Source organism: Monomorium pharaonis, chromosome 5, assembly GCF_013373865.1.
Source record: "Monomorium pharaonis isolate MP-MQ-018 chromosome 5, ASM1337386v2, whole genome shotgun sequence".
Classification (NCBI taxonomy): domain Eukaryota; kingdom Metazoa; phylum Arthropoda; class Insecta; order Hymenoptera; family Formicidae; genus Monomorium; species Monomorium pharaonis.
The window spans coordinates 1,700,006-1,844,184 of NC_050471.1; the positions used below are offsets into that span (position 1 = coordinate 1,700,006).

The 144,179-nt window shown below is 37.1% G+C and overlaps 6 protein-coding genes and 2 long non-coding RNA genes across 9 annotated transcripts; 6 read left to right on the forward strand and 2 right to left on the reverse strand.

The window, feature by feature from the left end:
* Positions 1 to 408: 408 nt before the first annotated feature.
* LOC105838016 (glutenin, low molecular weight subunit) lies at positions 409 to 2,744 on the forward strand. Its single transcript, XM_012683269.3, has 3 exons — positions 409 to 486; positions 1,584 to 1,629; positions 1,737 to 2,744. The coding sequence occupies exons 1-3, from the start codon at positions 475 to 477 to the stop codon at positions 2,231 to 2,233; spliced, it is 555 nt and encodes a 184-aa protein (XP_012538723.1). The 5' UTR covers positions 409 to 474; the 3' UTR covers positions 2,234 to 2,744.
* Positions 2,745 to 12,869: 10,125 nt separating this feature from the next.
* On the reverse strand, positions 12,870 to 25,520 carry LOC105838012 (nuclear receptor subfamily 2 group E member 1). The gene is made up of 4 exons (XM_012683265.3): positions 23,002 to 25,520; positions 15,428 to 15,664; positions 15,014 to 15,237; positions 12,870 to 14,538 (listed from the first exon to the last, which is right to left on the reverse strand). The coding sequence occupies exons 1-4, from the start codon at positions 23,066 to 23,068 to the stop codon at positions 13,867 to 13,869; spliced, it is 1,200 nt and encodes a 399-aa protein (XP_012538719.1). The 5' UTR covers positions 23,069 to 25,520; the 3' UTR covers positions 12,870 to 13,866.
* A 12,639-nt stretch (positions 25,521 to 38,159) lies between these two features.
* On the forward strand, positions 38,160 to 43,686 carry LOC118645545. Its single transcript, XR_004963253.1, has 2 exons — positions 38,160 to 40,099; positions 41,161 to 43,686. It is a non-coding gene; the product is annotated as an uncharacterized LOC118645545 (long non-coding RNA).
* A 2,447-nt stretch (positions 43,687 to 46,133) lies between these two features.
* On the reverse strand, positions 46,134 to 99,648 carry LOC105838021. Its single transcript, XM_012683274.3, has 2 exons — positions 99,030 to 99,648; positions 46,134 to 50,740 (listed from the first exon to the last, which is right to left on the reverse strand). Exons 1-2 carry the CDS (start codon positions 99,087 to 99,089, stop codon positions 48,881 to 48,883), a joined length of 1,920 nt encoding a protein of 639 aa, XP_012538728.1. The 5' UTR covers positions 99,090 to 99,648; the 3' UTR covers positions 46,134 to 48,880.
* On the forward strand, positions 77,921 to 82,453 carry LOC118645546. The gene is made up of 2 exons (XR_004963254.1): positions 77,921 to 80,915; positions 81,404 to 82,453. It is a non-coding gene; the product is annotated as an uncharacterized LOC118645546 (long non-coding RNA).
* Positions 99,649 to 99,756: 108 nt separating the features above from the next.
* Positions 99,757 to 104,860, forward strand: LOC105838011. Its single transcript, XM_028192801.2, has 5 exons — positions 99,757 to 101,460; positions 101,737 to 101,927; positions 103,363 to 103,702; positions 103,815 to 104,245; positions 104,321 to 104,860. Exons 1-5 carry the CDS (start codon positions 101,279 to 101,281, stop codon positions 104,401 to 104,403), a joined length of 1,227 nt encoding a protein of 408 aa, XP_028048602.2. The 5' UTR covers positions 99,757 to 101,278; the 3' UTR covers positions 104,404 to 104,860.
* A 20,126-nt stretch (positions 104,861 to 124,986) lies between these two features.
* LOC105838015 lies at positions 124,987 to 127,909 on the forward strand. Of its 2 annotated transcripts, XM_012683268.3 has the most exons (4): positions 124,987 to 125,113; positions 125,798 to 125,895; positions 126,139 to 126,540; positions 127,273 to 127,909. In XM_012683268.3, the coding sequence occupies exons 1-4, from the start codon at positions 125,102 to 125,104 to the stop codon at positions 127,481 to 127,483; spliced, it is 723 nt and encodes a 240-aa protein (XP_012538722.1). In that variant the 5' UTR covers positions 124,987 to 125,101; the 3' UTR covers positions 127,484 to 127,909. The 2 variants fall into 2 exon arrangements, with proteins under 2 accessions (XP_012538722.1, XP_036143527.1); XM_036287634.1 differs by having other exon boundaries at positions 124,987 to 125,895.
* A 5,739-nt stretch (positions 127,910 to 133,648) lies between these two features.
* Positions 133,649 to 140,209, forward strand: LOC105838013. The gene is made up of 2 exons (XM_012683266.3): positions 133,649 to 135,261; positions 137,823 to 140,209. Exons 1-2 carry the CDS (start codon positions 135,244 to 135,246, stop codon positions 138,672 to 138,674), a joined length of 870 nt encoding a protein of 289 aa, XP_012538720.1. The 5' UTR covers positions 133,649 to 135,243; the 3' UTR covers positions 138,675 to 140,209.
* Positions 140,210 to 144,179: the final 3,970 nt, after the last annotated feature.

The following is a 144,179-nucleotide window of genomic DNA, read 5'->3' on the forward strand; positions in this document are numbered from 1 at the left end:
ATTAATAACAATAATAAAAAACCTTTTTCTAATTAATAATATTTCATTTCTTTTATAACTATTTGCTAATTTATATTAATTCCAAATAAATGATTTGTTAATAATTTTATTAAGTAAAAACTCTGTGAAGCAAAATTAGTCCTCTGTATTTCATCGTATACGAAGGAGGTATCACATGTATCGTTTTGACTTTTCTGGTACCGCTGCCGTCGGTCACTTCCTGGCGTAACTGGCGGTGGTGGTCAGCTACCTAGGCACGGGGCACGCGTTCGCTCGCTGCGTTGGATTACATGACGGCAGGCGGGGAGATTTGCACGCGAAAAAAATCGGTTGAAACCCGTCCAACCATGAAAGCTGGTGGTGGCCGACGGTACGCGGTTCGGCCCGCGACGACCGGGCCCCATATAGAAGTGCGTCGCGACGCGGCCGCCAGTTTTGTCCCGCTGCCCTATAGGATATCGTCGTTCAGCAGCCATGAGATTTCTCGTAAGTCTATATACGCGAACGCGAAAACTCCGAAAAATCTCGCGCGCGCGCGCGCGTGCGATTCCACGGGGAGAAAGTGCCGATCAGAGTGCCTGCTCCGCGGAGCGGCCGAGCAAAGTGCTCGCTTTTGCTTTCCAATCTCGCGTCGATCGTAAAATCGTTGCAGTTTTATTCCCGCGTAATCGTAAAGAGGAAAAGAAAAATAAAAAGGAGAGAAGCAAAACTTTATCGTTCGTCGATCGTCAAGTGATAAAAAAAACGTGTCAAGTATCGCCATTTCCGAGAACAAAAATAGTCGACCGTATTAAACGTTCGCATTCAATGGTCTTTCTTTATTTTATTTTTTTTTTGCGCAAAGGTATTACGTTTATTTCGGAGTACATAACTGTCTTTTGAAATTTATGAATCTTCTGAAGTTTTTTGTCAAGAACCCCAATATGTTATAAGAATTCCATTTTATCTAAAGAAACTTCGAGGTGTTATCTTATCGTCAATTTGAATTACAAAGACCGTTAACGTAACTTCATAAATAATATTATTACAAAATCGACATTGTTTTTATTTTATAATTCAAGGTTCATTATATAATATATCGAGATACTTTGCACGCAATCGTCACGCTTGGAAAATGTCACATTGCATTTCTTCCGACATGAATCAAGCTTCATTAAGCAAGTATGCGGTGATCTATTTAAATTTACATATCTGAATACGATTGATACATTTCTCGCGATGCAAATTACGGTGCCAATGTATGAATAATTAATTTCAGCTAAGAAATCCTATTCGTGTCTTGCAAATAAAACTTTTTAAGAATTTCCATTTTACGTTGAAATGTAGAAAAAATCGGGTACGTTCTTCCGACTTCCATTACAACAGAAAAATATTTACACGGATAGAACTTTTGTTGAAGCATTTAAATATTTATAACTATAGATATAGGTCTGCAAATAATTTTAGACTTTCAAGCTGGTTATTAGAATGTCCAAAATTTTAGAAACATTTTCAAATCTGTATTTTCTCAAAATGTCTTGCTTTCTTTTTCGCGTGCAAAAAACGCGTTAGTGTCGTTTGACATATTGTCGCTTTCTTTCCAGTTCCTGATTTTCGTTGTGACGCCCGTGCTGGCAACGGGATTCCACGGTGAGTAACAAGTTCAACGGATATCTTGCGTCTCCTTCATTCCCTACATGGAATAACAATGAATTTAAAGTTTACGCCGATAATTGAAAACTTGCATTTGTTTCTAGTCCGGGAGCGTAGACAAGCGCAGCAGTTAGCGCCCAATTATCGAGCCTACAATCAGGCACCGGCGGCGATCAAGCAGATACTGGCCGCGCAGCAGTATCGCGATCCGATCGTCCATCTTCCGCCGCAACCGGTGCCGAATCTGGCGCCCGCGTCGCCCATCGAGCCCCAAGTGCTGCAGCAGAACCAGATTTCCCAATATCGACCGAACATACAAGTAGGCCAGGCGCCTCAGCAGCCGACCTACAAGCAGATTCCTGTGAGACCAGCCCAGTACAGTCCGCCACCCGCCGCTCAGCAACAATACAACCCGCAATACCGCTCCAATTATGCGCCGCAGCAGCAGCCGCAGCCGCGACCACTGTCGCTTCCGCAGCAGCAGCAGGCCGTCCAGCCCAATTATCAGTATTCCAGAAATCTGCCGCCGGAGCTCCAACAGCTCGTGCAGATCCAGCAGAACCTGCCTAATGCGATCCCGCAAGGACAACGTCAAGGATAATCTGCCTAATTAGGACGTCGGGACGGGCGACGATATCCGTAAGACATCGGGCGGTTCCCTTTTCACCGCAGCATCGATCCTTCCTTTTCCAGCGTCATCGATCATCCCTAACGTGTCATTTCATTCATTCATCAGATTTTACAATGGATGCACTCTATACGTAATCTCTACGTAAAGATACTTTTCATTCTTTCCCTAAGTGAATATTTTATTACAGTCTGTATGTTGATTTTTTGTTACAAATTTAGTCTCTGTTTCAGTTTTTATTTTAACAATAAAAAAAAAAATATTAATTTTTGCTAAAAGTTATAGCCCTATAAAAATTCTCGCTACATTTTACATTCAATTTAACATTTAATTTCACTTTCACTTCACGCATCATTTCGTTCGTTTCACAATCGCATCGAGAGTTTCATAGCGACATAAATTATGATAATGTGTATCATTATGAGGATTGTAGGAAGAAAATTTGTATAAATAAATTTCATTCGAATTCCTCTCGACCTAGAAACCATGCAAATCGTTTTATTATCTCGAATCGTCGCTTTCGGACGATTGTAATCTTACACCGTCGCCGTTTATGTCAACTTTGAGACATATGTTTGTCGTTTAATTATGCACCCCTTTATCGTCCCTTGCGGATCTACCGGCCACTTACGACCGTCGAGACAGCCATCTTGCGTCTCTTCAAACCAAATTTGTTCCAATGAATGAATATTAGCCGAAAACGTATTTCCGTCGATAGAGAAATGCAGTTAGCGGAGAAAACGCTCGTACGATTCATAACTCGGTCGAGATATCCGAGGGTATCATCGCACCGATGGTTCCGCACCGAGGGGCGTATCTGCGCGTCACCACTCCGGGATCAGGCCGGAGAGATCACCCCCTTGCGCGCGTTTCATCCCCCCTCCCCCCTCCGTGACGGGCCCGCACGGACGAATGCAGTTTTCACTTCGTGTACCCCAGATACGTGAGGCGCACGCACCGCAGTCACACCATCCCCCGTCCTGCACTCTCCTCCCTGCCCCCTCGCTGCCGATTCTTACCTCCGTGCATCCCGTGAATGCGTGGCCCCTCGCCGACAAACAGGGAAGAGGATTAGCGAGTCCATTAAAGTCGCGGACTCTATTATCCGGAGGGCACGGCCACGGTGACATCAACCGCTCGTCATTGGCGTAGACCGTTTGGGGACCCCCTTGCGAATGCGATCTTCAGTGATTATTTGCTCGCAAAGAAAATTTATTCTCGTAAAAAGAGAATATTTTTGGTATCTTTTTTGTTTCAAAATATTCAAGATAATTTACTTTTCGTTCCACCGTAGAACGCGGCTGTAATTATTTTGAGCATTCTAAAATATAACGTCACATTCTATATGTAACAAATTATTTATATAGATAGTACTAGACTTTATCCAATTTATTTTTGTAATCTATTTTACATTGTGATTAGTCGTTTACTGATATAGTTGTACTTACATTAGTAAAAGCAGGATGAATTGGAATTTTATAACAAAAATGGCACCGATTGACTAAAAATTATTGGAAAACGCACGGGGAATGGTCCACAAAAAAAATCGACGCCACTGAAGAAGAGGGGGGAGGGGGTCATAGAGGCAAATTACAAAGGGAGGATTACCGGCAGCTGGGCTACCAAGCAACCATGTCTCTTTTGGCTCGCGAGCGAGCGAGCGAGCGAGCGAGCCATCCATGTCGCTCAAGAGCTCTTTGTCCTTCGACGCATTGGTAACATAATTATCGGAGTTATAGCAAGCCAAAACCCAAGCCGCATCCAAAAGGGGTGACGAGCGGTTAGGCTGTGACACCACGTGTACATATACGCGCGTACGTGGAATGCATCCATCAAGCATCACAGATTTACCGACGAAAGCTGCAGAGTCGCGCTCGACAATTTGAGAAATGTGTTCTCAAAACATTTGCCGCAAAGTGTAAAGGATTTATATCCCTTGTATTGTTTGTATAATTTTGCATTGCATTTACTGTAGGAACAACACACACGCTTACATTAATCCCCGTTGAACTCGCGTAACTTTTTTTTATTGGCAACATTTTATTCTTTTTAGTCTATAGTTAAAATAAAATAAAAATGTCACATGCTATTTAGCAACTTTATGAATTACAAATTTTATTGCACAGTTTATAGTTTACCACACACGTGCGCGTATGAATTTCAAAGTGTCAATATAATTGTAGTAAAATGCTAACAAAGAGAAAAACTAACAATTAATCGGAACTTTCGTTTCTTTGAAAGGAATTCTAACTGTTATGTTTAATATTGGGTGCACGCCGAGGTGAATACAACCGAGAAAAAAACATTGCAAAATAACCGTACTTAACGGAGCCGGTCCGCGAAGCGTGATCGAGAAAAATTGCGACGGCTAGCATTTCATTCGTAGATATAGACCATGCGCTTTGCATGGCTTTTGTGCAGCTAATTACGAGGCTAACGCGATATAGGTGTACGTATCTCGGCTCGCTGAAACGTACGTTTTTCGCCTGCGAATTTCGCAACGGTGCTAACGGGTGTCACGTTTCCTTCACCGAGGCAATGTGAGGAAAAAGAGAGAGGAGATCGGCTTTCGTGGCTTTCATCGACGAGAGATATGTCAACCACTTCAGTTCGAGAGTATTTCGAGACATATTCAGTTCGAGACATTACAGCGATATGAAGTGTCTTGAATGTCTCGCATTTTAAAACATATATCTTAATCTTTAACAATTATATTGAAAAGTTGATACCGTATGTTATTTTTACTATTTAAATTGTAAACGTTTAAAGTTTCAAAACTTATTTTTAGATCGGTATAAATATCACGTATGTTACTACAAATAATAATAACTTATTACGTATTTTATTTATTTATTTTATTTAATTAATATAAAAGTAATTTAAAAGATACAATTTTTTTATTATTAAATTAATAATAAATGCAGATAAAGATTTAATATTGAAAGAGAACACCTTGTATATTCGATACCTTGTAAATTCCGGCACAAACCGCGATTAATGTTACCTCGTTATACTATTTTAATGTAGCTCGTTCAACTGCACATTCACTTACAAGCCTTATGATTATTTCTTCACAAGTATGTGAGAAAGGAAAGGTCGATATTTTTAATAAACAAGACACCTATAACTGCAGGACATCTAACCTTTATATTCTTTTTAGAGTACTGTAATATTTCATTTGTTATTCTCCATTTTCTTTTCACCCTTTGATTTATATTTATAAGATAACTGGCCGCGTATAAAATTTTTGAAATATTAAAATATGTTTCAACAGATCAAGCTCTCATAACAGCCCAAAAAGACATAAGGAGCGTGTGAAACGGGTTGTGGTCTGCTGGAGTGATTCCAATAATTGCGCTTAATCCTTAGGGTGACGACACGCGGCCGACAATCGCGGACGAGCCCCCAGCAACCCTATATCCTTCTCTTTCCGCCTCTTGACCATTTTCTCCCACCACTACTAGCTTATTCCAGATTCCCTTTAGAAGTGTTAGCAATGATTATGACGGGATTTATTTCAATAACAGAGGCACGCCGCGTTTCTGTTTGTTATAATCGACACATTCGTCCCACACGGGAAATATTCCGTATGTCACTAGCAACAGTCAAGGGTGTCAGCGGGTATGAAAGATTTTCATACCACACGCACGGGAACGCATTAAACTTATATTCATGTTTGTCATATAAAAAATCTTCAAGGCCCAGTTTAATTCAATTAACATTAACCAATAGGAGAATTTGTTTTGTATATAACAAATTCATTTCCTGAACATGGTTAGTTAAACTCCGGTTGTGGAACTGGGTCTTATAATATTTAAAAGTAAAATTATAAGAAATAAAATGTTCCAATTTTGATAATTTTTTTACTTTATATATTAGGGGACAAATCTCCGGACAATTAATTCGACGTTGATCCTACCAATTTTATCGGGTTGACAAACGATATTGTCAGCCGAACAATGAATAACGAAACGCTCGCGGGTACGAGAGCGATGTTATTGGGCAACCCTGATCTTTAGCGGAGTTACTGACCCTGTTCCAAGTCTTCAGCACCATTGTGAGGAGAAGCCAGACCGGAAAGATTCAGCATGGCCGACTAATGGTAGCGGCCAATCGCTGCACTCTCTATGACAGCTGCGCATCCCTCGGAAACTCGCTCGCCCGCTCGCTAGTCCCTCGCTCTCCCTCTGCTCGCAGCCGAGAGATGCGGCACGGGATCGGGGGGCCTAACTTTCTGATTTTTGCCTTACGAAGTCAGCCATTGTGAAAGGGGGCCCGCACTCTCGCCCGAGTATCGTGGGCTGACGTGCGTGATCCTTCATGTGGTCTTAAGTCGTCATAGCCGGTCTCATAATTGTCTGTCGCATACACGTGCTTTTTTAGCTTCTTAAACGCGCGCCCGACGCTGGGTACACGGTCCTTTGAACGCCGATGTCGTAACACAAGGAGAAAGGCTATTTCTGAAAAGCTGTCACGGTATCGTGTGACGTTTCTACCTCACGTGAGGTAGAAATTGCGATATTAAAGCACGCAAGCTCGTTATCAGGCGTTTATTTTCAAATACATGATGATTTGATTATAAACCATTTCTAGAAATGTTAGTTAATAATTAAACTATTTATTTTTATATATTTTTTGTGTTATGTCCTTTTTTTCTTATAAGATGTTTAAAATAAAATATAACTGTAAGAGATATATCTGATTTGTAAATCTTTTACGAATAAACATATTTTTATTTGATCTTACTTGTTTTCTACAAAAAAAAACAAAGAATAAAATGATTATTTTGATCGGATTGAAAACTATTAGCAAAAATTTATTTATTACATTTATATTTTACTTTAAACTCAGTTTTTCATTTAAATTAAATTTGAAGCAAATGACTTCTCGTGGAAATTCTATCTTTCGTAAAAAGTTTGTCAGCTTCTTTTCCTGAGGGGATTGGTGTTCTGTTCGTTACATTTCTTGTCTTTTTCAAAACTTGACGATAGAAATCAATTAATCGGACAAAGAATTTGAAAAGCTTGTAGAAACTACAACTCAATACAATCTATCTTAGCCATCTTAAACACTATATCAAAAGAAAATTGACTTGTCAGCTCCCCGCGGTGTCAATCTGAATACTGTGTTGACAAGTACGTGATGTCCGTTAAATTAACTAAATTACAACGTTAACCATCACAGTTTTATTATTCTTCTCTTGCGGCAAGACAAGTATGTGATTTGATTTATAAACAAGTAAAATTGGATATCGATTATAATAAAATATTCCTTAAAGATTTAAAATATTTTATAGATGGCTTGCTAATTTTTTTATTTCTACTTTTCAATTATTAAAACATTTTTTAGTACGCCTCATATACATTGTTAATATTGATTTTTTATTATTTTAATTTAATAAGATATATATTTTTTGTTAAGGTGTAAGTTAATTATAATAAACTCTCGCGTAATTAGCATATTATCACTGAAAACTGATCCGACCTGTTTATATAGAAATAATATGTATCCATTTTCCATGATGTAGTTACAGTTATGTAAGTCGTTGCCAGCTTGGCGCAGCGTATATATCTTCGATATCATTTAATATTAATTTTGTAAAATATATGATATATATATATATATAGATAGAAATTGTTTTATGTAATGTAATTAGTATTAAAACAATTTATATTACATGTCCGCATGAAAACGTTATATACAGAGGAATCTCTTATAAAAAGTGTAATACTGGATAGTATTAAATTATCAGTAATTATTACTTATTTTTAATATTAAAAATACTAACAATGGTGCTTTTAATACTTAAAACAAGTGTTAATTACTAGACAATTTCATACTGTCCATTACATTTTTACAAAGAATATTTATTATTAAAAAGTATTGCTAATTCTTTTCACAAATCTTCTATCTATCCATGTACCCTCTTTAGCATAAAAGTAATTAAAGGCGATTCAGAATACCGTACGCACGGGGATTTTGTCTATAATCATTTGTTCTGCAGGATCGCATCGGGGCAACGGAGGGAAGCCGGCAGCTGGAAGCGTTCCCGCGACTCCGGCACGGCTTCTCGCGACTCGGTTGAATTTAGCGCGTCGGTCGCGCGAGCAAGCACCCCGAAATTGCGCTGTCTCGCTCTCCACGAGCGAATATTTGCACGTGCCGGGCACGTTTCGCGTCAGGAATTTAATAAAGCGATGCCACGGCGCCGTGTGCCCGAAGGTGGGCCGAATGCGTCGCGTTGCGCTATCGTGCGTGCATCCGCGTTTCAAGCATGCCGCTAGGAAGCGACGACGACGACGACAACGACGACGACGACGACGACGACGATGATGACAGTCTCACCCCACAGCCCGCGCGAGTGGAGGGAGGAAGGACGATTACCACTAGTCACCCTCCCTTTACCACCCCCGTCAATTCTGAGCGCAACCACTGCGCGCTCCTGTAAAATGCTATCCGGCCCCCATTGTCGCTTCCCGCTGCTGATGCGTCCATTATGTCTACTTGGCTGATGGGAACAGATTATGTTGGTCGCTGTCATTGAGAGGCTCATCACCGTGCCTGACACTGATGCTCGCGGCACGGCGGAGGGTAGAGCGCCTGTTAGACGCATGCTTATTGTCCGAATAAATTATATCGGGGGCCTATCCGTAACGGTACGGGGCGTGCCCGATTTTGAATCGTCTATTCTCTCGTCTTTCTTGATTGCCACCGGTATGAGGACAAATTGAGACGATGCTAGTTTAGTGCAGTGATTTGAAAAGGTTTTCACAATACCAGCTAAAAGTTAGTGAAATTTAAATACTAAAGGCTTCTTAGAATTATTCTCTTTCTTCTAATCAACTACGAAAGTTGGACGATTTTATTTTGTCTTTTGCATCTAATTTCAGAGTCAAAATTCGAATGAATACTAGTTGCAAAAGGCAAAATTAGAATTAAGAGAAGTTTGAAAATAATATGTTATACAGAAAAAAGATTTTAAATTTAAATTGCAAAGGCATCATTTGATTGAGAATTTGGAAAAACGTCAAACTTTAGTGGATCTATCTGGGGGATTACATGGTTGGTAATTGACTAGAATGGCGGTCGCACATGGAGCGCGTTTTCTATTTTGTTACCTCAAAACAAAGCCAACAATAGTGTACAAAGCAAAGCGCAATTCGTAAGAGATCACTTGAGCGGCATTGACGCAGTCTCTCTGGGCTTCTCTTTCTCTCTCTCCCTCTCTCTTTGTCTCTCTCGCTCTTGTTCTCTTTCTTCTCTTTCTGATGCCGTCTCCGGCTTTCGAGGATCGGCGACGAAATCGAGATTGTAACATATAGTCGAGTGCTCTTTGTACGTACGAGTACCAGTCGCCACCGTGGGGCGCAATTACATCGTCGCCCCATTGTGCCCCAATCGCGTTTTGTTACTGTTACTTATACGATACGATACACGTACCGAGATCGGCGGAGGCGAACGATGGGAGATCGGTGTTATTCTTTCCGGCATTGTTCTCCGGAATGAGTCGCGCGTTCGCGAACTGTGTATGCCGTGTGTTTTCATCGTGGCCGGGATGGCAAGGTGTTGATCCGATACTTCACCGCGGTGGAAACCGCTCGCACACAAATTGGCATATGTACAGGCACGATCAGTTGCACTCGTCAGTAATCTTTGCGAAATTTCATCGCAACTATTCTCTAAACTGCTGAACAAATTCTTGTTATTACTTTTGAATTAATAAATTCCTTTATTTTAATTTTACTATATAATTGTAAAGAAAATTATAATATAAATTGTAAGATTTCTGTACACGCTGAAATCCTGTCAGTATTAAATTGATCGGTGATTAATTACTTATTCTGAGTATTAAAAGCAATGTTGTTAATGTAAATTATGCTTGGCCAATTTAATATTACCGTTTAATAAATTTCTATAAAGGTTATTATATTAAAAACAAATAAATTAACCGTAGAAGTTGTTTTGAAGCCATATAATTTCACTAGATATATAAAAAATTGTTCTCTGTATTGGTACGCGTATCAATATAGGCGTGCTGTTCATATGCGTTGTGGAAACACAGCTTTTATTTCAACCAGACGAATTCCACAGCACCAGGCCTACAGACCTGTGACGTTATAATGCCGCCTCTCTGTTATCGTCATTGTTGCCACCGGAGTGGCTCGTTATTGTTCAGAGAAATCCCAGGATTATTATTCACTCGCCCGGAAATGTTACAGTGTTACTTGCTGAAGAGCGTTGGCCTCCTCGATTACGAGAGTAGGCTTCACGGGTGCAGGGGAGAGTAAGCGGGTTCTCTCTCTTTCTCTCAGTCTTTCTTTCTTTAGTTGATAGATACTTTGTGCGGGAAATGGTAACATACGGCGGCTCGAGGGTTTTATTAAATCGAGATGTTAATTGGGTGCTGCGATATCGCTCCTCTCTGTTCCTTAAGTGACACACGTATCCCTCGTCGCCCTCGGAGAGCTTGATTTGCGTAACCATGTGGAATTCGCGATTTTAATCAAGTTTGGTAATTTTAAATTTAACAATCACTATTTGTACTATTTACATTATTGTTGGAAGATATATATATCATTTTCGTGACATTAATTAAAATTTATATAGAAAATTATTGTGTATTTTAAAAATTTTAATTAAAATTTTTTTACAATTTTGATATAAATTTTATGAAATGTAATTAATGTAAAAGTTTCGATAACACGTTTTATTAGAATCATCAAAAAAAGTAAAATATGCAACAAACTTAATTTAGTAGTGCTGTGATCTTTGTAGAGAACCTTGACCTAAAATACAAAAATGAAAGATATAATTATGGGACTTGTTGGACGAACCGATTGTACGGATGGCCAATCTTGAATTAAACAGTAGCCGGCCAAGCGTTCAACCGGCTGTAGCCAAATCTTTCGAAAAGTAGTTTGGATTCAGGTTGAAAAGCAGTCGCCTGTCGAATTAAGTCAGGTAAACATTCCGCTTCGGTACTATTGGTGAAAGTCGTAGCTAAACTGACAGTTACATTCTCCAACGCTTTAATTTGCAGAATTTTTTGGAATTTGTACGGAAAAAGTATAAAAATTCTACGAAAAATTTACTTGGATAAAAGTCGACTTCTCAATATATTAAAGAGCTTCATGTATTGTTTTAAAGAAAGAACAAGGTTATATAAGGATAATATAAGTTAATTTATTAGAAATAAAAAAAGGGAAAGTTGATCATAAGTAATTTATAGAAGAAATTTTCAAAAAGTATGAGTCGTGGAGCTTTCTTCAGCTATGCTAGAAATTAAAATTAAATATTCAAATAAAATTCCAAACTTCTTTATACGTGAAAATAATTTGCTTCGGTACGACATAAAAAATATTAACAGAAAATAATCGCATTTTTTCAAATCTTTTATATATTTTTTAAGAAATAGATTTATAAAACTGTGTTAAATAAAAACATTAAAAAGTAGAAAGATTCAAGTGGTTTAAATAAATCACTCTCCTCTTTCATCGTTCTTTTTATAAGATTGCGTGCCTTTCACAAATTATTAATATTTTTAGACAAGTGTTTGAACAACTTTTATGCTGGCACGCAGTTTAAGCGAGCAAGAGGGTGAGAATATATGTATCGACATAAACATATTTAGGTACAAGGTAGTGCCGGTAAGTGGCAACATTCGAGAGTTCGCTCATGCGAGTAATAAGAGATGCTCAGGCACGATTGAACCGTTGAGCGGCGATATTATTCTACATGTCCCGCATCTCTTGCAAACTTCGTGAGAATTTTCTTCGCACTTCTTAAGCAACATGAGTGCAAACCAAGTTCTATTCCGATTTTCATACAAATTCCACTTAACTGTATTTTTTTTTTTTCAAACAATTTTTTCGCATAATTTATAAGATAATTGAAAGGTACGCAAAAAATATTTGGGCAAACCTATTTGTGAAAAAAAAGCGATCCTATACAAACGGTTAATGTTAAAGTTATAGATACAAGAATATACGCAATGTGCAATTAGTTACACTAGGGGCTAAGCCACGTTAGTTATCTGAGTCTCCTCTCGATGTTCCCGTAAAATCAGAATTGAATAGCAACGTGAAGCGGTTGACAGAAGTTTGACGAGAAGAGACGATGCAACAAAGAAAATCAAAATTTAAAAATAACATGGCAATCTTCTAACAGGAGCCTCGTCGACCGTTGACAAAGATGTCGACATAGGTTTTTGTCGATAGATGTCGGCTTACTTTTGGTCTGTTGGGGCATATAATTACACGTTGGCTTACCAGGGTAGAAAATATACAGAATGTACTGACAGTGCCGTCGGAACGCGGCACAGTGTTTCTTTGTGCCGCGATTATACGTCAAATCACCGTGAAATGCCTCCCCCTAAAATGTTTTCTGTCGATCCTGACGGCCAGGTATTCGAACACATAATCCCTTTGCTTTCCTATGCTTTCATAATAAATGGAAGGTATATCTTTATTTTCCTGGTGCCTCCAGATTTTCATAATAGCAGGCAAATATACTTGCAATAATTACATCGCGCTATTATCTTAATACCGTTAAATATATGTAAAATGGATTCAGGATGAAGACATCGGGAGAGAATGTCAAGAGAGAAATATTGAAGATGTATAACGTTTTATTTACATGTCTTGAATCCTATTTATATACACGTTGTTTTTGATATCCGTCGCAATATCATTCTACATTTTCTTTATTTATCTTAATTATGTAATTAGAACGTAACGAAGCTACATTATTTTTACACTTGTATTTACATGCGTTCTTTAATTTTCAGTATATTGTTTTTATCGAAGCATTTTATTCTTGAACGTTTTAGACAGACTTTTTTTGCATATCACAAAAACCTCGGAAAACACAATTTTATTTTGTCTCTGTCTTTTAATAAAACTTATATCTATGATTATTCTCATATTAACACTTTGCTCGTACGATTGTTTTTACGATTACGCGTAATCGTGCCTCAATTTTCTTCTTTATTAGCGAATTCAATTGTATGCACTAACACAGATATAGCTAAAAATATAAATTTTAATCAATTAAATGTTCAACATATATTTAATCAAACTATTGTGATAAATTGTAGGATAAGTTTAAATTATTTATATATAATGTTAATGTGTGTAATTATACAATTAAAATTATTAATAACAATTTTTAAAAATAATTAATAATTTTAATTAATAAAAATTAAAATTATAAATATAATTATAAATGTGTAAGTATAAATGTAATATTCTGTAACATGTTATCTATATACTGCAGTCAATCGAATTTGCTATGAGTAAAAATTAAATAAAAATTCTTCTATAGAATTGTTATAGAATTATTGCAAATTTGTCGCATTTGATGTGTACTAGCAGGCTCCAATAAAATTAAAATAAAATTTTTTACAATTCTTTCTTGTGCAGCAATGAAAAGAATAAAAACAAAAATAATTTTAAATTATATACTTCGAAAAATTTGTTTCTCTTCTTATACGAAAAATACGTTAAATATTGAGTATTAAAAAAATCTTAATGAGCAAGAACAAAAACATAACAAATAAATGCCTTCCTCAAGATTCAATATTGCTTTGTCGGGACGGGTCTGTTGCATTAAGATGCCTTGTACACGTCGCAAATGATCCTTTCAATCGGGATCACGCCGATGGTGGTTCTAAAGAAAAGCTCCTCGATAGCGTGTGCAGATACCGAGCGCAGAGTAGGTAGCAGCAGTAGCAGCTTATTAAGCCTGAGGGTTCCGTAGGACGCCCCGCTGAGCCGTTGTCCTAAAGCCAATTGGGCGCTGTCCATCAGTCGGGCGACGCTAACCGCATCTCTAAGCCGGCTTCCGGGACTAGGTGAGTTGCTGTTGGTGCTCCTATTACTGGATACCGATTCACTGTCCAGACCGGCCTTGAAGAGCACTATTGCCCTGATACAGGCAAACTCGTGTTGGTCCAGATTCATTGCGTGGACGGCGGCCAGGGTCTCGCGGAAACGGTTCACCTCGATCATCAAGCTGATACTTTGCGGCAGCACATTCTGTGGTAATAAGGGCGTAGGATCTAGAGTCGGTATCATTTGCGCGGCGGCCAGCAGGAAGAGCTCGCGCCACGATGATTCGAGCAACGTCAGCTGGTCCTCCATCACGAGATTCGTTTCCGACACTAGATTTCGCGCCCAGTGCACGTTTAGGAAAAGTAACCTTGCGGCCTGCTCGCATATAGCCTCGGGGTTGATCGAGGGGATAAACGGCAACTGTAGGTTCGGAATATTCGACGGTATCTGGAATAGACAATGAATATCCAACATTTCGCCGTTGTCGAAGATAAATTCCCAAACTTTTTTTTACTTTCACAAAAATAATATTCTTAAAACAATGTTTATTTTGCAAAAACATTCAGATTCAAGAAAATTCTGGGTTTTATAAAAATTCAAAAGATATATCGTTTATTTGTTACACTACGTCATAATTAAAATATGTGCGTTATAATTTTTTAGCTGTCTACAAAGAAAAGAGAATGATGACAATTACACACACTAAATAAAAAGCCAATGGTACTTTTACTCATCAACAATTAGTAAAATAAACCGTTGCATTAAAATCAGATATAAAAATAACATTACATTTTACTGACTCAAAACAGTCTAACTGAAAAATTCTGTTATTTGAGTTATGTCGTTGTAGCAAATGAGCGATATATAGAGTTTTCATAAATGAATATTAACTGTATATTAGATATATTAGATACAGACGTACTTTCGATACTGTCAACGCGTTGCAATATATCGGATGCGGAAGGGAAGGATGGGGCGATGGTCCAGGCACGGAGACGCGTGGTTCCGACGGCGCTTTAGGCAGAACGAGGTCTAAAGCCGTTGGCGGCGGTGCCACCATGCTACTCATAATTTCAGGTTCCTTAAAGTATAGGGCCATTTGTCTACGAAGCGTCGAGTTCCGTGGGCCTCGTTCGTGTTGCACGGCTGTAAAGAGAATGTGTTTCCTTTTCATTTGTTAATGTGAAAATTTGCAGTTACATTAGCAAGCAGAGGAAGGCGGACCACGACAAAAGATGGTGATAGCTGTGCTTATTTTTCTACACAAAGAAAAGGGTCAACTAAATATTTTAAGAAACGGCATGGGACAGCACTGGCGCGAGAACGCCTCAATTACCGTCTTTGTTCATGCCGGCCTGAATGCATTTTGCCAATCGGCAGGCACGACACTGGTTCCGATGAGTCTTATCCACCATGCAACCCCCCTCGGATTTCGCTTTGCACACGTATTGGCGATTCCTTCTAATCGATCGTTTGAAGAAACCGGCGCATCCGTCGCAGGCGAATATGCCGTAATGCTTTCCTGATGAGTGATCCCGGCACACTTTACAGGGTATGTCATACAAAATGCGGCCTGAAACGGAAGAAAACACTTCGAATGAAATGACACGGCAAAATACAAAAAAAAAATTCATCTTCTAGTCGCGAAATATTCATTATGATTTAAAAGAAAAAAGAAAGAAAAAGAAAAGGAACGTTTTGTTGAATGTATTTCTCTTAATAATTTATTATTATATTCTTCGTTGATTTTTCTTGTAGAAGGGAGATTCGAAAGAAATAAGTACAAAGTAAGGGGGCAGTTAGTTCCTCCATGTTTTTGCCTTTTTGCCCGTTCCAACAGGTAGTAAACCTTTCAGGGGGATGTTAGCGCAATTTGATCCCCCTCCCGGATTGACAGACAAGTTTTCGCAAGGCAGCGACTTCATAGCCCGGCCAAGGAACGCGCTGACGCGAAGAGGCACTTCATCATTCCCTCGTCAATCAATCCGATACCAGGCTTCTCGCGTCAACTTCCTCGCGTTCAACGGAGGAGTCGTCGCCGGCCCGACGGTGGCGAGTAAGCACCGGCATTGTCATTGACAATCGGTGGAAAGGGCGCGTTAATCTCAACGAAAATGCCGGTATTTTGGTCGAAACCCGTTTACGAGCGACAACACGAGCCCGCTGAATGACGTTTTGGACGTGAATGGATCGATTTGTCGCCAATGGTTCCCGCAGGAGAGTACAATGTGCATGCGCACATACACACACACACACATACATACACACGTGCGCACACACGCGAATCTCCTCCTGGGCCTCGGGCGTGCGGATAACGGGGAAGGGGTGACGGGGGCGCCGCGCGTTTGTAATGGGGTACCAACTCCTTGTCCGGGGCTCCGCCTACGCCATTGAGACCGGCGAGGTCGTGAATGAGCCTGAATAGACCGGATGTGGCTGCTGCATTCAGTGATCCTAAGTGAGCAGCCAGAAACACGACACTTCGCTTGGTATCGGACCTCGATCTCTCCCTCGATCGGTCCCGTACGGTTTCTTTATCTCTGTCGCAGTTATTACAGCCGCGATGGTAGCGAGAACAACACGGCCAGAGGGAAAGGGAGAAAGAGAGAGAGAGAGAACTCCGTTTAAATCCCTCAAATCGTAAACGTCGTCGCGCACGGCAATAAATACTCGCGGAACAACCTGTTGATTGGCGTATCCTAACCGACGTTCCTGATGACGACTTTGCATTTAGCTATGCAGCGATACCGATGGCTAAATACGCGCGCTGCTCCCGCCAGTCTCACCCTCTCCGGCCATCAAGAACTTTCTCTGGGCTCTATCGAGCCCTCAACTTTTATATTACACGTTTCTTACGTGTCCGACGATTGCCGGTAATAGCGACAAATCGAGAAGTTTCCCGGTCGTATACTCTTACTCTTTATAATATTCACGGTTAAAAGGCGTTTCCCCCTTTCACGAGGGGATGTGACGCGCGCGCATGTGACCGAGAGGCGAGCTAGCAAGTCGCTTGAAGGTTCCTGGAGGGTAAATCATTAACGTGGAGTTACGGAGTAATGTGCAAAAAGCACACATGTTCCTGTACAGCGGGAAGCAGGCAGTGTACGGGTTACGTCGGACGAATGACAGGGCTGCGCCCCTCGGGGGCACCGCGCGACGAGGAATGTCCACCTTTCTGTCCTCCCTCCCTCCGTAGAGGGAAAACCCTCCTTCCTCCCTCTGGACGCGCGTCGCGCGTCGGAATCACGCAACCAACGTTTCTGCACTCGAGGGCCCCATGAAACTTGCGTTCGGTCGGGTTCGCGAGTCGACTCGCGATTGAATTTTTCATCGGCGAAGAATCGTCGGGCGCCTCGAGTGTTGTATTTTCCGCTGTCGATCGGGGCGCCGATCATCTTCCTTGTGTCATGTGCGGCATCAAATATTCATGCGATTTTTATGGCAAACGCGTCGCGAACGCGGCCTCTTTCTCCGTCTCCTCTTCGACGAAGTCGGAAAGAGGGAGAGACGGGAAGGGGAAAAGGGCAGGAGAAGAAACTTAGGGGAGAAGAGAAAGAGAGAGAGAGAGAGAGAGAGAGAAAGAGAGCCCCCTTTGCGGGGGGTTGCTGTAAAAATCGCGTAAATATTTGATGGGACGCGTGAATGCGCGCAAGCGCGCGTTTTCAATTGCGCGTACATGCAAAAAATACTGTCATTAGACCCGGGGCCGGAGGTGTGGCTCGCGGAAAGAGGGGAATGTAAAATCGTACGTTTGTACCGCACGGAGACGGTAATAAGTATCGCTCTAAAGCGCGAGCACGTGCTCCCCCGTATCAATTATTTCATTTGAGCCGAAACCGACAAAAACGGTGCACCGCCCGCTCGCGTCACAGAATTGCAAATTTCGGTGGAAATCACCTCGGCCCGTACACGTGGAACATCCGACGTCTGAAATTCGGAGGCGAGGGGGGGTAGAGTTCGGGGTTCCGAACGTTGTGCGGCCGGATATGTGATTCACCCCCGGCGGACAACTCTATACATATTTCGGCGTTTTTTTCCTTCTCTTCCCCGGGAGAGCCGAAAGTTTTGGCGCCGCGTGTTCGTGACCACGAAATTAAGGGAAAAGTTTGTTGCGCGCATCCCCGCGGCCGATGCGCGTTCGCGTGCAAGGGGTAAAAAAAAAGGAGAGAAAGGGAAGAGGACAAGGGGGGAGGATGAACCGATGCGACGGAGGACCAGCGAAACGTGGCGCAAAGTGTCACCGGATCGGTCAAACTTTCGCCGTGCAAAACTACAAACTTCTCGATGTAATTATCAAGGGGACTGATAGCCCGATAGTCTCGCCAGTTTCTCCATGAAACGCTCGTGACTTGTTTTGTACACGACGCATTGTGGCCGCTCGGACGGCAAAAGGTTCGTCGGCAAAAAATAATCGTCCTGTCGTTAAACTTTTTCTAGTCTCCCATCTGAATTTCACTTTGTACCGCATTCGCATGCGTCGCATCGGCGGGAATAAAAATCGAAAGTCATTACTGATATTATAATTAAAATATCTATTGAATGTGTCTGTTAAACTCTTTAAAAAGATAAATAGAATGTTAAAAGGTTATAAACATTTTTAAAAATAATGTTGAGACAAATGTAGAGACAATTTATTTATCATATTTTATCAATTCTTTATTCTACATACCGTTACGAAACTAATTAAATAATTGTGTGAACATAAGATATTGAGTTTTTTATGCTACAAATTCATCAAATATTATAATTTTTTAGAGAAAGTTTGATTAAAAGTTTAAATCCATTGCCAAGTAACACATTCTCATCAAAAAGTTAATTTTGATTTGTTGCATAAAATAAAATATCTAAAATAAATAAAAATCCTCTCTGTGTTCGGACAATTATGTATGTGACTATGTACATAGAGATTATATTATTTATTTAATATTATTCCGTCATAAATTCTATTTTTTACATACATCTTTTTAAACAAAAAACAAAGATAAGAGATAAAGAATCGGCACTTTGTTGCATTTTTATTTAAATACTTTGGTTTGATTTGATTTTATTAACGGCAACCCAGTGAATCTCGTTAGTTTAAACATAACAATGCTTTTGATAGAAATGTATCATTGGTGTTTTTATTTATAAAAATTGAGTTTTTTTTAAATTATTATATTTGATGAATTTGTATAACATAAAGTAAACTTTAATTATTTTTGTGACTATATGTGTTATAACAACAATTTACATTAATTATTTTTCTGCATTAAAAACAAGAGTTGAGAGAGTATACTAAAATATCTTATCCGTTTATTGTAATTGTATTAAAGAAAAATCATCGTAAATGATAGAAACAAACACAATTACACATAACATTCCGTATGTAATATTAAATGACTCGTTTTCCGTTGTTCTATTTCACGCGCCATCAGGTGGCACGGGGTAAATGGGCATGGGAATTTAGTAACATATGTTTAAGAGTCAGCCGCTTGCTATCAATATATGTATTCACTGTACATACATAATGATGTGTGTAATTGATCTAGAGTAATGTCTATTCGTCATCTGCTGATCGCATGATGCACGATGTGAGATAGATTTACGCAAACAGTTTTTAGAAACAGGATTGAGTCTTTCTGTGATAATACTTCATAATTACGATTATAAGATTATCTTATACTTTTCATCAAATTCTTATCAATAGTTATCGTATATGTAGTTTATTATAATAATATGTTACAAATTGTTTATTTCTCTTACAAAAATGTAACATTGGGCAGTGTTAAATTGGCCAATAATTAATACTCATTTTAAATATTAAAAATACTGTAGTAGTTGTCAATACTTTTAATATTCAAAATAACTGCTGGCTAATTTAATCTAATATTACATTTTTAAAAGCTGCACATCTAAAAAGTCAATAAGAGACGCAAGGTACTAATCTAAATTAAATACGTAGATATTATTCGTTTATTATAATTGCATCAAAGAAAAATTATCGCAAATGATGGAGGCAAATGCGATATAGTTACATACAATTTTTAGATAGGTTTGAGATACGTTTGGATAACCACGCTCTAATTAGCCCGATGCGTCGCACTGATTGGAAGCCAAATGACGCTATGTTCAACCATCCGCGTCAACCTGCTAGTCGACCACCACGGTGATTCGTTCTCGGTGCATCGTTTTGAACCATCTGTCGTTACTTTCTCATGGATGAGCTGCGCTCGGGGATGAATCGTTTTTAAATGTACGCGGTGGTTCGCTACATTTAAAGGCCACATGTTTGTTGTTTCACACGTGACGAAATTAGTATGCCGCGGCATGAGAATGGGTACCTGGCAATCGGCACGCTACGATCGACTATTTCGATAGATCGCGGCAGATATGACACGAAAATGTGTGCACTGTAAATTTGTTATTGCACGTTTATACGATGCACCTTTCCATCGAGGTGTCTTGTTTTTATAAATTGAAGTTACGAGTTATAAACCATTCGAAGTTTTGTCTCTACATTGACGGCAATAAATGTGCGAAGCTCGAGCAATTCGGAGTTCAGGTAGAAATTGTACAAAGTCACTAATAGGTGTCAAGAAAAAAACGGGTTAAGAATTTGTAAATTTTTTTTGGACTATTTACGAAATAGAATTATAAAAGTACTTTGGAGAAAGTTGATGTAATGTATGTACATACAAGAATACAGAAATTTTTCTATACATTTAGAAAATTAATAAAAAATAAGAAAGAAAATATTACAATAATTATTTAAAAAATCATGTAATTATGTTTATCTTGTTAGACGTATCCAGCAATAAATAACATATTTATATAAAGCAAGATGATAAAATAATTCTTTATTAAGATATTGTGATAAATAAATACAACTACAATTTATAATAAGTAATTTAATAAGTACGTGAATTGTGTGTGTGATGTGTAAAAAATATAATGAGAATTAGATAGTGCTTCAAAGATGTAAAATACCAGGAAAAGAAAAAATCAAAAACATTATTAAGAGCCGGTTGCTCCAACTTCTTAGTAAACTTATCTATGAAATAAATATATGTCTGTTTCCATTTATTTGGGAAAAAAAGTCGCATGCTTACCTGATGGGTAAATTTATCAAAAAGTTAAAACAATCGGCCCTAAATCAGATCTTGTTTTAGTTCTATGACTGCGTATTTACATTATTCTATCTATATTTTATTTCTTTAAATGCTGGTTTCTTATTATTGAATACTCTTATACTTTTTTCATAGTATTGTTAGACTTAAGTAAACAGAGCTCACATTTTTTACAAGAAGTAAAACTACATCATAAATAATATAAAAAGGAAAGGATTTCTTTAACACAGTCACAGAAAAAAAATCTGTCCGTAATTCATTAAATTTTTTCAAAATATAAGTAATTATCTGAAAGAAAATTGATTTAATATAAATAAAATTTTTGTGCTGAATTATGTAAACAAATGTCCTAAAATATTCTGTCAAAAAGAAAATTAATACGTTGTCTATCGGATTAATTTTTAGTAATTTTCTGTTTAGGCTGTGTGGGTTGCATGCGCTTGACATTGTCGAAGCTATCTATGTTTTATTTAAAGCATATTGTATAATATTTTTAAAATAAATTCATTATTATTATGTCATTCAATAAGTAATATTGTAGTTTTAGATTAGATGTATTCTGACATATTATTCAAAATAGAATTAAAAGTTAACTTTAAATCAGATCTGTATGCGCTACATGCATTTTTAATCAGAAAATCTTTGCTTTCTCTCTCTAATAATTAAATATTGTTCTATTTTAAGTAAAAAAATTTTTTGAAATTTTAAGTGACATAACACAGTAGTAGAACAAAAGAATAATTATATTTTGTGTGTGTATTAAAAATTCAAGATAATTATATTTTGTGTGTGTATTAAAAATTAAAGATATGTTTGCTTCTACAATACTAGTTAAAAGTTATCACAAAATGAAAACTAAAGGTTCTGAAATTTATTCTTTTGTAACATAACTAAAAGAACTCGTTATTGCAAAGCAATAAAAAATACGATAATAAGATCAATACATCGAGCCTGAGAAAATTATTCTATTACATTATAATTTATTAAATAATATATATAATTTTTAACGCGAATAAAAACTACTGTGCTATATAACGTTAAACATTATTATTAATCAATAATAAAAAATTTTAATTGTCGAAATATCAGAGTTTTGACTCTGAAATTACTTGCAAAGAACAAAACAATGAATAATTTCTCTTATAATAGTTTATGCAATATACTTCCTGCAATTTTAGATAAATAACTTTTAAACGAGTTTAAGTGCGTCCAAATAAATGTTTGCATGTTTATTAGAGTTTTACTAAAATATGTAAAAAATTTTTAATTCACAATTTTTTCATCAAATAATTAAAACAAAACGCGTTTTTATATAAAAATTAAAAGTAAATAAAAATTTAAATAATTTTTTTTATTTTAAAATAATATTCAAATATTAAACAAATACTCAAACGTAATAAATTTATAAAATTTTAAAATTTTTGGTAATATTTGAAATGTATCACATATATCTTTAAATATAAGTTTTATTTTTTTAACGCGATTACTCATAAAACAACCAAATATTTTTAAAAATTTAACAATGTTCTCGTGTTGATAATTATCATAATATTCAAGCATTAACAGATAATTTTATATGTGTGTGTGTGTGTGTGTGTGTGTGTGTGTGTGTGTGTGTGTGTGTGTGTGTGTGTGTATCATATTATAATTTTAATAATAAAAATATTAAATAGCCCGAATGAAGAAAGAACGCGAGGCAAATATACGCGGTGAAGAACGTATTAAAGTTTTCGAATAAAATAAACTAAAAGTATATTTGAGCTTTCGGTAACATTAAGCAAACATAAAATCAAGGGTTATTTACTTGAAGATGCCGGCATCTTTGGCGGAGGAACTGGCATGTGTGGCATCTGTGACTCCTGATTCTGCATCCTTTCGAGATCGTCACTGCACAATGGTCATTGAAGAGGCGCCGAGTGAGAGACAGAACTTTGACCAAATCGCACCGCGCACACAATGGGATTTTTTTTTTCTCAAAGCCGGACTTTTCAGCTAGGACGGCGCTAGTCTTCCGTGTTTTTACGACATCACTTTCTGGCTGCAGCGGCACGCTGAGGACTAACACCGGGGTAAAATGTGACTGAGAGTCACCTTAGTCGAGACTTTTTGATGCTAACCACCGATAGTGAACAGTTTTGATGCTGCTATGTGGAAAGCGCATCTCATTGGCGGAGGGCTTCCCTACCCTCGGCAAAGGGCGGACCTGACGAAAGGAGTGGTTCGTTCCTGACGGGGGTTGAACGTCACTGCTACGAGGCGACAGGGGGTTGCGTCATCATCCCCGCCACTGCGAGCACCACTTCGCGAGAGTCACCTTCGTTTCGAAGGTGAGAAGGAAGGCAGCTTCCTCGCACCCCACGCGACGTTGCGCATAACAATCCCTTTACATTACGTATATTTGCATTCCTCACGAGCAAACCCTGAATAGATTATCAATGTTGTGACTGCCACTTAGTAAATTAATATTGTACTTTTAGTTCCAGTAAATTCCAAGGATGTTCAATAAATATAAAAATATAAAATTCTCTGATATATTTACGCTTTGTGTTGTAAAAAATTACTCATAGTTTTGTAAATCATAAAAAAAATGTTTTGATACAAGGCGATTAATTTGTGATATTTTCTGCAAAAAGATCTACTATAATATAAAATAACAAATCCATACTAATATCCGAATATCCAAATCAAATAGATTTCTATAATATGAAATTTCCTAGTATTTTACGCCTTGCGTCACAAGAAAAATTACTTACAATTTTGTTAATTATGAAATTAAAATAGATAAATGTTAACTCTGATGTTTTTATTCAAATTTACTATACAATTATATCATTTAGTTATTTAATAAAACACTTTTAAAAAGTATAAAAATAACAGATTTTACATTGACAAAGTCCATCAAATTCTCTTAGAGAAAGAATTTTCAAAACAAAATATTATTAGTAAGAAAATAAAATATATTTTGTATCAAGTAAATCGAACCGAATAAATAAGCAGAGTTAAAATATAATATACAAAAATTTAATAATTCCGCTTGACCAAATTTAACTTTCTAGTGCTCATTAGAAAGCAAATAAGATGATAAATAGTATAATGATTTCTCGCTGTTCCTGTCTCGAAAATGTTATTACCGTCTTTCGGAGGAAAATGATTAATATAAAAAAAAGAAACAATAGTTTCTGACTTTTTGTATCTCTTTGAAGAGACCTGGCGGACTCAAGTCGGTTCGAACCTATCGCACTTCCGATATCTCTCGCGTTAACCTCTTTATATTTAAGATTTAAACTAACTTCCCGTAAATTTTATTGTCATCTCAGAATTAATTCGTCCGGTGAAATTCAGTAATTAATTCGCAGTATTTTCAGGATTGCTTCAATAATATAAGAAAGCAGCAAACTCATATTCAAATATTCAAATAAGCAGCTGTGTTTTCAGTATCATCAAGCAATCCTACGGTTTGAAAATTCTCACAGCGTCACTGGTCTAGTTAATAGAGCCCGTAATTTCTGCGGCGCCGTAATTCTGGACGCGCTCTGTCTAGGACCGGAATTAAGTCCCTCGCTCCGCCGGCCGTTGAGATTCGTTGATGCGTGCGGAGGCTCAGGTAGAGGGTAGACTTTTGTTGAAGTTTCGCCATTCAAAATGCCGCGGAGATACGTGGAGGAGGTTAAACGGCGGAGTGCATGTACTTGGAATAATAGCGACGCGGGCAGATGCGCTGCGCCTGACTCCCTGACTCCATCTTGAATTATCTCGTGCCCGATCCCGTACGAGGATTCCCCTCCCTTATGACTATGCGTGTATGTGTATGCGTGTGCGCGCAAAACAGGGTTGGGGCGCGAGCTGTTCTTACAGTCGGTGAATTACGCCAGGAATCCGTCATAACCGATGTAATATCGCGGAGATTGGATCTCTCGATGATATATCACGCTCCCCCTCGCCCGAAAGAGTCGTACTCGAGCCGATACTATCTTCGTAGATTACACCAGGTGTATTTTTATGACGCTCCGCAGGCAACAACGCGGAGACACTCGGGGGGTGCTTTGATGATCCTAATTAATCGCGCGCGTTATTAATCCTTTCAGCTCCGAGTCTTTGAATATTAAAGGATTGATTTAAATTCTATTCATATTTCTTATGTACGTATTATATAAAATTGAAAATAGAAAAAATGCTAATACTAACATTGTTCTCCTAAGGCAACATCCCCTTATTTATTGGAAACTAAATAATTTATTAATACTGATAGAAAAACATGATCTGCTTCGATAATTAAAGAAGTAAAAATTCATAATTCATAGATTTATTTTTCTAATATAAAATGTACTAAAATAAAAGCAAGAATCAAATTTACACTATTTTTTCTTTTGCAAATTGTATAGTTTAATAATAAATATATTATTAATATCAGATTGTTTTACTTTTTGCGGTGTCCTAATACTGTTTTATTGTTATCTTTCTCTCGCTTATTCTTATAATACAGTTTTAAACATCGGAATAAATTGATACATTTATCGATATAAGAAAAACAGTAACATTAATATAAGATAAAAGACAGCATTAGATTTATCTATTAAGTCAGTAAGCTAATCTAATTTTTATACATATATTATCGCGCTACATGTTGCGTTGTAAAACAGCATAGAGTATTTGTATAAATCGATAAAAACATTTTATATCGAAGTAAAAGATTGTTAGAAATTTTGTACATTAACGTGTAAGTATTTTGTACAAATAACCCATGTGAAAGAGAAAAAAAGCAAAACGTTTATTATTACCTGCCTATACTACATCAATTTTGGCACTTTCTTATTTTACGGAGGTAAATAAAACTGAATATTTAACAAATCTTTTCTTGGATTTATCTTATAAAATGTTTATCTTACGCTTATTTTAAGAACAATTTATTTTAAGAACAATTTAAAACAATATTGTATAAACATTATCTAATAGAAAACACTTCCTAGTTTGTATTTATTTTGTATTATTTTATTCTTAATTTTTATTTAAGAAGTACAATCCAGAAGTAAAATGACATATCGGTATTGATGATTTTTTGAATAGAAAGTTTATTGGATCGTTAAGTCGATAAGTTCTTTGCTAGAGAAAAACTATTTCAAATATACGTGCATGTATGGTATTAGCATGTCTTTTTTGACGATTACAGAATAAAGAGCTGTCAACATTTGTCTATAAATCTTAGATACAAATCGTAGATACAAATATTGCATATATTTTACCATGCGTTTTTATAATCTTTTCTTAAATATTGACACTCCAACTTCACTCACGGAAAAAAGTAAGAGAAAAAAGCTTCTAGCCGAATAGAAAGGTTCGAGTTGTATGTGTGCACCCTCGACTTAGTCGCCATTGAGAGGTGAGCCCAATGCGGTCTTGAATGCTCGTCCGACCATACACCGTTTTAGCTTTGGTGCAATATGTCAGGAAGATTATCTACGTAACTGTCTCGGGAATACAGAGCCTGACAATGGTTGCGTTTAGTTTCTCCGTTCTATACTGCGGAGAGGAAAAATTTTTGCAGGACACGAAATTTTAGCTTTGTCAAGAAGGCAAACACACTTAATGGGACTGAAATCAAAATATATTCGTTTGTGCGGCTTTCGTAGAGCAAATCCTTTGCACAGGAACGTACAATGACATACGTAATGTTATTTTAAGAAATTTTTTTTTGTGAGTCACTTTTAAACTAACTTTGACTTTGATGTCTTTCTATGACTTCAATAAAACTTTTAAAAGGTTTCAGTCGTCTTCCATTTAATCGTTTATTAAAAAGTTAAGGTATAAAATAAAGTGTAGGAACAAATATTGATCTGATTATTTAAATTCCATTGAATATAAATATTGCACTTTTTTAATATATTTATCGTGTATATGCAAAATAAATATAGATTAAAAATGGTAAATATAGATAAAAATAGAATTTGAAGCGATTAAAGTTGAAAAAAGAAAAAAAAGGAGAGAGAGAGAGAGAGAGAGAGAGAGAGAAAGAGAGAGAGAAAGCTAGAGTATATGCATTAAAATTTGTTAATTTTATGGAGAAAATAACAATTATTTGTTGAAACAAAAGTTTTTTTTATTTCCAGAAAATTGGAAATTTTAAAATTGCAATTACAGTAAAATTATTCAAATTTGATTTGTTGTAAATGTAACTGCGGTCTCAGATTAAACACATAATTTTATGTTATAACGAGTTAAACAGATTTCTTAAAATATTATTCAGATACCAATGAATTAATTTATAAGTGTTCACATAAAGTTAGTTTAGGTACAAATTTAACTGCAAAAAATTAATGATATAAATCAGAGAATTTGTCGAGTGATAAAGATAAGTGTAGTAAAGCAATTATGCAATAGAAAATAAATTTGCTTTGAAAACCTAAGTTGTGTAAAATCGAAAATATGAAAAAGTAAAATCCAAGGCCAAGTTAAGAAAATAAATTAGAGATACTTTTAAATTACGCCGTGCTATCTTTTGCATCTATACGTGAGATTTAACTAGTCAAAAATTATACGACATGGTTATTCATTGGGTCGCTTACTTTCTTTATTACCGTATATTTAAACTTGAGGTACCTAATAAAGGCTAGACGTCAAAAATTTTTTGTAAGTACGACTAAACCTAAGTACCTAACCCGAATTTTTTCTTAACACCTTTTCTATGGTTTGTGTAGAATGTCGCTTTGGTATTTACAGGAATGTTGACAAATTTTTATCGCAGCTACAAGATGAAAAAATGGATAGATTCGTTTTATTCTTATGCTGATAAAATAAAAGATTTATTAATTCTTATTCCTTTTATATTTATAATTATTTTTATCATCTTTTGCAATTTACAATTTTATTTTTGCAGTGTATGGTTTGACAAAACCAAGAATTAAAAATTGTTTAATTAAAATTTGATTTGTAGCATTAAAAAAACATTTAAATTTTACACATTCTTTTAAATTAAAAATAACTTAATTTTTTCTTAATGCTTTATCAGTAAAAATCCCAAAACAAAGTTCTATAAAAATATAATTTTGCTAATTTTGCATTATATATTGTTTTCTAATATTCATTTTGCAAATTCGTTAGAATAAAGCTGATTTCTAGTTGTAATAAAAATAAAGGATAATCTGAAATTAGAATAAGATTATCAGATATTTTTGACAGAACCCGGACAAGTGTCAACTTTTCTGTAAAATATGCTAACACACGAAAAATAATAACTCATACATAAAAGTAGTATTATTTTGTGCATCATTTTATCTTGCCTACAATTTATTTGCAATTGGTTGCAGTTCATGGCAAAGTTTGTTAGAATGCTAACATAATTTAATTTTTTTTAATTTTTAGTTTTTACTTATAAAATTAGTCCACATCATATTTATCGATAAATTGTAACAATATTTTTCCAGTGCCAATTAAAAAATAACAAAATCTTAAACTGCGTTTGAAAACTCACCTAAGTGCCGCACGTATTATTTTGTAAAAAAAAATTAATTTAAACAAAATTTCAAACAATATAAAGTGATTCTTAAAATAGAAACTTATATTTAATCTAAGTAATAATATTTTTACCTTTGTAACAATAATTTTATTCTTATTATTCGCTGAATGTATGTAATGTAATAAGAATTAAACAAGAATAAAATAATACATAATAGAGGTACGCGGATGATGTTTCCGAATGTAGTCTAAAACAGAAATAAAATGTAAATTCGAATATTCATAAACAAAGTTTACCCGGGGACACACAGTTCAATCCAGAGACTTTTCAGAAAAAGTCCGATTATCTTAAATTAGAGGTATATTCCACAGCGGCGGATGAAAAGTTTAAACCTGGATTTTTAGACGAAGACTGAAATCAGAAAAAGCCACTAACAATGCTAATTTTATGACTTTTTATCAATAATTTTCTATACTCTGTTAAAAAATTGCACAAAGTTAGGCCATGTCTATGCGTACATGCTTCTACTATTTCACACTTATAAATTTTAATTTTATAAAACGTCATGGTTGTATATATGATAAATGCTTTTTCATTAATCTCTAATGAGCATGAACTACATGACGCAGCGCGAAAGACGTGAGATTAGACGATCACAGTTTGCGTGACCAAGCAAATGATCGTCTAACGGAGACGTGACGGAGTGATTAGAATAATGATGAAGCACCTACCTGTTGCCGCCTTCACCTAGGCATCATCGTGTACATCAGCAACGTTCGAATGGCAATATTATTATGGGAACTAACGAGCATATGGTCGGGTCAATATCGCGTAAACGCGCGAGCATCGGTGGATGCCCTCGCGTTTTACCTGAACGTTGGGGGAGTAAAGCGGGCGCCCTTTGACGATGCAACCATACGAAAATCCGCCATATGCGCGAGCTCGCGCTCATGAGAATACTCGAATACTCTCTGGTTAAACGAAATTTGACATGGGAAGTTCGAGTGAAAAGTGTGCCGCGCGATGTTTCGGCGATTCACAAAAATTTTTCAGCGTACAAGACACTTTGTAGCCATTCGTTATTTAATGACATTTATTGGATTAATTCATATGAATAAGTTTCGCTAAAAATAAATTATTGAATCATTTTTTCTGAAAAAAATCAGTACTACCCATTGTATCTGATTATTTCATTTATTGTAAGTGGAAAAATAATAATAAAGAATATAATAGGTTAAGAAGTTCATTGTAAGTTTTTTTTAATTTAAAATTTAAAAAATTGTTAAGTATAAATCGAGATTTATTTAAGATTGAATGCTTAGGGAAAAATATGTTTTCTCAAGTGATACGTTGGTAGATTTTTATCAAGAGATCTGCCGGTACGACAATATGTCGTGATCCATCGACTTTTAACCTCATCCGGCTGTCTAGTGACCATGAAGTTCTCCATCAAGGATGACGGTAAAACGACAGGGAAAAATCGAGGGCGCGAAGACGCCGACGTCCGTTAGTCGGCCGGAAGTTCTGTGTTATGAAAATCAGACGTCGGTTGGTCTGGCATCCAGGGTACGTAACGAACTTTCCGCTGTTATCGCGTTCTCCTCCCGTTCTCAAAGTAGGCGGTGCGGAGTGTGCGACAAGTAGTTACACCAGCCAGTAGATCAGAAATCAGAGACGGCGCACCTTGAGAATGAAGACGGTGGAGCTTCTTGAGGAGTACCTTACAAGACGCGCATCCATCCTGGGCGGAGACATCCGGCCTCTGGTTACGCATTCATCTATGCGCGCGAGACTGCTTGTCGTTATATCAGAAGAAAAAGAAGGTGAAAGAGAGAGAGAGAGAGAGAAAGGAAAGGCAAGAAGATCGGTGGGAACCGTTCTTGGAACCAACTTGCAAAGGACTTTGTGATGCAACGTATTTTCGATAGGAGGTTTAGTCTCTCTTTGATTCCTCGTGAAAGGATTGCATTTCAAGGTGGAGCAAGTCTAAATACAATTTGAAAACTTAAATTATAGACATTTCTAACACTTTTATTTATTAATCGTATATATTGTATTTTCGATATGTATTGTAATGTTATAACAAATTTATTGGGGTTTTTTTTTAAGTTGAAATAATCTTCCATATTTGTTTAGCCACATTGTATATTTGTTGTAATATAATTGCTTATATTTACGTAATTTAATCTTTAGCGAAATAATCCCCGTTATTTTTTGTCAAAATTCTTAAATTTTGCATATCCGATCACACATGTAAGCGAAATGAAGCTGGATTTTTTTTTATCAGAACGGTTTGCTTTGAGATTTCTGTGCTTCGTGCAATGGCCGACCATCTCGACGGAACCACTCCCACGTCGGACGCCCAAGAAAGATGTCTTCTTCCACGGATCATGTGGGTACCATGCAGCATCTAAGAAGCATCCCCGTCGATTCCCGTAGTCGTCTACCCGCACTGACTGTAAAGCGCAGCTTTGAATGGCCACGCTCTGAAAAAGCGCAGCAGCCCCGACCAAGTGACGTAACTCGAACCCGCTGTCAGCACTGACAGTGTGCTGACAGTCGATTCTTTGTCAGCATTGTCGATCTCACCTACTCTTACATTCTTTTTCTCCCACCTCCCTTTCTTTTTTACTCTCTTCATCCGACATGAAAACAATTTTTTAATGCTGATTTTTGTACGAGTTTATAAGGTTATTATATTAGAAGAAGTTTGAATATTTTTGTTTGTATTCCACAAAATTATCTTGTTTTAAAAACTTTTTAGCAAATATTTAAATTAATTAAAACAAAACCAAAATTACTCTATCCTATTTTTTACATAAAATATTAATATTTATATATATTAATAGATTACACAATATATGTAATAATATGAATTTTTTTAAGTTAATAAACTTATAAATTATTAAATTATACATTAATTAGTAAAATTAATTTTATATTACACATTTTAAAGAAGAAAAACATATTTAAACGTTACAAAAAAAATTAAACACAACGTTGTAATTTAATTTAAATTGTTACTACCTATATTAATTGTTTTACATTTGTCAATTCATATTATAGCTTCTTCTTTAAATATTATTTATTTATTTTCATTTTTTTGGTGTAATTCTTTCTCTGTCTCATCTACTCTTCTCTCTCGAGCCACAGTGTCTCGTCTCCTTTTGACAAAATCTCGTCATCTCTTTCATAAGTTGCGCGCCTTTTTTTCGCCGGTCTCCTTACCCTGTTAACGAGTGCCCTCGTCGTTCGCTCCCATTTCGCCTCTCCTCAGCTTCTCGAATTTCCACCGGCGTTTCGACGCTCGCCTTCCCCTTTTCATTCGTCCGGGCGATTCGCCTTTTGACGAAGTGCTTCTTTAGTTTGAAAACGCGGGTCATTCAATACTCCCGCCCGCGCCAAACAAAGCACTTCCGGAAACGCCGTGAGATTTAACTATCTCGCTGCATCGCAGGTAGTTGATGCTAGCTGATTTACTCACTTCGCATCAAACTTGTATAAACGACGATCGAAAATTTCCAAAGGAAGATAATGTTCTCTCGTATTGTTATACGAAAGTCAAAAAAACACATTTTTGATCAGTCAAAAAAGCAGTTTCCAAAATTATTTCAAATAAAATGAATATTTCTAATAAATAATTATTCAAATGCTTAATAAAGCTTATGTTTTAATTTTAAGACATTGAACCATATCATTCATAGTAACGAAATATAACTATGTGGAGTACGAAGTGTAAGTATAGAATGAAATATACAGATATGAAATGTAGTAAAAACATATTGCTATATAAATAATAATTTTAATACTTAAAGTCTTTTATTTTGATTTAAAAGGACTTTTCAATATAAAATATAAATTATATAGAATGTCCTTCGATTTTCAGTACAAACTCCAACAGTATGCTTTATGAGTAAAAATAAGAAAAATATAAATATCTTCAAATTTATTAAAAAGTTACAGCAAATATATAAAATCTGCAAAAACAATATTTCACATAATTAGCATTTCAAATTGCCGTCCGCCTATGTCAATATAAGCCTGACATCACTGTTATATTGAATTTAAAATTTTCCAAATAGTAAACGCGATTAGAAGAAACAGATAAGATAAACATATCATTTTTCATTTACATTGTGTTACTTGATGTTTGTCTTATGCCGTATCGTTAAAAAAAATAAATACTAATAGGATTATCAAAGTCGCAAGTCAAAAATAAACTAATATAGAAAATTATTGACATAACTGCGATTTCATATTTTCACTATAATTTGTTAATAAAGATTTAGAACCTATGTTTATGTAACATTTTTTATCTTTAGCTCATAAAATATATAATACTATTAAAGTTTAATATACTGTTAAAGTATAGAAAATCCGAGGACGGACATTCTATATTAAGTTCTATAAAATTTTTTAAATCATGTAATGTATTAATTTTACAATTTAATATGTATTTTTTCAGTATAACCAACATATATGCGCCGATTTTTTTTAGAGATATTAATATTTTATTAGAAAAGAATATTACGAGCCAAATAAATCAATTTCAAAATTGTTTTATTTAATTGATAATTGATAATTACACAAATCTGTTTTACTAATTCAAACATATATTTCTTCGCAAAATCTTCTAATTAAAATATCATAAATATCATAAATCGAATCTATGATATTAGATGGATATTTCAAATTATATTTTTTATACATACTATTTATCTGTTCTTTTTCTTTAAATATAATTTTGATACAACATTTTTATAATTGCATTTAAAATGCATTGTTAAAAATTTTAAACTTTCACCAAATAGACTATAGCCTTCTTATTTTTACAAAAAAGTAAATAAATTAAACTAGGTCAGACTTTAGTGACGTTAAAAAATTTTTTTAATATCATAAGCAAACTAGCCTATTATAATTTTAAATTATATATACATGCATTTGTAGACAAACAAGACAAACAGAATAACAGTTAGTAAACGTCTGCAAGGAAAAAAAAGCAAATGTTCAGGCAAGATATTGGAAAAAAATATAGAGACACTAATGATTGGTGAAACCTTCACAAAATTGCACATCTGACAGACAGTCGTAAAAGTCGGCGCCGTAAGGTATCGTGAAAAACACTTTGGCACGTCGTAAAACGTGCCGAAAAGTGATTCATAATATAACTTAGAAGTTAGTCACGTTATTTTCTCAAACTCACGTGCGTTAATTAAAAATATATTTTTAAAAATATTACATATCTATAAAATTACATTTTTAAGTAACAAAATTATTGTCTTAAAATTTGGAAAAATTGTATCTCCTTTATTGCTACATATAACTTTAACGCTTACGTAAAATATCATTATAATTATTACTATAAAATTATAATCAAGATACTTTTTCTAAAAATTATTAACAAAATTGCCAAAACATCAGTAACTGTTTAATTAGAAGTAATTAAAAATTCAAGAATTTTTATGAATTAAGTTTGACAAGTTCAAATGATGTAAGATTCTTTTCACTTATCTGAGATTACTTTATGCTATCGTACGTATGCTATCATTAATAGAAAGCTGATAATTGCTAACCAACGATATTTTGCTAATCGGTCGCTATCAATCAATCTTTCAATTCTGTCGACGGAGTGGCGCGAGATAAACGGCGGACAAGCGAGATCCACGGGGCGAGAGACGTGATTCATGCGAAGCATAGTTCGAGGCAGGGGATGACGCGACGAAGAGAGAAATTCGAAGCGAGAACGCAGGAGAGGAAGGAAAAACGGAGCGCACGTGTTTCTTGTATGGGAGCGTTCACATGAGAAGCATCGTCGTCGGTTAATCTAATCATTCGAATATAAGGTATATCATGTATACAGGGTGCTTCTTCCTATCCACGGATTCTTTATAAACAATTTGACATCTAAATTTTTACTAAAGGCATACCTTAAAAAAATTATGACATAATTTATTAAATAATGCTTTCAAAATTAACTTTTAATTTAACTTACGTCAATTTTTAAGGGTTAGTCTTTTGTTTATGCAACTGTTAATGTAACTGAATTTTATAAATCATTAATTTAATTTATTTAAAGCAATATTCCTTTATCAATGTGTTTCAATATAATTCCATTATAATCAATATAATGTTTGGATAAAAACCTCCGATGCGATCTATCTTTTTACCATTTAATTTACAGCCTGGGAAACCTGGAGCGACCTGTATACGAAGGTGCCCGGACGCGCGCGTGCAGCATCGTTCCTTCGCCAGTCCCATTCCGCGACACCGCCCTCGGTTGCGATGCCTGATCTCTATTCGCCCCCGCGGCACACGACATTTCGCAGCCGTGTCAATGCGACCCCCGTCGAGAATTCCATTATCGCGGCCACGATTTATGCCCGTCTCGACTCGCGCGAACGACGCAAGCGAGCGCACTCCTCGTCGAGATGGAGAAGCGAGCGTCGTCATCCTGCGGGCGCGCCCCTTTTGTGCTTCGCCGATGGCGCGCGGAATGTATGCCGTGGGACGTGGGGGTGGCGGTTTCCATAAGCGACGCTATTTTCGCGCCGCGCGACCTTGCGCGCGGTTGGACACCGTCTGATTTATAGTGATCGAAAAAGTGACGGTCTGGGAATCGCGCGGTGCGCCCGCGAACGTATGTAATACGATTATATAGATATCGATTTTTAATTATGGAGAACCGATTGGTTCCGCTTTCAATTCGGTCCGGATCTCTGGCTTATAATGATTGTTTTATGGTACATCTTATATTAAAATCTTCATTTTGATTATGGCAACCCTTTCATAAGTGGTATAGTTCAATATTATGATTATGAGAACTTTAATATAATTTAAACAAACTACAATTTATTGTTGCATAACTATAAACCGGTTGACTCCAAAAATAATAACTATAAATTATAGTGATATTATGTTTGTTGCAACTATTTTTTTCTTTTAATGTATCTTGGCATGCAGTCTCTAGAACTGAAAAATATATTTAATAATTGATATAAAATTTCCATTAGCATAAAGTAAATATTAATATAGTAATACATTAAAATACGAATAAAATAAATATTTTTGTGCGGTAACTGTAAACACATCTGTAGTGAATATTACTTTTTTGGTTAAAGCAACTATGAACATATAGTCAGCAAAAGTGATTATAAATTATAGTTCTATTATTTATTAGTATATTTAAAACTATTATATATTACGAACTTTTTACAACTGCATGACAATATTTGAAGAATCCATTCCTATAAATAAACAATCAATATATATGCCGTGTGGCTGTCGATTATTGGGCCTATCAAATTTTAAGTCAATTATAGTTAGTCTAAATTAACTTGCTTCAAGCATCTTTCTTTTTATTCATTTGCCTTTTTAAATTTGTTATATATGACGTGGATTCGATGACGCGAGAGACAGAGGGGAGTGCGAGGGTTGCTGTACCGGGTGTTAATGTAGCCGTCAGAGGTCGAAGGGGAAGGGGGATACATATTCGCCGGAGATCAGGTCACCACGCCTTCCGCGACATCCTATGGCACCCGCATGCGCGATGTGCGCCTTGTGGTGGTCGTTCATGGTACGATGGTACAACGTATACTTACAGCTATACGCGATACATGCGACCTGTTTCGAACGGAGGCGTGACCCCCTGCGTACCTCACGTGTGAAATTCTGCCGGCGCGCTTCGTGCAACAATGTATGGGGATTCTATGTCATTATGTTCAATACATAAATTACATGTAAATACGTATGTTTCCGAGAACAGTGGTGCGCGATTCTGAACCCTGGTCAAATTTGGGTAAGCACTTGTGTGACGGACTCGATACAAGCTAAATATATGGAAAGTCGCGAGTTTTACAATAAACAAATAAGAATTAGAACAACGCGATATCGATCCATTTATTGATATATCTCTTTCTTTTTTAAAAATACGATTTTGCAAATTTGGAGAAATGTAGAGAACATTGTCGAGAACGAAGTGTAGAAAGAAGCGTTGCGCCCTTATCGATGTCTCGCGTCGTTATTTTCTATCATTTCCCTTACAAAAAATAATTTATTGGTGATTATTAATTTATCGTCTTAATTTACAGTCACGTATCGAAAAACCGTCGGACGGTATGGAAAAAAGTTATGTGAGAGAGGGGAAGAGGGATCCGTGCCTTTAACGTCAGGACGAGTTCGACGTTGCGGTGGAAATTGTAGAGCGCGTCATGCAACCTGCTTTTAGCACGAAACGCAGTTTCACCCTCGTCTCCGCACACGTGGCTCACGTGAACGTCCATGAGAACTCGCGGTGCTGCAGCGCCGTGCAATCGTCATATGGAGCTCATTAGTCAACTAGCTGATGACGCGCGATACCATCCACGCTTGAGTGCTCGCGCCGGTCGACACACACAATAGTTGAGCGGATTATTGGCGCGCGTCTTGTAATTTCCAGTTAGCATAAAAGTGGAGAAAATTGTTCGAACTTACTGGCTTTGTGTGTAGGATTTAAGAGTCGCACGCGAGTAAAAAGCATTTCTATTTAATTGTACGCAAATATTATTTTTATGATTATTTATCATAAAATGTTGAATAATTTTTTAAAAATGTAATACTGGACGGTATTAAATTGACCAGTAATTTTGTTACTTATTTTAAGTATTAAAAGTGTTGAAAGTATTAAACTAACAGTAGTATTTTCAATATTTGAAATAAGTATTTAATACTGTCTATTATTTTTACAAGGGCATGGAAAAAATGTATGTTAATATTTTACAAAGTTAGAAAAAATATCGAATAAAATTTATTATATATAAAATAAGTAATTTTAAAATTAAAGATTGCAAAATACTTGGATATAACTAGTTGTGAGTAGAAATTTTGTCTATCTAAATTTGGTAAACTGTGCAACGCTCTTAATTCTATTCTTTAAATTGCAATCAGTGTATTTTCACTGGTTTGCCGTGGTATACTTATAACTGTAATTAGTGAGTATTCACTGACGTGATTATATACACTAATTCTGAAGTAAAAATCACTAAAAGTTAGTGATTTTTACTTCAGAGTCAGTGTATTAATCACTGAAAAATCAATGCATTTATTTCACTAATTGACAAGTTATAAGTATTTTCACTGATTTCAGTGATTTTTCACTGATCCGTAATTTAGAAAGAACATGGAAAAAACCGTTTCTTATTGCAGTGTCTAAAAAATTTACTTAAATATCAATAGATTTAAAAATAATTTTTTTAAATTCTTAAAATTATGTAAACTCCAATTAATTGTTAAAAAATTGTTTGCAGCATTATCATTATACATTGTAAAAAAATTGTGTAAAATTACACTTATAGTGGGTAATTTTGAGATCAACTATGATAGGTGTAAATGTTGACATGTTTATAATTTTGTATATAAATTTTGTAACAATTTATTAATTTGTTTTTTACACTTGTGTATACACCGTAAACAAAATTATTTTTACTTGTGCACTGCAAAATTATTGTGCAATTTTACATAAATTTTTTACAGTGTACTTAGGCATTATACATAATTATTTTAATGGTCCGAAATTATTTTTAGATTTATATGAAGCAAATCTTTTAGATACTTAAAACTTATCTCTCTGTGAAGGAGCATTTTAATATTTGTGTGTAGAATTTTCTTTTCAGATTTAAAACATTCAACTTTATCGCATCACGTAAATATCTGCATAAGAAAGAGATACATTCACGACATACCTTACTTGGTTATTTGATAAATTTTTAGCAAATCGCTGTACTACTTTCAACTGAGTTTTTCAATGGTATTCTATAGTGTACCTTATAACAACTACTATTCTTGCGTGATCAGAATTTCAAAGCTAAAATGGTAATAACTTGCGTATTTTTCACATTCTTAAAAAAATATCATTTTTTATTTACCTAACGTTAATAATCTTTTTTTATCTGGTACTAATAATTCTTTCGAAAGAGAATCAAATGTAGCGGATCTATGTTGACAGAGCGAACGAGAGAATTCGCGCTCGCGCGAGAAAGCAACGGCGTCTCGCTCAGGAATTAATCGGTGCAAGAGTAGCCGCGATGCGGATTCCACAATGGCGCGCGGCGGGTGCTCGCGATATAAATATTTGTCTCGCGGGAGGGTGCCGAGGGCAAGTGCGAGCCTCGCGTCGCGAGGGATGGAGGGCTCGTGAAATAATGGCGTGCGCGCGTATGCGTGAATACGCGCGGGTTCGGGGAGGTTCTCTCCCCATTAGTCGCGTGGGGAAAGCGTACACTCTCCGGTACTTGAAAGACAAAAACATCTTGGCCGACAGCGGCCCGCATGTCTTCGCCTTTCAGAGGAGAGCCTGTGGGAAAGTTCGTCGGGACCTCTTCTCCTCCGCCTTTCAGTCAAGTCTTCGCGGAAACGTTTATTGGGACGGAAAATGGTAGCTTCTATACAGTTTTTACACAACAATCGTGATGTTACGACGGTAATATCACGCAGCAAAACTATTGTGTTTCGCGGAATCTGCGCCGACGAAAAGAATCGGTAACTTCTTTCCGACGATTATCTTATAAGCTTTATATTCCTATCTTATTCATTTTATTATTATATACTTACTTTACTAGTTTAAAATTTAGAGTTTTATCATATATTTATTATTTATAATTAATTAATTGTCTCTTCATTAATTTTTATATATAGAGAAGTAGAGAAAGCCTTTGTCTCATCAAGTAAACACCAAGCTTTAATTGCGAATATATAATTGACGTCGAAACTAAAGTAGGACAAAATTTGCTGAGAAATTAGCAATGATTGATACGTCCGTAGACATGAATAACATCCGACATTAAGGTCCTTTTCGGATGCGAAAAGCGATCCTGTCTCCCCTTCTCACCGACGATCGTACGTCTATATTCACAGCGGCGCGTAATGGTGGCACCTCGGGATGGCAAGGACAAATCACTTAAGACCCGACGCTGGCATGGCGCCGCTGCTCCCGATGTGACAAATTACTCCTCCATTATGGCCCGCCGATGACGCGCGATGTCAGCGATAAAATATGGAAGGCGCTCGCCCGCAGTAGCGAGGTTTAATTAGCGGAGAGACGCAAGTGTCGCGGAGCGCGCGCTGGGATTAATGCGATGGCAGTTCCACTTTTATCTCGCCGTGCGCGACTTTAATTGCCGAGAGATAGTTACGACGATTCGAGCGCGTTGCCGCGTTTGCATACGAGAGAAAACTAAGTTCCCGAGTCGCCACATGTTATAATTATTTGTAATTTGTACGGACAATATTTTATCGGCCGGTCGGAAATTGATTGAATTTATTGCGGCCGCACTTGTGGTAGTCTTCGTTGTTTCGATAACGAGACTTGACCACGGCTCGGATTTCCCCGTCGAAAGGCGAGTGTCTCTATACGATGTTATTTTAAGACTTGATATTTTTTATGAGGCAGCTGATGCATTTTAATACGATAACTGAAATGGTAATTGGACAAAGAGATATATCGCGTATAATATGATGGAACGTAGCATTTACGATATCTTTTAAGGCCATCAGTTTTTAAAGTTTGCTTACATGAGATCATCGAACGATACAACATCATGTATGAATTTTTCTATCATTAAAAAAGATGTAATTAAAAATATATAAATTATATGTTTGATATAGATTTGAGAAAAATGTTGTAGACATCAGACAGTGTGTGTCTTTTATCTGAAAAAATTTCTGTAAAATCTTTTACGTTTAATTGTGTTATATATGTTATTATATTATACATATGTGTGTCATATATATATATAAAGAAATGTTATTAATTTATTATTAAGTTATTAATTTTTTATTTTTTAGATTTTTATATAAGCATTTAAACTTCTTTCAAAATCTTTAGTTTTAAATTTAAAGTTAGTGTACATAATCATAAAACTAAATTACTTGAAGATCATTTCTGCATTTTAATAAATTATATATGTAAAAATAAAAGTTAATATAATAAAATAATAAGATTAACTTTAGTATCAAGAAACTCCGACATTTATTTATATTTATAATATTATAAAATATATGTAAATTTATATTATCTAAAATCTTTACATTTTTGTTAAAAATTTTTTAAAATATAAAAAATCCAAGTAAAACTGCATTATTCAGATGTTATAAATAACAAATATAATTGCTTATAATTGTTAAGATTCTTTTAGATAGAAAAAACATGTATCTTTTTCCGAAGTTCTTTAAAAACAATACATACAACACAAATAATTATAAAACTGAAGAATTTGTATGCAACCAAGTGAAAATACATTTGGCTAGATCAGGCAAGCGACACATCGCTCAGAGTAAAACAACTTTAATGTAGATTTTCTGTATACAAGATAGAGACTTATTCGACGCCATTGTCAATATTAGTGACCTGAGGAACCGTCTTTCGAAATTCACTCGTCTTTATATCGCGCTACCAACCGTTAGATTGGATCTCGAGCCAGGTCGCCTGGCCGAAGATCCGTCCGGATAGAGATGCAACGACATTTCCACATCGTTTTGTAGGCGTACGTTCCAAGGAGTCCGCGAGAGCAGTAGGATGGATTCGGCTCTGCTGAAGAGGGGCGAGGGGCCGGATAGGCTTTGAATGGACGCGGGCATTCAATGTTTTATCGAGGATCTACGTCGGCTGAATACCTCCGTCGACTACCTTTGTACCCCGGGGTCGCGTCGCGAGATCCTTCGTTCATGGAATGAGAAAGTGGGAGGAGTAACGAGTCGCAAAAGGACGAAGGCTATGTATCGGGGGCTTCTCTCTTCGCTCCCTCTTTATCTTCGCCGTTGAGTGGATACTCCTCCCCCCCTTCCTCCTCTTCCCTTGTGACAAAGGTAGGTGCGCACAGGTGGTACAGCCTCTTAGTACACCCTCACGCACCACTAATTTCCCGCTCGTTATAGCCTCCGTAGGTGGTCATTCAGAGGGCTCACCGAGAGACGTTTCCTCCGCATTTGCCTAGCTTGCCTTGCATTGTTTGCAGCGGGAAATTAAGAATCTACGTCGGCCTGCAGCTACTTTTGTACACAATATCGGTGATTCTAATTATTAAATTCTTCGAACTGCAGAATTGCTAAGTATTAATTTAAGATTTAAAAAGAAAAAGAAGAGAAATAGATTTTTAACAAAATCCATCGTTAGACGTTTTAACAAAATTTGACTCTGCACTGATTTCATTTTCAAATGTGCATTTAATTTTTAATACATTTTATTAAAAAGATATTAATATTATATAATATTAATTATATTATTATTTATATTACTAATATTAATATTAATTATTAATTTTAGGAATTGGTTTTGTGATAATTAAGAATTGCGTATCTGTTTTCTGTATTAGATTTAAATTGTTCCAGAACAATTAAATTTTTAATTAATCATCTCTTAAAAGATAATAATAAATAATAAATGAAGGATCGACTTGAAACAAGGAGAGATTTTTCGGAAATTAAATATTGCACTTTGTAAAAATATAATCTGCTTAATAAAAAAATGCAAGAATTACTTATATGCAATAATTTTTGAAAGTGTTTACAATTTAATTTGTGCATTAATAATCGCGCTGTACTTTCATTAGCCTTGTTAAATTTTGAGCCTATTAATTGTTTTGTTACATAATCTGTTTAGATAAATAAGAAGGTAAAAATCTATAATTTATGTATATTCGTAGTTTAATTAAGTTAAAAAATTTTTGAAAGTAGAATTGAGAAAATAATTCTTCAAATTTTCTTTTCCAAATTATTTTTATAGATAGTTTAGACAACAATGAATATGTTCCTGATAATATTAAATGAGATATTTAGTAGTCTAATTTAATTTTTATACATTGTAGTGCTACATGTTGCGTTCTTGTGGAACAGCATAAGATATTTGTGTAAATCAACAAAAAACGTTTTATCAAAGTGAAAGGCTTCTAGGAATCCTCATGTACATTAATATTCTACGGTTCGCTGATGATGGAGTATCCTCGTCTGAATTTTGTTTTACGTTACAGTCCGTCGACATCATAGTATCGGTAAGAATATTGATGTGTAATAAATATAATCTATGTAATCTTGTGTAATAAATGTAATCTGAAAATAAAGTTGTATATCGATATCAGTCTTCTTCTTATTTCTGTATTCTAAAATTTCTTTTGATGTTAGGAGTCAAAAATCAGTTTACTCTCAATCATATACACAAAATTTTTTGTATCGGCTTCAAGCGACGTGCCATACGGAATAAAATTAAAAGATTATAAATTACATCTCCAAAAGACAACTGTGACACGTGCAACAGTTAATTTTTGAATACATAATTAAAAATTGATAATCTCCCGTTAGATAATTGAAAAATTTTATTCTATATATCCACTTTTATATTCTTTATACTTTATACAATATTTCCTCATATGTTTTTAAAACCCACTTCTCCTATCTGTCACGCATCTATCCTTTAATCCTTTATCTTTAGGCTCACGTGAGCGGCCCTCGTGATCCAACTGCAACACAATCGAAAATATCCTCCATCGCTAGCAAATAACTGAGACTATCATGAACGATAAAGCGAAAGTGTATCGAAGTCACGTGTACCGCCGCGGGGTGAGTGCGTTTGCGCTTCCATTTCTGCGGCGCTCATCCCGTTTCGGGGTCGCAAACCCCCTCGAGTACGCACTCCTAAATAGCGCCAGGCCGTCGCGCCACATCGTCGAGCACGTACTGACTGTCAACGCGAGGGCAAAGGGGATTAGTGTTTCAATTATTTGCACAATAAGAAGCGTGACCAGGCGACGCGCGTGGACCGCGCGTCATATCGAGTGGCGGAGTCGCGTGACCATGTTTATTCGCCGTCGAAACCCCAGCGGTTGGTTGCTCCTTTGAATGCCATTCTCCTCTGTCAAATCCAGCGCCCTGCCATCGGTAATCCGACCGTATAGCGGTAAGACCTTCTCCTAACTTACCGGCTCCTACCTGCGCTAGGTTACGGTTACCTGGTCCCATCTATACGATAGCATGTGGGTAAAATTGCGAGTGATTGAAAGAACACTGTTCATAAAATAAAAAAAATATTTAGAACATTTTAAAAATGTAGAGAATTTACATTTTTGGAAATATTATTACATTTGTATTTAGCATTTGCAAGCTTCTAATTTTTACAAGTATTTTCTATTAAAAAAAGTTTTAAATATCTAAAAAAAAATTTTAATTATGTTTATTGGATAAAATCTTTTTCTGTTGTTACATATTAATAAAGAGATAATAATGGATTATATATGATGCAAATAAATTAAAATTTTTATGCGATCTCGTACTAATTTGAGCACTAATTTTAACTGATTAATTCAATTATGAATATCGATCAATTAAACGATGAAAATATTTGGAGAAGTTATATATATATATATATATATATATATATATATATATATACAACAAAAAATTTTACTTTTTAGATAAATAAGTAGTTAAATAAATATAGAAAAAAAATTTTTAGATAAATTTAATCACATACAAGAAATTAAAACATACGTTTTGTTAATACCTAATTGAATAATAAAAGATAATTAATTACAAATGCAATCAAATATGATTTATTAGATTTTATTCATAAAGTTACCAGTTTTTTTTAATCCAGAATATTTTTAAAAAAAGATCATGATTTCAGCAAAGATTGTTGCTTAGAATAGATTGTTGTTAACAATTGCCGAGTTATGGAGACACAAGCGTATCCTGTGAAGAAAATTGCCCGGCTTTCAAGGACGTTCATTACTCTGTTAACCGTACGAGTACTTTACTATCCTCTGGCGTCGTGATAATGAATAATCGGCCAATGTCGCTACGTATAAATATTTAAATTTTCAAGCGTATTTTCAATTGCCACGGGCTGAATTTAATAGATACGGTAGAATTGAGATCGACTTGAAGATATCTGCAGTGCATATATAAAAATGCAGAGAATCGCATCTTGATAGCCATCAAATTTATTCGACGTCAAAATTTAAATCATTTATATTAACGTATCGATCTTTTAATAAAATTGCATTAATAAATATTAAAATTCTTGGAATTGTGTAAACTCTGAGTTTCTTTTTATTTAGAATAATTTGATCCACTTTTTTAAACAATTAAATGTTTCACAAATAATTTTTTATTCTAAAAGTGTCAAAATTGAAGATGTCTGAAATTTATAATGTTCTCATATTCAGAATATCCAGAATAATTGATGGCCTTCCTAATTATAATAATTAAAATTTTGTTGAATTTGTAAGACGTCTCTTTTCATTACAAGTAGCGGGACTTGTAACGAAAATTGCTGCGAAGAAACATTGAACTGTCAATATTTCTCATATGTAGGAAGCAACCCGGCGAAAAGCTGTTATTAATGTTGCTCCGCCCCCTGGTCCGGCACTGATCGCAGTGTTATTATTGCGTGATTTATACGAGAAGTATTATTAGCATGATCATTAGGTCTCAAAAGAAGGATCATGGGATTGCGGTATTCGGAAAAAGAGGAGATCCTTCTCTGTATCGTTTTTTTCTCTGTCCCTGTCGAATATTTTCAGCCCGTCAATTTAATCGAAAGTTTCCGCGTTTAAATCCGCTCATCTAATTGCCCTAATCCCTGACTTGCAAAGCGCTCGTATCAAAACGCATTAGCCTCCCTCTAATAGCTTTAAGCCTTAAGTAGCTTATGTTGAAACGTGAAAATCTCAAGAATGATCATAATCCAAACGATCGAATTTTATCCGCACGCTACGAGTCATGTAAAGAGAAAATTACGGTCCTTAACGTATGCAATTATAAATTCTGAAAAAGGAGAATGTCCGAGTCATTTCCAACAAGCTTAATTCCCTGTTTGTATTGGCTTTTTAAATCAACAGTGATTGACAGTAATCAATAAAAAATAATTCACGCGTATCACGGCATTTTTCTTTTTTCAAATATAAAGAATATTTAAAAAGTGTTGATATAATTAAAGAAATACAAAAATGTTGATAATAAATTTGGGCAAGTCCGTCATACTTGTCGCTTCGAATTGAAGAAGTTTCACTGCAAACATAATTCGTCAAAATAATTGCGATATTATTGTAATTCGGCGTACATCTCCAAGATCCTGGTAACTAGGACCTTTGTGAAAAACGAATATTGTACAGTAAACGTATGTAAAAAAAAAGATCATTAAAAACTTCTCTTGGTTTCATCCATATATCTACAACGATCAATGGCTCCTTATTTGTGCTGATCCGGTCGTTTCATATTCATGATGCGTGCATTATCGACTTATCTTCCGGACGGTAATGGAGTTATAAATCAAATCTTTATGGCATACTTAGCAGATAAAAATTCGATCACATTTTTTTCATAATTTCGCAAAATAATATTATGCACTTATTAATAAAAGATCAATATTCGACCAAAGTTTTGTATTATAGGTGTACAAATTAGATATAAACACTGGTTAAATAACAAAAATCATAAAATTTTAAGAGATTCGTAATAATATAACTGATAATTTATATATTTTTTAATTTTTTACAAATATTTCTTAGAATAATCATTTAGAGCTCGACAATAAATGCAACATTGAAAAAGAGTAAAAAGAATTAAGTGTATTAGGAAAAGGTCGAGATACTAAATTAATAAATTCGCTGAACGCAGAAATCTTACTCGGATTATAATAATCAGGATATTTTCTTCATGGCAATGGATTTATTACAAAGTTGCTGTTGAAAAACGGCAATGGCTTGCACACAGCATTACATAGTACTTTTATTGTAAATATTATCTAGGATGCATGCTTTATATAAGAGAATTCTTAGAGATACCGTCTGTAGCATATTGGCATTAAAAAATGTACATACGGAAGAATATATATAAAGTAAAATATAGCCGAGACCTTTGTAGGCCTACGAACATGAGCAATACGCAAGATACATATCCGTACACAGGCTGCTTCAGAAATTACCGTCGCTGCTTCCTATTTCGTCTCCTTCCCATCATCGATAGACTTGAAATTTATTTTCCCTCGTTAATCGGAGAAACAAAGACGATTTCGGAACGCCCTGTAATGTGCTATACCCGCGGAATACTTCGCGAGGCGTAGGATATGAATGTGCTCGCGGGATATTGCGTGGCGAGAGGAACTATCTCAAAGGACTGAGGTAATGTGAGAGAGAACGAGCTAGTTGTAAATCGCTAAGTAATATATAATCGACGCTACGGAGAAAGGACGAGCTTTCTCGCTGATTGAGATACTTCCTTTGTCAGCCTTAAGATCTAAGGGAACTTATGGAACTAGGATACACGCGCGGAGACGCTGCCGCGACAAGTCGGTCCGTCCATCGCAGCTGCGGGGCCCGCTGGCTAATTTTGACAGAAAACCGTCAATTCGAGGGGCCCTAGCAGTTGCAACTTCCTCGTCTACCTCTTCATCGCAGAAGCGTGACCGCCCTTAAAGTGATCGCATGAAGGCGACTCGCAGACCGAGTTCCACAACTTCGTTTAACTAGAGTTTAAAAAACATTGTTCAATAGAAGAATTTGTTTTGTGTGAAATAAATTCGTCTATTGAACCTGTGTTAGTGGAACTGGGCCTTAGCCGACGATTTCAGAGGCTGTCAACGTTAGAACATTCAGATGCAATTTATCTGTTAAAATATAATTTTGACTATATATTTCTTATAAAATATTATGTACTTTTATTTATTTTATTTAAAGGCTGTTTGTTTTACATTTTGTGTTTTTATTAAATGTCTTAAAAAAATAAAAAAATAAATTAAATCCAGATCAAAGTTTATCTGTATTAGTAGAAATAAATATTACGAAAGTAAAAAAAAACGATAACTTCGAATGTTCCAGCGTTAACTGCGGCACAATAGCGGATAACAAAATTTGTTTAATCCCGTTCGGCGATTAAATTAATCTCAGATAAATTGACACTGTGATGTTTCTCTTCGATACATAACAAATTTATTCTTTAGTGCCACAACAAGATTGTATCATGTCGATCGATCGAGGATCTCTGACGTTTATTACTTTAAAAAGTTGACGGAAAGATCATCGGTATGCAGGGAGACATCATAAATTATTTCTATGCATTGTCGTTAAAAATGCACGTTTTCATCCAGAGTATTTGCTGCATTCAAAAAAATGGGGCCCGAGCCTCCGCGATTCAAGATTTTCTTTCTCCGGAGATCGGAGATCAGAGATCAAGGATCGAGGGTCGATCGCGGCTACATCCTCGAGAAGGATGCACAAAGGTGGGTACGGATTCTCATTATGTGAGAGACATTCAGTTGCGAAGACACGTATCGATGTGCGCACGTGGGAAATCATCGTCGGTAAGCTTAAAATCGTTATATCGGGACCGGACATCTCTTCGACATTTCCGTCAAGCACGATTTTATCTCATAACTGTGATAATGAACGACGCTTACGAATCTGTTATCGTGCTTTAGGTCAAATTACATTAAACGTCGTAAGTTTGCAGTCGGAAAATTATTATCGCGCGTTCAGTTTGATGATGCGTGTCGTGCTACCCAAGCGCTTTTTACGCACTGAAATATACCTTTAGTGGGTTTCCCCGCGAGTAGCCGCGTTTTCCTCACTTCAAGAGAATTCTCGCGAGAATAGAGCTCGTAAGAAAAGCGTTCGACAACCACTCGTCGATTGGTTGCCACAATCACGTCAAAGGCCATCGAGCAGCACCGCACACAAAAGTTCGTACTTTCGCCGTCCAAAGAATAACTTTCATCTGTCAGCGTTTCGCAATGACTGAGTATCGACTTTCGTGCGTCGGTCGCGGTCGACCTTTCAATTCTCGGGTCGACGGCAGCGGCGCGCACAGGTCGCCCCGGTTGTATGCGAGCTCATCCTTAGAATCTAAATCGTCGTCCTTAAAATTAATTGTTGAGGCAGTTGAGTTGGCAAGAGCAAAAGAATCAGTCGTGTTCGTCTCGTCGACGACATCGCCGAAGCCATCTCGAGGAAGCCCGCAACTTCGACGCAATCGCGGAATCGAGTCTTCCTGAAGAAAGAAACAATGGTAGCTCCCACAATCCATACGCTGTCACTAGCTGACGTGGAACGATCTAAAAGGACTATTGTCTGGATGACAATAGCAATGGAGATATAGTGTTGGCAGATCGAATTGTTCCCGATTTTTGAAACGGATTATAAACCATAGGAAATCGCTCCAGCAATTCGTCGACTCGTTTCCCTTCCTTTCACCTTCCTCCTCTTTTATCACGCGCTCACAATGCGAGGAACTTCATCAGGGCGTCGTAGATGAGCTGGGGATTAATGGTGCCGTCGGCGGTGTACCTGACGCCGCGCAGCGAGCCGTCGTCGTGACTAACGACGCCGTACTCGCCCACGATGAAGCCGTCCGGCGTTCTCTCCTCGACCCTGTACTTCCTGTAGTTCCTACCCTCCACCACGTAGCCGACCTTGTGACCGTCCTCAGTCGCGCCCGGGGTTTCCTCCGTGACCACCAACTGCGGCCCATGAACGTTGCCGTTGCTGCCGACGCTGACCGACTCGTCGATCTCGTAGTTTTGCTCGTCGGGCTCGCCGTCCTCCTGCTGACGATCGACCGGCTGGCCCGCAGAGTCGTACACCTTGCTGGGCTCGCCGTACACCTTGGCCGGCTGTGAGTAGACCTTGGCCGGCTCGGAGTAGACTTTGGCTGGCTCCGAATAGATCTTGGACGGCTCGGAGTAGACTTTCTCCGGCTCGCCGTAGACTTTGGCGGGCTCGCTGTAGACTTTCGCGGGCTCGCTGTAGACCTTGGCCGGTTCGCTGTAGACCTTAGCCGGTTCGCCGTACACTTTCGCCGGCTCCCCGTACACTCGCTCAGGTTCACCGTACACCTTGGCCGGCTCGCCGTACACCTTAGCCGGCTCATTATAGGTTCGCGGAGCTTTGTACGCCTTCGACGACTGGCCGTACATTTTCGGGCCCGGGCGATTGTAGAGCGACCCGTCGTAGTGACGTCCCATTTTGCGTCCTTGAAGCGTCCGATCCGACGACGACACCGCCTCCGGCAGTTCCTCGTTCAACTCTCGCTGTTCCGAGTTCACTACAGGTAGCTCGTAATTCTCCTCCGTCGGCAGGGTAATCGCGTCGACGTCGATGATCCGGCCGGCCTCGTCGACGTCTTCGTCCTGATGGTGACTCCTTGCGGGGACCTGTTGAATTCGCGGTGTCATGGTCACGCGGCTGCGCCAGCTTGTTCTCGGCGAGTCCTCGTCGACGGAGAACTCGCTCCTGTTTGATTCCGAGACGATGTTGCTGAGCTCCTCGGTGACGAATCGACCCGGGGGCGTCATCGTAGTCGTCGTGGTGGTCGTGGTAGTCGTCGTCGTCGTCGTCGTCGTGGACGGTGATGGCGCCGACGGCCTGCTGGTGCCCCTCGTCGTACTTCTGCTTGGCTCCCTGGACTCGCCAGTGACTTCTCTGTTTGCAGCAGATTCCAAACTTGACGGCCGCGCGACTGTCGCGGCGTCAGCGCTGTCGTAATGCTCGACGCGTACTTTGTACGGCGTGGCCTCGACCGTGGACGTAACACTGACGCCGATCACCTTTTGCCGGCTGACACCTCTGCCTCCGGTGCTGACGGATCCATTGGTCCCATTCGACCTCGAGATCGTTCGATCTTGGTGAATCAACGTTGGCGTGCTCGTTATCGTCGTCGCCGCGCTCGAGGGCGACAAACGTGTCGAGCTTATGCCGCCCGGCGTGCTCAGGTCGTCGATCAACGACGCCAGATTCTGCTGCCGGTGACCCAGTGTTTTTTGATTTATGGGATAGAAACGAACGACCTCCTCGCGGCCGCTCGTCTGCGGCCTCGGCACCGAAATCGATCGGCCGCCGCTCGGGTTTTTGGATATCCGATAAATCGACGCTTCGTGTTGATGCGACTCGGCGGTTGCGCTGTCACCCGCGGCCGCCTGATGACCACCTCGTGGTCGGAAACCCCGGCGCCGTTGCGGCGGCGTCGCCATGGCGCCGTTTATGAAGACCGAAAGGAATTCCGTACCGGCGAGTATGTCGCCCTTCTTCGCTGGAGCGCCCTGCGCTTTCTCCCAGACCAGTGCCGCTTGAAGCAGTACCTGAAAAAAAATTACACGATTGTTCAACACTGCTATTTTTATTCATCTTGGAATAATATTTATTTAATAGTAAAAGAATTTACCTTCCTTAGAATCGTATAGTGTTATTAATTCTGCAAGGATTGAGGGATAATAAAATCATTGCATTCTTGCATAGTTCGTTAATCAGATAAAAGCTTAAAAACAGTAAAAAACTCATTTTAAAATTTGTTTCAAAAACCTTTTTGATATAAATTTATTACCGCGTAGCGGTATATAAATTAATATATTTTTGGATGTATATTGTTGCTTAAGAAAATGTTCGATTAATAAAAATGTTATCTTTTATTAATCTTTTCATAATGTCGGCGTTGTTACGAAATATTTCATGATTTACTCACGCTTGATACGGCTTCTTTAAATTATCATATGCAGGCATTTAACGACATTTAATTTAAATTTATAATTATCGTATTATTATCGCAACTTATATCACAATCACCACAAAAGAATCTATATTTAGTTTTTCATAAATGTGTATCTATGCCTGTATTTGGTTACATTTTTCTTCCAATATAACTGTAAATTTAATTAGATTAAAAGATGTATTTCTTACAACATTGGCACTTACATAAATTTATCACTAAACTTTGTATCTACATTATAATTGAGTATAAAATTTATATTAAGATTTCAATTATGTTGCGATGGGGGCAATCGTAATGAAGACAGTAGAAAACACCGAGGGTTCAGTTTACCGGTGATTATACGAATAAACAAAAACACGCAAATAAAGCTGTATCATTGCCCAAATTACCGTAATATTCAAGTAAAGAGTCCTGGTGTAACATTAACAGGATATAACATTTTAGTCTTTTGCAACGTCGTTAAACGCCCGCGGAACCGCCGGACAAGCTCGCGAATGCCTCATGCCCTCCTACTTTTCCATAAGAAGAGGAACAAAACCGCGAGCAACGATGAGATCGTGTCGGCTCCACGTCGAATCCGCGCCGAGAAACGATAAACCGCTTTTATGCGTCCTGCGTTTTGCACGAAGGACACAGGCAGGTGTGCATCCGTGCGATTTATAAATTACCCGACCTGGTCGCTCGTAAAGTCCTCCAACGACAGCCACTCTCCCGATGAAAATCTCGTACATTTTTACAGCGGGTTCGTCGTGGACACGTCTTGACTGCCGCAGCGTATTACTTCCTGCTCCTCTCGCGAGTCGGAATTTTTTCTGAGCAGTTGTACGAAAATATAACTCGATCATACGCATAATGGAAGGAGATTCGATTTACGCTCACATTTGATAAAATTAATAAAATCTCAAAATCTTTTATGATACTACGTCAGATTAGTATTTCAATTTATATAGTGTTATAAATAATTCTTTATGGGGGTATTCTAATCTAGAGATCTTTTCGTATTCGTTTCGTTTATTTTTGGGGATTAAATAAAAAAACCTATTAATTTAGATTTGCATACATATTTGTGGTTTAATGATTCCAAAAAATTTTTCAAATAATTTGTCAACATTTGTGGCAGCTGCAGACTATTTATGTTTATCTGCAATGTAAATTGCAAATTCAAACAATTCAAATTTTTTTAATTTACAAGAATGTGTTATATCTTATCTTAAAATTAAAAAGATAAATTAAGTTTTTTAAAGAAATGGCGTTCCTAAAAAATTAAAATTGGAATTTTTCAACTGATAATCCGCAAAAAAGTATTGCATGTTTAATTTTTGTACGCTATATGACTACACTTTTATAACTAAAAAAAAGATTATTTATTTCAGATGATTAAAACTAGCGTAATTATTGCAGATAGGATTATATTTGGTTAGTAATTCAGCGTTTTAAAAAAATTACTTAAAGTATAAATAAATATACATCCAAACACACAAAACTTAATCATTTCAGCTTAATTTTTATTAAATTTATATTAATTCCTAAATGTAACGAGTTTCTAAACTAGAATATTCCTTTAACTCCAGTCGATGGTATTTTTAAAACTACCAAAGATGTCAATTTAATCTTAGTCTTTAATTAGCGAGGAGTTATTTTAATATTATTTGTACATGATTCAATTATACTAGCTGAATCCTCAAGTACTGGAAATTTTCGATCCTAAATGCTTTTTTTAATTAGAAGATTAAAGTTTCACTTTTAATATATATTATAATAGTAAGTAGATTCCTTAAGAATTCAAGTAAAAATAATTATATAGTAATATACTTTATATAGTCACGCAAGCATTTGAGGATTAAATCTTCGATATTTAAGCTACTGTAGGCCATTTTACCCTATCGTTAAAATTATATTTTATTAAATTCATATATATTTTCAATATTCTGTATTAAATAATAAAAAAAATGAAACAACTAGCGGAGCCAAAGTGGCACTATTAAAGTCGTTCTAGTCGCTATAAAACTCAATTCTTAAAGAAGATTTACCTTACTTAAAATGACAAATGATTCTTTCAGGTCCTGATCGACTAATCGTAGCGCAGTCCGCAGCGTTCTCGCTATACTTACGATTCGTGCCACGTTCCGTGACTTTCAATTGCGAGCATAAATTACGCGTTGCCCAGAGGACGCAGGTAATTATCATTCATTCTGATTTTTAGTCACCAGCCTTATCGATCGCGTCCTTAATCGATTTCCTCTCACCGTAGGCTCGCCGTGGGTTCTACACCTACATAATAAGGTACGCGGCTATTGCGAGCGTAATGAGATACCTGCGTGCTCGAGTTGCTTTGTAAAACGCGACCTTGACGAGGTAAAGGAGCCCAACGTCACAAATATGATATTCATGCGGACAATTTATCAGGGAGATCCTCGCTCTCGTCGCGGGGATTCGCCGCACGGTAGGCGAAAGTTCTACTAATGTCTAATAATGCTGGAACCGTTACATTGCATTTGCAAACAATAGCGAGCGCTGCATCGATCCGACGATCGACGACGACGGAAAGGAAACGGAATCGTATATTCGCGCAAAGATGTAGGTTCGTAGGTGAGAGAATCTTGGAAGAAAACACAAGCGCACGTATTGACACGAAGTGCGAAGAGAAAAAGAAAGAAGAGCCCAGGTAATAATTACCACGGGGAAAAACCGGCGCTTCGTTATCTGTTTACATATTCGTGCAGCCCTCGTCAGAGTTCAGGAATTTTGTGACTATTTTTATGCGAACCTTGAGGCAATTTTAGCCATTTTCTTTTTCCCCTCGCCAAGTGTCAATGGTGGCCATTCACACTTGAAATACTTGCGGTACGTACGCAGGGACAATCTACATTCACGTATTATGATTATAGTGATCATCGTCGAGGCTACGTGACTTAACGATCATGCGATCTTGACCGATGATGGGTTTCGCTTAGTCGACGCGCAGTTTCGGACGCGGAGACAATAGGTCCGTCCGTTTCAGCTGATTTTTTGTGTGAGAGAAAATCAGCTGAAGACACACACCGTTTATCTTTTCTCCCCAATAAATCTATATATCCTAGGGCTGGTAGTTTCAACTTCTTGATAAAATTGCCTATCAGGTAAAGTAAATATATGTCTGTCTTTATTTATTTAGGGGAAAAAAAAAATAAAGATAGACGCATGCTTGCCTACAGAAAAAGTTTCGGATGATTAAGTATATTTTGACGTTCTGCAAATTGTCTGCTAAAGAATTTGATTTAAAAAAGTTTGATTTTTCGACGCACTGACAGCGTGAAAAAAAAAACGCGAGAAAAATTCGGAGGTTCGCGCGGAAGGACGCGGGAAACGAGGAAGAGATGTAATGAGCCGTGCAACACCGCTATCGTTTTAAATATTCGACGGCCGTCCCGACGACAATTAGGCGTGCGTGCTTCTCACGTGCCGGGAATCCGCGTCCGAGAGATAGCGGCTACCGCCGCTGCTGCGCCGCGCGCGCTAACATGAATGCCTAATTTATCTCTTATTACGCGAATGCCCGGGGACATGCACGCAGAAAAAGGGAAGAAGGGTTCCAGCGACGCACGCAAAAGACGTACGAGGAAACGTACGCGTACTGCTTGACATCTTTAAACACATAATTTGTTTAAAAAATAAACGAATTGGTAATTTAAAAAGAATTATAAATAAAATTAAAAAATCTTACAATATTTTTGAAGTTACATTAAAAATAATTAAAAATATGTAAAAATGCTTTATTATCTTTCGTACATTGAATTGAATGAAAAGTACTTACTGTTAAACTTTATTTCCCCCCTTCCTAAAAAACTAATTTCAAATGGTTAGACTTATTATACTGTTTATCAATAAAATGAGTATTTTTGTACATATAAATGGATTTTTATTTAATTAGAGAATTTTGTGAATTGAGTAATACTTTTCTAAGAATGTTATAAAATAATGGATATCTAAAAAAAAAAAAAAAAAAAAAAATTATTTTTATTGTTGAAAAATATGTGATTTACAAAAACTTATTTTTCTTATTCTCATAGAGTATAAATCCAAAAAATAAAATCAGTGGCTTATGGTGTTTCCCCAATTAAGGAAATTGAAAATATTGCATATCAATCTCCTCTAATTCTAACCCCCCTTATACCTTAATTTTGACCAAAATTGATTTACGAGATTTTTTAAATAATCCAAATACTTTTGTGGAGCAAATTTCAGAAAACATTTTACCAAATAAATTTAAAAATAAATGATAACAAGTCTGGTGCATTGTAATAAGCAATTATAAAAAAATAGCTAAATATATAAAAATAACTCGAAAAAATTCGAAATATAATATAAAGAAAAACAGTTACACGACAGATAAATTAATTCTAATTGGAAACAGCGAGCGTAAGAAAATTTAAAACGTACGTCCTAGGGAATTCCTACGACACCCATGGATCCTCTTACAATCCGGACGACGTTCGCGGAGTCGAGATAAGAGGCGCGGACGTGTTTCGGAAAACTTAAGGACGACGTGCCGGGAATTACTTTAATCCCGTGTCGGGGCAAATTAAAGAAAATAATTTCACGAACACGCCGTAATTTCGATTAGCTATCGATGCGTATCGGCCGACAAAGTACATGTTTCTCGCGACGCATGTTTTAATGGGGTTATTACGCGATACCGTGGCGCGATGGCTGCGCGCGGAACAGCACCAAGAGAGACGGAAGAATTACGTTTCTCCTCTCTCTCTCTCTCTTTTTTTCGTGCATATCTCGGGCTCCTTATGCGGGCTACGGCGCGGCGTAAAACTTTTGCACGAATTTAAAGATTGCGAGTATAAAAGTGTCCGTCCGGACTCCCCGAGCTTGATTTTTATTGCCGGGCTCTCTCGCCGTTGCGTTGCACGGCGCATCGTGTTTCGTGTTGCGGCGCGCCGTCGGATTTTTGCAACTCCGGGAAGGTCGCTGCCGTCCTTGCCACGCACGACTCGAGTGACGGTAGAAGGGTTAAGATTAAGCGCACCGCCGCCGCTCGCCGCGCGATTGTCCAGGGACCCCGCAGTCATTTCATTTTATCATTTGATTTCAAAGAATCGCTTTAATTCGCAATTCAAACGCGAAGGATAACGCGATTAAAAGACCAACCGTTAAACGTGTAATTAACAATTTCCGCGATGCGTGTAGGACTTTAATAACTAATTTACGGTTGAAAAGGGTAATAATAATTAACTTAATAAAATTATTGAAAACAATTTCAAATTATTATCATTATTGAAAAAAAAAATAATTTGTGCACGTTAATATTCGAAGGCACGATTCCCTACAATTCTCCGTACTTTGCACTTTCTGTGTCGTTCAAATTTTTTCGGTCGTATAAGAGCGATTCTATTTTTATACGTGGACCCATGCAAACAGAATGTGCATGCGAAACCGCTACCGATCGCGCCTCTCCACGAGAGAAACGAAGCTGGGTGGGGTACGGTGTAGGTGACAGGAGAAGGGTGGCAGGAGAGACCTGCAGCGTGGGTGTACACGCGGGCTACTTTACGATACGTGCGGCGACGCATTTATTTTTTCGCCCGACTCCGTCGTCGACACTTTTCACTTAAACTCCGAATTTCAATATCGCCAACGAAGAAGTCGCGTTACGACTAATGACAGCATTTCGGGAGAGGTAGAGAGAGGGGAGGGGGAGCGAAAAGAAAGAAAAACACAACGTAAAAGTTCATTCTGTCAGAGCGAGTTCAGATTCGACGTTCGGAATGAACGTTACCATATCTGTTTCTCGGTGAGTTATTTTACTGACGGCGCTGCTCCGACGATTATTTCGTCGGCGATTTACAGCGCATTTTGCAGAACTTTATCCTCGCTTTTATTACTTATCGTATAACCCGCGATTGCGAAACGGAAGGTTAAGAGAAGAAGGAGGAAAAGAAGGAGGCGGAGGTGGAGAAGAAGGAGGAGGAAACGGAGAAGGAGACTGAGAGTTACTCTGAATAAAGAGGCTGAGATCGGCAAACCGGTATCACCAGTGCCATACTGTTGCAGCGATGATGGGAAATGCGCTCGTGCTTCGAGAATAGACGCGCCAATTCTGCTCGCCATCGTACAAACACGTGTTACGATTGAATGTAACTGTGTCGCGAATATTTCGAACGCTAAGATTATCTAAGTGTTACATGCATATTCGATACACGAAGAGTTCAACCACACTTTTCATCTTTCAGCTCTTTTACTCAAATCTGTGTTAAATGACAGGTTTCCATTAAATCTGATGTTTCAAAATACTAAAATCAGTTATAGCTAATCGCTGACTTTACTCAAGTTTCGCACATTAATCTCATATGAGCACATTGACGGTATTTGTTTAAACATTCGACACTTTTTATACAAAATTTAGACAAAATATCACTTTTTATTACAACAATTGTCATAATCTACGTCATAATAATTCGAATTCAAACGAAAAGTAAAAAGAATGATTTCAACTTATACGACATTTGTGGCTATTATGTTGTGTATAATGTAAAGCAATTTTACGATTGGCGCATCAAATCTATATATTCAGATACTATAATATCAACATGTTTAAAATAATAATTGTTCGATCAGTCAAATTCAGGTGTTCAAATTATCTCAAGTCTAATATTGGCATTTTAATATTAAAATCCAGATTACGTTTACAGTATAACCTTAATTAAATATTAATGACCTTTAAATTAAAATTAATTATTATATAATTATTTTTAAAAAGTTAAGTATATAGTCTATAAAACGTGATTTGTTATTTGTTCTAAAGTTGGTACATATACGCAATGTATTAATTAAAACACAAAGATGTTCGTAGCGCGGTTTCCACGTATTATTGATACTCAAGAGAATTTTACCAACCATCTCAGCAAATCTCAATTTTCTCGAAACGATATACATATATTTGCTAAAAAAAAGGCGACATGCTAAACACAGTCGTTCGGCCGCTACGGTTAACTCTTTATGGGAGATTAACACTCGACCCCTCGGGATGATTATCGATCGCCAAACAACATCCACGGATGTGCGGGTTCAATGTTTACTCGATACTTTGTTTCGGGATTAATCATACTGTCCTCGGCTCGTGCGCGTTCTCATAAATCGCTAGAGAGCGCGCGTGAAGTAAATATACGTAGAGGATTAATATCAGCCGATTTGTATCAGCGGCCGGGCAACGAGATGCTAAAAGGTGCGAGCCAAGCGCTGGCCTGCCGGTCGGCGGAATAGAGAGAATGTCGGTGGTTATACCTGTTGAAAGGGGAACACGTACTGCCGTGTGGACACCACGGCGTGAGGTCACCGGCGCGGTGACGGCGTGTCGAGTCATTCCGCGAGTATCTGCTCGCTCGCGCACGCACGCACGTTTTTTACGAGTGCACTCTCATTTAATCGACGCATCCCACGCGACGGCAACGTTTATTAAATGAAGGAGCGATGATCGCCGCTCGTGTTACGGCGCTTAATACGCGCGATGATTGATAATCTTTTAGCGTGGCTAAATTAGACACGTCAAACTGCCTCTCTTTTTCTCTCTCTTTCTTTCTTGTGTCGGATATTTTTTGTGTAGCGTATCATTTTTTTTCATCTGCTTTCGGAGATGCATTTATTATCGAGGCGCGCGAAGTTTATCAGGGGACGCGTCAAGGTCCACAATCAATTACAAACAGCGCGCACCCGCGGGATTGTTTTTATCACGGATAACGAATTCCTCGCTCCTTTTTTTCTCTTGAGATTGGCTCGACCACGATGAATGGCGCTAATATATCTGTACGATTGGTTTATCGGTATGAGCGGCGTTCGGGGTAATTTATTTTGTCACGCTGACACCTGAGATCGAACGATTCCTCCGTGCGCTAACAAAGTCGTTACTTCGCTATATTGATTATTTCTCGCAGTTCCATTTATCATGCAAATGTATTGTATCTTCGCGCAGATCGTCCGCAAGAAGCCGCACGTTTATTCTCGACTGCAGGATATTAGAAATTGAATTAGAAGGAATTCTTATATAGTGTATCTACGATATAAATCGTATCTGTGAATTACGATTAATAATTGGAAGATGTTTAAACTGAAAATTCATAAAATAACAATACGTTATCTCTCGATTAGTTATAAATGGATAATTAATGAACTTTTAATTCACGGAACGAATTTTTTTATACTAAATTTAATAAAAATTATAGAAACTTTTTTAAAAATTTCTATAATTCTTACGCAGAAAAGTCATGTGCGACAGTTTTTCTTCTTTATTCATGGAAATTATTTTTAAATTTTGATTAACAAAAAAGTAAATGTTTTTGATAAAATTATACACAATTAATTTCTTTATGTGAACAAGTTATATCTGTTCCAAATTATCAAATTTTTTAAAAAAGATTTTATATGCTTGTTTATATATAAGATAATAATTACAGATTTCAGATAGTAGATTGTAGATTTCAGACAATTTTTTTTCTATGCATTGTCTCATAATTACGATAATTTTGAAGATAGATTGTAAAAGAAAATTCTTTCCGTGTAAAATTCAAACTCCTAATATTAAAAATTAGGCGATAAGATTCGACAAAGATAAAATTTAAGAATTAGATAGAATTTAATATTAAATTACTTAATATTTTATATACATATACTATTAAAGAAATCTCTATTTTAATACAACCTCTTCGCTTTATTCTGTCATATTGCAAATTATATTGCATATTATTCTTCGCGAACACAAGATATCAACTTGTTCCTAGATAAAAAAAATTTTTTTTGATGAGTGGGACTAATTAAAATCAAAACGCCCAGAGCGCTCTCCGAAGCGGAGGTGAACGTACCTTGATCAAAGCCAACAAGGTACGCGATTGTGATCTATATTTCGACCACGCTTGTGCGAAATCTACAACACGGCGATATATCGGTTAATAAGGTGGAATTCACGCAGGAATTCGCGTGGGTACCACGAGGTGCATTACGATGTCTCGGACAGACGGATTTATCCGACGAGTTATTAAACAATATGCAGGTGCGGCTGGTCTTAAAAGATGATCCCGTCATTGCGAAAGGATCTGTGAATGGACGCGAATCAAGTTAATGCCCTCGCCCTCGTTTCGACGTCTCTTCATGGAGCGCGTATTTTCAGTTTTAGATGAGAAACAACCGAAAAAATTCTCTACCTAAAAATTTGTTTATTATTTTTGTAATAGTCTCTTCCAAAAGAGACATAAAAAGATTCTTTTAACTTTACAAAAAATTCTCCTAAAGAATTAGTAGCAAATAAAAATTAGCAAGTAATTTTCAAGGATTGATTAGTAAGATTCTATGTAGGATTTACTAGAGGACTAATTTTTTTACAAATATATAAAAAGAAACGTAATTTTAAAGTATTAGAACACGCATTATTTTTAGCCAATTATAAAGGTTAAATGTAAAAATAAACTAATTAAAAACATTAACAATACTATTTTTCAAAATGCATATGTTGTCTAAGATGAATATCTCTTCAAGCTACTTTTATCATTTCATTACAGTGTTTCATTCATTACTTCAATATTATATTGTATAGTGTGCTTGCTTTTGAGCTCTAAATATCACACTATATAATTGCTGAGAATACCAAATTTTTATACAGAAGTTTGTTTTTTAGGAAAGAAGAATATTTTTACATCTTAGAAATATATGTTAAGAGGACTTGTAATGTACACAATCCTCTTCTTTCGAGAATACATTTTTTTCGGTGAATAAGTTTCTCTTCGCTGACGCATCTAACGCGTGTAATTTTTTCTAATTCTTTTTTCGTACGTCAGGTATGATTTCTTTCAGATAAATAAAGTGCTCAGAATTAAAACGAATCAAGTAATCGGTGGACTAATTAAGATCTATTTTAAGCGCGTCAAGTCATACCTCTGATAGATGAAAGATATCATATTCACTCTAACCGTAAACATCTTCGATGTGCACTGCCTAATATGGCGTGCAATTATTATTTCAATCTGTAGAAAAAGAAGATAATAATTTAGTGCTCTTCTTAATGAACTCGGAAACGAAGGTGAACGAGGTAAGGTGCGCTGCCGTTCAAATGGGTGGCTGCGTTTCGTCGGCGTTCTTGACCGGTCGCTGTCTCTTTCGGGATACTTCTCGCGTATATCCGGTTCTGCGCGTGACAACGTAAAGCACGTGATCGAAGAATCGTATTCGGGCAGTACACAAAGTACTGAATTAACACTGTATCAGATTTTGAAAAATCTGTGAAAGAGGCTGATCAAGGTTGCGACCTGAGTGAGCCGGGAGTGAGCCGGGAGTGAGCCGTGAGTGAGTCGGGAGTGAGCCGGGAGTGAACCGGGAGTAAGCCGGGAGTGAGTCGGGAGTGAACCGGGAGTAAGCCGGGAGTAAGCCGGGAGTGAGCCGGGAGTGAGCCGGGAGTGAGCCGGGAGTGAGCCGGGAGTGAGTCGGGAGTGAGCCGGGAGTGAGCCGGGAGTGAGTCGGGAGTGAACCGGGAGTAAGCCGGGAGTAAGCCGGGAGTGAGCCGGGAGTGAGTCGGGAGTGAGCCGGGAGTGAACCGGGAGTAAGCCGGGAGTGAGCCGGGAGTGAGCCGGGAGTGAGTCGGGAGTGAGCCGGGAGTGAGCCGGGAGTGAGTCGGGAGTGAACCGGGAGTAAGCCGGGAGTAAGCCGGGAGTGAGCCGGGAGTGAGCCGGGAGTGAGTCGGGAGTGAGCCGGGAGTGAGTCGGGAGTGAACCGGGAGTAAGCCGTGAGTGAGTCGGGAGTGAGCCGGGAGTGAGTCGGGAGTGAGCGAGGAGTGAGCCGGGAGTGAACCGGGAGTAAGCTGGGAGTGAACCGGGAGTGAGCCGTGAGTGAGTCGGGAGTGAGCCGGGAGTAAGCCGGGAGTGAGCCGGGAGTGAGTCGGGAGTGAGCCGGGAGTGAGTCGGGAGTGAGCCGGGAGTGAGTCGGGAGTGAGCCGGGAGTGAGTCGGGAGTGAACCGGGAGTAAGCCGGGAGCAAGCCGGGAGTGAGCCGGGAGTGAGCTGGGAGTGAGTCGGGAGTGAGCCGGGAGTGAGTCGGGAGTGAACCGGGAGTAAGCCGGGAGTAAGCCGGGAGTGAGCCGGGAGTGAGCCGGGAGTGAGCCGGGAGTGAGTCGGGAGTGAGCGAGGAGTGAGCCGGGAGTGAACCGGGAGTAAGCTGGGAGTGAACCGGGAGTGAGCCGTGAGTGAGTCGGGAGTGAGCCGGGAGTGAATCGGGAGTAAGCCGGGAGTGAGCCGGGAGTGAGTCGGGAGTGAGCCGGGAGTGAGTCGGGAGTGAACCGGGAGTAAGCCGGGAGCAAGCCGGGAGTGAGCCGGGAGTGAGCTGGGAGTGAGTCGGGAGCGAGCCGGGAGTGAGCCGGGAGTGAGCCGGGAGTGAGTCGGGAGTGAGCCGGGAGTGAGCCGGGAGTGAGTCGGGAGTGAACCGGGAGTAAGCCGGGAGTAAGCCGGGAGCAAGCCGGGAGTGAACCGGGAGTAAGCCGGGAGTAAGCCGGGAGTGAGCCGGGAGTGAGTCGGGAGTGAGTCGGGAGTGAGCCGGGAGTGAGCCGGGAGTGAGTCGGGAGTGAACCGGGAGTAAGCCGGGAGCAAGCCGGGAGTGAGCCGGGAGTGAGCCGGGAGTGAGTCGGGAGTGAGCCGGGAGCGAGCCGGGAGTGAGCCGGGAGTGAGCCGGGAGTGAGTCGGGAGTGAGTCGGGAGTGAGCCGGGAGTGAGCCGGGAGTGAGTCGGGAGTGAGTCGGGAGTGAGCTGGGAGTGAGTCGGGAGTGAGCCGGGAGCAAGCCGGGAGTGAGCCGGGAGTGAGTCGGGAGTGAACCGGGAGTAAGCCGGGAGCAAGCCGGGAGTGAGCCGGGAGTGAACCGGGAGTAAGCCGGGAGCAAGCCGGGAGTGAACCGGGAGTAAGCCGGGAGTAAGCCGGGAGTGAGCCGGGAGTGAGTCGGGAGTGAGTCGGGAGTGAGCCGGGAGTGAGCCGGGAGTGAGTCGGGAGTGAACCGGGAGTAAGCCGGGAGCAAGCCGGGAGTGAGCCGGGAGTGAGCCGGGAGTGAGCCGGGAGTGAGCCGGGAGTGAGTCGGGAGTGAACCGGGAGTGAGCCGGGAGCGAGCCGGGAGTGAGCCGGGAGTGAGCCGGGAGTGAGTCGGGAGTGAGTCGGGAGTGAGCCGGGAGTGAGCCGGGAGTGAGTCGGGAGTGAGTCGGGAGTGAGCTGGGAGTGAGTCGGGAGTGAGCCGGGAGCAAGCCGGGAGTGAGCCGGGAGTGAGTCGGGAGTGAACCGGGAGTAAGCCGGGAGCAAGCCGGGAGTGAGCCGGGAGTGAACCGGGAGTAAGCCGGGAGCAAGCCGGGAGTGAACCGGGAGTAAGCCGGGAGTAAGCCGGGAGTGAGCCGGGAGTGAGTCGGGAGTGAGTCGGGAGTGAGCCGGGAGTGAGCCGGGAGTGAGTCGGGAGTGAACCGGGAGTAAGCCGGGAGCAAGCCGGGAGTGAGCCGGGAGTGAGCCGGGAGTGAGCCGGGAGTGAGCCGGGAGTGAGTCGGGAGTGAACCGGGAGTGAGTCGGGAGTGAGCCGGGAGTGAGCCGGGAGTGAGCCGGGAGTGAGCCAGGAGTGAGTCGGGAGTGAGCCGGGAGTGAGTCGGGAGTGAACCGGGAGTGAACCGGGAGTGAGCCGGGAGTGAGCCGGGAGTGAGTCGGGAGTGAGCCGGGAGTGAGCCGGGAGTGAGCCGGGAGTGAGCCGGGAGTGAGCCGGGAGTGAGCCAGGAGTGAGCCGGGAGTGAGCCAGGAGTGAACGAGTGAGTGAGCGAGGAGTGAGCGATCAGTCGATTGTACGTTACGACAAGATATTTCCAGCCAAATTTGGTGGAAATCGTATTCTGCGTTTAGGCGTGAGGTGCAATAAACGATAAAAACTAATTTTTTAAATGTTTATAACAATTAGAAAAATGCACGTTCTCTCGCGAAGGATCGATCAGTCGATTGTACGTTACGACAAGATATTTCCAGCCAAATTTGGTGGAAATCGTATTCTGCGTTTAGGCGTGAGGTGCAATAAACGATAAAAACTAATTATTTAAATGTTTATAACAATTAAGAAAATGCACGTCCTCTCGCGAATGATCGATCAGTCGATTGTACGTTAGGACAAGATATTTCAAGCCAAATTTGGTGGAAATCATATTCTGCGTTTAGGCGTGAGGTGCAATAAACGATAAAAACTAATTTTTTAAATGTTTATAACAATTAGGAAAATGCACGTCCTCTCGCGAATGATCGATCAGTCGATTGTACGTTAGGACAAGATATTTCCAGCCAAATTTGGTGGAAATCGTATTCTGCGTTTAGGCGTAAGGTGCAATAAACGATAAAAACTAATTTTTTAAATGTTTATAACAATTAGGAAAATGCACGTCCTCTCGCGAATGATCGATCAGTCGATTGTACGTTACGGACAAATATTTCCAGCCAAATTTGGTGGAAATCGTATTTTGCGTTTAGGCGTGAGGCGCGGAAAACGATAAAAATTAGTTTAAAAAATTTATAATAATTGGTAAATTTTAAGTCTTGTCGCAAATTATCGATTATGTATTTTAATGACTAAAATCTATGCAAATCTTTCAAAGTTTGTTAAAAATCTCATAATCATGGAATTTTTAACGTTTGATTGAAGGTGCCCCCTGGAAACATCTATATGACGTTCGGCCCTGGCCGCTCGACGTTTGGCTGCTGCCTTTGGCTGCTAGTTTCAGCTACATTATAACACATGCATCCTTAATCAGCAAGAGTCTTCTAAATTCTTATAAGTGTTATTAATTTTGAAAAAATTGTAACAAAACGGACACACGATATCGTCATTAAATTATTATTTGCAGGTCAATGGAAGCGACAAAGAAAAGTATCAGATCGAGAATCAATCGCGTCGGTTTTGTAATTCTACTTTTCGGAATCTACTATATTTATTGTGGAGAACGTATCTGTGCTGCTGATCCGTTTGACATTTTTTTTGCATCGAGCGTATCCTTCGATCTGTATCGGTAGCAGGTTTATCGCGCATTCTATCGCCGAGACAGTCAAGGGTCAGTTTTCACAATGTTTGTTGAGCGAAAGTTTAACTAGCCTGCGTCGATAATACTTACACAATGAACGCAGTGGCGTAATTTCGTACTTCGAGTCGCTGTCTTATAAATACACCCTCCCACACACGCAGCTTCTAAATAATTTACGTAAGCGCGTTCGCGCGTTTTATAAGCGCGACACGGCGAGCGACGTCTGAAAGAAACCGCGAGATTTTTAAAAGCAAATCGTTGCATTAAGCAAGCTCAGGAAAAATGTCCCACACAAAATAATCCGTTACATATAATGCGTTTGCGGTACGTGAAGTTTATGTAACGCAGATTGCATAGAAACTGCTTAATATTGCCATAGACATTATTGTTAAATTATACAATTTGATATACAATTTTGATATCAGTAACAGTAGATTTGTGTATTACGGAAATAGTATATAAATTTTTTTAGCAATTTAGAAACAACTATTTACTTTCTATATAAAACAGTGCATAAATGTCGGATAAGAAAATTTGCACAAAGTCTTGCTAAGACCAAGTCTTAAGAATTTGTCATTTTTTATTAAATTTCAAATTGATTCTCTCTAATTCAAACGATTGAAGAGGTAAATGGATAATTGGCAGATGGCACTGTAAGTGCGCAATTAAAATCTTCTTGAAAAATATGATCCTTTAATCTATAATCACATAAACGTTTTAATTCAAGTTTTCGCCTTCATCAGTATTCCTAATAATAAAGTGTCAATTTCATCTGTCGGATTACTTCTTAAACGTGTTTAATGAAAGCAGTCCTGACATAGTCTCAATAAAAAGGATATTTACACAGTTCCAAGATTAAATATAATGGAAGGCCGTGTGTATTAAGATTTAGGATTAATAAATTTTTTGTATAAAAACGGAACAAAGTGTGAAAACAACTTACCGTGAGATCGCCAAAGTTACTTCGTAATGCAATATTAACGCCATAAGAAACATTGGTCAAATATTAAAATTTTAGCATCGTATTAAACAACACCATGAATAAATAATGAGTAAAATAATAAACAATAAATTACAGTCAAAAACGTAAGCTCGTTCTGATACACACGATTTTATATTGTGTGATTTGTAATTCTGTATTCTTCGTGACAAAAGAAACATTCAGATCCATTGAAAATTTACGTTCACTGAAGTGATTCTATTGACACATTGCGCATAGGTGAGCTTGTAATTGAATAATTAATTATGTGATTTATTCTTAATTAATCATTTACTGCTTACTTATTTATTTTTTATGCTACAAAAATCAAGAAATAAAATAAAATAATGATAAACTGTTAAATACAAATTTTATATTTAAAAAGTAGACTGTATCAGTTTATTACATGTTTAACTCAAATAAACGTATATAATAATTAATTAATTATTCAAGTGCATGAAAATATATAATAATAAAATACAAATAAACTTTTAAGTTAAAAAAAAAGTTATTGTAATATATCCAAGGAACAGAATTAAAATAAAAAATAAAACAAGACAAGAATAAATCACATAAATAATGCAACATTATATAAAGAACAATCAATATTAAAAATAAAACAGAAAAATTAATAACTTAATAATATTATGTTTGCTCGATCAAAGCTATCATAGTCCAGGGATACAGATTGCAATTAATACTCGCAATGCAGTAATTCTATTCCGATTCTGATAACAGCTAGGTTACTTCAAGCAATAAAACCTCCCGTTATTCAAAATCAAAGTGAAAACGCGTTATTTTTTCGCAAAGGTTTACTCTTTCTTTAATGTTGGATAATCGCAAGGTTACAATATCCTGTATACAAGAAGGTAAACGGGCACGCGTATCGAAAGTATTCGGGCCGTTAAAGTCGAGTCGTGACGCCTCGTGTCAGATACATCATCCTAATGATTTCCTTGTACGTGGGCGTGTGTTTGGATCCTCGTACGCGGTATATTCGCGCGAAGTTCGACAGAAAAAGTGGATGTCGATGAATGATAAAGGTGCGGTAACGCGTTCGAAATCGAGTCGAAATGGAACAGAGGAAGTTATTTCAAATTTGCCGATTTTCTCAGGCGCATTAACTCTCGATCATTTTATCCGCTACACTTTTCTAGAATAGAGATTGAACGCGGAGTGTTGCAAGAGTCATAAGCTCATGTGCATTAACCGTGCAGATACGCTTGTTACAAATCATTTCCCGACACGAATATAATAAAAACAGTCCGACTAGTTAGTTGTTCATTATCTACCTACTGCATTCAAGCATCCCCGTGCCATGCCTACAACGGTATAATTTTTTATACGATCGCGATTGTTATGATATTTAGAGGTAAATCCTTCGTTCTCGCGATTGCCCGATATCGCGCAAAAAACTTTATATGGAAACATTTTTACATCGCACAGAACGAAAATGCCAATTCGTTCGCAGATCGATTTGCGGTAGGAACCGTTGTTGGAGTTACATTCTTTCATCCGTGATCGGTACGCGAGGCGTTACCTCCGAAAGTGAAAGTTCGAAAATTACGACCGATTACATGGAGAAAATTTTGTTTTTTTTGTGCTTGGATGTGGAAGAAAGATTCCACCAATCTAAAATCAATAAAAATATACTTTAATGTTGCTGCATTATAAGAAGCAAGCCCGAGGACAATGATTGCGAGGACAATGATATAATAATTACCTCCGGTAATACTTTAATATTCTTCTCGTTTAGAACATATCAGTAAATTTTAAGTTGAAAATTGTTGAAAATGTGCATTTTAAGAAATAATTCTTTTTTATTTCAAAACAGAGAGAGAGAGAGAGAGAAATAATAAATCTTTAATATAAAATATAAAATTCAATTATCTCTAATCGATTTTATACTTATAGACTTCTAAAAGTGTCAAATTTTTATTATTGTTTTAATGTAGCTGCGCAACCTTAGAAATAATTCTTAAATTAAGAATTATTTTCCGCGTGTACAACACAAATCATGGAACATGTTCTGAGGCTTAAAGCGACCGAAACGTGTCGCGTGCTAGTAATGAGATATTAAATATGGATATTACATTATGCGAGATAAGAGTGGAGGAGGAGAAGTATATAAAAAAAGATTAAAAATAAAAAAAACTCATACTATATTTTATTCAGAAAGACAAAACACACGCGCGCGACGGTAAATTTATGTGAGCACGTGTAAACAAAGTTGGTTTAATAATCTGGAATGATTAAATAATAAAGAAATTCGCATTCATCACAATGACGGCGGAGGCGGAGGCGGCGCGTTTTCTTTTTCCTTCTTTTTCCATGCATACCTGTGACAGGTTGATTACGCCGCATTATAGACTCATCAGGTAATTACTCGGGTATCGCGAAACGGAGCCGATAGGAAAGTTAATCAATCGTTCGCTGTTCGATATCCGTGGCGGTGTAACTCTGGCAGGACGATATATGGTCGCAGCGGGAGACGTTATTACCGATGGTGCTTGCTTATAATGGTCGGCGAATGAAGCGATAAACGATTATTGTACTGGTCGGCCGGTCGGTGCACGGGAATTGGCAAGTAGCCTGCCATCGACTTTCCTGTAGCTCTTGTCGATTCTCGGCAACTTCGACGACCGGTAGAGCGGCAATTATTGGAGTAAACGGAAACGAGTGATAAATGCGACCTGTACATATAGGCCAAAATCTTGCCAGTGATAGCTATAGAAACATTTTCATAATATAATAAATTTTTAAACTAAAATAATTTTTCCCAAATTATTATGTTTTTATCCAAAACTAACTTTTAATTTAATTTAAGTTAGTTAAATCTCAATGTAATTTTTAATTTAATTTAGTTTAATTTTAACTTAATTTAGTTTTGAAAAATATTAACTGATCCAATTCTGTACAAAAGACATTTTAACTATATTTTTATTATACAGTTTAACAAACTGTATAATAAAAATTATCAAGCAGAAATTTATAATCAAACATATTTTATATCTTATTGTAATTGTAAATCAAAGAAAATCCTACAATTTTTCATAATACCATGTTGTTCTACGGTAGTTTTAAAGATAAACTGTAAGCGAAAATTCTTTTTATATCAATAAGACGTCTATATAGTAATAAAGAGATATAAATAACGTGTTAAATTTAGAATATTCTATAAGTATATTATCAGTTATTTGAATTTTATTACAAGATTTGAAGTTGAGATACAATCTCTCTCTTTTAATTCACCGGCGATGCTGCTGGTGTTCACAAATCGTAATGCTATCCAATTTCGGAGCGATTATGGTAATGCGATACGCGGCGCTGGTCACGACACCGCCGGGTATTATTGAGAATTAGTTATTCTATGTGTTTTATAAGCCCCCCTCGCTCGGAGCGATTTCTTCGTCGCGGCCTTGCGCGATTACGTCAGGAAAGCAGAGCAAGAAGAGGGACGTTTAGCCACCGCGCCGACACGACCGAGACGCATTTCGCATACTAGCGGAGCGAGTTGAAGGTAAGCTATGATTGCACGAATTGCGCTCGTGATCGTGAAAGGCTTCGCCGTACTTGCACCTAAGAAACAACTGGGATACGACGCCTAAAGTCGACGTCTAAGTCGGTTTCACAGATAATAAACGAAATTCGTCAGGCAATTTTCGTTTCAAGAAGTTCTTCAAACGTCTAGCACTCGTTTTTTTTTTTGACATTTTTATATCAAAGCATTTTACTTTTGCCTTTGCGCACGTACACCTCTGTTTTGTAAAGAAAATTCTACATTTGTAGCCTTCATTCTATGTTATTTCAAGGATACCGTTCGCAATTTGAAATCCCTCGAGTCTCCGTCTCTCAATAAGAAACTTCTTCACTTCTTTTCGCCGAGTCCATTCGCGAGGCGCGTCAGTTTTCGTGACAGCTGCTACCGATCACATTTGGCGTGTCGGCAAGCCGTAAAAACCCCGGCCGGAGGCAGAACAAAGAGTAAGAGTATTCGACGTGTCGGGTACAAAACTCGGTTCAGTGCGCGTTATGGACGGGAGAACGACCGCGGGGTTCCCGTCGTTCCGCGCGATCTACGCGATTGATCTCGTCTCGGTCTACGAGGTGAGGAATATCGCGCGGGCGTGCTGGCTTTTCAAGCGGAATTTAAATTGAGACATATAGGTATATGCGGCGGCGTTCGCGCAAGGCCGTCGAAGGTTCTCCCCGACGACGAGGACGATGACGACGACGACGACGACGACGTCTTCCCGCGAGGGAAAGGACACGTCGCGTTCTCTCATCAACGGGCACCCTGCGGTTAACATCATTTTTCCTCTCTTTCGCGCGTATCTTTTCTCCCGACAAACGAAACGAGGCTCGTTCGCGGTGGACGCGTGTCAGATTCTGACGTTGGAAGGACAGGCCAGCACGACGAGATTACAGAAGGGATAATCTCGCGGCCTTATGCGGCCGTGCGCCGCGGGACGTTTTAATAATCGTTCTCCGGGCCACGTACCCCCGAAAGAATTAATTAAAACGGCCCGCTCGCCGGCGCATTAACGGTCAATTATTACCGTCGGTCTTACTTTTCCTTCGCTTAGGTGCGCCTCGCTTTAATATAGAATCCGGTGTGTGCGTATGTGTCCATTGTGCATTATATTGCGCGACCGGCCTTCACGCGGCACTAAAGACGTTTGGAGCGAAACTATAACAGGATATCCGAGTTTATTGTATATCTAACGGAAGAACTTTGTCTCTGTAGGAATAGGTGACAGTTGCGTTGCGCAAGAAAATTATATTATAAGATTTCAACAAACGTACAGAAAAAGTCACCTTTATAAATAAAATATCTCGAGTGTAAACGTGAATTAATTTTCGTTAAAGTGATTAAAAAAAGAATATGTACCTACTCTTTAAATAAGATGTTTTTAAAAATTGAAGAAGTAGATTTTAAGCATTAAGCATTAAGTGTTCGGAACACATAAAAATTTTGTTCAAATTCTATAAAAATTAAGCAATGGAATTTTTAATTTGCTTACTTGTTCTTCGAGATATTCACAGTTGAAACTTTACACGTGATTTTTAAAACAGTGTTTTCAAGATCGATGATCACACGATATCTCAAAAACTATTCGATCGTTTTGATTTAAATTGTAACAATATTTTCTTCACTATTTAGTCTTGTTCTCGACGTAGAATTTTTTAACAAAAATATTTTATCTTCTTTAATTAATAAACAAAAATTAAAATTTTATCTTTAAAAACCGCTATTTTGTAAAAAAATAAATGAAAAATCCTATGTGGAGGATGAGCTTTAAGTTCTCTTTTTAAGATTTTCAAAAGATTTTTATTTTTAAAACATTCTGTGAAATACTATGATTACTGCTACAGGTATTAGTTATAGTAAATTTACATAAAATTTTGTAAATATACTTAAATATATAGTTAAAAGTGTAAGATATTTAACAAAGAAAATCTCTTTTCTTTCTTTATTCAATATATTTTTTTAAAAATTCTCAAAAACAGATTTTTAGGTCTCTTAAAGGACCTATTATTCCCTTCTTATTTAAGAATATATAAGAATTGGAAAAATTTTAAAAACATTTTTTTTAATAATTAAAGGAAACTTTAACATCACAAAACACAATAAAATAACTTGTAGAGTATTCTGCGCGGTAAACACAGATTAAAAAATAATATTGCAGATATTATAAAGTTTCCAACCTTATTGATCATATAATTTTATCTATCCCATCACGCCAGCTTGACACATAACGTGATTTATAATATAATGTAAGTACATTTCAATCAAACTCGCCGCTCCGTAGTCGAGGAGTAACGTCTCTCACCGATCGCTGATGATCGCTATCCGATCATCGGAAACATCATTGTAATGCAACGGTCGTGACATTTCGTATGTGGAACACATACTTTTGTCCGAGGTCACGCAACGTTGATCTAGGCGGTCCTAGGCGATGTAAATTTGGTTGCTAATGCTGTAATCCCATGTTGGTTGCATTTTAAAACGCGTCTCGGGCTTGTCGTCGCCGCTTTCGGCGACAATCCGCGATTTCTTTCAATCAGACTTGTGCATACGCGACTCTTTTTAAATGGTTTTATCATCTTCTTCGCTATCGATGTAACTGCGCTGTGACGACAGTCATAATTCGATCCGCGGTATCAACGCATGCTGGTGTTGCGCGCGGAATCGATACTGAATTTCGCGCGGTTCATCGAGCGCGATTATTATTGCGATTTCACGGAATACTTCTGCCGTCACGTGGAAGATCAGGGATCTCCACGAGGTCCCACAAACACCGTATCGCGCAAAGTTATGCGACTCCACGATGCAGCCTTGTCGACATCGTTGCAGTACGTCGTGCCGATACTTTCGAAGCGTGGCGTTAACACTTTTCCATTAGTATTTATCGGCTAAATTAAATTGAATGAGCTAAAGCAAACTTTCACCCATAAACGCGAGACGATAAAGATTTTTGGAAATGTCTCTCTCCAATATATTATTTTTTTTTTATATAAGAGTACCGAAAGACTATCTGCGGAAAGATTCCGTAATTTAATTCATGATAAAATCCGAGATTGAACAAGTTAATATATATTTTTAAAATTAAGTCAAGTAATGACTTGTAAAATTAATTTAGTTACGCTAAAAGTTGCATAAACGAGAAACTAACTCCGTTAAAAGTTACATTAAGATTAAATTTACTTAAAATAAATTAAGTGTTAATTTTGAAAAGAATTACTTATTTTAAATCAGAGAGTCGTAATTTCGTAAGTAAGGACATGAAAAAAATTATAATATGGATCATAAAGTACATTTAATATTTTATTGGTAAATTCAGTTTATATAAAATATTTTTTTACATGGAAATATATTTCTTCATTAATATTTCATTATTTTCTTTTATACATATCTAAATATATAAACTTTTTAGGAAAAAATTGAAGTTTATGTTTTAAAGATAATTCGTTAAAATTAAAAGTCTAATTATTAGAAAAATTATAATCAAATTCTTAATTTCTGAACTAGTTGCTAGACAATTCTGATTACAACAATGTTTAGTTTTACATATTAAGCCTGTCGCGCTAAAATTTCATTACACGTTGAATTGTATATGATGAACATTGATTGAGAATTAAATAAAGTCTTATTCTATCTAATCCTATTATAATGAGATCTCCCCAAGAGATACAGTTAAGCTCTTCGTCAAGATCTCAAGGCAATCCTGTCACGTTAATACCTCATTTATTGGAATAAAATCGTCAGTAACGATTATACAATTTCATAATAATAATTTACTGTGATCACCGTTAGAAGCTGCTTTAAGAAGACAGAGAGAACTGTCAGAAAGGAGGACCGACGAATTAATACTCGCGTACGAGTGCATACTCTGGGAAAAATAGTTTTCTCAAAATACGATTATAACTCACCTTGGAATCTACGATTGAGTGATCAAATTAATTGAACTGTCCTTAAGTAAAAATTATCTTTGTGTAACTGGATATCGATCGGAACTAATTAAGAGATCTGACTAGCGTAACTTAAAAATCTTTGAAGTAGATAGAATAGCTAATTGCAATTTTTATACAGACAAAAAAGTAATATGGTCAATATACATATGTAGTTGCGGGCTGCTAACTACAGATAATACTCAATACAATAACATTTGCTGTTAATGGAAGTACAATGTTGACTGCAATAGCATATATTATTGTATTGAGTATTAGTTGGCAGTCCGCAACTACATATCTTATTGGATATATAACTTTTTTTCGGTGTAGTTAAAATTAGGGTTACAAGTACAATCTAAATAATTTAATAACTTAATCGTAGGCCACACAAAGTGTGTTAAGATCATGTTTTGGGAAAACTATTTTTCTCAGATTATAGGTCAAAATCGTAGCTTTTCCATCTCGTAGCGGAGCATCGAAAGACCAAGTTGTTGCTTATCGCTCGAAGGGGATAAATGGAGGATAGAGGTCTCATCTGGGAGGTGGAGTACGGAGAGCCGGCGGCGCGCGCGGCTGTGGCCTGGCATTTACTCACAGTTATGTGAAAGGCATATCTCGCCCGGTGGTGCCCAAGGTACGTACTCCTACATACAGCACGCACACACTTGCACAATACACCTCGCCGTCGCTATTGCGGCGGCCGACCGATGCTCGGTCTCGGCGATGGGCCTAATAGCGGAGGTTGCTACAATTAAAGCGGAACATCATCGGCTCCCCGCCGGTTCGCGTGGGCGGCTTCGGATTTGCCCGGACGGGCAAATCGCGCCCGTGTCCGACGACGAACACGTGCTCGGATCTGTCAAAGCGACAGCGAACACGCGCTCTCCGTGTAACGACATCACCACGGGGTCGTTTTACTCGCTTCGAAACGGGCGCGATATACCGAGCTGGAAAGCAAGCCTGCTTTAGTCGCCATTTCGAATAATTAATATCCTTACATAACGAACGCGTAATTAGATCCGCGAGACGGATATACACACACATACACACATCCCACACCGCTTGCAAAAAAGGAAAAATGGCGCGCGACAAAACCGGCTGTTAAGCTAATCGCCCGTGTATTTCCGAGGCGAGAGACAAAGGTATATAATTTAGCGCCCGCGCTTTTAAAACTGTCGCAGCGACGTCGTGCGTCGCCTTGGACGTGATTTCTTTTCCTCGGTTGACATTTTAATTAACACAGGTCGACCGCCCATGTCGTCGAGCGGAGAAAGAAATCGCAGTGTGTCTCTCTCTCTCTTTCTTTTTCTCTTTCAATGTTTCCTTGTAAGATTATCTACATATTTACATTTGCGGCGTGGCTTGTCGCTTCGCGTAATAATCGCGGTAACGGACGTAGATCTCTCGATCGTTAATTGTTCGTTGTAGTGAATGCGAGCGGGATGCAAATTACGGATATGCGACTTGCAATTAAATTGCAAATGCCATCGTGCGCACTGTCGTGCGACGAAGAAGGAAATTCTGTATTGGCCGTGGCATCACCACGGTGGTGCGCTATTGCTAGGTATCGACGACCGTCTGTTATCACACACGGATAACCGTGATTTTTATCATATTCCTCCTCCAGAAGGAGTTTCTCTTCTCCGTTGCAAGAGATGGAAACCGTTAGAACAACGGTAAGCACGTGCGCAACGTGGTTAAGCTCTTAAATCCGTAATTTATTCCTCTCGTGCCAGATCTCTTGTCAATACAACTTCGTCATTAATAATCCCACGTACCAACACTCTAATTAAATTAATAAATTTTGTTTTCCAATATCACAATGCCGTGAAATTTGCATAGCACGTTCCCGAGCAGGTTTATGCGCGGGACAATTAAAATAAATGCGCGCTTAAAAATAAGGACATATTAAGTATCGGGACTGAAGTATCGAATAAAATTTAATTAGGGATACTTTACGCGTGAATTTTTCAGAAAATTTAACTTAATGTATTTATCTCTCCTTTTCTCATTTCGGGGGGATATAATAATGATGATGATTTAAAAAAAGAAACGGGAAACATTTCTTCGTTCTATGGTTCATAATCAATTAGCGAGCGCCAATCGCGAGGAGAATGTTTATTTTCGCATCATTCCGCTCGTTGCCGGCGAGTATCGGACAGTTGTAGCGATTACAGGTAGTAACGTTAAGTGAGCTAGAGACGAAGTGGTTACCTGCGGCGCGATTCAATACACGAGGCCGCATGCAGCCGGTCTTATCGATACACTCCGAGCAAGCGCGATTCCCATTCCGTGGCTCGCGTGAAGATGCAAAACCCATAGACACATCGCTTCTTCGCGGAATTTCGTCCGCGTGCGTGAGAACCGCGTGTTTCATAAAAATATTAATCATAGAATGAAGATCGGCTTTTACACGAAGAGAGAAAAATATAATGAAATTTATTAAAAGCAAAAAAATGTATTCTCTGGAATAGTCAAACAAAATTGTTTATTTAAAGAAACAAATGTTTATTTAATTACTTATTAATAATACTGTTTGATTCAATGTGAAACAATGTTTTTTTAGTTAGTAAAAATAATATGTCATATTACATTATACTGTTCGAATAAAATAAATAAGATAAATAAATTCAAATAAAATAGGAAACATTCAAAGAAATCATTCTCTCTATGCAGCTAAAGGTTTTTTTTTGTATAAAAGTAACTATAAAATATTCGTTTAATTATGCATAAATATTCGTTTAATTATGATAAAATTAGATGGTATGTATTATGAAGCTGGAATCGAAGTGGTTCAGAATGACTTCAGGATTTCGATCGAAATATTATTTCGTTTTCTCTAGAAAACATGGAAATCTACATAGAGAAAAAGATACTTAAAAATTATATCTATTTTTATTTTTCACTATGAAATAAATCTTTACTTAAACATGTAAAGTAAAATTTCATTTTTAGCAAATAAATCAACTAATAAGAAATATTTTTTACAGAAATGTATATTTCGTAATTACAATCAAATTTTTTAAAATAACCAGCAAGTATCGAAGTTTCATAGTTAGCGAATAATTGATTAATTTACATTCCCTTTAAACAGAGTATGTATTATTGAATTAATTGGAATTGTTCAATTCTGATAAGAATTGTTCATTATTTCCTATATTTGTAAGAAGAACAAAATTATTCAAAAATTATTTCAGCATGATTAATCTTAATGATACACCTATAAGACAAATGAACTACTTTTCCCCCATAATAAGTTACGCGTGTCTTTCGACAATTTATTCGGAATTTAATTGATGAGATACGACCACATCGTAAAGTCTCGTGTTTTTTCTTGCGTGTCGCATCACCGGCAGCCATTATGTCACTTATGCGTTACGAGTAACAGGTTGTCAAGGTCTTTTTCTCTATTCCCGTGACAAATTGCGCGAGATATAAATTTATTAATACGGTCTAAAGACATATACGGCTAAACGCGTCCCGATGGACGGAACAGCGACCGATCACGCCGCTCGATAAGCGATTCTTTCGTCGTGCCGAATTTTTTGATGACCGGTCTAGATTTCGGCGTGACTGATGAACAACATTCCGCTACATTTGGTGCGCATAATGTATGTCGTTGCTTTCTGCCTTTGGATGGCCGTGACATGTACGAACGGGTGCATCAGAATAAAGATCAGTTCTCGCAGTGATGCCGTACGCTTGTGTAGGATACCCAATTTTCGGTGTTTGAAAAACAATCTTCAAAGAATTATCAAGAATCAAAGTGTGCGAGGGTCGTCGTGTGTACGGCAGATCGGGGCTTATTGGCACAGTTTTTACAATTTTGGTATCCGGCATTTTTTAAACAATTAATTACTATGCTTAAACTATGAAAATGTGATAGAAAAAAACCTTCTTTTATATATTTTTATAATTTTATATTTGATTCCTTTGTAATAAATAAAATATAAGCACGTTGCATCGCAGCAAACTTGTCTTGATAGCAAAGTAAATTGGCACATGTCACAGTGCTAACCTGTACAAGAAATTCCATATTAATTTAATAAAAACGTAATCCTATCTAAAAAAAAGGCATGTAAAGTCAATTGCTCGCATTTCTCGAAGTTTATTCTTGTCGCTTTTCTGCGATGCCGATTGGTTCTCTCGCTGCGCTTACTTCGTGTTGCAAGAGTAGCTGTCATTGCAATTTAATTTTGACAGCTGTCAAATTTGTATAAATATTATCTATACATTTATTGTTGTAATTTATTTTTAAAAGGTAAAAAATAAGAAGTTAAGTAGCGCGCGCGAAGCGCGCGCCTGTAATGTTCTAGTAAAAATAAAAAAGCATATTGCAAAAATGTACTTCCTATAAAAATTGAATCTTTTAAAGTCATTTTGTATTGATAACCGTATAGCAAATTGCTGTTGTAGAAAGTCAAATACAAATTAAATGTAGCTCGCTTCAATACAGAAATATTAAAGATAAAGCATTTCGTTAAAATTTAGTTACAATTGAATTAAATGTTTATGCACTTCTCACTCGCTCGTAAGCTAAGCTTGTCTTAACATATTCTCTCTTTATACAAATTAATTTAAATATATTTTTCCAAATTAAATTACATATTATCATTCAAAGTAAGTGTCATATAGTAACAGAAACTTTTCCCTTAATTAACGAGATATGTCAGAAATTTATCTTCTCAAGCTAAAGAACATTAATACAAAATTTCGAAACGTTCGAAAATTTACTTGCATCCTTTTAAATTAAATTTTTCCCTTTCTTTATTGTAATACTTATTGATTCAAGTGAAACTTTTGAGAATAGCATGCATTGTTACAGTATGTATTATGAGATAATTTGCAGTAACTTTTTCACCGTTTCTTACGTCATAAATAAACAGAGCGCATTGCCAATTTGTGCCCCGATCTTCCCTGCTGAACTTTCCATTAAATCCTTTCAATAACATCAGAAAAACACATCTCGCGAGATAACCGGCCACGGAGAAAAGAGATAATGGCCGTTTTTTTTGTGTTCTAAATTGCACATTTTTACACGAGTCGAGAATTTGTACGTGGTTAAAATGTAATCACCGCTCACGTTGCAGTACGTAAGTTATTTTCGAAGCCGAATGTATACGCATACACACCGGTACGGGGAGAGGAGGGAATAGAGGAGAACGACACACGAAGGAGTTAACACACGTACGTGTAGTGCATACATATGTAACGGAGCATCCGTGCTCCGAGCATTGCGTGCGGTCGTAAATCACGGGAAATACGAGTTGACTTTAATGGCGACTGCGATTTTTATCCTCTGTCGATGCGTGCGTAGTGGCGGACGCGAGAAAAGAAAGAAAGAGAGAGAGAGAGAGAGAGAGAGAGAGAGAAAAAGAAATAATTCGCCGCACACTCGAAGTGTTGAAAATATATATCCGACGTCGGGTCTGCGGAACAGCACGCGAGAGATCGCGACCGAGTTAAAACATTAAGAAACGCGCCGCGGCGCGTTTAATTCTCGAGATCTCGCGAGACGACCGCCCCTATAGCAAAAAGAAAATGTCGGCGAAACGGAGTTGTCGAATGTCACATTAGTATTATTTTTTTCCCCTCAACACGCTCCTCGCGAAATACCGTCGCGACGGTAGCCAGGGGTTTTTTTTTCTCTCTTTAAGAAACGGGCACACTCCCGGGCACTCCCCCGCGATTTATTCATTTTCTCATTACGTAAGAGATTAAGTCATACATTTTGACGACGTGTGCGCGACACGATCGTAAGATGCAAAAAGGCAGCAATTTGCAGGAGGAATTAATGCAACTTTACTGCGACCACCGGCGGCCCTTCATGTCGCAACTTCAATAACACGATGTTGCACAACGAGCATCCTTACGTTTGTCAACCGCGCAGAAGAAAAAAATTTCTTTTCCCTCTCCTTACGACAATTTTTTTTAAATTATTTCGCCGTTTATACTTATTCGAGGCCAACGTACGGCGCGCCGTTAATATTCCCCTTTGTACGGGCCCGCTCGTATTACTCCGGCGAATTCGCGGGCGGTTTTATGAACAATTAAAACCCTCTCAACGAGGATATTAAAATTTATTAAGGAAGCGAAAGATATTTATATCGGCCGGTGTTATAACCCCGGGCCCGCTTCGGGGAGAGGTAAAAGTTCGCTTTTACACGAAAGCGCGAATCGCCCGTCGAGCGTTTTCGTCCCGAGGGCGCTTTTTCGACGGCGGCGCGTCGTAAACTCGAGAGGAATGCTGTTAAATACGGACCGCGGGTGTCGTGAATTAATTTAATGACGTAAATGACACCTTACGACAGCTTAAATCATTTTTTTTCACTCGTAAACGCACGCTTAAGGCCGAAGAAACGGCTGAGAGTGCGCGCTTAAAATGTACAATATTGTGCAAGTATCCGAGTTCCAAGTGTAACTAACAAATTAGTTCGTTTATCAATCAATTCAATTATTACGTATATGGAAAAAGGTGTTTCAAATCTGATAACGCGTGTTCGGAAATTTTCAATGATCAGTACAAGCATTTTTTATCTTGATTCTTGAATAAATAAAAACAAGTTTTAAATAAATAATTATTTTGAATTTCAAAAAATGCTATTATAATTTGGTAAAAAATTTTATCAATTTCTATTAAAATTTTACTCAATTTCACTGGAGAGTTTAGTAAAGTCCGTCTGTTCTCCGTCTCGTGGATCTTGAAAAAAAAAAAAGACAGGTTTACTGTCGCGTAGTGTCTCGTGGGAGAGCATCACTATAAATTATGTACATATCAGGGGCCGGCAACGAGTTACAAATGCGCTTCGGTGAGATACCGAACGGTGGTCGCGCAATTTATTCGCGCCGTGGTCCGAAGGTCGTTTAGGAGCTTTTAAAATCACGATCACCCCGCCCAATTAGAGTGCGGGCGAGCAACACACAGAGCACACGCTCCTTATATTGTTCGCGCTCGCGTGCTCACTCGAGCAGTCGAGCAAAGCGTCGCACGAGTCGCGTTCCCGCCGGAAGAGTTAGGCCTATAAATCGCGACGCTCGTTGTTAGTCTGCTCCGGATGCGGACCATACCGGTAATAATGTATCCCGTGGGGACTATCGCGTGTCCGAGCGGCGACGACATCCGGATCAAGGGTCACCAGCCGAGCGGGTTTTAAACGAACGAACGGAGAACCTAATCATTGTCCGACGACGACGTCTCGGTGACTCGTCCCGCGGCGAATTTAATTTCTGAATAAGAGAACCGAATAGTTGAAACTATTTAGATCTCGTGCAGCTTTGCGAACGAGTCTGTATGGTGCGTAGATAATTAACAAATGCTTATAAATAAGATGTAAAATGACATAATAGTTTATAAAGTGTTTACAAAGTATTTCAGAATTAAAACAAGTAAATATATTTTACTTATATATTATTTCTTAACATTTGGAATATTTGCGAAAATTAATAGAAATGTAAAACTAAATATTCTTCTTAAAACTTTGAATTTTTGTTTCACGATAGCTACAAATTTCTAAAAGCGAATTCTTGAAAAATATTCACTCAAATTAAAAAAAAAAAGACATCTTTGTAAAGAGCTTGACTGCTATTGTCGTTGCAAAGATTTGAAGGGATAGCTACTCTAACGAAGAGAATAAAGCGATACGGTTGAATTTATCGCGCGTTTTACTTGAAAAAAATTAATCTGTTTTGACATTTTTTCGTAGAAATTAATTCACCAAAAACTAAACGGGTGTAAAAAACTTTCAAATAAATATCTTGTATATGGTTACTGTTTTTTTTTAGATTCTAGATAAAGGAAGAAAAATAGAAGACACGGATTAAATCCATAACGGAGTGCCGGTATGCAACATCCTCTCTTCATCGAACGAGATTAAACGGAAGATAATATATGATCCTTCGTGTCATGATGACATCATCTGATCCTGGACTAGTAGCTGGAGGTCTAATATCACGTTCAAACGCCACGTTATAAATCTACTTGGCGCGTGTTTCCTCGGCGATTCTTATTTACGACCGTAAGTTGGAAACGAGAGCGAGACGTATTGACCTTCGCTATTATTCCGGGCCAACGAATGAAATTAATTTACGAACAGCGCCGTGGATTCCTCAAGCCTACTGGCGATCAATCACGAGCGACACGCTGCCGCTGATGAAGATATTTATAGCCGCGATCATGCGGCAATCACTTTGTGACATTATAATAGATTCAGGCGCTGATCATTAGTGTGGCCCAGGGTAACACATAATTCGACCGGCGGTGTTCGAGTTATGATGCCTGCGCGTCTCGATGTGTGCCGATGTGTAGCCGAACATAAAAAATCCTCCTCCCGGGTGAGGCCGTTCACGGGACAGAGACCCCGATTCGTGAAGGTCGTTCGATGCCCTACGTAATTCCTTTCGGATTCCTGCACTTCCCTAAAGCAATCTAAATAGTTCATCGAACGTTCTACCTACATCTGTCAATAAAAATCCCAATGAGCTCTTAACTGCATGACTTACCATGCATCTTTCGATGTTCATCAACTCTATTTGAATTCATTATTCTACGTCTTTTCAATAATTGTTCCTACTTACACTGAAAATGTCTGATAATAATGGAACATAGATAATACATAATTAAATTTAAATTTAAAAATTTGTTTTAATTTTAACGTTTAATTTACTTCAAACGGTCCACTTCAATTTTTGTGTTAATTTAACACGAGATGAATATATTAGAAAGTAACACATATATTATATTTAAAAAGTAAACAAAACATGTAACACTTTAACACAATTTGAAAGCAAATTGCATAGATGTACTTCTTCAATAAAATTAACATTTAAATCTAATCTTGACACAATTACATTTATTAATTTAACTTAAGAATTTATGTTTCAAATTAATTTTATAAAATACTATTATTTTTGTGTTATTTCTCCATAAAGTATTATTTTAATCTTAAAAAAATATTGAATATTAATAACATTTTAACAAAAATGCTCAAATAACACAAATTATGTTAAATTAACACTCGAATATATAAAACTCGAGTATATTCAACATGAAAAAATTTTAACAAGAACCGGTTTTTAACGTTAATATTAAATATTTATTATTATGCATAAATTATTGAACCTTGATGAAAAACATTTCAATCAACTGTATTAATATAAATATTAATTAAAGACAGAACCGAACATTTGATTAAATTTTTCATCAAAGATGTTTCATCAAAGTTCGACAATTAGATTTTATTATTATAGTCAGACTGTTTTTCCTGTACGTCCATTTCAACGGGCAGATTATAAGCTTAAAAGCGAAACTATTTCAGGGAAAAAAATACAAGAAATTATAATCAGCCAAGTATATACGAGCGCACTTTATCAAAGGAACTTCTTCGCGTTATGATAACGGGCAATTGAAAATGTCGCGTGGCGCGCTTCTCGGATTAAATTAAAACGAAATTATATCGCGCGTCGCGATTACTATTTCAAAGTGGATTAACGTCGTCGCGCACTTGCGCGAGAATTTTGAGGCTTGCGAGGATCGCGAAACCGACCGGAGAGATCCGGCATCGTAATCTTTCGGCCCGCGGAGAGGTTTGCGTCGCGGAATTCCTTGGAAACGGATTTGAGCACAAAGAGACGCGCGGCCAAAACGAAGAAAATCACGACGTGACGCATGTGCATGCGCGCCGCTCTATCCGCGATCCTCGTTGTTGCGCTCCCCTGGCGAAATTATACGGGGAATATGTCACATAGTATGTCCATAAAGACCGCTTAATTGCTGGTAAGATACCCTGCACGCGCGCTCAACCAAAGGTTATCCGTCCGGTTTAAGTGAAGCCCTGCCAGGTTCACCTTGAGGATGACGCCAATTCTTTATTTTGTTCTAAAAAAAACCGGAAAAAAAGCGTTTCGTTATCCTGCACCTCTCGCCACCGTTCGGCAGGTCTCATGAACAACAGTTTCATAAATATTACAGCGATCATAAGAAACAACATTGCGTACTTGAAAATGTCAGTGTCGAGAAATCGAAGAGATAAGAAATATTTTGCCAATTGGATTTACGAGATTCGAGAAGTTTATTTGAGCGAGACCTGATGTTACAACGTACAGAAAATAATATAATAAACTCGCGGAGAACATAAAAGTGTGAAGGATAATAACTTTGTATAAGGAATGGATGAGAGACCCTCGATCTTCTACTTGTAAAATTATAACAAATTGCAAAACATGTGCACTAAGCCTCGCGAATCCAGACTTAGCCGACTGCCGACGTAACGACCGTTTCGAGTTTGGAATATGAGTTTAATGCAAACTGAATGATATTCAAAATCAAGCATTTGCAAATTTGAACCAAATCAAACTCAGATCACATTTTCCTGGATTTTTCATTAGTGCACGCTAATTTAAACGTAATAACGTAGTAACGTAATAATTTTCAATACAGATTTTGTTTAAGAGACGAGTAAATTGCAAGAATTTTCGAAAATAATTACAAAAAATTATGCTAATAATAAGTAAAAATTTATAATAAATACTGTACAATAAATGTAGATATTATACTGATAAATAAACATAAATATATACATATCTTAAAAATAATAATATTACTACAAAGCGATAATACTTTATTAGTAAAATATAATGAAACACAATTTTAACTTTTATTCTAAATACTATAAAATCATGATTCCTGTGAAATGTTGAAACAAATACGAAGACAATTGTCTATTATTGTGCATATAAATTTGGGAAAAAAATTCTAGAAATCAACAAACAATCAAAGACAAGAATACGCGCTCCAAGATTAATCTTATAATAAAAATAGGTGATTCTTCAATTAATCGAATTCAAAATCCACTGTGATTCGATTCGAATTCGTACACCGTTCGAGTGGTTTTGCGTCGCTGTCAACGACCGATCGGGATCGGCGAAAGGGAAAGTCTTGCACCTGAGGGAAGGGAAAAAAATGAACAAGAAGATGGGCAGGGAGCACGCTGTTTGCCAGATCTGCCATCGCCTACCAAGTCGTCCTTGCCAAGGTCCGCCAACCCATTGGCGACGGGCGGCGTCAACGGCCCAAATATATGACGCAAGGAATCGTCACGTCGAGATAAGGGTACTATAAAGCGAAATTCCCCGTGAAATTGGCCCCGCGCGCGCGACTCGATTTCCGCGGAGGGGAAGAAAAAGAAGAGGGGATGGAATTCGACACGACGCATTCCGAAAGACCGTGATCGGCGCTTGTTACAACGTGACGTGCCAGAGAGATTCGCGAGTATCGATAAATGCCGCGCGTTTCAATTGACATGTTAATAGCGATGTAAACTTTGATAATTACGTAGAGAAACTCGGAAAGAGCGCACTTCCCAGATAGGGTCACTGTACCAACAAGTAAAAACAACTTAGTACAACTACATTTTAACACAAGTAAAGAATAATATTTTAAGTAAATCTGTATGAAAATTTTTTTAAAAAGTATCAAATTGTTTTAGAAAATCTTATCATTTTAATACTTTTTTTTTACACAGTTTCTTAAACGTTTACTGATGATCAACGCGCGATCCTAGATTTTGATTTGGGTCAATGCTGCACTTGGCGTTGTATATTGCGACTGTTGTCCTACTTGGCCAGATATTTTCCTCGCAAAAACTCAACCGACTGAACTAGTTAGTGGGAAAAGTGGGCTAGAACCGGCAAGTAACCAAAGAGAAAGCAAAATTCGCTTTCTGCACAAGGGGGTTACAAACGAACCCGCCGATTCTCACATGATCACCGACATTGGAAACCCGATGGCGAGTAAAACAAATATTCGACTCGGCGCTAAAAAGATTCGATCGTGGAACATCGACCTGTCCACCGAGGGACCCTCGACGGCGAATACGGCGTCGAGAGTAACGCAATCTTCGATCTGCTTCCCGACGGGCGCGAGGATTTACGAGCTAAGGTCGTGCACGAGAGCACGAGGGAGAGACCGAGAGACGTGGCGGGTGCTCCCGGGACCATTTTTCTCGACCTTGCCTCGAGGGGTATAAATAACTGGCGGCAACTGCCAATGAGTCGCGCGCCGGCTACCATTACATGCGATCTCGACGAGACGCCATATACGCGGATAGGCGACATTATAGTCCTGCTGAAGACGATCGAATTAATCACCGAGCTCCCGCGTTCCTCTTTTATACGTTTTGCGTTCGCCTTCGCCGGGCCTCAAGTTTGCTACAACCTGAACCTCAGGAGCGCGTGTTTCTTCGCCAGAGGTTAAAGTATTACCCTATATATGTTTAAACGTCCGCATATTCGCCGGGTCGATATTCACGCCATACCAAAAAACCGGTACAGATAACCAGTCCGTTGACACGCACCCCCTCGCGAAATCGCATCCCCCCGCGGCTATATATAGAATCCAGCAGAGATAAGCACAATTCTATTAATAGCGGCCGGTCCTCGCCCTTCCCACCTGATTTCTCTCGCCGTTTTTACAGCTTTCGGGAGAAGGCTGGAAAGGGTGGAGTGGCATCAGGGAATTCGTAAGGCCGGGGCCCTTCCCTTATACCTGTTTCTGGCAGGGAGACGGGAATTTTTACGCGCTGTCGTATTTTCTGCCGGGGGAACGTTATCCCGGGAAAAATTTATGATCGACGGTCTGCCTGAGAAAACGTTGCATGTGCATGCAAATGACGCGCGCGTGCGATAAGCGCTCCGCGATTAAAGCCTCTTAATGTGAGACTCTTAGTACGCCGGTAAGTTAAATTGTTCGGCCGACGCTATACGTTAGAATCATCCAGAATTAATGACGCTTCTCCAGTAGGGAAATGCCTTTCGGCATTATGGCAATCCCCCGTGAATTACGTTTAACCGTCGACGGAGAGCACCTAGCAATAAGTTGGTATATGAAGTTGGTCCGAGGTAATTTCAGTATCTTCGTGAAAGGGAGACTGCATTATCGGATAACTCCCCTCGTGTTTATAAATAGTAACGAAATCGAAAATCGCGCCGCACGCTTTTGCGATTATAAAACGCGGCCTCGTTACGAGGGAAGACGCTGCGAGGGAGGTTCCAGATTCATAAACTGTAATCACAATCGAATACCGATCGGGCACAATGTGCATGTAACAGCGCTCGTTTCAGCGATCGGATCTTTAATCGCGCTCGACACCGACTATCCATTTCAGCATTTCGCAACGCGATTAATAGACCGCTCGATGTCGCGCGGCTGCCAGTCGGAGGTTGATACATATACATTCGCACAAACAATGCATCGCGATTGATAGGATCGCTAACTTATTACGGCGGCGCGAGCGTAGGCAGGATTTTCTAACGAAGCCCTGCCTCCACGCTCAATAGATCCGCGGCGATCACAAAGTTTCGTGTGGGTGAGAGACGCTGTGGTCGTACTTTTTTAATAATTCGGGATCGGGAACGAAAGGGATCGTTAACTAAATTGTACCCAGTTACACAACGTCGGCCCACTTTCGACAAACTAAAAATAACGCTCGGATACTGTTTCACGTATTCTGGATCTTATGTCGAATTTCTTCCTTTCTGTATTCCGAATTGTGAATTAAGCATTTGCCAAATTCGCCTCATTGATGAAGCCAGTGAGTTTTATAATTATTCATATTTATATAAATTGTGTTTTATACGCTGCAATTGTTATCTTCTGTTTTGTACGAATGCGATAAGTATTGGATCATTTATAAAAAAGTGTACAATTTAAATTGTATTTTTATATATCTAACATTAAAACATTTAAAACTGTTAAAAGTGTTTCAACTAATGTTTTAAACAATGAATAAATTATGAAAAAAAATATAGATTGTATTATATTTGAAAATGTACTTGAAAATAACGCAAAAAACTTGAATGCAACTTTCTACTTGGATCAAAAATTATTTCGATAAGAAATAGAACTGTACTATATAATAATAAAAATAATAAAAAAATAAAAAATGGCAAAAATAAATTTTTAATACAAGTATTTTAAATACTCAAGTATAATTTTTCTAAAGTTTTATGCAGATATTTATTATTCTATAAATAAACAAATTGTATTTATTTTCTAGTACATAGTTTATTTAAAATAAGTTTAAATATAATTAACATGTTTTAGTTTAGTTTGCAGGGACTGTAAAACTAAAATAAAACGGATGAATACGACAAATTTTCATATCTTAAAATTAAAGATATCTTTACGAGTGTTTTTCTCGAATTTGTAAATCTTACTTTAGTCTTGCTACTAACTTTAGAGAGCTAATACAAATACTACCGATATGATTTAATTTTACTGCCGCGAGCGTAGGCAAATCGCGCGTTAGCGAAATGCGGACATTTCCCACCTTGGCAATATTGACTTTGCAAGGTAGTTCCTCTTGGCTGGAGGTAGTGACTCGGCCGGAATTCGAGCAGTCGGCACCCGCTGTTATCGTTCCGGTTTAAAAATATCTGGCGCCATCCGAATCGGCTCAAAATGAATGCGATCGCATTGTCTTTTGAATTATCCTGACAGCAAAAGTTTCGCACATGCAGGACGAGGCTACTTCGAGCGGCGACGTCAGCGGAATGCAAGAACAAACATGCTTCGAATCCCATCCGGGGCATTAAAAACAAACCTCTTTTATAACTTCTTGAGAAATTTCAATTTTTTTTCTTTATTTCTGATGTTTAGCGGCAAGCAAGGAAATATACACATGTTATGTTAAAATGCTTTCAAGAATTCAGGAAAAAAAAAGGAACAGAGATAAAGAAAATTTAAATTCGATTTTATTATTTAATTTTGTATTATTCTAAAAAATAATAGCATTATTTGTTAAGATGAGTCATACGTTCTCGTGAACGAGGGGAAGAAATTGGCAGGGAGGAAACGCGAGAAGGGGAGACGATAACCATGTTATCGTCGTCTGGTACCGCGTTGTTGTTTCAATTAATCGTGATGACGCGTTAATTATGTGACAGGATATACGTGATGCGTCCAGCCGGACTCCCCATCAGGGAGAAGGCTACCCTTTGCTCCATAAAAAAAAAGTTAACGGAAATTTTCTATTAACCCCGCAGGAAATTGGATGAGAGCCTACGGAATGTGACTCGTTCGCCACGAGCTAATCCTCACAGACTAGCGATACGATTAAGCGTATTCGTCATTTGTATAATGCGAGACTTTTGTTCCTCAATTACTCAAATTCTCAATTCTACACAGCTAGGAAAAACAATCGCCAGAGCGCTCGTTGCAACAGTGAACTAGATATAAAAAAAGATAACCAGATAAAAATAAAGTGATATTATATATAGAAATTTATTTCGCGCTCAATCGAATACTCAAGAATGTAAAAAAAGACACGTTACAGAGGCACATTAACGACGCGCCTCGATGAATGGCTATCACCGGAGCGATGTAGGGATAATATATCACGAGGTCCTTGAGAATCTGACATGTCATTCGTTATTATTGTCCCGTCTCGGCCGTACGATAATTCACACCCGACTGACGCTACTTAAACGCTACTTGCAGTCCGCGATATCGGAATCATTGTAAACCCGATTCTCATCTCTCTTCCCCCTCTCCCCTCTCGGCTTCGAGACGCGCGCGTAATAATGTTCGGTCGATAAAACGCGAAATTATTGTTAATAATAGCGGCTACCAGCCGCTCTAGACGGGAAAAAAGGATAACGAGCGGATTCGTTTCTCATTACCGATCTCGGTTTCTTGTAACGTCATCGAACGCGGGCAACGATATATATCACTATAATTGATGTAATTATATATATTTTTCAGTTTCACACATTTTTCGTAATCGAATATCACTTTCCTCACGCCAGTCGTCGGCCGCTTTTTCGTGAGCTCCTTTTGCGCCGACGGAATTTCCGATGTGGCGAAAAAGACTCACTTCTAATTCGATCTGAATACTATCGACGACGGTCCGGTGTCAACTGTTATAGTTTCTTTCTTTTCTACCTTTTTCGTCGAGATGAGGGACAGCGGCCGTTTCGACCGCGCTCTATCTGTTACGGTGTACCGTTATCGAGGCACCATCGTGCTTCACACACGCGCCTTCGTCACACAATGCAACGTGAATTCCGCGCGTCTTTATGTATCCGTTAACGGTATTTCGAGACGCACAACAGAGAGCTATCTTTCGGCTCCATTCGTGCCGTGTTACTTCCTCTCCGATCGTACGGTACCGCGCGCGATTAGTTTCCGTGAAACGGGTTCCGCGAGCGTTCCCTTGCAGGATGCACCTTCCCTGTTTAATCGTAATTTAGTTCCATCAGCGAGGCGTACATCGCGTACCTATTGCAGTCACCTATGACATTATCGTTGCGACTGCAATAATATAATCGCATTCTAACGCGGTATTGTCATGTCTGAATATAGGGTAGAACACACGTACGCGCGCGATATATGCCACTTGTGTAATTAGTTCGGTAATTTCTACATCAATAAGCCTTTGACAAAATAATGAAATATTGCAAGTAAAATAAACAATAATTCATAAAAAACTTATCTCTCGCATAAGATAACGTGTAAAATAAAATAGATAATAAATTTATTTAAATAAAAGTATAAAGTAACGTACAGTAATTTGGAAGACAAATTTAATTATCTAAAATACAAAAGTATAATTATTCAAAAATTATTACATAAGGTATCTACACCCTAAATGGTCCAACTGAGCTTTGGGGATTTTTCTAATCTTTTGATGAATATGAAAAATTAAGGATAGATTTAAAATAGGATACATTTTTGAAACCAAAAGAAATTAATTAATTATTTATATAAGAACAGTAAAGATTTAAAAAATGGTAGTAATTGGACCATGTTAATTACATATTCAAGGCTCATTTATAACTTTTCTTCTTTTTTCTAAATATTTTTTTTTATGCAAAATAAAAAATTATCATGTTTAATTAAGCATTTATTAATATGCTTGTGGAAAAAATTACACATACAACTATTTATTAAATATAAAACTATATTTATCCACTACGAGGAGTTATCTTGACTTTTATCTGTAAAAAGCTTCTCTAACTGGAGAACGACAAGAAATACTAATCAAAAGTTAAACACTAAATAAAGAAACAGGATCTTAACTTTTGTATGATAATAAGATACATTGTGTTTCCAGTAGTGTCCCTGGCCATAATGATTTCATTATACAAAGAGTTTTCTTTCTTTAATTGTAAACAAGACGTTTTAATAAAAATGTAAAATAAATATAGCGTTGAAAAGCATAAATAAAGAGCTACAATAATATGAATTGCGGATGTTTATAATTGTTACTTAATAGCTGTACAATGCAAGAACTTACTTCTGAAATTTTAGATGCAAAAGAGCATAATTTGAATAAGGTGTGATTACAAGCCGTTAGAAAGCAAATATTGACCAGTTATACTGCTATATAAATACATCGACTTCCTGAGCGATATATCAGCGTTATCTGTGAAATTCATTGTGTAACTATTTGAAAATAGAGAAGCCAAATTGGTACATGGTCATATTGGCCACAGGTACCTTATATATCAAATATAAGACAAAATATTGTTATTATCATTATGCATTCAGAAAATTTTTCAACTTAATTAAATTTCTGAACTTTTTAATTTAATTTTTATAAACTAAAAAAAATTGAGATGACTAATTTAGTCAAATTAATCATTTTCTTTCCTCAGTGTAATTGGAAGGTAAACAAAGCATTACTGTACGTGTATTTTTTAAAATTATTTTGTTTAAAAAATATGTAATTTTTTCAAACGCGCGCGTGTGTGTGTCCCCAGGCTGCCTCTTTACTCGTGCCTCAATAGCCAAGACCGAGTATCCGTGGGACTGCATACCGGCTTGCGCCAATCCCGGCATAAAAGAGTTTCATTTTTGCATACCAGAAGATTTACAGACCGGCCATTCTGAGATTACCGACTTATCGGGACTGGCCACTTCGAAACTGGACACTAAGCGGAATGTGCATTGCGTGAATCACTCGTCTTTATCTTCGGTCACTAGTTCATTGACAATCGACTCGATTGCACAATGCAAAATAAAGTGATATAAGTGCAAAAGCAACGAGGCGTTGAAGGCACTCGATGGCTGAAGGGTTTTCAGAATAAACGTTATTGCATCTCGAATTATTTTAATAAACGATCGCGAGATCGTTCCTTCCCTCGCGCCGGCGATAAAAATATCAACTCGATACGACGAAAAAAGTTCCATTCACTAAAATATTTGTGTTTATATCAGTGGCATGCGGTAAACGATGGCGCTTAACGTGTCTTTCGCCCCCTTCTGACTAGCGTTTAATCGGCACAACGGCGCCGCGATATCTCAAGGATGGTGATTTCAATGCACGGGTGACGCAGTTTGCGGTAGGATTCTCAAGAATCGCGATTTCAGAATGTCTGCCTAATCCACGTATTATCTCCTAATTCAAGAAGAGATCGTAGAAAAATCATGCGTTTTATTCCCTCGAATAAAGTAACCGCATTCTTTTGAGATGGAAATACTGGACTGACTGGTATGAGCTTCTCGCGAAAAAAACAGATTTTGGGTCCAATTATGTTAACGGATTCTTTAACCCGCCATTTCTCTTTAGAAAACAGTAACGGCTTTAGCACACTTTTTTTGTATCACGATGAGAGAGAGAGAGAGAGAGAGAGAGAGAGAGAGAGAGAGAGAGAGAGAGAGAGAGAGAGAGAGAGAGAAACATTCGACTTTGAAATACCTTCTCGCTGCAAAATGAATTTTTCATGAGCTCTATATTTCCTTGCGCAAGTTTTAACATTCCATATGCCTCGTCGCACTTTTAAATGCTGCGCGATGTAGCGGAAATGTGCATAGAAAAAAACATTAGTAACAAACTAATATGTTCTGTTTAATAAGCATTTAAAATTATATTCTTGCTTATAAAATTATATGAAAAAATGATAATCTCAAATTTCAGCAACGTATTATATTTTCCTTTTAATATTATAATAGTAATTTAAAAAGAGTTCATAACATATGTGATCGTTTTGATAATAATAATATTCTTATTCTTGATTTAAAGACATTTATTTTCTCTCCGATTCTTCTTCCTCTCTCAACTCATGAAAATTATTATTGAAGAATCAGAATATATTTTTCTAATAAACTACATTTTCCACGTAACCAATGTAAATATATATAATCTTAAATTTCAGCAAAATATTGTATTTTTATTTCAATATTACAATAGTTATTTAAAAAGAGCATAATATGTATGATTGTTTTAATTTGTAATTGTAACAATAATACTAAAAAATTCTTATTCATAGTTTGAAGTTATTTAATATCCGATATTTTTTTCTATAAATTTATGAAAATTATTATTGAGTAATTAGAATACATTTTTTTTTTTTACAAAACCACAATTTTCACGCGAGCAAGTTATGCCCGTTTAACGCTTCAATATTACCATTTCGAAAATAAACACAATCTTGCGACAAGAATGTTCTCTTTCTCTATACGGTCGTTTCACCGAGAATAAAGTTTACTTTTACCGCGACGTCTCGTATTATCCTAGATTCCAGCGACGAGAGTCCCAGCGCGGTTTTTACCCCCGATTTTCTCGCGATCGTTAGCGTTCACGCGATCGCGGCCTGCAAGACGGCGCGGCGGCGGCGCGCACGCTTTTTTGCAAAGCTATTCGGCAATCCCGACGGAATCTATGCCACAATTTGCCCGGTTGTGTGTATACAACATCGCTGCATTTCCACCAGGCACTGGCGCGGCGCTCGTGGAGAGCGATAAATTTTCTGCAATATCATTGGACCGGTTTTGCGGATAGCTTCTCGTAACAATGAGCACGCGCCTCGCCCTGGAACGTCGCCTCGCGTGCAAAAAGTCGCTTTCTTTCTCGGGCTCTCCTGGATAGCGTCCTTTATGGAGCGGAGGTCGTCGTGCGGCGATGATTGCCTCGTATCTTTTCGATCGTGGGCTCTTTGCCCCGAAAATTGTTACATTCAAGCGCAGTTATATCGTATTTATATGAATGCATAAAATTATATAAACATGTAAAAAAAAATACGTATCACTGTTCGTCGTGCGTAATTAAGATACTTAATAGAAATGAAAACTGAAATGTGCTTTAATTAAATGTCGGGAAAGACCTCGACAAGTTTCATCGGTAAAAGACGAAAAATCAGAATCCCCCCCGAGAATGTTGCACAGCTATAAATAATTATAATTTACGATCATTACAATGTGAAACGCTGTATCGCTTACTGTATCGTATTAATATTTAATTTATGAATCAAGCGAGATATCACTGTTCGCGTACGACAGCAAAAAAAACTTAATGATCCTGGTGCGTCCCCCGCATGAAGACGTGCGCGACACGCGCGCGTCCAGCAGGCGCAAAAATTCGCCGTATAAATCACCGGTCCCTTTATCAATGCTACCGTTTGCGTGCGTGCGCCATCGAGAATACATCACGCGCGCCTGTTCTGGAATTAAAAGGAGACCGTGAGGAGTTCCTCTCTGCTGCCGTTCTGCAAAAATACGCGCGCTGTATATTTCTTTCGCAAGTTAATATGTCACGGATCCTTTACCGATTTACATTGAGAAAAATGTTCATTCGGTTCTTCAGGTATAAAAAATAGCACTTAAAAGCTTCTAAAATATTCACTCTTAAATAAATCGATTATTTGAAGAATAACGTAAGTCTTAACTACAACGTAACTTTTGCCAAAATTGACGTGTTTCAAGAAAATTTGTGTACCTATTCCCCTGATTTCGGTTTTGATAAAAATTAACTTATGTTTTTTAAATGACCGACTCAAATGTTACTCTCTAAATCTCGCGGAAAAGAAATTATTCCAGAAATTGTGGCACAAAAAGTTTTGGGGGAGATTTGAAGGATAAAATTCACTCGTAAATTCCCTGAAATTATATATGTAATTCAACGAGTATGAGATTATAACGAACGAAAAGTGAAGCTTCACTGTCGACAGCATTCTTTCCGAGTAAACTGTAATTATAATTGAACTGTAGGTATCCCAGAAAAATAAAAAAAAATTAGTAACCAAGGGAGTCTTCGATTGAAGAGAAAAGCGCGATAGATTCACGGAGGATCGTCAATCGGGATCGATGATTTATAATAACCCACCGTGCGCAAACGAGACAGGCGTGGAACATAAATTCTGCAAACAGTATCGCCTGGGAGAGGCCTGGCGTTATCCTACCTGACCGTGACCATGGGTCGCAATAACCGCGATCAAGGGTTACGTGTCGCGGCGCAACTCGCAGTGGAAAAACGCTCTTTCGTCCGTTATGCGAAATCGTAAATTTTTCTCTTTGCTCTCTTTCCCTTTCTCTCTCTCTCTCTCTCTCTCTCTCTCTTTCTCTGTTGAAGGTAGGTACGTTTATGCGCTTACCCCCCGCCGGAAAGGCACTTGTATGGACGCGCGTCCTTCGCGTTTTGAAAACAATTTTTCTGAAGGCGACACCGCGTTTAAATCGATATTTAAACACATTAGGTTCACATCCTCTCGTCCCTTTCCGTGATTTCCCATTGAACGTAATGGCGTGTAGGGTACATACGCGGCAGATTTATCGCGTAACGGCGCGTATTTCGTAACTTATGTTACACGAGAATGAGAATCACGCTTATACGTGTTAAAGAATCGTCGGCGCTCAATTGCGGCGATCATGCACTGAGAAAAAAGAGTAATATTTGCGATTGTAATTGCACAGTGAAAGAATTACAGTAAGAAATAATTATAGTTAGAAATATTGTTTTTATAATAACTATTACAATAATATTAGTAATGAAAACCATATACTAATGGTACCAACTATGAGAAATATGTATTACAAACTATACAGCTTTAAAATATATTACATGGTTATTATTATAAATATTATAGTAATAGTTACTATGTAATTATAGTCACAAATACAATATTTTTCTGTCAGTGTACAGAGAAATTTCTATCAGTCATTTAAGAGGAGAGTTGAATCAGTCATTTAAGGGGAGAGATAAATAAAAGCGGAGTATTTACACTTTATCAGAATCATCGATCGGGCGGAGCCGGAGATTAACTTCTGTCAACGCTACGGGCAGTGCCGGTTTTGTTTCTCTTTTTTTTCCTTGCGTCGTCGATTTTTGCACCGACAAATACGTATTTAATTAAGCGAAAGATGCGCTACCGCGTTGCTGATTTTCGTCACTTCCGATCCCGTGCGTGTTTCTGGCAAGTTATAGCATCGATTCTTAAAAGGCTCGTTATCCAATTACCTTGGGCCTTTGTAGCGGAGCGCGCGGGCGCGTTAATTAAAGGAGGCCCGGCGTTGTGTGAATTGAGAAACGGCTCGCAGACATCCCGTGGTGTCGTCGGTACAGTTTCGCCCATATCGCTACTTGCCGCTCCCGCGCGCGGCATCTTAATTAGCCGGAGAAGGCGCGTGGAAGGCCGAATCCGAGATACAATATTATTAATCCATATACGCCCTAATGTTAGCAATAAATTACCAAAGGGGTTCGCGGGGGGGAAAGAAATGCTAAACCTACGGAATCCGATATGTTAGATTTAGCGTAACAGCTTGTTTACGACGTAAAGTAATTTATGCAAAAGTTATGCGACGTCTCTCTTTCTCATATTAGCTCCCATAAAGATTCCGGAATAATGAACGCGTAACGCGGATCGGCTACGGAAAATTCATTCACGTCGAAACGAGATTCCAAGTAGAAGGCATTTTATGCGCCGGTGAAATGCCTGCGTGTCCCTTGCACCTGCTCGCGTCGCGTCCTAGTGGCGCATCTTCGTGCACTTTGTGCTAGGATTACGTGTGTAACCGTGGCGTTAGACGAGACGGCCGGCCGGTTAGTCTTTTTTTTTTTTGTTTAACTGGATACCATTTCGCCTTGGCCGAATGATCCTCTCGTGAGCATCGTGGTTACTTTTCATATATTTGCAGATAAATTACTACACCTTAGGGTTGCAATTTTTAGACGCATCCGCTTACATAGCACCACCAGCGTACGATGCAAGCCCGTATGAGACAAAACGAAAAATGTATACCTGGTTGAAATTCAAAGCTGTTCAGTTTATAGAATTTTATACAAAGAAACTTAAGATAATAGCGTACTTTTAACTTTTTCAAAAGTTTTATAATCCTTCTTTCTATTGCAAATTAATTTTCTAATGAAATAAATTTTAAAGTATTTTGAAAATCTATCTCGCTGATACATGTTCTCGAAATCATATTTGTCCAAAGTTCTCCGTTTATAAATAAATTTCTTAATTAAATCTTAATTAAACCATTAATATAGCAATTTCTACCTTAATGAATGAATTATTTATTTCACGTATAGATATATATGTACAAGTCATGTGTGCATCGAATTCTGCTTTACGCATCTATAAATCCCGCTTATCTCACACCGTAGTATTTTTCAAGCAATTACTGAGAAAAACCGCTTACACGCGCCCCGCGTTTCAGATGCAAAATTGTGCGTTCGAAACGCTACGCTTCCACCTTGTGAGAAACATTCGTGAGAACAAACCAGTTGCCAAGAACCGGATCACTTTGCGATCGGCGGTCCCGTAATTGTCATACGGTCGTGAACGTTTAATTAATGAATCGTTGAACGCAGCCTCGTAGTACACCCGGCTCGTCGATAATTAATACACTTATACGAAATATCTCTCGCTTTAAGCTCAACTGTGTGCAATCACGTAAATTGTGATAGGATAATTTAATTTGTTAAAAAAAAAAGAGGCAAAAGGTTAACACAGGCGAGAAGGAAGATGTAAATAATCCCGGTTGATTAATTAATGCACCTTCGTGAATAACGAGCAAATAACTCATTACGATCAAGTAAGTACTGGCTATTAATTAAATCTTAAACACATAGAGTAACTTCGCATATGGGTTGCGAAATAAATCCAAGTCTAAAAATTTGACACTGATTAAAAAATGTGGCTTAATTTATCTCGAAAAAATAGAAAATCTAAACAAACCTCTAAAATTGTTATTTAATTTTTAAAAGAGAAAATAACAGTGTGTTAATTAAGAATCAACTTAATTTCATAATAATTATGGATATAGTTAAGTTTTATTAATGCCACTGGAAGGCTCTGCTAATGCTACTGCCTCTTTAAAATTAATCTCAGGTATCAGCGGTGTCGTAATTATTTACAATCTGCTAATGATTATGTACGTGGTACTATGGCACAGAAAATTAACGCGGTACTCGCATGAATCGTGACATGTGTACACATTTGTTCTTCCACACACATACCCATACACACATACAAACAATCTTTTATAAATTTTTACGATGCTGTAAGGGAATACGGACCTCCTTAAGAACCTCAGTCTGCTTCGCTCAAAGTGTCTCGAATCCAAAAATAGTTTGAAATGTGAACCTATCTGTCTAACATAATATACGCCTGCATAAATAATTAATCCACTTTTAACATCGACCTCTAATATCTCTCCTCTCACTCATAAATTATCTAATATGATTTACAAATTAGTTGCCCGATTATGAGTAATTTATTCAATCGTGGGATTAATTTAATTCGGATTTGGCACATTCCGCTGTCGGGTGTCAATTGGGTTCAACTTTGACGTTCAATCGCTTATATAAAATGCCATCATGAAGTACATCCTCTTTCCTTCTCTCTCTCTCTCTCTCTCGCCTGTAAAATGTTATGGCTCACGAAATTTTTGCGCCGGTCTCATCTTACTCCTGGTCTGCATTACGTAAGGAAAAGGCGCACGATCGCACGCAGGGACCACGCGATAAGTTTAAAGCACATTCCGCGCTTGCATAACGAAAGTAGCGTTCTCGCCCGCGACGGCGACGTTTATTGTGTGTCTATACCGTGTACACCCGCCAGGTATACACTCGATGGTATAAGTGTAGCGGGGGCCACGGGCTAGATAACGACGTTATCCTTGACTCCAGGTCCACGTTCACGTATACAAGTCGACACGGTGCACGCGCCGTCTGTGAATGCCACTCCGCACACAAAGGTAATAGGTACACATACACGTATCGTGTGTTCGCCAATCGATACTAAGTACGCGAATCTCGTTGCTAATGAGAAGGAAAAAAAAGGGCAATAAACATGCAATCGTTTCGTTATTGCACCGCATTTCTCCCCTCGTGCCGCTCCAAGTCCCTAAAGCTACGACGTCTCGCAGGTGTTCGCGCCGAGAGTTGAAACGCTGAAACGTTCCGCGTGTTTTTTTATTTTATTTAGAAATCCGTTTTATTATCCGGCCGTAGGGCCTCGTAAACGTCGGGACACCTTAAGTGAGCGACGGACGTTCGTAACAGACGAGAAACACTCCGTCGACTACGCCCTCGCGAGAGACATGCAGCGTTATCGCGTTCCGGACCGATATATTCTCTCTCTCGGAGTTCGATCGCTCGTAAAATGGCAACACGCAACGGGGGCTTACCAGCAGGAGAAGAAGCACCGTGCTCGTGGCGGTCGCGTCGACCGATATGCCGCACGCCATTTCTCGCGCTCTCGAGACGTGGGGGTTGGTCTCGCTCTCTCTCCTCTACCAGACCATCCTGGATTGACGCTCCGCGTCGTTCGTCCCGGCTCTCGCTCGCAGGGGGTCGAGGCTCCGATGAGGGTGCTCACTTCTTCGACACGTCACACAAAAGAGAGGGGAGGGGGGGAGAGAATCACCAAACCACGCCCGCCCGACCAATCTGCCCTTCGCCCGGAATAAAATTTGCCGATTATTGATTACTGATAATAACCGCGATTTGCCAAGCGTATCTCCCTCGCGGACGGGAGGTCCCGATCGGAGGTCGGTCCACGGTCGATCACCGTACTCGCTCCCGATCGCTGGCCTGGCCTAGCCTTTCGCCTCTCCTCTGATCACCGCCGATTACCGTCGATAGCGCTCGCCCGATCGCGCCGACGACGGATCTCTCACGTAAACGGGGAGGGCGACGCGGAATGGCCAGTGTCGTCGCGTCGTCTCGTGTAAAAGGTGACGACGATTATACACGCGGTCCTAACCGTGGCACAGGGCTCGGGCAACTGACAGCGGGTCAGAGCCGCGGCACACGGCGCCACGCCACGCTCTCACAGCTGATCTGAGAGAGCCGATCGCCTCTATCAGCGCCTCCCCTCTCCTACCGTCCTTCGCGAGGGGGGCCCGCGCTCTACCCTCTCTCTAGCGCGCGGCTCTCAGGCTGAGAGTCTCAGCCTCCGCGTCGCGACGCTCCCTCCGACGCCTCCCCCCGGCATTACGGATTATGTTAATATTCGAACACTTGGAGACCCTGCGAATAGAGCAGAAGAATGTAAATGATACGTATGTTAACCGCTCGAGATTCGAGGGGTTTCCGACGATATATCTTAATATCGGGGATTAAAAATGACTTTTTCTTAAAGCGAGGTATTTCTTTTTTTTTAGAATCGCTGCTTCTTTCTGACAAAATTCTTTACTGTCGTTTATAAGATACAAAGCAACGGGGATAAGTATTAATCATGCGTTCCGTGAAAAATAACCTGTTAAAGTCAAAGAAATATTTTATAGAATTTAGATTTACGAATAATGTATTGCGACAAATTTTTATAATTTGATAGAGAAGGCTATGAGAAAGCAAATAATATTTAAAAAATTATTTCCCAAAGTACCGTTAGCAGCTTATTATAATTAGTATAATAATAATTTATAATATAATTACCATTATTATATAATGTGATAATATAAGAATAGTGAGATAATGAGTGCATTCGGAGAGATGCCATTAGATGCTATCAATAACAGTCTATTTTTGTTCTACTTTTAGTGAGCAATGAAGATAAACTGATGTTGATAGCGTTTTCTCGAACGCACCCAATATGTAACATGCGAGAAGATGCTACCTGCGGAATCTGCGTGTGGAATAAAAATGTGGCGTACGGAATTCGAATGCGAAATGTAGATGTTGCGTATAGTACAAGGAGCGATCTCGCGCTGCGCGTTTACATAGCGCGAATGTATTACACGGAGAAAAAAATTAGTTAATTTTTATATTGAAAATTCGTTAAAAATTACTGTGTAAGAATGTGGGTACAAGTGCTTTTTCATATATATTTTACTACACTAAATTAAAAATTTGATCTCAATTTTTTCGAAAAATTGATCCATTTATTTGAATTTGTGTATAAAAAATAGTAATTTTTCTTTTATTCCTTTATAAATTTCCACTAGAAAAAACGTTTGCACTTAATTTATAGTCGACCACGGTACTTTTCTATAATTTTTTTCTCAGTGTATCTCTCTTGAACAATTTGTCATTAAAATTTTACACATTTATTTTAATGGAAGTTATTCAACATAACAAAATGTGTCATGTAAAAATTATTTTATTGGAAATAAAGTTTTATAGTTTTAAAATTACAATCTCAAAAAATGTCTACTTCCTCATTTCTTTAATTCTTTGCTTTTATGAAATTCAAACATAAGAATCACGGTATCGTGTCTCCACCGATATTAAATCCGATAGTTACGATACTGTATTATTTACAAGCGGAGGGGGAAGGTTCAAACAGTGTTTGGAAATATTCACGTCTCGTCTGCCAACGAATATCTTGTCTGAAAAGTCATTTCAAAAGAATATCGAAGAATCTTGGCAGTATATCGGAATCATACTTAAACATCGAGTGCTATTCAAACTGGTTGAATTGATTCAAAAAGGCATGGAGAAACCGGTGCCAAAACGAGATCAGATGGAAGAATCTGACGCATCCGAAAACAATGGTGTAACTCAACGCGTTGAAAAATCGTTGGATCCAAGTATTTGTTTATCCTATGACATTATGAGACATATCTTTCAATATTTAAGAGGTATGGATCAGGTGAACGCCGCGCTTGTTTGCAAGTACGTACAATATATCTACGTTAATAATCCATTCGATTCTATTTATGTAATGCAATAATCCAAATCATTATAATTAACGTATAATGTTTATGTAAATAAATATGAATAAGATTTAACTTACAAAGAATCTCTGTAATAATTTTATATTACATTTTTAAAATAAAACTATTAATGTTTAATATACATCATAATTATATCAACGGGTTGAGAAAGAAAAATATATGATATTGTAGACTAAATGTAGCATGAATTTAAATATTAAATTATTCTTTTCAGATTGTGGTTGGCAAATTATTTTAAATGGTTAAGACGTCCTCTTTGCTCTTACGTTTCATATAGTGGCTTAGGTGATATTGTAAATTATTTGAATAATGTAAAAGTTATTAAACCATCAATAGGTTTCTATTTTATTAATTGTTTGCCACACAAATATCAAGATTGTAGTCTACAGTGTAATTTTTTAGACGGTACATATATATAATATTTTTTAATACACTATCAATGATTACGGATATAAAAAAATTTTGATTGTTTTTTTTTGCAAACATATAAGAAATCCAAGAAGTATAAGTTATATTAAAAAGCTAATTAGCGGAGTCAAATGGTGCAGTTTGATAAACATCGAGAATATGAGATATTACTTTTGAAATTCTCAGATTTAAATTTAAAAAATAATCAAACTTGCGTGTACCGCAATAAATTTTCAGAAAATGCGCATATTATTGTGAAAACAATAATTTTCATTTAAAGTATGAAAATGATATTTAAAAAATAAAGCAATACCTTCCACATATGTTTTACTATATGTTCCATTACAGATTCTTTACGCAATTAATGAGCAACAAAGAATTTAGTACACGCAGAATAATTATTAATTTCAAATCCATGCTTTAAATGACAAATATGTAATAAAATGTATAAAATTTATACATGTTTGAATAATCTCTTATTGCTTAATGCAGGATTATTATTTGAAAACTTTTTTAAATAAATGTGGTAGTATGAGATTTCATGTCTTTAATAATAATTTGCCCGAAACAAGTAATGCACCATTAAATTCCGCTTAAATAGTCCTTTAAGGGAATGCTGGCGACATTAGTTTTACCGACTAAATTGATTTATATATGCGATATCTATGTAATAGTAAACGTTAACATATTTTATTTTTATAAACGACTACATGGAATGACTATATGCATATGTGAATAAATTTCAAGGCTGCTTTTTGTTAAAGTTTCTGCAATAATTTCTAAAAGCACAGTATTGTTCTTTCATGTTATTCCGAAAAGAATGTTTGTTTTATACGTACAAAGTCTAAAACTTTTATATGTAGCAGATTACATCCAATTGTCACGAGCCGATCGCAGAAGTTGATAACCAAACTAATCATTTTTATATTTTTTGCGCGAAATTGTTGACTGTACCCTGCATTATTCTGTACTTTAATTTTTTTAAAATTTACAATTGTGTTATCAACTAAAAAATATTGTTTATAATCAGACAAATTTATCGTTAGCATCCCTTAATGTGATGTATGTACGTCTTTTTTATATTAATGAAAATAAAGTCAAAATTTCACACATTTTTACAGCATTTTATAATAATAAATTCAAATAATAAATTTTAAAAATAAATTCTTAATTATAATTTTATTGTTATAAAAATGTATATAAAAATATATAATAAGAGAATATCATACGTAAATATGTATTACAAATAAGTAAAATATTCTATCAACACTGATTATAGCAAGTAACTGTTTTGTTCCAATTCATAACAAATTATTTTTATAAGTATTTTAATAATAATTTTATTATTTTAATACTAACGTTTTAAATTTATTCTACTATTTATATCAAACAATGTAGAAATATTAAGATTAATCCTTTACTTTTTTTCAAGATTGTATTGGTGTTTTCCTTCCTGCACATTGTGAAACTATGAAGTTATTTAGTCCATTTATGTTTGTGGACATGAGCATAAGAGTAAAACAACCCGATAAGTGTCACCTGTCATGTGCTTTCTTGCCACAAATTCCGAAAGTAGAAATAAAATCATTTAAATTAGAAGTAGAAAAGGATTGTATCATACAGAAAACAGATGAATTTCGGGAGATAATTTGTGCAATTAATAATTATAAAACATCTATATTAAATCGTGAGACATCTACGTGTTTCATGTTATTCAGTAATTATCCGGGTCAAATGAGAGCAGAACGTTGGGCCTCAATAATACAAGACAGGTATATTTTATCTATAGTTCATTATTTATAACTCAAATATTTAATAATACACATGTCTGAGATTCAAACTATTGTACTATTACTAGTAATGCATATTTCTTTTTATATGTAGCATAGGAAATGAAATAGCTTCTGTATGGGGTGGTGTGTTCGAAGACGTTTATTCAAGAAAATTACTACTCTTTAAGAAAAAAGATCAGAAAGACGAGAAAATAAAGGAAGAATATATCTTAAAGGGCATACCATATTGTGTTGCTATCCTGATCATTGGTTCCATGCAAACGTGGTCTGTGATTTTGGAGGAGAAATGCAATACAAAAGAGCAGATTGAAGCAAGATTAAAGTTATTTAAGAACAAAGTAAAATTAAACACACATTCCATAGGATTTATGTTTGTTGCTGATTTTGACAGAAATGAATTATATAAAAAAAGTAATGTGGAATCAACAGCATTTAAAAAATTATTCCCCAAAGTACCTTTAGTACCTTGCTTTAATTATGGTGCATTTGGGAAAAATACTATAGTTGAAACAAACGATGAAAGTAATTAATCTTTTTCTTTCCTTTTTAGTAAAAATATTGTTTTTCGATGGATCAATATATTTTTTTCTATTTCAGAAACTAGTAAAATGGAAGAGAGAAAACCTGAACTTTGGTATAATGAAAAGGGTACTGTATTTTTAATACTTACATATGGTTGATAATTTGAAAGAAAATATGCATGAGAAAAAGAGGGAAACTGAAAGAGAGAGAAGAAGTGCTATTTGTTTCATAAACATAAAACATATTTTCGTACATTGCTTTCAGGTCTTATATTTTTAAATCTTTTTTGTTAATAAAACATAAAAGCAATTATGCCTCTACTTTCACAAAATACCAACATATTATACAATATAACATATCTTAATAATATTTTTGAGCAAAAAAATTTTATCTTTAGATGTAATTTGCAGAAACACATATTACATGAGTTTTTAAAATATCTAAAGAAAATAAATTATAATTTATGTGTAATAATATGTTATAATCGTTTTACATTTTTTATTCTTTCGCGTTTATTTCTAACTGACAGATTTAAACATTGAGTTTAAACATTGAGTTTGAATGCGACTTCATATGTGTAAATTTTTATTGTATCAATAATCTAATGTTTTAAAATAAAAAAAGCATGAAAATATATACATAATCAAATTTATTTTATTTCTATATAATAATATATTCTCACATTTCGGTTATATATCTTTTTTCTACAATACTCTAATTTAATTTTTCCAAATCTAATTCTTATCAATGAATTTAAATTCACCCTGCTTAAAAAATGCATTAACATATTGTTTACATATTGCTTTAAGATAAATATACGCAATAAGCAAATGCTTGCGTATAACAATAAAAAAATCGTGCCGTTTCGCGCTTTGCGTTTATAATTAACGCGGGAAACTATCGTGTCTCTTGCAGATAGTTTGTTATTTTAAATTCATCAAATTTAATAGAGGTTATTTTATATAATAATTACAACAAAATATGTAATGTAGGCACACGCATTATTTCATTAGAAATAAAATCTCATAATTTTGTTTTAGAAATTAAAAATTTTAAGTCTACATTTCTTTTATTCTTTGCTTTTATGATATTTAAACATAAGAATCACAGTGCTGTGTCTCAATCAATATTAAATCCAATATTTCCAAACAGTGTTTGGAAACAAATTTATTGATATATATTAACAGTTTATATGTACACAAATATATATGTTATACTAACATAAAGTCCACTCATAATTCCTCTCTATATACTCTTACCAAACTTTGAAAAAGTATTACAAAAAAGTTTTACTTTTTTGTAGGACATTTTTACGACATGCGTGGAGTTTGTCGCCAGGTGTGAGAAGATACAACGATAATTAAACGCGAAACAATTCATAAATATTAATACAAACTTATACATATGTTACATTCGTGTCTCGAATTTGCAGATATCTCGCTGTTTTTACGAGCTTACAAAAAGAATAGCGTATTAAAGCACGTTAATTGTTAATTAGTCGTATAGAATGCTCGTTACTGCAAACTGAAGGTCGTGAGTGAACCGTTTGGTCGCGCAAACAGGCAACGCTTTATAAAAACCTCCGCGTTCTGGAAATACGGCCCACGTGCCTTTAACGACCGCACCATCGAATTTCCACTTCGGTGTCGTTCATATGTAACCTTTTAAATTCTAATAAAATTGTGACTTAAGATTTTAAGATCCCCAAGATGATTAGCGTTGCGGTTAACAACTTTTGGGAGAAAGACGCTATACTAAATTCCATTGAATTCTATCGAGTTCGTCAACACAAAGAAATATCTCGAAATATCTCACCGAAGATCTGGTGTAATATGTAATAATGAATTTTACGAAATATTTCGAAATAAAGTGTAATAAAATAAGCGGATGAATCAAACGTTCTGTTCTCTTGAGCACGCGATGGAGTAACTGTTAATTTAACGACTATAAGAGCGACTTTTTCGGATCATCTTTTGTACTATAACTCGTATACAATTTTTTTTAATTGTTTGCTTTTATTTCCAAATATGACGACAGAGCAACATGTCGCAAATATAGCAAATTATGTTATTATCGAAGAGCTAGCATGTGAAAACTGACATGTGCGTATTTAACGTACGTGTACTTAGTAAATAATAAATTAAATTTAAGTCAAATTTTTTAATTGAAAAAAATTTAACATTTCTCGAGTTAAATTCAACTCCTTCGTTTTAATTCGTTTTAACTACTTATATATTGAGTAAAAATAATGGCAACTTGTACATAAAGAGAAAGATTTCTTTAAATTTAATAAACCGTTTTGCTAGTGTAAAAATAAACGGCCACTCTCTAGAAAAAAATTATCATACAAAATGGGAAATGAAGAAGCTTATAGGGAATGCGGAACTAGTTGCGGGTTCGACGCTATAAAATTCCCGGAACGGCCATCCGTTCCGGTACTCCAGCGACGTTACGATAGAGGATGATGACGACGATGACTGGCGGGGAATATAAAGCGCATTTAACGAAATCCTTGTGCAACGGGCGTGGATGAATAACCGACCTTGCGAACGAGCGGGGCGACCTTCGCGGTAGCGCGCTCTCCACGAAGGCAAGGATATCTCTCGCCTTCTTCAGGTTTTTCCACGACGGATCACGAAATGTCTCGGACGCGGCTCAAGTTACATCGGGCTTTTAGACCGTGCGTTTACACTCGATCACGCACGCGGGAGCATGGAACGTACGCGTTTCGCTCCACGATGATTAACCGCGCGCGAATTTATTGGCGCCGTCTCGACGCGCCTTTTATTTTCGCGATTTTATTTTCACTCGGCTACCGTTCGTTTCTACGAGGAAGAAGGAACGGCCGACGGAACGTTTTGCATTCATTTCAGAACCCGCACTGCGATAAGATCGTCCTCCGTCGAGCTATCGTCAACGAAATATTTCATCAGATAACTTCCCGTCGAGTTTGCTGTTTCATCGAAATTTGAACAATTTCTAATTCAGTTACTCAATTTATCTTGTCATTAAAATATTAAATGACTAATAAATTTAAATTATAATAAAATTAATAATGTTTCGCTAATCTCATCATTCTTTCACTATTTCATCATTCCTTCTACTTCCACAACTGTGTCGCGTTGTTGCACCTAGCGCTTGCGTATGCTTGTTTCTATTCCTGATTATGTGATTCCTGATTGTATTTTTCCAATAAATGATTTACTGGAACAATTATGAACAAATTATGAAACTCCTGGAATGATGAAAACGAGAACCTAATTTTTGTTTTCAAAAGTATATGTCACATTTATTCACTTTCTCGTAACTGAAATTATTCAATAATACCATAAAAAAATTCGGCAGTAATTTTTAGTATCGTCGCTCCTTCGAAACGAGGCATCAATATATATCCTGCCAAATATCGATGTTGTAGTATTTCACGAGAATCATTCGTGCCGCCGGAGAGATCGACCGGTTTCGAAGGATCACACATACGGCCTCGCTATACGGTGTATACCGCACGCGCGGGCCGCTAAATTTTCCCTTTATCTGCATTATTCGCGTGCCTCTGTGCCGCGGCCCGCGGTCGTTCGGGGCCTGGTGCACTTACACACGCGCGGGGCCTTCCAGGACAGGAATCCAAACGACGACGTGCCGACCAGGTCTCGTATCGGAGGTCAGCCGCGACCTAGGAATATATCCCGGGCGCGCATTGTTCCCGCGGCATTGTTTCGCGATTTCGCCGGCGAGAAAGGTCAAGATGCGGGAGGACCGTCGAGGATTCGTATCTCGCGCCCGGATAAACGGTGGGAGTTTCCAAGTGCCTGGCGAAAATCACCGCTGGGCGCTTCGGATATCATCGGTGCCGAGGCAATATTTTTCACCGTAGGCGATGAATTATTATACAAACACCAGTGTAAACACTCGGCCAATGTCGTAGAATGAGAATAATCGTCGACTTTAAACGTATCGAGACGGAAAAAAGCGACTTAAGATTAAAGAAGAAGTTATATCTTGATAATCTTATTAAAAATTCATATAAAATTTTGCAAGTGTAAACATAAGAATAAAAAACGAGATGAATATAGCATAAATAAACGATCTCAAAAAATAATTTTATTTAATTGATACATGGAGGGAGCCAAGGGGAGAGAGAGAGAGAGAGAGAGAGAGGGAGGGCGGATGGAATAACAAACGTCTCTTCCTGTTTAAACATGCTGCGTGGTATCGTCGAAAAGTTTGAACAAGGGCCGTCAGTCTCGCCTGCGGTCCAGTTCCACGTTGTAAAAACTTGTATTTATTCTCAGCACATTCCTCGCGTCCGCGCGGACAATGTAATTGCATTCCGTAGCGACTACAATGCATCTGTAAGTCACTCGGTTTGCTCTCTCATGGAGATCGAAAAGAATATTGATCTCCACAAAAGGGGAGATGTCTTACAGTGACAAAGTTAGAGTTTTGATTCTCACGGGGTTCATAAATATTGTGTTCGCCTATATATATGTACATCCTGACATTTATAACGTTTATTTTGAATTATACTTGTTTCTTGAGTTTCCTAAGTTGAAGACCCATAAAAGTGAGTGCAATGATGTAAGATATCGAGCCTCATAAATCTAGTTACTTCATCCAAATGTTTTTTGTATATCTAAGTATGTAACTGTTTAAACTTTTTAATTCGGTAACCATTTATGTTTTATTTTTCATTTTATTTAAAATAAAAAATAACATTTTAGATGCATTCCGCGCGTTCGCATCTCTTAAGATCTCATATGTATACAGATATAACAGAAAAACATAAATAATGATAATTGCAATAACGTTCTTTTATACTTAAATTATTTTTTATCCTTTTTAAATTAACACGGATTAGAATTATTAGAAGGTCGCCAATACTGGGATGAACCTTTTAAGGCGACATTCTCTTTTTTCTTGAAAATAAAATATTACACTATATTAATATTGATAAAAACACGATCTGCTTAGATAATTAAAGAAACAAAAATCCATAGGTCATACATTTGTTTTATTTAAATATCTTTATATCAATTTCTTTTGGTGCACCAAGTAACATGCTTGACTCGTATTCGTCGCTTTATTTTTATGTTCTTTTATAAAAGTAAAGTAAATGCAGATAAACATGCGTAATGTGAATAAATGTGAAAAAGCAAATTTGTCCGAATTGATCTGTATTTTGTAAGATAAACTTTCAAGGATCCTGTCGTGTGCGATTCTTTCTACGTGTTATGTATACCTATATAAAAAATTCATACGCTTTCGAGGCAACCTATTGTGCATTCGTATTCGCGAAAGATGCATCGGGCAAACAAATCTTCGGGCGATAATGCGCGCGTAAAGTCGTAAATCTTGTGGCCGGACGATTTAAATCGTGACTTTATTTGCGACTTTATTTTTGCTCAAACACGACACGGATTAAATGAAATCCGCTTTTAACAAGATTCTACTTGTTTACGTATGGGATAATATTTAAGCTGACAGTCATAACCGCCATTAATGATTGTGCTAATTTATTAAAAATCAAAGAAACGAATATTGAATAAACTCTTTTTCGCTGAGCCAATTACTTTACTTTTTAATTAAATATAGCATGAGTTGTTCGAAATCAGTTGCAGAATAACTTGGGTGTCAATAAGTTTTCACATTGTGAGAAACTCAACTTTCAACACGCGAAAAGAATGATTTTGCAAAAATACAAAATCTGGAAATATTCATGTTAAACTATGTAAGAATTTATAAAAAATATATATTATAAAAAATTATATTGTTTGAAAAAATTAAATGTATATATACATTTAATTTACACACACACACACACACACACACACACATACACACACACACACACACACACAAATATATATATATATACACACACAGCTGATACTAGAATATCAAAACCTTTTGCAGCAATATTATCATGCTTGAGAGTCCAATACAATTATTTTAATACTCCACCGTAAAATTACTCGATCTATGTATGTAGCTAAGTATTTAGATACTACAACAAAATGCACAGGATTAATTTCATTTCTAGCACATATTATATTAGAAATAAAAATATGTATGTCAAAGCACTAGCGAACACTAAATCGGTGAGAAATCGAAAAAGAAATGCTAGCTATTCTAATAGAAATGCTAGCTATTCTAATAGAATCGAAGACTCTTTGGAAGATTTTGCTAAAGTTGCAACAAAATGTTTCTTCTCTGAATTATCGCAATGTCTACGTGATTTCCATAAAATCCATTTGATTCCATGCTTGATACACGATTGAAACATTTCAACATATTGTCGTAATCACGCGACAAAAGACCGGACAATGTGAAATGAATGTCGATAGATTTTCCACAAGATACAGAAACTGTATCTGTATGTAGTTATCACATAAATGTGTAGCAGTTGAGACGTAGCAGGATAAAACGATTGATTAAGCTGTACATTGTCTATTGACTTTTCTGAAAATATGCGTTGATAAACATCAATACGATCCATTCAATGATAATGTATTGTAATTACATAGCTACGAGAAACGAGAAATTTATTAAATGGTTTTAGAAAATTGTTCCCTGAGGTTCACATCTATTGGAAAAATTAATCTCAAATTAAATTTTTTAATTTAAATAAAAATCATCTTAAAAAATCTATTTAAATTACCGCCGCTAAATATATCTTAAAGAATGTTTTCTAATCAGGCACACACAACCTCACGTGCAAATTCTGATACACAAAGAAAACGATTTCTTGAAATATTTTTTCCATTTGTTTAGATTTACTGATATTATTTATTTTATTTAAACAATATAATATTATATAAAACATTATCTATATTAATTAAAAAAGGTATTAATTTATTGAATCAAACAACATTATTAAAAAAATATTAAATAATTATATATTTGTTTCTTCAAATAAATAATTTTGTTTGACTATTCCAAAGAATATATTTTATTGTTTTTAATAAATTTTATTAAATCTAAGGAAATCGTTCTTTCTGTGCACAAGCAAGTGGCCGCAGTACGGTAGAAATTACGGTAAACACCCGTATTTCTAATTTCAACGTGAACTATTATATTGTGTGTGTGTGTGTGTGTGCGCGCGCACGCGCATGTGCGTTTACACTAAGAAAAATGTTTTGTTATCAAATAAATAAATAAATTTTACTATATATTATTTCTTATGATTAGGTAAATATTATATTATACAGGTGTAAAATAATCTCTTTTCACATTTAAAAAATATCTGTTTAAATCAAGAAAACAATACTTTAAATAAATTTATTTACTTAATAATGAAAAAATTTTTCACTGTATGTTTCTGACGCAAGTAGACGCCTTGAACAACTGGAATATTCAAAGAAACTTTCGCCTCGCGTATCCGATGATTCAACGGGAAATAACTTAATTACGCTTGATTTCGCCGCAAATTCCACGAAACGGTCCACGAAACAGCATGAATCGGTTTGAATTTGCAATAGTGACAATTTTTATGAAACAGGATACCGGACTTTCAGATAATGATTATGTTGACTCAATCTGCCATGACACAGTTTATTCGTTAAAATCAAATGTAATCGTACAAAAGAAAATTTTGATTAATACAACTAATAAAAACATTTTTATCGTCTAAAATAATTATATAGGTTTTTAATTATATAAAGTTTTTGAATTAAATAACAATTTAAACTAAAAATATTAAATTTGATTAAAATTAAATTTATTATTTATTAGATGCATACAATTAATTTGAATATTTTTGAAACTAATTGTAAGCAATTCAATCATAGCAATGAGTTAATTGGGGTTATTCCTTAAACTTTACATATTTTGTGTTAAAATAATAAATTTCAATACACGTAAAAGTTAAAAATAACAAAATATTATTTAATTTAAAGAATTTGTTTAAATGTTATTCTTTAAAATTTAACAATGTATAGATTAATGATACTTTACTGTTCTTTATATTAATATAGATTAACTTCAATGCTGGTCTAATTTATTTGTTATTTTTTTTTAGTTCTAAGAATTAGAAAAAGATAAAAAGCCAATAAGTTAAACCGAGATGTAAATTTTTCTGCATTGATGAAAATGGACTCTAATTAATTATTTTCTAGAAACGTTCGAAAGAAGTCGAATTCTCGACTCTTCGCGTGAAAGATGAATGTGCGTATCCAAAATAAAGTTTCTACCATTTTTTGTAGTCACCACCTTGTTTCGAGAAGTCGAAACGGGTATCGCTATGAGAGCGCTATTAGTAACGCGTCGTACTTCGCCGGGTTGCATGAGAAATGGTGACGCATACGGGATGCAGTTGCAAGCACACACGAGGTCGGAGCGACTCCGCCACGGGCTATCTGTAACCATTAAGCGAGCGGGTTGCCGGCTTGTTATAAATGGCGGTGCATTCTTGAAATTAATCGGCACGGGGATGCAAGACCGGATCCCTGCGCCGACCGCCGGTCGGCCAGGGCGATACCGGCCCTGCCGCCGGTTGGTCCCGCGACACTTCGTTATGTTTTCGTGAATCCCTACGTAAGACAGTAGCGAATCCAAGAGTAGAGATTGACATTAAGATTGGCGCTCGGCGCTCAACCGAATAGCTGTATCATCATAAAATCGACGGAACGACGTTATACATATGAGTTCACGCGCGTGTGTGTTCAGGAATAGATACATTGTAGCAAGAGTCTTGTGTGTAAGTAACTTGACGTAAATAGCTTGAGTAAATTAACATAAATGAAAACATATATTGAAACGTATTACGAATTTTGTCAGTGACTCCAGTTATTCGGTAGCTGTATGGCGCAAAGAAAAACAGATATAATATTTAAAAAATTTTAAGTAACTGTAAATTAGAAAAGTGCAGAATGTTCCAAGTTTATAAAGTAATAATAAGTAAATAATAAGTAAAAAAAAAAAAAAAAGAAAAGAAACCACTTTCCACTACTTTTCGTCGAATTCGGATGAATCTGCAAATATATCGGCTACGGCTTTCAGACCGAGATCCGTATTAAGATCAAGAGCGAGTTTGTAATGGACGCGGTTAACGTCGTTCGGATCATGAAGGTGGTTCATCGGTATGTTCATCGGGAACATACTTGCACGAGCAGTTAATAAAATCAACGTGTAAGTACGTCGAGAAGGTGACAGGATGCTCACGACGGCCTTCGTGCCTTGTCGTTTTCGGTAAACATCGATGATAAATAGAAATGAGTTCGTTAAATTGCAACATGCGAATTGGGATGGGCAAGCAAGGCCGCTGTAAATGGAGACGCCTTCTTCAAATCGATCTGCAAAAACCACGACGACCGACTTCCGCGATACTTCGGATTATATTATGTATTTTTGTGCAACGATGCCACAGCGCGTAAGGCGGTAGCAATCCGGTCGGGATTCGACTAGATCGATATTAAGATTACAGCGGGGCGATAATGATGAACACGCTCGCAACATCCGGATGAAATAACATCTAGACTGTAATATATGTATCAAGGTAGAGTGTTTTTAAAACAGTGTTGAGTAATAACCAGTTAAAAAGTTAAAAGTTAAATAATATCTAAAGTTAAAAAGTTAATAATTTTTAACTTAGTTAATTTCAAGTAAATTAATTTTTCACTTTAATTAATTATTTATAAAATATATAAATTTAACCTTTTTTCCTAAAAGTTAAGAATTTACCTAAGTAAAAAAAAATACATTTTGTTGAAAAAAATAATACTATTACTTCATATAAATTTAATTTACAAATAAAATATTATTTGATAATTGTTATATATTAAAAAATTATACATTCATATAACATATAAATAAGTCTTTTCAAAATATTAACTTTTAACTTAAATGAATTTAATTATATAACACAACTTTTTAAATAAATTACATTTCTGTTTACTTCACTTTTAACGTAACTGAATTCATTTTATAAGCCATTAAATTTAATTTAAGTAAAAAAAAAATTAATTTACCCAATTCTACTTTTTAAAGTTTTAACGGAGTCAACTGTATTGCATTACTATTAATGCAGTTATCATTTTATTATGATATCCAATAACGAATAAAAAATTCACATAGATAATACAATAATAAATTCTCTGTCTCCATAGTCCCACACATTAAGTAAAAAAATTATCGCTAAAAGCGTTAAAAAATAAGATAAAATAACATATCCCTTTAATTAATTTGCCGCAGCTAATGCTGATTAAGCTTGAGATTTATTGCGCGTGAATTCTTCTGGAAAACGATACTTTTTGTAGAGAAGCAAGGGAAACGCACCGGAATGGGGGAGAAATCTGAATGTGTATCTCGCGTTGTGGATGACACCGACTTTTAGGTGGCGCCGGATTTTTGTCCTCTCACGTATCCCTTCTCTCTCTATAAATAGTACCGACGTTTGGAAGAGAGAATGTCGGGGGTGGATCAGGCCAAGTGTCGATAAACCTTTCTCTACTCCTCTGATCCTTTTAACGTTCGCGATTAGGTCCGTTGGAACTTTGCTTTGGAAGAAACAACCACCGCGCGTTCTAACATACGATGGCCCCTGACGACTAAAATAAAATCCGCATGGAATTCCGCGGAATTCCAATGTGCATTCCGATCAAGGACCTGGAACCTGAGACTTTTCATGTGTCTTTTGCGATTGTTTCACGACTTTAAGTAAGGAATCGTACTGACGGAATTAAATATATAGCACCACACACATTTTTATATTAAATAAAATGTCTCGTAATAATATGTATAAATTCGTATGATAATAGAAATAATTAGCTAGAAAAAAGCATTAGAGTCATAAAATTCTTGTTTCAGTACGACACAATATAACAAAATAAGAGAGTTCAGTAGAATAAAAATTAATAAAATTAACCTAGAAGAAATATGATTGTAAATAAAATTTTAAAAAAGTAATAATATTAATAAAATAAATACGTCATGCTTTTTTCTAATAAAATATTATTTGTTTCATTATATTGTCGTTAATAAGATTATTTTTACTTAGAATGCTATTGGCTAATGCTGTTAATATAAAAATCATATTTTTTTGTAAAGCTGTGAAAAAAGAAACAGAATCATGATTATCATCATCACGATTTTTATTGCACCAATTATTATGATTAAAGAATAGCAATAAGAAAAGCAAAAATACGATTATTGCATTCATAATTTCGCAATTCTTCGCACTAATCTAAACTTATCCTGTTCCATCGATGATTAACGTAGCGCGATGTTTATTACATGCGGAACTATAAATCTCCATACATCCGAATGACGGATATCTTTTACGCAAATTCTGACAACTCAATTACTTAGATGATTATTCGATTATGAGCTCATACTACCTGTCGATAGACATTCATCAGCCCCGAAGAATATTCTGATGTTTATTATTTTATATTACTCATTCTTTCAAGTTGAGGGATTAATAGCCATCGTGTGACATGTAATATAACACACCGCTGGACATTCTGCATATCATTTTCTGCAGATATAATCAAGAAGATGTTTTAAAAAAATGACAATTTTGATATAAAAAAAAACAAAAAATATACTACACATATTTAGTATTTTAATTATTTAGTAAGTAAATCAATTTATCTTTCTTGATACTTGTTGAAGCGGACTATAACATTACAAGATATTAATCCAAAAAAATTAACAAATTTGCTGCGCGCGTGCACACACACACGCACACACACACACACACACGCACGCACGCACACAAATGTTGCGTATATCGGCTACTTTAATTTATCAGAATTTATTACTTAATTGTGCATTCAGATATTGTATAATCCAAGTAATGTTCTAATCAATTACAGATCTTCGAAATCAATTCGCATCATAGCAGCGATTGTCGTGTCTCTTGTCAGCTTGCTTCCGTGACCAACGGATGTTTATACATCTAGCACGAGAATTAACATGCTAAGCTACGATATCGAAAAATTGTCGCGACGTAGCTGGTCCAATTTCTGTGACAAGGCGTTGTTCCGCATAATTCGGATGGTCCATTGCGAGAGGCGCGAGGATCTGCATTTTTTGCAAGGTCAACCGGTACTTATATATCTCGATACACGACGCGGGAGAGACGACCTGAGCAGCGGGTCGAATTTTTGTCGGATCGACATGGCGGATAATTTTTCAACGTTGCGAAGAAATTCGAACATGGCGACAATTCGCCACATCAATTTGCATAATGCAACTTCTCCATAGGAAAGATTCGCCATCCCTCTTCACGCTCTTCGCTATCGTGACAGTAAAATATATATATATGTATATATATGACTCATCATTATTGTATTAATCTTGCGTAAAACGTTCTCTGATGTATTTAAAGTCAGAGATTCTTCACCCAAGATCAAAATGATATTACCATTAAATCTTTTGAAACGTTACAACTTTTGTCTGAAATATTTTTTAATAAAACTTATATTTTTCGAAATATTCCAGGGTTTCGACTTTTTTGGATACCTTGTCTTAGATCCGTCATAATTTTGAATTAAAAAATTCTAATGTCAGGTTTGAATTCAGCGAGCCCAAAAACCGTAGCCGTAAAGTTATTCACTTTTGTAAAAATTGAAAAAGTCGTTTTTGTTATATAGGTGAATGCGGTCATAACGCACTGGTGGCACGACTTTTTTTGGTCAAGTTCGGCTCATACACAGTGAAGGGATTAATAATAAGAAATAAATTTTGATACCTAGTTATAAAACGTTATTATATATATATTATATATTATGTTCGACTAAACGTCGAGGAAAAGAGATAGCACGAAGTGAAGATGTATTGTGACATTGTCCTAATTGCTGATTGTTGACGCGCGAACTAAGCTTTTTCTCGTCATTAATCTTGTTTGGCATTAATCATCGTGTCATTATCCATTCTACAAGTAACGTTTCTTTATTACGCTTCGCATTGTACATTGAATAACGAGGTGGTTGTCTTTCACGTATATAATAATGCATATCACGGTAAAGGACATACCAAATAAGAATTAATTGGACGAGCTCGATTTGCATAGCGCGATCAGCGAGAACAAGCTTACGTTCGTTCCCATATGCAAGCGGGACGAGAAAATATAGGCAAAAAATCTACATTTAACAACCTATCTACGTTGTACGACACTCGATTACATGAACCCATTTATAACGTAGCAAATTAAGAATGACGCGTCGGTGGATTGCCTTGATTCCTCGTTTATAAGTGTGATAGATGAAGAAACCTTATGAAACAAAATCAATGTCAGCCAGATAATCTTAAAGTTTAATCAACGTTAGCTTTCTCAAATCTGCGGCCGTATTATTATTTATCAAAGTCTTTATTACTACAAAAAATACGGCAGAGAATCGAGTAAAATATCCCGAGAGGAGACTGTTTCGTACTTAAAGTGTCACATAAAGTACATTCAACTAAATTAACTTGTGATTTCGTCGCATAGATGCGATGATAGTCATCGCATATCATTTTTAATTTCACAGAAAGTGATATTTATCAGCGGTAGGAGAATTACATTGCGATAAAAGGCATCCTTAAGGGAGATCGTAAAGCAGATGACGATGAAGATAATACAATAATTTGAAAATAGAATATTCACCAAATGCGATAGCGACGACCACCTACAGAGGAAACTGCCGTGAGCAGAAAGCGGTAGCGTGTAGCAATTAATTAAAATAATTTACGGTCGAACATATCGCGTCTATGCGCGATCGTTCGGGCGAAGAGAAGCCACATGGCGCCAGTTGTCTCGTTGTGTCTTTTGCGAATTCAGAATTGGCGAACGATCGCAGACAAACCGTTCAATGCCCCGTCGAGATGAGTTCGGAGTCCACCGATCAAGATCAAAATTAACAAAAATAAAAATACTCGCTTATCTGCCACGCGCTTCGCATAACTTCGTGAGAAGAATTCAAGATGTAACGTACAACTGACAATGAATGAATTTCAACAAAGAAGAAAAGGAGATCGAGGACAGAAAAGTATAATGTAAATATACGGATTTAATCTGGAACGCCCCGCGGCAAATAATGTACCATACATTCGGGCAGTCAATGAATTTAATGGCGCATTTGAAATTATCGGAACAAATCTTCAGATGAGAACGCACGATAAGATATTTTTGTAAGTGATCCAACGAGAGAGGGTGAGACGTTAATAGCGCGTATTTCTTAATTATCGCATGCGGGCTAGGACTAAGAAGTCTCAACGATCGCACTTAAATTTGTTAAGGTCCGACACATTCGTATGATAATTCAAGGTTTTTGTTGCACCCGTTGTGTTCGCTCCCGAAGACAAAATTTTGCGTGCGCCATAATCATAATTTCGATGCTTCATGATGCCATCATTTCCTGCCGATATGTACCGAGTGCCGATTTAACGGGATTTTACTCGGACACAACATGAACATTATTATATTTTGAACGTTGTTTTTATTATTTATTTGTCCGGTGAAAAACAGTTGATAAGATAGTGCACAGAAAGAACGATTTTGTTAATATCTAAAAATCGTGCTAAGTACATTTGAAAATAATTTAGTAACACTATCGAATGAGTATGCTCAAGCTGATAGAATGTCAAAATGTTTTGCAACATTGCTTATTATGCTTAAACATCTTCATCATTCAGTCTAAATTTAATTAAAAAAAAAAAAAAAATCTCATTAATTGCGTAAATAATATGACAATTTTTCTTTGGAATAAATAAAAAAAAAATGTTGTAAGTTTTATTTTACATTTTGAGGACTTATTTAAAAGAAAAAACTGAGAAATTTCTGTATTTGTTTGGTTCTTAAAAATTATGAAACAATAATTTTTCACTTTTATTTATACAATTTTACAAATTGTTCTTGGCAGAAACATGTCTATTTCTCTTTATATAAATATGGAAATTTTTTCCAAACATATAAAAGATATAGGTTTTGATTAATATTTTAAGAGGATTTAAAAGAGGAAAATAAAAAGAACTTTAGACATTTTTGCGAAAATTGTCGGATATTACATCTATCTTTTTCATCGACTGTTTTCAACAATAGTTTTGTTGTTGATTATATTCACAGTTTATAGTGACTGTCCGCTAAGAAGTAACCGATTCAAAAGTGAGCCAAAGGCTCCCTCCAACAAGAAAATTGTCCTTCGCGATCACACGTTTGCGTATTCCTTGGGTTCCGGTATCGCGATACGTCGCTTTTTCAACGAACTAATAATCGGCTAATTGGCACCCGGGCGACAGCTGGAATCATAAACGGTCTGATTTATTGGCAGCTGGAAGTAGACTTTATTTACGATCGGCACGCCTGTACACGAGCTCAGAATGACCGCGACACGAACAACTTGATAGAAGCTGTACGTTGTTCCCATCTTCCTTTCCCTTTTCCGTAACAAAATACATCTTGATGTATCGATTTGGTGCGATCGATCGTCTTTTCGGGTGACTAACTATTGCTAATTGGTAGCCTCGTACGCGCGCGTAAACCCGCGCTAATATATTATTAACGCACCCGAAGAGTCGTTCATTCGCCGCACAAACGGATTGGTGCGCTTTCAATTGCAGGTGCAACTTAATTACAAGTGGAACAGTGGACAAACAATAATTGGCTCTCAATGATGATGTATCGGGACGAAATAATTTGAATAAAATCAAACGTGGACCTGCGCGGCGCCTGGCGATGTCCGTGATTCATCCTTGATTCGAGTGCTCTCGAGCCAACGATAATTGTAGCCCCGGTAAGCATTATCTGCGGCACGAAAACCTTGAAGATAGCCCCCATCGACAGTCGGAAATTTTCATTATTTACGCTCGCGCTGCTGTAAGTTACACCGCAGAAACGAGAAGCTGCGCCGCAGATGGTCGCCGATGATACAGGAATAAATGGCACCTGACTCGTTACTGGGAAATCATGCAACTGGCACAACGTTAATCGAATCGTTGTATTATACGACGTCGACTCGGTAGTCAATTACGTAGTCAAGCGTCGTTCCGCTGTTACGTCTCCGTAACTCTCATAGAAATCAGATCCGAGGTACCATTTAATTCTTTCTTGATTTGACAAAAAAAAAAGTATATACATACGGAAAGAAATAATTTAAAATATTAAAAAATTTAAATACAAATCTAAAAACATGTAGAACACTCGAATTAATTGATACAAAAATTTTTGCTGCCCTTTCGTAATTATTTTAATCCAACAAAATTATTCTCAAATCTGTACCTAAGCTAATGTTAGACACTTACAAGAAAACCTCGCGAACTCAAAAATTCATATTTTAATGAAACTTGGCATAAATGTAAAGGGGATGAATACATAAATTTAGAAATTTTTAGTTGGTGCCCAAAAACGGTTTGAAGGGGTGAAACGGTTTGAAGGGGATAACAAAAAACCGCAAAAATGTCTCAACTTTGAAAGATGTTTTTACCCCTTCAAATCATTTTTAAGCACCAACTAAAAATTTCTAAGTTCATGTATTCGCCCCCTCTACATTTATGCCAAATTTTATTAAAATATAAATTTTCGAGTTCGCGAGGTTCCCTTGTTAGCAAAAAGCTTAGCCGTGTATGTAACATAAATTATATAGAATCCTAATCGCATGTAAAAATCGTGTCTGTTTCTGACTATTGAATTATTAACTACCATATTATATTAACGGCGAGAAAATATGTTTTGCACGTCCCTGTTACTAACAGCAATAGCTTAAACCTCTTGTTATTTTTATTGTCAATTTGAGAATATAATGTAGCGCAATCATTCGTAGTAATCGCTGTATATTTGTACCACGATAACATCTTTAAAAAACAACTTGACAGCAGCTTATTATCGCGGTTCAAGAGTCTCTCGCAGATATTGTAAAGTGTATTAAGCGAGCCTGAAATATTGGAACGTGAAACGTAAAATACGAGAACAAGGGAACGAGAAAAGTAGTTATAACGAATTACGTACAAAAGAAAAGAAGAGATAATGGTTTAACAGCTGGTTTTTCCTTTACGGTGCATTTGCGGATGGAAGGGCAACAAGAAAGTCAAGCGTCTTCGACGGGAGTAATTGTCGAATTGTTTTTTTCCTTCGGTCACTTAGATTGCTTCACACCTCCTCCTTCCTCCTCTTCGAAATGAGATTTTCGATTCTCAAAATGCGTGTTCGCTGAAGTTTTTAATATAACGTTTATTGTTATGACATTCAGAATAAGGCATGTGTCTACATATAACGAACCATATGATAAAGTAAGTGGAATGTATCCATAGAAAGTGGGGGAAGTAAATGATAATTACATTTCTTTCATTATGTATCAGCTTAATTTACATGACGCTTTAATTTCGTAAATCATACTCTCACAAATGCGCACATGAAAAACGCGCTGGGATTAAAAATGATGAGATTCAATCAAGATTTAACGAATCAACGAGAAACATGTGAATTAATGTACGAGTACAAATCACTTTTATCATAGCAATTTACTATAAGGAGAAAATGACGTTATCGAAATTATTGTAATTGTATCTTCTTGTTATATTTGTATAAATATTAGGTCTTAAAAGATGCGCGTGTGTGTGTGTACCTAAAATATTAATTTAGGTAAGATACAGAATAAAGACAACTAATTACGTTTACAGTTACTAATTTAAAAATATAATTAGTTAGTTACATACTCAGATACATAAGAAATATTAAGATAAAGTAATTGGATTGATATAACTGTGCCTTACGTTATTGCGTTTGGAATATCTTTTATTACTTCTTTATTTATATTTTTCATAATTATTTCTAAGTTTCTTTATAATTTTTTTGATGAATAAGTGTAAGTAATTAAATAAAATTAAATGTAAGTTCTTTTTTAGTAACTTAAAATAGTAGATAGATATTTTAAATTAATTTTTTATGTAAAAAATTTGCAGGTAAATCGAACTTTAGCCTATCGATTGATTACCTCTTGCAGCAAAGTCGAAATGAAAGCTCGAGGTTCGGCGTTCGTTCTGCATTCATTCGGGCATCGCAGTGTCGATACCTTACGGAGTAATGGCGAACTTCGTGCTCTTTCATCGACCAATACATGCAAAAGTATTCGCATACAGCAACGTAACATTACCTACACATGAATGATGTAAAATAATCACTTATCTTCCATAAACTTCATACTCTATATTATTTATCATCCTACTCGACTTAAGTTTAATTATATCTTTCATTATTTACGTAATATATAATTTATAATTTAAATAATATTAATGCAATACTATTATCTAAATAATTTAAAAAATTTTGAAACAAAAGATCTTATTGCGTTACTTTTGTTAATTTGCGTTAGAATACAGTACTTAAAACAATTTAAAGACGTTAATCGATACATGAGAATAATATAAATGACACTTATGCAATATCCAAGAAATAGTTGTGTGCAATCGATCGAGGTTACAAGCGGTAAACTCGGATGGAATTAAAATTCGCCTTCGGTCTCGGAATTGCCGCATCGACTAGCAGGTTTTCGCGGAAAGCGGATGTCCCATTGTCTTCATCGACGTGGTCATTCGCGCGGCGAGAGCTATCATGTAAGAATTATACCTTGCGACACATGCGCGCGCAACCACGTTGCATAAAGATATAACGAGTGTGACATGCGATCAATGAGACGGGTAATAAACTCTCTAGTTATGGCTGTCACTCAATTCCAAAGGAATTCCGTCTGCTTTGTTTGTCATTGCTCGAATGCAAATTCCGGAGCACTGTCCTCGCATACTTTCACCACTGCCGTGTTTTATAAGAACAATGCAATCGTAACATTTTCTTATAAAAATCTGTTTTTAGAGAGAGAAATAGTTTCCTGAATAAAATTTATTCGTTCGCTTTCGTTTTTAAATTTATAACGATTTAGTGATTATAGAAAAATGTCTGTCGTAACAAAAAAACAATGAAAAACATGTAAAAAATATATTAAAAATCATTTAAACACTATTTAAGTAAATGATTTTTTTCAGAAAAAGAAAAATAGCTTTTATAAAGTCTCGCTTGAAATTCAATTTAAGAACGCCGTTCGTCTAAATTGTTATTCGCGTTATTACAGGCGAAAGATAATTAGCAGCGCATTAGTATGATCGACGTTATTATTTTCACACTGTACGATTCTCACGGCAGCGAAGCGTACGCCGCAAGGTGAAAAAAAGCGGTACGCTTCACTATGTTGCGCCGCGGATATTCCGCATCACCCTTATTGCTGCCACGTTAAATGTCAAGATATTCTCTTGTATGATCGGGAAAGTTCTGGGTTAACCCGGTGATTCGTATAATTACATAATCGATGTTCACCGCTTGTACAATTACATGTCACAAAATTATTATTGCACATTGTTACAGCATATTGCTACGTTGAAGAAGACGTATTCGCGGTTCAATGGTCAAGTTCATTTGTTAATAGAGCCCTAGCAAATGCTAAAAATAATTGCTACGCGAAAGAAGAATTTATTGTTGCAATTGATAGATGCTGACACACAAAAATTTAAATATCTGCAAATAATAAGAAGTTTAAATGTACTCCAAAAAAATATTTATTTGGATCGATAATAAATCTTTTTTATTATACTATGTGTATGTAAATAAGATTTTTTGCCAAACATTTAATATTACATTTAATTGCCGCAAATCAAATTTTTGGGATTAATTAAGGTAATGCTTAATTAATGCTGCCACTTGAGTATGTCCTATGTCGAAATCACCGGCATTAAAATCTCCGCCGTTAAAGTCTCTAGTGAGAAATGTACCTTGCGGACGCAGACATCCTTGAAATGAAAATACAAGGGGGTCTCGCACTGCGAAATTACATTTCTGAAAATCAAGGTTTTGAGTGGTCAAGGGCTTTTCTCGATCGCCTGCGTTTATGCTTGCATGTCTGTCAGTCATTTAAGCAATGTCGAGGTAAAATTACCGTTAACAATCGCAATATGCATCTTATAGGGTAATATGTAATTTCTTCAGGTTGAGAAATAAAAGCAAAATTACTGAAATACAATCACTCTGACACGATTATTTCTGATAATTATTAATATTAAAAATCATAAATATAGAAATCAGCTTTTAATAATATCAGAATGCTACTTAAATTTGCACAAAAAAATGCAAAATATTCATTTATTATGCAGGACAGTAAGATAAAGAGGTATAAACAAAGCACTTACATAAGAAGTAGATGATAATATTAAACGAGGAACAGAAAAACCTGTTTAGTTTATATATTCCAACGTATTAACATATTGGAAAGTTTGAAAACAGTAGACGTAACTCTGAACCATCCCGCGCAGTAATTTAAACCTGCGAATACCGTAACAACCTCACGCACAACCTCACTTGTTTATAAGCGTAAAACGTATACACGGAAAAAATAATTTTACTACAGTAATAAAAAAATGTAGCCGTATATATTTTTAAAAAAATAATTTTCTTACATTTTAAAATCCAAATAATTTTATAGGATGCTCAAACATGATGACAATGCTGCAAAAAGTTTTTACAGCTTTTAGCAACATTTATAATTATTTTAAGAGTCCAATAAAATCATTGTTATATCTAAAATAGAATTATACCTGTATCTAGTTAAATTTTTAAATATTTCAGTAAAATCGTGTAAACGTATAGATTCGTTCGTCGGGATTAGCATTTACGGCACTCACTGTAATACGAAGTTACGTCATGAATGAAAATCGGAAGAGCCCGGGAGATGCAATAGAAATTTTCAATCTCTTTGTAAGGCGAACTGGCGTGCTGAAGTTAAGGCGGAGGTCGGGCCCATGGGCGGGCCCCGCCGCTCCCGAAGGGGACCTATATAAGTAGACTCGCTCGGCGCATAAAGCGATCCTATAACACAATCACCTTCGCCTCATCATCAACCAGACATGCGCCCTCCTGTGAGTATCGTTACTCCTTTTTCTTTTCTGTCACCTGTTTCATTCATTCTAACCGTTGACATAACAGGAACTACTTTGTCCTCGAGGATAAACTTAATTTCCATAATTGGGTGAAGATATTTTTGTGCAATGTAACAATGTGCATTAATTGTGTAAACGATTGAATTTGTGTAAGAGTGAATTGTTTGCCTCGCGAATAAAATTGGCTTTAAGTGCAATGATGTGGATTAATTAACGAAATAGAATAGATTTTTTTTAGAAGAGATTTATTATAAGAGTAAAAAATGTTTATCTCGTAAATTTGATTCCACAAGGATTATATTAATTTCAGTGAAAGAGCAAATGTCTTAGAATTGTACAAAATATGTCATACTATTATAAATTTTTTTAAATGCACTTTTCACAGACAGAAAAATTATAATGATCATATTTATGTGGGTTCTAAGATTGTAAGTTAGATTTCAGTGGTTTGCGGTCGGATTGTTATAACCAGCGTTTGCATTCTTTTGATGAAGAAATGATCGTATCGAAATTTCACATAGCTTTATTGATTAAAGAAAATCACAGTAAATTACGATAATAGCGCATCGTTTTCGCGCCACCGACTTTTCTCTAATGCACATACGAGGCCATTGGAAAGTGTTCCGAATACCGAAACGTTTTTATGCAAATTTATGTCACCAGGTGCTGTTACTCTTGTTTTGCCTCGGCCTTGCGGTCGCCCAGCACAATCAACCGTATCCTGTGACTACCCCGGTGCCTATCTTAAAACAAATAAATAAGTGAGTGCTAGATTAACATTACGCAATCTGAATGAAAGCGAAAACGCAACGAGCACGCAACCGAATACGAGCGCGCTTCGAATTTCTTTTTTGCGTGAAAGTTCTTTTCTCAGAGCGGTATCTTCTTTACGATTCTTTGGAGTTTACTGTTTTACTTTTTTTTTTCAATTCTGAACAATGTACGAGTACGTGCACGTACGCGAGGAGACTGCGCAATGTTTGATCGACATCGATTTCCGACAGGCACAACGAAGATGGCAGCTACAGTTACGGTTTCGAGGCGGCGGACGGGTCGTATAAGATCGAGTCCAAGTATCCGAACGGCGAGATTTACGGCAAATATGGCTTCGTGGACGACACCGGGAAGGTGCGCGAGGTCGAGTACGGCGCGTCCAGGCGCGGCTTCGAGCCGGTCGGTGCTGGGATAAACGTGCCCCCGCCAACCTTGACCGGCAACGGCATCGCCGGGAACGCGAACGAACCCGAAGACGACGGGCAGTACCGCGAGGATCCGAACATCTATCACACCGATCCGCGCTACACTAACGGGGAACGTTATTACGATGTCGCACCTAAGTACAGACAGCCACCGATCGTCTACAATCCGCCGCAGCAGATTGCACCGGCTGCTTACGATCAACCGAGGTGAGTCGCGATAAATTTTAGCTCTTTAGATGTGATCTCGAAAACGTCCATCTTAATTTAAAACGCTTGAACGCGAATTTTCAATCGACTTCTGATCATCGATATCGACCAGCAATATAACTTCTGTATAACATAGATGTAAAGCATTACCTTTACGTATATGTTATATAGCAGTCTGCTGCGACAGGTTGCTTATGATCAATCGAAGTAGATATCGTGATGAACTTTAGATACACTCGCGAAAATGTCTGTCTTAATTAAAAATGCTTTAATGCGAATTTAAAATAGACTTCTGATCATTGATATCGCCCACCAAATCACGAATATCACAGCTATATAATATAGATGACACATTACGTTTACATGTATGTCATATAGCAATTATCTCTGTTTGCATATCTCAAATTTAAAATAAAGATTAATTATTGAAACTTTAGCAATTGGTTACATATATAAAATTACATGGCTTCTACATTAAAGTTATCAATTTTGATCGAAGTATGTTAGTTTTCATTCGATCAAATCAGTCGGATTAAAATGCACGCGGGAGGATCGACTCGCATCGCGGAGAACGCAAGGAGAGATAACGAGCGGGTTAAATGTCAAGTGAATCATTTGAGAGTACGGAGCTCGTGACTTGCTCAACTTGGCGATAAATCGGAGGTCGCACCTCCGCGCTTTAACCTGAAATGGGAAAGGAATCGCGATTAATTCAAATTTTCGACTTTTCAGGCATAAAGCGCCCGTCAAGCATCGACCGGCATCGGTGAGCTCACGATTCCAGTCAGTGGAATATCGACCGCAGTATCGAACGCAGTATCAGGGTCAACAGCTACAGTCTGCATATCCTTCGCTCGCGATTTCGGCCGATTCTCAAGGATTTGTCCCGACCAATATCGACAATGCCGGATTAGCATCTTACACGGTTCATTATAAACGATAAAAAAAAAAGGAGAAGGAAGAAAAGAGAAAGGGAGTCGAGCAATTGAATATGCGTGTATATATACTTTATATTCTTATATTCTGAGATTCGTTGCTCTGAATATTTATTTAATTACTGATATGTAAAACTGGTTGGTGTCGCCGTCGGAATATTTTCGATAACACACTGATTTTGTTGTGGCAATTTAGTGATAAATTGCATCAGTATATAGGCACTTTACGATTAGTTTTAACGTGTTTTTAGGCTGTATTTGCCTTTTGTTTACGCGAGTTTCGAATGAGACAGTATTTTCTACCTCCGGTTCGCCGACGTTTTCTCTCTACCGCTTTAGAAAAGTCTCTACCTCTTTCACAAAAAACAACATTTAAAAAAATGATATTAATATGACTAAATTTTTCAATTTGATTAAATTTCTTCAGTTCAAGTATTTATGCATTTAACTTAAATACATAAGATACTTGAACTTTAATTTAAGTATTTATATATTTAACTAAAATGTATGACTAAATTATATAAATACTTAAATTGAAGAAATTTAATCAAGTTGAAAAATTTAATCAAATTAACAACTTTTTTCTCAGTGATGAAAATGAACACTATATTTGCAAATAATTTGAAATCGACATTAAAGTCTTACTTATATATACTTAAGAGCACACACATTAAAAAAGTACCTAGAATGACAAGGCTCACTTGATATCTTTTATTTTTTAAAAGCTCTATATTATAAAAATAGAACTAAAAAGAATAAAATATAAATGGGCCTTTATATTTCAGCCCAAGTACTTTATATATGTGACATAAGAACATATTATACAATGTTGCACGAATCAAAGTAGAATATAACCGCGAAATCTAAAGAATGCGTTTATCTTAAATCGATTTATAATGATAATAATATCATTACATGCTGATCAACATATAATCAAACCTCATCAATGTACGCACCAGATTCAAGTCACACGTACCCAAATCCACGTAGTAATAGAGATTCCTAGGTCCTTGATTGAAAACGCAATTAGCATTTTTTTCCCCAGCATATGAGGAACGCCATCGGGCTACATCGGGACACACCCAAGAATTTTATCGTTGTGTAACATCTAAGGACTTAATGTGCTACCTTCGCACGCGGCCTTTCCGAATGCGCGTACGATAAAAATCCATGTGCATTGCGACCAATCGGATCCGCCATTCGATCTTTCCTCCGCATTCCTTATAGATCTTAGTCTTCGACGGTCCTTATTTTTTACACATTATTCGCGTCGGTCTATCTGTCTTCATGATAGATGCATAGAAATATAATTCACGTTTTATAAATTCCGTTATAAATTTGACTGATATTGTTTAAGTATTAGTGATAACCCTTAAAAGTTTATCTTATTATTTCGTCTGCGATGGAAATTGCACGTGAAATTAAATTTTAATTAAACGGTGCTGTCATTCGAGGAGATAATATAAAATTCCTCTTAAGATAATATCAGTTACGAAACATATAAGAATAAATTTTGTAAGAAAAATATATTTAATAAAACCTAAAAAAACACATATGTATTGCCTTCTTTTGATGTTTTATCATTCGTTTGTGATGGCAGCTGTGAATTCCTGCATGAATATAACAGGAACAGTTGGGGCTCGTGCCAGAGTTTCAGCTTCTGGTTTTGGATCCTAATCTGCACGCATGAGACTTACACGTCGTGCATACCTGATACGTGGAGAGTGCTACACGGACCACCGCCCAAGTCCACCTTTCACAATATAATCCGCGATCTACTCGATTCCGGCGCGAGATCAGCGACTACCACTCAATCGAGCACATCGAGTGCATCGAGACATTAGTTCTACGAGAGCAAAATTTGATAGAATTTCTCATAAGACTTTCTTTAAAAAAATTCTTAATTATCAAAATATCGATTATATTAGAAAGACTAGAGAGATAATTATAAATAAAATATACAGAAAATAACTAAAACAAAGTGCTTTTTAGCGCGTCAAAAAATGTCAATTTTTTTATTGCTGTAATATTATACTTTAGTATTGCGTAATATTTAACGCCCATTTATTGCCGTAATACATTCCGTGTGTAAAATTCATATATTTTTTGTTAAGATATTTAAAAAAAAAAAATGTAATCTTAAAAATAAAAGTATATGCAAAATGTTACGTATGATGACTTGTCGATTCTGAATCGATTTTTCATTTCCTTGTCTTCGGTATACGTATTTAATCGCGGCGTGACATGCGTGTACACATGCACGCAGTATCGCGATTCCGCGTTCACTCTCGAGACATTCTGATGCAAGGCGTGGTGCGACGGTCTGGTGCGCCAGATGTCGGCAGAACTTGCTTTCCTTTATCGGCATAATATACACGTATAACTTTCCTCTTTTTGTCGCAGCCATGTAATTATAAAACAAGCCGATTCGCGCTAAGTCGGCCAAGAGTTATTTGTATCACTCATCGAGACGCAATATGATATTGCATTAGAATGATTATGTATTTACGCTTATAAATTTTATTCTTCGATCCGTATTATTTACGATGCGCCGGAGTTTACTGAACTGTGTTATGAATTGCAACGAAGATTGAATAGAAGAGAAATTAGCATTTTTTTCGTCGTAACATGTTTCATCACTGATTACTCCTGCAATCGAAAATTCACACGCGTGGTTCTCAATAAACTACTACCAATTACAATTAGAGCAAGCTTCATTCATATTCATTTCACACGTTAAAAAACGTATGAAATTTAATGAGATAATTAATAAACGTCACGTTTTCTTCACGAGACTTATTCTTTTTATTCCTTTAATTTATACAACGGGATTTTAATTAATTTTTTATATTGAGTCCATTACAACGTAAAACTCATTGTTGACACAAAAATTTACAATTTTACAGTTTTGCTTAAGTAACATTTCCTACGTTGCATTTTAATGTAAAAAACAATTTTAGAAAAATTGCTTATATAATATAAAAAATAATTTTATTATATTTTAGTTTTCAATATTGAACATTTTGAAATGTAAAGTAAATGTAACAGTTGATACTATGTAATAAAATAATTTATACGTAATTGTGTGTGGTATTCCATATACTGGTTCTTTTTTTTTGATTATGCGCGCGTGCTACAACAGACAGAACGACTTTTAGATAGTTTAAACGCTAATTATACCACCTTCTCTTACTAGCGAGCGCCGAACACACCATCGACTTTTTGCGGACACGAGATCCAGTTCCCGCGCGAGCCGTGTGATCGAGTTGTCGTTAAGCTCGGACAATCCTTTCCGATTGTTGCATAAAAATAGAAAGTCGTAACATTTAATCGGAAGAAGCTGCTAGGCGAGTCGTCATCGGTCCGTTAAAAAAATCGTGCGTTTCGTTACTCCGGAAAAAAACTGTCACCAATTGTCGGACATTCTTGACAATTACGTTGACATTTTGCTGTCGGATTATTTGCAGCAAGAGGCTGCCGGCTGGCTTTTGTCGCAAATCGTTGCGGCAATTGTCCGTGATAGTTACGTAATAAAAATAGGGGAACGGCGCGAAGCGCGAGACGCAGGGAAAATGTGCCAACATTGTAAACAACATTGCTGAACGTCCTACGGTCGCGTATCAAGGAACTAACTCAAGGTACTAATCTGAGATGATCTATATCAGTAAATGTCACGGCTAGCAGCGGGCGTTGCGACCTGCAACTATTTTCGAAGAGAGCGACTTGTGAAAGGCGAGACTTGCATATTATACCTCACAGCAAATTGTACATAACTCTGTGTGCATCATGTATGATTGGATAATACTTCTTGAATTAAAGGGAAATTTACGATGGGACCTACTTAATCTTTTTAAAGGAGAAGAGGGTATTATGACTTTTTGTAAGTGTTATGGTCACATAATTATTGCGTGAAATTCTAGTGATTACTTGGAATTTGTTTAGTAGCTTGCAGTTAATATGCTAATATTCAGCCGATTTTTGTTACAAGGCGTTTTTATTACTGTTTTTTTATAAAATCAATTTTGTAACTCTAGTGAAAGAGTCACATTATTACTTGTTCCTCTTTTATTATGCAATGTCATAACATTTTTATGAATAACACATATTAGATATTTTACAACATCTAATATTTTAGAATCCTAAATAATAAATATATATAAATAATAAATAAATATTTTATAATTTCAAGTATAGAATCAACTTGTGTGTGTACACCATACTGATAAAAGAAAATATTAACTTTTTAATTTAAAATATTAATTATTAACAAGATATTGTACAAAAAAATGTAAATAGAAATCACAATATAATCTTCTCTATTATTAGAAAATTATGAATCCGACATATTTTCGTATTTTATGTTTAATAAAAAAAGAATTATAAATTTACTAATTCTTGTTTAAATTCATTAACTAATCGAATTGAATTAAATATGCTTTATTAAATATTAAAAATATTCTTGTGACGTTCTCTGATATGTTGCTACTTTTCCTAATCGAAGCAATCGACACTAACATAACATGTGGTTTTTGACTATCACCGATTAATTCAAAGCAACTTTATAAATCTAAAACAGTATAATAAAGAGATGATTTAATACAAGCAAGATCCAATGGTTGGACCAATTGGCTTATTATAAAATTCAGAATATTTTTCGTAATAAAAAAAGATCGATATATTGGTTCCTTTCACCGTGCAGCATTGGGGCTACCACGAAATCTTCGGCGAAATGAAATTGTAAATGCAACATAATTCAGGTCATTCATGGACGATTATTGCGGGTTTTAATCGTGAGTACGTCTCGTGGATATCACCGTTAAACCATAATATCGTAATCGCCTTGAAAACCTTGAACGCAATTGCATTATACAAGGACGAGAAACAAAAAGGACTTCCATCATTTTTCAAGAAATTTGTATATATATATATATATATATATATATATAATTATGCACGCACAGTTTACATAAATACATTCTTTAACTGCACCGTTATACGCTTAATCATTGTTTGCTTCAAATTTCAAGAGTCCTTGAATTTATTTATTTAAAGAGAGAGAAAGTACAATATAATTTTATAGAATATTAAAGTTATCAGTGAGGATAGTCAACCTATATTATTAATTGGCATTTGATGTGGTGCAAAAAATTAACTTACAAAATAATAGGTGAGAATATTGACTGATTGGTTGACCGGTCGTCTAATATGCCGATAGAAAGTTACAAAATGCCGATCCATCGCATAATTTCACAGGCGGAACCGATGCAATCCGCGGCGCGTTTCGTGAAACTCCGGTGAAAACATCACCTGAATGACCAGCCGGTCGACCTACAAAGGCCGTAGTTCCATTTTACCAAATCGCTACTCAACCTTGCATTCGGTCAGTTCAAGGAACGAGAACCACGCCATTAACATTTTGAGGCTCAATGCCGCGCTTTCCGTCTTTCGGACTACGTGAAATTTAACGGAAACCAGACAGCACATTTTAAAAACATTTTTGTAAAAATGCTATTTGTATTTGTATGTTTCTTTCTTCCGCTTATAATATGCGTATATTTTATTCATGAAAATAATTGCTCGGAGTATATATGTAACGTAGGATCCACTTGTGTAGATTTATAATAGAATGTTTCTTTGTAAGCTTGTACTATCTATCCTATCGATATTTGATTTTGAAATATGTATAATCAAATCAGGGCGGGGCGATATGTAATAACACTTTCTCTTTTTCAAGATATCACTTGAGCATGAGCGAGCGAGAGTGAGTGTCACGGGGCAGAACGTATTGTTAAGATTGATATTACATAAGCTTGAATGCTTTAAATCGCGGTCAATTACACTTGATCCTCCATATGTCAACAATCTCATGCAATTTATGTGTTCACAAGAAATGTGATTTCGGCGGAAAGTACTGCAATAGCACATTGAGAAAGAGTTTGATAATAAGCACATTTAATGAAATAAAAATTTCAATTACACATTTTATTAATATGGCCAAATATATTAGTAATACTTAATAATTATATTAACAAACCAAAAACTCATATAGTAATAATAACTAATTGATATTAAATATTACAAAATATTTGATTATATTAACCGAAATTTTATTTGAAATTATTTTATCAAAGCTTAGTATCTTTTATCTGAATTAATTATTATTATCAAAATGTTTTTCCGTCCATAAAAAAACACAGTATACCGTTCATAAAAAAACTTATGGCTGCTCATCAAACTTTAACGGTTAATGGTCAAGTATGCACAATAATATACTTATATAAAGTTTTTTATACTTTATTCTTTCGTAAGTTAGATAATAATTTAACCTTTTAAGATATTAAGATAACTTTTAAAGCATGCGCATTTAATCATACAGATAAAAAGCTTACAAAAAATATCTCATTTTGAGTTATAGAGTACAGCATCGTGTAGTATTCATTTTGCGCTAATAATTTTTAATTATTGTGCTTTATTATACCTAAAAAAATATTTACACGGATAGAATGACTTTGTTAAAGTGCCTTAAAAAAAACAATTTTTTATTAATTATGTGATACACTTAAGTTGGTCACTAAACTGTCAAAACTTTTTGCAATATTGCTAATTATTGTCTAAACATCATATTTTTGACGTTTCAATAAAAAAATTATTTTCAAATCTATACCTATACAGCTAGATTTTTAGATATTTCAAAAAATCGTACTTCCTGCATGTAAGTTTCTATATATGCATAATAAATATTATGCGAATTTAAATTCTGCAAGTTGCAGACCAATTTTTGGAATGTACGCGTTCAGGGTAGTTGCACGAAAAGGTGCGTGACACGGGAGTTGCAAAACCCGTCAAGTTAGTGGTCCAATACTGGACTTAAAATGACTGCATTGCGAAGTAAAGGCTAAACGACATGGCGTAAATAAAACAACTCGTTCTTTTTTATGACTTATCCCCTTTTTGCGACCGGGAGGCGAGACGGTGACCAGTGATAAGAACAAGCGCACTCGTCAAATTATTTGAAACGGCATTGCTCCTGTGTAATTTCTCTCTCATGGTTCCCCCCTCGATCTATATCTCTATCTATACCGCTGCTGTTTTACATAATATCTCACCTTAGAAACCCGGCACACCAGTTTCACAAAACCGATCCAATTTTTCGTCGGGGCGGGTTACATGATCGTCGTGTCGACTGCCAATTTCTAAGCGGGATCTGTCCTGCTCATTCAAGAAGACAGTCAACGGGCAAAGGGAATGTTTCCCAACCAGTATCGATTCCCGAATTGCTTCGTCTCTGACAGCGTACACAGCCAACAGAAATGATAGAACCGAAGTTTATGGAATACATAGACCGCATAGGATAGATAGGAAAAGCAGATAGAAGTGATAAAGTCTTTCGCAGCAGCTTGATTCGAGCATTACGCTCCTAATGACGAAACTCCACCAGTAATCGATCCGCGGATCAGCCAACCGAGCGACGCTTGCTGCGATTTTCCAGATTCCCGAGAAATCAGAGCGGGCTGGTGGGGAATATTTAGGGGATATAAGGTGCTGTAACCGAGACAAGGCGATCGTACGTACGTACGGGAGTCGAATAGATAGTGAAAGTCCCCCGGAGCGCACAGGAGTGCAGCGGGAGGGAGCGGGGGTCGGCAGGAACGGGGGGGCTCCAGTAAGGTATATGAGGGCCTCAGTTCGAGCAATCGCCGGTACTCTAGCCTCGCTGCCTACTTACATTCACACACACTAACACAACGACCGACCGCCGGGAAACACGATGCACACCCTCGCGACGGTACGTATCTGAGGTGCATCATCAACTCCCATCGTCGTCCCGCGCGTCGTCGTTCTCCTCGCGTTCTAGTCGCCTCTGGCGGATCTCTGTCCCGAAAAAAGAAGGAAAACAAAATGCGAGAAACCGCGTGTGATGTGATATTGTGGCTGTGACCAGTGCATACCCGTACGTGAGCTTGGAAAATTGCCGCTAGAAGTCCTGAGGAGTCCTTTCTGATTTTCATTTCTTTCAATCAACGGGGTCTTTAGATTTCTCTCGTCTTTCCCTGTGCCTCTTTGCTTGTTAGCAATATAGACTATTGAAAGGAACGTTATAAATACCTCTAACTGTCTCTATGAAGAGACTCGTGTCATAGTTTATTACAAAAGTTGTACACAAAGTCGTAAAACTAAATCTCGCGATCGTGATCGATGAATAAATAACGATTATGGCCGCGATCCTCTTTATATTTCTGTTGCCTTCTCCGAGTTAATTTATTAACGTTTCATCCCGCCTTTCTTTTCACCATTCAAGAATCACGATTCTAGCTAATTCAAGCTCGTCGGAATCGTTAAGAAGCGAAACGGCGATCAGTAACGGCCGACATCAGCGCGTAGGCTTGGTCGGGCGTTGCACAACTCCCGTGTGATCCCGTTTCCTACTTTCTTCCACGTCGTGGAAAAATTTATTAAGGTTTCACCTATTATGAGCCGCCGCGAGAGACGCATTTATTTTTATAGCACGCGCCTACTGACGCTTGCGAAAAGACGATTATATAATTCGTCATTATGTTCGAGCGCGCGGTCGCGTGCGGTGGCCGAAAGACGAGAAATGCGACCGGCTCTCGAGGTCGGTTGCACCAGCATCAGTTAACCATGGTTAATTAACTCCCCTGCCGTGAAAAGTGCGCCATGTAAGACTATTGTGTTTCACTCTCCTCTCCGTTCTCCTGCGACAAAGACATTCTGGGCTCTCGAAACACCTTTTTTTATTATTAAAAAAAATTGTGTAGAAACACACAAAAAAGTATAATTAATTCATATTTGTAATTTAAATTCCCTAAGAACAATATGGAAAGCGAAATATATAGAGCATAAGCGAAGTAAATAAAAGGAAATAAAAGTTATCAATTAATATTGAACATTATATGTAAAACAGCTGTTATATATCGGGTAATAGAAATTTATATTAACATAAATCAATGAGAAATAATGACGAATTAATGTAACAGCGTGGCATAATACGATAAAAGCAAATAATTTCACGACATAGAGATTTAATTAACAGTCCAATTAACATAAATTATTTAATTTATATCTACTGATATTCAAATGCCTTCTCTCGGCATTTCACGTTCGCTCATTCGGAGTTACAGGAAGCATACTATGCAGATCGAATGAATTAATTATTTCTTGTTAATTTTAGAATCGGCACGCGGCCGTAATCGCGAGCGTATGGAACGAATAGGGGGCGCGTATATGGTCACGCGTGGACGATCGCGATTAATAACTCGATTTATCGGTTTTCCCCTGTGCGTTCGTAACGCGATTTCCGTGACTCGCGACCTGTTCTACTCGCGGAATCCGGTATCCTTTGAGCTCCGCGCGATCTACTACTCTCGATCGTGTCATAATCTGACGGTTAAGGTTTTGCCTGATATCCTATTGAATCAAAATTTTTTAATCCACGTGTTGAAGCGCGATGATCTCACTGCATTTCACGAAGTTAACGATTCATACATCAAAAAAAATTTCAATTATATTATCGCATAATATAATCTTAAGTTGTAGACAAATATTATATTTTAATTTCAATATTATAATAGTTATCTAAAGAGCATTATATAATTTTTTTTATAATAATGGTATTAAAAGATGTTATTTCTTGTTTAAAGATGTTATTTTTTATCCAATATTTTTTCCTTTTGATTCAATAAAAATTATTATCGAATATATTTTTTTAATAAAACAACAAAATTCTTTATATAAACATTATTTGTTTAAGATCAACAAATTCTTTGGAAAAAAATTTATATATATTGCTTATACATGTGAATATTAATTTGAGACTAATTTTTTGCGTAACATGACACAACATATCTATCTTTGCGTCACGTGCAAAGATGCTCTATTTTGTATCAAACCTCGATACTCTTTTCTTTGCAAAAATGTAATAAATACTATAAGAATGGCAATATAAAATTCAATAAATCTAGCGGCACTAAAGCGAGGAGCTGTAAAATGCTCGATAAGTCGCTCGATAAGAATTATCAGCGATTTTTTTTTTGTAATTAATTTGTCTCTTCATAAGTTTTAAGATTATTAAAATTAGATTATAAAAATAAAAATGCTACAAAATGGCGGAACAAATTTAAAAATAATGACTTAGTTTTGGAATACAAATTATTTAATTATAATTTAGTTTATGTAACTAAATTGAATAGAGAAAGATAAATGTGCAACTAGCTAGACGTAAAGAAAAGTTGCAATTCTACTGATACGTAAGCAGCGTTCAGTGGTACATGCCCCGAATATGTCCGAGCATGTGAAAAGCGACAAACTGACAGTGCTTCCGTGTTTCAGGTAGCAACGGTGCTTACCGCGCTGTTGGCAGTGTCGGCACAGCAGTACCAGCAACCCGGCAATTACGTTGATGATTACGCCCAGTATGACGCCCAACGGCCTAGCCAACCGACTCCACGTAGCTATGCGACCGACCCGGATCGTCAAGCGGCCGCGCCGAAGCCGACACCGGTTGCGATCCTAAAGCAGATTAATCGTCACAACGAGGACGGTTCATATACGTATGGTTTTGAAGGTGCGGATGGCTCCTTCAAGATCGAGACCAAGTTGCCGACCGGCGACGTGAAGGGCAAATATGGTTTCGTCGACGACACAGGCAAGGTCCGCATAGTCGAGTACGGCGCGAATCAGTACGGTTTCCAACCGGCCGGTGAAGGCATCACCGTGGCCCCGCCAACCTTGTACGACGAGACCACCAGCAAGGAAGCCCTTGAGGCGCAGGCCTACGAGGAGTTGCAGCAACAACAGCAACAACAACAGCAGCGGCAACTGGCTCGTCCGGCTTACCAGCAACAGTCGCATACCCAGGCTGTGTACGCTCCCGCGCAGGTAGCCCCAAGCAGACCCGCGCTCCCTAAACCGCCCATTTTCACCCCGGCCGCTGCGGCACCTGCACCTCAGGCGCAACGACAGTCCCTGTTAGCGCAAGCCTACGCCGAACCTGCGCCCCCCTCGCAGCTCTACAATCAGGGACCGGCTCAGTTCACTTCTCCGTCGTCGGATCAGAACGACCGTCCCCAACCGCAGACCCGCAGCGGCGGTGGCGGTATCCTGGACCAGCTCGCCAGGGACTACGCTCTACCGCAGGGAGTAGCGCCGCCGTTGCACGACATCAGCTTCGGCTACTACTAGGCCGTCTAGTCCTGTTCCCTTTGTCTACCGAAGAGTAGTAGAGCCTGGAATTCAATCGTTGGAGCCTCAACAAAATTTCATATCGCTCAACTGTAACGCTTTATTCAAACTCTAATATGTTTCGTAGGATAGCTATAGTACTATAGTACCATAGTATAGCCATCAAAAGCTACCGAGTATTACGATTGATCCCAGGCTTGACTGCTCGTTCTGGTTGCGTGTTGGTCTTGTATTCTATTCGTGAATAGGACGCGTCGGCGGCTGGATAACTCGTCGTAATCGCGGCGTGGACCACTCTTCCCGAAGCGAACGGCACTGTGATTGATGATCGTCGCGAATAGATCATTTATTGCAATCAGAAGTTGAGAACTGTTAGTCTATTAACATCTGAAACTGCGACAAACAACCGAAAAACAATGACCTTATTTTGTCATGCAACACGATTTCCTCATCTTAATTATATTTAATTAATAATTAAAGATATGTATTAATGACAAAAATGATAGATCTCATATATTTCACATTGCATCGTTTCATTAGTAGTAAACTGTGTCAGCAAAAGATAAAATACAATTTTGAGAGAAATTAATACATTGTTCAAATGGATTTTTGGCTTTGTTATATTTTCTTCTTTTCGACTTTGAATATAAAATTAGATAAAAGAATTTTTTTTTAAGAAATTAAAAAAAATATTGATATTTTCAATAGACAAATGACAAAGGTGTGAGTTCTCGACTTCTTTCTTTAATTATTTGTTTTCATCAATCGATATTTTCATATTCAGGGATTTGATATCATCTTTCAGTCAATAATTGAAATTATTGTTGTGCACATCGTTAAAGAATTGTCTGGATAATAAAACGGGTTAAGTGATTAAGTGATAATTGTAAAAAGAATGTAAATAAAATTTCTCATCTCTCCCTTCGGTAGGCGTTCGCTTTTACTCCGGAAAACGCAATTCACCACCGTTGCGATCAATTAGAATTGCGTTTTCACGACGACGTTCCTCGAGAATGTTATGCTAATTGGGCGTGCTTGCTATTGTAATTAGATTATTGTAAGGTAATTCGAGTGGAATAAAGTGAGGCCAATACTAAATTCCACCGCCTGTGTTGTAGATCGTAAAAAATTTCCGTACAATGCATACGGTACGACGAGATTTCCTGATTTCACCTTTCCAATTACGCTCCTCGTTAGCCATAAAGACCTTCGATGTTCATATGTTCTAAACGCGCAAGAGAACAAAGTCATATCTTCACTCGCACGTAGTCTATATTCAATTCTAAATCACCGGATTGTTCTTCCTTTACAAACACGGTAAGAATATTGTGGAAACTACATGGTAACGACGACAATACGCATTCAATTATATATATGTATGTATTTTTTTTTTTAAGAAATGGTATACTTAATTGACATTAATTGTACAAAAAATTATTTCTTAATAGTATTGGTTTAGACAGATTTATTTTGTTTATAATTTTTATGATATTCTGTAAAAATAAGCTTCATATTCCCTGATGATATTTTCGATAGTCTTTGTATTAAAAATTCTTAAAAATTTTATAAATCTTTATTTTTTTATTAAATTCTTTCCGCAGATGTACACTAAAACAATTTATAAACGCCTGATGCAATGGCAACCAAAGTCACACTGTTGTAAGAACGGCTGCAATTTTATATTGCTCCCCCCTTTTGACTTCGATAGATTACGAAAGTAAGCCGCGAGTAAACCGGTCCGATTTCTCACAGGTTAAATTTTCGCATCGCAACAACCTTGCCTATAGCCTTTATCTTCTGCTTTTTTTCTCGGTTGCCAAAATCGCACGTTCTCACGTCCTGTTCGCTTCGCGATGATACGCGCAAATGATTCGCGATCCCCTCGGAATTTTATTACGACAATTCGGCAAAGTTTCAGGAAATATTCACCACTTCCAGAAATATCTAGAACACAATCGCGTCCTGTTACATCGAACAAAGGGGTTCTACTTTCGTTCTCAGAAAGTCAGTCTCAAGGTGAGCGAGCTGGCGCTATATTTTTCTCTCTTCACAAGTTTCTCAGCGATCGGTTCGGCGCAAAAAAGTGCGTACACGCTATGCGAAGAATTATTACGTATTGTAAACTGTCGACGAAACGCGACCTTGTTGGCCCCGCCAACAATTTTCGCCACTCTACTTCCTGCATCTTTCGTAACAAGTGGTCAGAAATAATATCGCGGTGTATATATATACGCTATAGGCATTTCTTTATCGATTACAGTCCTTGTCTGTCTATTAATGCCGCGATTTTAAAATTTGCGCTGTTGTAAGCGTTACTGACTTATGTGACAATCTGCAAACTCTTACAAGCTAAAAACACTGGACATATACGAGAATACGTTAATTATATCATTCATTCGAATTATATTTCCGAATTTATAGAGTCCAATAATACTCAGCCTGTTGCAAAGTAAGCTCTTTTTGAGCATGGAACTCTATGAACGAGAGCAACTTATTAATAAGACAAACTGTGCATTATGCAAATCACTTACCAAGAAGATCTTGAAAGCGGTAGTAGCATTACCTCTCGTATATGTGTCCTTGACCAATTGTTTGTCATGCCATCATGATTTCATGATTTGTCGATGAAGGTGGTAAATCCTCGTTAGCGCTGCTAATAAAGAATATTATATTATATATTATACAATTCTTTAATTAATATACTGGAAACAGTTAAGAGGATACCAGCGTGATGGTCAAATTTGATCAGAGTTAATAATATGTTTTCCAAATTTATAAAAAAAAATACATACAAAATTTTGTTAAAACTGTGTACTAATGATTCTACATTATCGACCTTGATCAAATTTGACCATCATTCCAGCATCCCCTTAAAATATCAAAAATATAAAATATCGAAACATTAAAAAAATATTTAAAAATTTGAAAAAAATACAAAATTAAAAGAATAAAATTTAAAAAACTTATTCTTAATTTAATGAACTTATCACTTGAGATTCTGGTTAAGATATTAAATGACGATGACGCCACGTCGTGCCGATTAATTTCGCGAATATAATAAATAAATTTACTCACCAGCCGATGAATCGATGATGTTTTCCTCGTTGCACACACACTCGCACACACGCACTCGATACGATTGGAAATGCTAACGACGCGAGAGACGCGACCACTTTGCGTGCCGTTAATGACGTCGGCATCCCCGACGATGCCTCCCGCGGAGAAATTCGCTCTTGGCCAACGAGAGGACGCGAAGAACACGACAATATCTCACCTTGCGACAAGAAACGTGTAATGCGTGACGAACGGAGACGGACCGCGACACGACGCGACGAAAAATTCACACGATTTTCGCGCCAATTTCCCACCGACGAGCGGGAGGGAGGGGAGAGGGACGCGACCACTTCGCACGATGATTAACGTCGTCGACTCGGTTCGACATCCCCGGCGATGCCTTCCGCGGGGATACTCGCTCTCGATCGACGAGAGGACGGCGAGGAACGCGGCGAGGAACGCGACGAGATCTCGTCTCGCGGCACTAAAAGGCGGCGACGCTCTTCGTTGCGTACGCCGGACACTGGGTATCTCGCGACGGCACTCCCGACGACGAATCACAACACTTGTGTCCCCGATGGCGTTTGCGAGTGATCCACGATGATCGTAAACTCGCATATCGCCAAGAAACGCGTGATGCGGAAGGATAACTGTGTGTCGAACGGAGACGCGACGCGACGCGAACGCGGGCGACGACGGTCAAGTACAGCCTGAAGTACGATCATTGTGCACTAATTACGTCACAACATGGCCGTCACCTCGCATACAACGCGACCAAAATTTCACGCGATTTTTGCGCCAATTCCCCACAGACGGGAGGGGAGACGGGCGCAAGGGACGCGATCACTTTGCCCGCCGATTGGTTCGACATCCCCGGCGATGCCTTCCGCGGGGAAACTCGCTCTCTACCGACGAGAGGACGGCGAGGAACGCGACGAGACAATTAACGGCGGCGACGCGACGCTCTTCGTTGCCGGACACTGGCACCACCGGCGATGCCTTCCGCGGGGAAATTCACTCTCGACCGACGTGGGGACGCGACGAAATCTTAACTCGCGGCACTAAAAAGACGACTCTTGTCAAACGGAAAAATGCACGATCGTAAAGCGTAAACGACGTGACCTTCCCCTTGCGTGTTCGCGATGCTACTGAGTCGCCTGGTGAACCGTAGGGAGGGGGGGGCTAGGGGGGCAAGTAGCTGATGGGCCTTGAGAATCGGAGAAAATTCGTGGAAAATAAAAAACCCTAGCGCTTCGGCTCGCGCCAGGCGTCCAAATGTCACAATGAAAACATGAGCTCTGCTTTCGAAAAAAGATTAGCCACACACATAGCGAGGCTCGATGTTTTCATCTAAAAATTTTTTGCAATATATCAAAATTATATACACCGTGCAATTATCTAATAATTTGAAACTACATTATTGGTTCGTCTGTATTAAAAAGAAGTCACCTCTTGGTTTAAATATGAAATCGGTCCAAAATAATAAAAAATGAAACATACACAGATTTAATTTAAATAATTTTAATAAAAGAAAATTAAAAAGCACAATTGACGAAAGATACAAATTATATTGCACGGAATTAAAATTGTTTTCATAAAAATTTGCTCATTAGATACTGCAACGCTAATTTTCAGAAAAGAATTTGCGATACTATTTTTAAAACAAAAGGTAAAATTAAGTTTTAAAAAATATATAAATCTGCAGGATAGCTACTTGATATTTCTTATCAATTTAAATTATGATTCAAATTATTCATTCTTAAATTGACTGTAAATTCCATGAAAAAAATTAGCTACAAATTTGAAATTAAAAATTAAACTAGTATTTTGTTGTAAGTCTATTAATAGTATTTTAATTTTATTATATTTAATAAAGATAATTGTTACTCAACTGCTCAATAAGCGGTCGTGCCGTTGGAAAAAGCACGGTAAAGGAAATAAATAATTAAAATATTTAAAATCCCAGACGCACATAATTTTCCTGGACAAATTTTTAACACTTTCAAAAATCTCTCCGAACGATCCCAAATGCCCTAAAAAAGAGGACGGTGTCCGCAGAAAAGAGGACGGATGGCAACCCTACACGTATGTAATTTCTGCAGCACATCTTGCTTCTTTTTAACAAGAGTTAAAATGTATCGCGTATAATCCTCTTCTCATTTGCATTATTTATGAGTATTTCAAGGGCTATGCTTTAGACGGCATAATAAATACTCTCTTTCCATCACCCAGATCATGTATCACGATCCACAAGGTGAAGACTCGCGTACTCGTTTATTAACGAAGGGCGCGCCGTGCATCAGTACAAGCATCGCGTTCACGGTTACGAGCGCATTGAAAAAAATGTCTTGTTGCATTAATTGGAAATCTAAATTCAAGTATGTTTATTTATAAAAACGGACAAATCACAAACTTTGTAGAAATTATCGGATTACAGTGAACTCGATCAAA

Excerpts from the sequence above, each read along its gene's own strand:
- LOC105838016 (XM_012683269.3), top strand. Across the intron at positions 1,630-1,736 it reads GCTGGCAACGGGATTCCACG|TCCGGGAGCGTAGACAAGCG; the intron begins GTGAGTAACAAG and ends ATTTGTTTCTAG.
- LOC105838012 (XM_012683265.3), bottom strand. The coding sequence starts at position 23,068 with ATGCAGAATCAGGAGTCACAGATGCCACACATGCCAGTTCCTCCGCCA. Across the intron at positions 15,238-15,427 it reads GGCCGGCATGAACAAAGACG|CCGTGCAACACGAACGAGGC; the intron begins GTAATTGAGGCG and ends TTCTCTTTACAG. Across the intron at positions 14,539-15,013 it reads ACGCGTTGACAGTATCGAAA|ATACCGTCGAATATTCCGAA; the intron begins GTACGTCTGTAT and ends TGTCTATTCCAG.
- LOC105838021 (XM_012683274.3), bottom strand. The coding sequence starts at position 99,089 with ATGGCGTGCGGCATATCGGTCGACGCGACCGCCACGAGCACGGTGCTT. Across the intron at positions 50,741-99,029 it reads CGGTGCTTCTTCTCCTGCTG|GTACTGCTTCAAGCGGCACT; the intron begins GTAAGCCCCCGT and ends ATTTTTTTTCAG.
- LOC105838011 (XM_028192801.2), top strand. The coding sequence starts at position 101,279 with ATGGAGAAACCGGTGCCAAAACGAGATCAGATGGAAGAATCTGACGCA. Across the intron at positions 101,461-101,736 it reads AACGCCGCGCTTGTTTGCAA|ATTGTGGTTGGCAAATTATT; the intron begins GTACGTACAATA and ends TATTCTTTTCAG. Across the intron at positions 101,928-103,362 it reads ACAGTGTAATTTTTTAGACG|ATTGTATTGGTGTTTTCCTT; the intron begins GTACATATATAT and ends CTTTTTTTCAAG.
- LOC105838015 (XM_036287634.1), top strand. The coding sequence starts at position 125,729 with ATGCACATACGAGGCCATTGGAAAGTGTTCCGAATACCGAAACGTTTT. Across the intron at positions 125,896-126,138 it reads ATCTTAAAACAAATAAATAA|GCACAACGAAGATGGCAGCT; the intron begins GTGAGTGCTAGA and ends GATTTCCGACAG. Across the intron at positions 126,541-127,272 it reads GCTGCTTACGATCAACCGAG|GCATAAAGCGCCCGTCAAGC; the intron begins GTGAGTCGCGAT and ends TCGACTTTTCAG.